This window comes from Pongo pygmaeus, chromosome 19 (genome assembly GCF_028885625.2).
Source record: "Pongo pygmaeus isolate AG05252 chromosome 19, NHGRI_mPonPyg2-v2.0_pri, whole genome shotgun sequence".
Taxonomy (NCBI): Eukaryota; Metazoa; Chordata; class Mammalia; order Primates; family Hominidae; genus Pongo; species Pongo pygmaeus.
This window is the reverse complement of record NC_072392.2, coordinates 5901817-6045995: the sequence shown is the minus strand read 5'-3', so window position 1 is coordinate 6045995 and position 144179 is coordinate 5901817. Positions and strand designations below refer to the sequence as shown.

At 47.8% G+C, this 144179-nt stretch overlaps 1 protein-coding gene across 6 annotated transcripts; it reads right to left on the bottom strand.

Moving 5' to 3' along the window:
* Positions 1-63989: 63989 nt before the first annotated feature.
* WSCD1 (WSC domain containing 1) lies at positions 63990-119848 on the bottom strand. Of its 6 annotated transcripts, none has more exons than XM_054459500.2 (9): positions 119757-119848; positions 107901-108615; positions 100890-101004; positions 98449-98633; positions 93265-93386; positions 78626-78785; positions 77468-77632; positions 70243-70443; positions 63990-68118 (listed from the first exon to the last, which is right to left on the bottom strand). In XM_054459500.2, exons 2-9 carry the CDS (start codon positions 108325-108327, stop codon positions 67766-67768), a joined length of 1728 nt encoding a protein of 575 aa, XP_054315475.2. In that variant the 5' UTR covers positions 108328-108615; positions 119757-119848; the 3' UTR covers positions 63990-67765. The 6 variants fall into 6 exon arrangements, with proteins under 6 accessions (XP_054315475.2, XP_054315474.2, XP_054315473.2 ...); XM_054459499.2 differs by lacking the exon at positions 119757-119848 and adding an exon at positions 118330-118609; XM_054459498.2 differs by lacking the exon at positions 119757-119848 and adding an exon at positions 117819-117927.
* Between the last annotated feature and the right edge of the window lie 24331 nt (positions 119849-144179).

Below are 144179 nucleotides of genomic sequence, written 5' to 3'. Positions count from 1 at the left end.
ACTCAGAGGGGGTCTGACCCAGGATATGCGTAGAGAGCCTGATGCTTCTTGGAGGGAGTGCCTTAATCCATCTGGGCTGCCATAACAAGCATGCCATAGGCTGGGTCTTTCAAACAACAGACATTTATTTCTCTCAGTTCTGGAGGCTGGGAAGTCCAAGATCAGGATGTTGGCCAATTCGGTTCCTGATGAGGGCTCTCTTCCTTGTTTGCACACAGTTACCTTTTTGCTGTGTCCTCTCATAGAAGGGGGAGAAATCATATCTCGTGTCTCTGCTCAAAAGGGCACTAATTACCTCCCAAAGGCACTACCTCTTAAAACCATCACAGTGGGGAATGGGGCTTCAACACATGAGTTTTGGGAGGATACAAACATTCAGTCAATAGTGGGGGTAAGAGGGGCTGTGAGCCTACAAATGCAGGGTCTGAGCACTAGCATGGAAGGCACTTATAGGGTCTGGAGTCCATCCTCACCTAAAAGGCACAGTGAATGGTGTGAGCTGGTGGAGGCCCCATGGGCTCAAGCATGGCCACCGACAAGTACAACCCTCTTCCCCTCTCTGCGTCTCATTTCTTTACTTGAAAAGTAAAAATAAGTAATGCCTCTGTTCACTGTTGTGAACAGAGAATGACATTATGAATGAGCAAATGATCTTTTCTTTGTCTTTTGTTATTATTGTTAGTATTCTAATTATACAAATAATATATGAATACATTGTTACTGTACACATTTAAACGAGGATGTTAACATGTAAGTAGACCTTTACCATCTATCCCAGGCCCACGACCCTCCTTGGAGGTAACCACTATTCTCATTATATGTCTGTTCATCTATGACTTTTTATTTACATGCACATACGTAGGCACATTTAGAAATAAAGAGCTAGAGTGCAGTGGCACGATCTCACCTCACTGCAACCTCTGCCACCCAGGTTCAAGCGACTGTCCTGCCTCAGCCTCCCAAGTAGCTGGGATTACAGGTGCCTGCCACCATGCCTAGCTAATTTTCATATTTTTAGTAGAGACTGGGTTTCACCATCTTGGTCAGGCTGGTCTTCAACTCCTGACCTCGTGATCCACCCACCTCAGCCTCCCAAAGTGCTGGGATTACAGGCGTCAGCCACTGCGCCCGGCCTTTTCTTTTTCTTTTATAATGAGATTGTATTAACTGGGTCTTCTGCTCAGGATCACACAAGGTTGCCATCAAGGTGTCCACTAGGCTGTATTCTCATCTGGAGGCTTGAACGGGGAAAGCGTCCAAGTTCATTCCAGCTCATTCAGCCTATTGGAAGAATACATTTCCTTGTAGCTGCATGACTGAGGGCCCTATTTTTTTTTTTTTTTCCTGGCTATTAGATAGAGACTGCCCCTGGTGCTAGAGGCCACCCAAAGCTCTTTGCCACATGGCCGTCTCCCTATCTCTAGGCAGTTAGCACATGACAGTTTGCTTTTCAAGGCCCGCAAGAGACTGTTTTCAATTTGCTAAGACAGAGTCCTGAAAATGTAAGCTGGTCATGAGAGTAACAGCTCATCATCCTTGAAATATTCTACTGGTTAAAAACCCACTCATACTCAAGGGGAGGGGATTACACAAGGGTAGACTCAGTGTGGGTCACCTTAGGGTATGTCTACCCCAGGGTGGTAATATTCCTCTTCCAAGCCCTGTGTTGCTTCCAGAGTCCTGCACTCTCTCCCTGTTACTTCCCTACACCTTGCCTAAATCTTTGTAAATAGCCTCTTTATTAAATTGTCCTCAAATTACCCAGTCTGAACGTGCTGTTTTTGTGCCTGACCTGTCATAGAGACCAGTAGCCAGGGCATAGTTTTGCAAACTATATATGTGAAGGGTAAAATCCAAGGGGAAGGATGAAGGTAAAAAGGAAACAAAGACAGGCGTTGCGAATTCTTTCCAAACCCAAGCAGTCCATACAGAAGCAGAAAGTCTGACTTTATTAGTATGGAATAAGGGATAAACACGTCTTCCTCCTTCCTCTACCAGGTTCTATAAGGAAAAATTACTTTTAAACACTCCTGACTTCTCTCCTCACCATAACCTCTAACTGCTTCTACCAGAAGAGGAGTGAATTATTTGGCTGGTGCCTTTGGGACTGGGACCTGGGCCGCCTAACTTAGTTTCTCCTTCTGCTTCCTCTTTGAACTCCACCTGCTGCAGAGTGTGTGTATTCTGCACTGCTGCTTCATGCAGAGGAGGCCTGGTAATGTTCAGCTTTGCCTGTGGCCTGTGTCTATTTCTAATTCTGGGGTTCAGAATATGGAAGCACATGGTTGTAGCATATCCCAAGCATATCCTCCAAACCAGCTTTAAAAGGACTGTATTTTGACTTTTTAAATGATAGCCATTCTGACTCATGTGAGATGATATCTCACTGTGGGTTTTCATATTTATTTATTTATTTATTTATTTATTTATTTATGAGATGGAGTCTCACTCTGTTACCCATGCTGGAGTGCAGTGGCATAATCTCGGCTCACTGCAACCTCCATCTCCCAGGTCCAAGCGATTCTCCTGCCTCAACCTCCGGAGCAGCTGGAATTACAGGTGTGCACCACCATACACTGCTAATTTTTTTTTTTTTTGTATTTTTAGTAGAAATGGGGTTTCACCATGTTGGCCATGTCACCACCAGGCTAGTCTGGAACTCCTGACCTCAAGTGGCCTGCCCGCCTCGGCTTCCCAAAGTACAGGTGCTCATTGTGGTTTTGATTTGTATTTCTCTGATGACTAGTGATGTTGAACATTTTTTCATATGCTTATTGGTTGCTTATATGTCTTCTTTTGAGAAGTATCTGTTCATGTCTTTTGCCCACTTTTTAATGGGGTTGTTTGGTTTTCACTTGTTGAATTGTTTAAGCTCCTTATGGATTCTGGATATTAGACCTTTGTTGGATGCCTAATTTGAAAATATTTTCTTCCATTCTATAGGGTGTCTGTTTACTCTGTTGATAGTTTCTTTAGCTGTGAAGAAGCTCTTTAGTTTAATTAGGTCCACTTTTTTGTTGTTGCAATTGCTTTTGAGGACTTAGTCATAATTTTTTTCCCAAGGCCAGTGTCCAGAATGGTATTTCCTAGGTTTTCTTCTAGGATTCTTATAGTTTGAGTTTTAACTATAGTTTGAGGTTTAACTTACAGTTTGAGGTTTAAACTTGACATTTAAATCTTTAATCCATCTTGAGTTAATTTTTGTATGTAGTGAAAGACAGGAGTCCAGCTTCATTCTTCTGCATATGGCTAGCCAGTTGTCCCAGCACCATTTATTGAATAGGGAACCCTTTCCCCATTGCTTATTTTTGTCAGCCTTGTTGAAAATCAGATGGCTACCAGGTGTGTGGCTTTATTTCTGGGTTCTCTATTCTGTTCCATTGATCTATGTGTCTGTTTTTGTACCAGTACTGCTGTTCTGGTTATTGTAATCTTATGGTATAGTTTGAAGTTAAGTAGTGTGATTTCCTCCAGCTTTGTTCTTTTTGCTTAAGGTTGCTTTGGCCATTTAGGCTCTTTTTGGTTCCATATGAATTTTAGATTTTTTTCTAGTTCTGTAAAACATGATGTTGGTTGTTTGATAGGAATAGCATTGAATCTTTAGATTGCTTTGGACAGTGTGGCTATTTTAACAGTATTCATTCTTCCCATCCATGAGCATGGAATGTTTTTCCATTTGTTTGTGTCATCTATGATTTCTTTCAACAGCGTTTTGTAGTTCTCCTTATAGAGATAGTTCACCTTCTTGGTTAGATGTATTTCTAGTTATTTTTTTGTGGCTATTGTAAATGGAATTGCATTCTTGATCTTGCTTGTAGCTTGAATATTATTGGTATATAGAAAGGCTACTGATTTTTCTACATTGATTTTGTATACTGAAACTTTATTGAAATTTTTATCAGATCCAGGAGCCTTTTGGCAGTCTTTAGGGTTTTCCAGGCATAGAATCATATAAACAGTGAACAGAGACGGTTTAATTTCTTTTTTTCCTATTTGGATGCCTTTTATTTCTTCCTCTTGCCTGATTGCTCTGGCTAGGACTTCTAGTACTATATTAAATAGGAGTGGTAAGAGTGGGCATCCTTGTCTTGTTCCAGTTCTCTGGGGAAATGCTTTCTGCTTTGGCTCATTTGGTATGATGTTGGCTGTGGATTTATCATAGATGGCTGTTATTATTTTGTGATAATACTTTATCATATGGATAATACTTTATTATATAATAATAATAGGTTCCTTCAATGCTTGGTTTGTTGAGTTTTTTTTTTTTTATCATGAATGGATGTTGGATTCTATTGAAGGCTTTTTCCACATGTATTGAGATAATCATATGGTCTTTGTTTCTAATTCTGTTTATGTGGTGAATCACATTTATTGATTTGTGTATGTTGAACTAATCTTGCATCCTACAAATGAAGCCTACTTGATTGTGGTGAATTAACTTTTTGATGTGCTGCTAGATTCTGTTGGCTAGTATTTTGTTGAAGATTTTTGTGTCTATGTTCATCAGGGATATTGGCCTGTAGTTTTATTTTTTTTTGTTGTGTCTTTGCCAGGTTTTGGTATCACGGCGATGCTGATTTTGTAGAATGAGTTAGAGTGGAGTCCCTCCTCCTCGATTTTTTGGATAGTTTTAGTAGAATTGGTACCAGCTCTTCTTTGTATGTCTGGTGGAATTTGGCTATTCCCTCTGGTCTGGGATTTTTTGGGGGGGTTGGTTGGCTTTTTATTATTGATTCAATTTTAGAACTCAATATTGGTCTGTTTAGGGTTTCCATTTCTCCTGATTCAATCTCAGGAAGTTGTGTGTTTCCAGGAATTTTTCCATATCCTCTACATTTTCTAGTTTGTGCTCTTAGAGATGTTAATAGTCGTCTCTGAGGAGTCTTTGTCTTGCTGTGGGATCAGCTGTAATGTTACCTTTGTCATTTCTGATTGTGCTTATTGAGATCTTCTCTCTTTTTTTTTTCTTTGTTAATCTAGCTAGTGGACTATCGATCTTGTTTATGCTTTTAAGTTAGTTCAGCTTCTGTGGAAAGCAAGTTGGAGATGTCTCAAGTAACTTAAAACAGAACTACCATTTGACCCAGCAATCCCATGACTGGGTGTATCTCCGAAAGAAAATAAATCATTCTACCAAAAAGACACATGCACTTGTATGTTCATTGCAGCACTATTCACAATAGCAGAGACATGGAATCAACCTAGATGCCCATCAGCAGTGGATTGGATAAAGAAAATGTAGTCCATATACACTATGGAGTACTATGCAGTCATAAAAAAGAACAAAGTTATGTTCTTTGCAGCAACATGAATGCAGCAGGAGGCCATTATCCCAAGTGAATTAATACAGGAACAAAAACCCAACTACTGCATGTTCTCACTTATAAGTAGGAGCTAAACGTTGGGCACTCATGGAAAGATGCTGTCAATAGAAAATGGGGACTACTAGAGGGGGCAGGGAGGGAGAGGGACAAGGGTTAAAAAACCACCTCTTGGGTGCAATGCTCACTCTCTGGGTGCTGGGATCATTTGTATCCCAAACCTCAACATCACGCAATATACCCATGTAACAAACCTGCATGTGTACCCCTCAAATCTAAAATAAAAGTTGAAATTCTAAAATAAAATAAAATATCTATAGACAAAATAAAAATAAAGTTATCAGGTGAAAAAAAAAAAAAAAAAAGCCCTGTAGGCCAGGTGCAGTGGCTCTTGCCTGTAATCCCAGCACTTTGGGAGGCTGAGGTGGGTGGATCGTGAGGTCAGGGGTTTGAGACCAGCCTGAACAACATGGTGAAACTCTGACCCTACCAAAAATACAAAAATTAGCCAGGCATGGTGGTGTGTGCCTGTAATCCCAGCTACTTGGGAGGCTGAGGCAGGAGAGTCACTTGAACCCAGGAGGCGGAGGTTGTGGCGAGCCGAGGTCATGCCACTGCACTCCAGCCTGGGCAACAGAGCAAGGCTCCGTCTCAAAAACAAAAATAAAAATTTAAAAAAAAAAGCCCTGGAGCTGCAAGAGACATGGTTTCATTCTATTTTATGGGTGAATAGAATTCCATTGTCTGTATGTACCACATTTTTTAATCTAATCATGTTCTGACTTTTAAATGACTGCAAAATAATGTGTACACGAGGACACAGAGTGTGGACTAATAGACATTGGAAACTTGGAAGGGTACGAAAATAGGGGGTGAGGGAAGATAAATTACTTAAAAGGTATAATGCATGTTATTCAGGTAATGGGTACACTACAAGCCCAGACTTCACCACTACACAATAAATCCATGTAACAAATTTGTATTAATACTTGTACTCCTTAAAGGTATACAAATAATAATTTAAAAAGTACCGTATCTGATATTTTGACCTTCATTGGCAAGACTTTCTTTGTCTCTTCATCAACCTATCACGTACGGTTGAATAATAATCATGGAAATTCAAACCAAATAAGATTTGCCCTTTTACTTGTCACAGTGGCTAACATTTTAAAGTGAAAATACTCAGTGCTGGTGAGATTGCAGAGAGATGGGCATCTCATTTGTTTTTGTCAGGGGCAAAAATTGGCACAAATATTTTGAAGTACAATTCAGAAATGTGAGTCAGAAGCCTTAATAGGTTCATAATCAATAATTTCAAGATTTGGATAATAAAGTAATCTGAGATGCAAAGAAAGACTTACGTACAAAGATTAATTTCAGTTGTGAATATGAGCAAATCTTGAGGAGAGAAACTTAAAGGCTTATCAGTAAGAAAAAAGTAAAGCCAGCTACATTCCCATGAGTTAGTAGGTACCCTTCAAAATGATACCTTCAATGAGCATTTAATGATGGAAGAAAATGATTCTTTTTTTTTTTTTTTTTTGAGATGGAGTCTTATTCTGTTGCCCAGGCTGGAGTGCAGTGGCACGATCTCAGCTCACTGCAATCTCCACCTCCCAGGTTCAAGCGATTCTCCTGCGTCAGCCTCCCAAGTAGCTGGGACTACAGACGTGTACCACCACACCTGGCTGATGTTTTGTATTTTTAGTGGAGATGGGGTTTCACCAGGTTAGCCAGGATGGTGGTCTCGATCTCCTGATCTCGTGATCTGCCTGCCTCGGCCTCCCAAAGTGCTGGGATTACAGGCATGAGCCACCATGCCTGGCCCTGGCAGAAAATGATTCTGACATGATACAAAGTGAAAAGAGCAGAAGAGAACATTCTTGAGCATATGATGCTGACTGTGAACAAGTGGAAGAGAAAAGACTGGGTTGATTCTGTGTGATAGTTACAAGCCCTTCTTGATTTATTTTTTTGTTTTCTACAGACCACATATTTCTATTGTAAACATGCATGTTCTACCCACCCCACTCCCCTAGTTACTCAGGAAAAAGGAGACCCATGTGCCATCCTCTTTCTGGGAATCTGTGATGTCACCAAAGTATCTTTTCTGGAGTATGGAGTGAGTTGCGTGATGTTTTCTGCAAGAGGAGTCTTCCCTAGTCTTTCAAAACAGGATGCTGACTTCCTGATGCTCTGGGGCTGTGTCCAAAGGGGCAGCCTTGCTGAGGAAGCACCCCAGAATGTTCTTTCGCCGACCTCTCACCCTGTGGTTTCTCCCGGGAAGTCTCACCAGGTCTTTCTCTCTGTCCCCCACGAGGACTTTTGGAAGGTGTTCTCTTGCATGGACATTACACTCCTGATGCTCCTGATTTTGCTGTTGCAGTGCAGGCTTCCTTTCAGTGTTTGACCAGCAGATACAGCCACACAGACGTGCACGCAGAACCTCAGCATTGCCCTTTATGAATATGCAGAGTTGTGTAGCTGCCCTACCATTGGGTCTGGCAGTGGGTCCTCGTCACTAAGGAAGTGACCCTGGCTTTTTGCTTTGCACGAGTAACAGGAAGGTGCCTCAGAAGAGAGGATGAAGTGGCCATTCTGAGCAGCACCATCTATGTCAGCAGAAACTGGAAGGCTGAAACCCATAGAGAAGCTGGGAGGAGTTGCCAAAGAGAGGAAAATTCCAAACCCTGCCCATCTTATCAGTGAGGACCAGCCCCTGAGTCCGTTTCTGCTTGCTGCTGGAGGCTGGGCACTGGGCCTAGGAGGTCTGGGAAGACACAGTGAAGGGAAGGTGCTTTGGGAGAGAGAGCCGTGATGAGGGCCAGGTCTTACCAAGGATGCTGTGCTTGATAGGCATGACCTAGTGTGGCCTTTCAAAGAGAAGGAACACATCTCTTGTTTGAGACGGTATCTTTTGCTTTCCACATATCCTTAAAGTAGAAGAGTTAACTCATGTGGTCTGTGCCGACAGGGAGTTGCTCAGACACTAGACAGATCCTAACTCATTAGCAGCTGAGGGAATGGAAATGAGGACCTGGGGAGAGGCATATGCACCCCTGGCTGCCCCAGCAGTGGGGAGAGGTGTGCCAAGTCATTACACTGAATTGTGGCACAGGTCAGGGGTCCAAGCACAGGCTGTGGACTCTGTTAGAGGCTCAGTCTAAGGCTGATATCAGCTTTAGCCTTTGGCTGGGCCAGCCCTCTGTCTGTAGAGGAGGAAGTGGCTTAATCTAAGGCCATGACTGCCCTCTATCAGTGACTGAGGCCTGCAGCTGACATCAGGGCCTATTGGGTGGCCAGGTTAGAGTCAATGTTCTTCCTTCTATTCTAAAAGACTCAATTGGCTCAGTAGGAGAGGCACAAGGATTATCTGCTGGACTCTGCCTTGGTGTCACCCCTGAGAATGTGCCTAAGGAAAAGGACAATTCTAAGAAGCCGAGGACTCAGAAACCAAACTTCCCATATGTCAGTGCCCCAGTTGCCACTGCCCTGCCTGCCTCCCCATCCCCCAGTCCAGCCTTGCTAGCACCACCTCATCTCCCGACACACACCTGTGAGCCCAGGCTGGTGTGTGATGGCAGAATCCAGCGAGGGGGTGTGAGATGCTCACCCTGGGGTAGCTCACAATCTGACTGGGGAGGTTTGGGACCTGTGGGAACAGGAGCAGTTCCATACACCATGGCCCTGATTAGGAGCCTCCTGTGCTCTGAGGAGGGGCAGCTCCAGATAGCTGGGGCAGCTGGGGGGACTTCCTGGAGGAGGTGACGTTGGCACTGACTGGTAAAACTCTGGCAGGCAGTAAGGCCAGAACCCAGTCCTATCAAGGGACATATAAAAACCTGGCACTACCAAAAGCCTTTTCTAGATGTTACTTGACTTCAGGCACAATATTTTGATAGTTTCCATGTAAGATGAATCTGAAACATATGCATTAACTTCTCCTTAAAGATATACACTTGTTTTAGTTGGCAAGATGTAACATGTGGTTTGATGAATGTATGGTAACTGAAGAACTGTGTCGGATCCAAGACTGGGAGGTCTCAGAGGCCAGAATGTCACTGTGTGGGATCCAAGACTGGGAGGTCCCAGAGGCTAGAGTGTCACTGTGTGGGATCCAAGACTGGGAGGTCTCAGAGGCTAGAGTGTCACTGTGTGGAATCCAAGACTGGGCGGTCTCAGAGGCTAGAGTGTCACTGTGTGGAATCCAAGACTGGGAGGTCTCAGAGGCTAGAGTGTCTTGCTGTCTGTACCTGGAAGCCGCTTCTCCAGTTCACACAGGGTAGGGACTTGAGACAGCATCACCTCCCCCAGGTGCTCTTCTGAAGACGTTCTAGCACCCAAAAGCTCAAGTCCAAAGTCAGGTCGGATTTTAATGTGTTTCTTCTACTACAGAGAATGCAGACACCAGCTGGGTCTACCCTCGCTAAGGAGCTCATGGCTTGGAAAAGACAGTGAAGCTCTGATCCTCCAAATTTGTTTGATCATGTTTATTCTCATCGAACCTCTCCTTCTTCCCTCGAGTCTTTCTGATGCACGTGGTCCTTACATCCCACATTGAGATAGTCTAGCTACACTTCTATTAATCTGCACTACAAAGAGAGATTTTTGTGAGGATTAAGGTTTGGTGTTGCTTAACCACAGACCTGAGATGAATCCAGACACCCGTTTCACAACTGGTATGTCACTTGCCTTACTTTGGCATGGAAATGGCCCTTTGAGGTGGTGCTTTCAGATCTCTGCCACTGAATGAGGGTTCTTCCTGTGGACAGGGTGATGCGGAAGAAAATGGTCACTCTTGCAAGCATGTGTTTGGATGAGCAATTTTTCAGAACACAAATGCCACCAAAGTTTATTGACAAAGTGAATCCTGCGGTGTGAGGTGGAAGGATATCTCACCGCATTAGTTGCCTACTATATGTAATAAATTACACCAAAGTTAATGGCTTAAAACAACAATCAGACTTTATGATCTAACACGGTTTCTATGGGTCGGGGTTTGGGAACAGCTTGGGTGTGCAGTTCTGGCTCAGGGTCTCCTCAGGGCTGCCGTCATCTGGAGGCCTGACTGGAGCCAGAGGCCCTGCCTTTGATGTAACTCACTCACATGGTTGGCAAGTCGGTGCTTTGCTGTGATCTAAATGTTTGTATCTCCCCCGAATTCATAGGTTGAAATCCCGGCCCTCAAGGATTAGGGTTAGGAAATCCTAACCCTCACTGACTGGACTCGGCCCCAGCAGCAGCCTGGACAGCCCGATCAGAGTCTCAACCGCAGGCTGGTGGTGCCAGGAGTGTCCAGAAATCCTCCACATAGCCCGAGGTTCAGCACGGGGATACTGAGACCCACCACCTCAAGGTGATGTTTTTAGGAGGTGGAGCCTTTGAGAGGTGACTCAGGAGGGCTTCACCCTTATGAATGGGATTAATGCCCTCATAAAAGAGGCCAGAAAGTGACTCCTCTTCCCTTCTGGTACATGAAGTTGCATTGAAAAGATGGTCGTCTGTGAACCAGAAAGTGGACCCTGGCCAGACACTGCACCTGCTGGGGCTTTGATCTTGGACTTCCAGCCTTCAGAACTGTGAGAAATACATTTCTGGGTTTTTTTAAATTATTTATTTTTTAATTTTTATTTATTTATCTTTTTTTGATGGAGTTTCACTCTTTGTTGCTCAGGCTGCTGTGCAGTGGCACGATCTCAGCTCACTGCAACCTCTACCTCCTGGATTCAAACGATTCTCCTGTCTCAGCCTCCTGAGTAGCTGGGACTACAGGCACACGCCACCACGCCCAGCTAATTTTTGTATTTTTTAGTAGAGATGGGGTTTCACCATATTGGCCAGGCTGGTCTCAAACTCCTGACCTCAGGTGATCCGCCCACGTCAGCCTCCCAAAGTGCTGGGATTACAGGTGCGAGCCACCGCACCTGGCCAAATTTCTGTTGTTTATAAGCTGCCCAGTCCATGGTATTTTGTGATAGCAACCTGAGTGGACGGAGACAGTGCTGGGTGTTGGCAGGGGGCTTCCGTTGCTGTACACGCAAGCGGTGCCACAGGGCTGCTAGAGTGTCCTCACGATACGGTAACTGATGCCCCCCAGAGGGAGTGATTCAAGGGAGGGAGAAGGAAGCAGTAGTGTCTTTTATGACCTAGGTTTGGAAGCCACATATCATTACTTTTTACATGTTCTATTGGCCACCCACGCCAGTCTGGTGTGATGTGAGAGGGGACTGCACAGGCCACGAAACCAGGCAGCGAGGAAACCATTGCAAGGGCTAGAGGTTCCATTTCTAAGTAACTCACAGGCATCCAATCCAGCTGGACATCCCACGGTGGCAGTAAATTACTCTGTTCAAGTCACCTGCAGAGATTTCCCACTCAGAGATGGCCCGCTGGGATTGGTCTTCCACCCTGAGACCACCCCACAATTTACAACATGTCACGTTACAATCATTAGTCACTGAGTCACTAAGAGAATGCCCAAATGCTTGGTGAGATGTGAATGATACTTGAGCACTGAGAAGAAAAAAGGCAGAGAAGGGTGATGGGTTAATAGGGGTAACAGTGATGAATTGGGAGCCAGAAGACCTGGGTCCTACTCAGTAAACCAGTGGGCACTGCCCTTGTGCCAGTGAGAAGAACATTCTCAGTTAGCAGAGGTCTAGGGGGATGCTGAAGTGGGTGGTTCTGGAGTTAGATAACTGGTCACCTGCTCGCCAGCGGACTGACTGTCTCTGAGCTCTGCCTCTTTATATGTACAGATTGCCTGATGCGCACCGGTGATGAGTGAGTGCTGGCTACTATTATTGGGGCATTATTATGCCTACAATAACCCAGCTCTCAGCTCAGGCTCTGTGCCATGTGTATTCCAGAAATTATCTTACTAACTGTCTCAGCATCTCTCAGGATTCAACTTCCATTCCCACCATTGTTGCCCATGGGCGCACCATGGCTGCCACAGCCACAGGTACAGGGACATGGGCCAATTTACGTCTTTCAGAGTGTGGGTATAGATGCAGGTGAGTCGGAAGATTTGTGGAGGGAGAGGGGATGATCCAGGCTTGTCTGGTTGCTTCTATTTTCTCTGTGAATTCGAAAGCAAGGTTGTCAGCCCAGAGAGGGCCTGAGAATTTGTGCTGGGCCAAGATTAGAGGCAAAGAGAATCCCTTTGTCTGGGGTGTTATTTCTGCACAAAGAACCTCTAGGGCGAGGCCCAGGCCAACAGCTTCATAAACGCCACATTGGAAAAGTCCTCCAAGCATCCCACCTTTTGGAGCTGGGCCTGCAAAGTGCTTAGAACAGTGCCTGGTTTGCTGTGGTTGCTGCTGCCGTGGCTGCTGTAGCGGCTCTCACCCTGACCACTCCTCTTTGCTTCCTTCAGCCGGGAGATGGGGATATCTTGGGGTGTAGCACACAGGCTGCATCCAGCAGGTCTGCAGCAATGGCAGTGGGGCTCTGCTGGGAGTCACTGACCGAACTCGGCCCCAGCAGCATCCTGGACAACCCGATCAGAGTCTCATCCTCAGGCTGGTGGTGCCAGGAGTGTCCAGAAGTCCTCCATACAACCTGAGGTTCAGCACGGGCATACTGAGACCCAGTGAGAAAAAGTGACTCGTCCTATATACCACAAAGAGCCTGGAAGAATTGAGACTAAAACCCAGATCACCTGACTCCCCTGACCGGGGCTCTTTGTACCACTCTTCATTGCCTTTTCTTCTATGCATATATCCAGGCTGTCTTTGTGGAGCTCCCCTGACATTTTGCTTCTGCTTTGATTGATATCTTATCTGTGGGCATGCTGCTCTGGGCCCCAGTAGCCTCCACAGAAGTTTGAGCCGTAACATTCCTTGAAGATATAATACAGGTTAATAACCAGGCTTGTGTTAAGTGTGGGATATTACCAATGAATGAGGCACATTCAGCCTCTATCCCAGAGAACCCCAAAGAGCAGTATGTGAGGCAGACAATGTTAGACAAGGCCAAAAAAACAAGTGAATTGCAATACCCAAAAATGAGGGCAGCAGCAGGAGCATGGATGAGGCATGGTGAGAGCCCCGTGGGGCGGGTGAGGACACTGTCCTTGGAGAATCTGTGAAGTCTTACCCAGGAGGTGACCCCTGAGTTGTCAATGAAGGAGAAACCAACCTTGTTAGATGTGTGACCTCGCTTTGAATGCATGACTTAAGTCCACAGTGCCTCAGTTTCCCTGACTATAAAACAGGGAACAAGAACAGCATCTTCCTAACAGTGTTATTCTAAGGATTAAAGAACACCTATGACATGCTAAGCGGGGGACTGGCACATAGTAAACACTCAGCGAGTTCTGATCGTTAATGCTACTGTTATTATCACGGAGGCCCCTAGCGGTCCGCCACCAGGGGATCTTTTCAGAGGCCAAGGGAGCCATTGGAAGGGCTAGGGCAGAAAGCACTGGGCATATTGAAGAGAAAGGGAGCTCAACAAGCCTGAAACATGAAGACAGGATCAGTGGAGGCAAAATCCATTCTCAGTAGAGGCAGAATCCATCTCATTATCATAGCTGGCCAGAGAGAGAACTGGGTCCCTCCTAGAGTGGTGAGCTCCCCATGACTGAAGGTGTGCAAGTAGATGATGAGTCACTTGGTAGAGATGTGGAATGTGCATGTGAGTGCAGGAATGTATTCGTGTGTGTTTGTGGGGGGTGATTTTCTTCCCCAGAAATTGTGGCTTTTATTCCCCTGAATCTCACTGCAATTCAGGGCCCTTCCATTCATGAGGATCTATTGTTCTATTTCTAAATCCCTGAGGTCCAGCGCCAAAGGGCCAGGTTAAGCTGGGCTTCTGACTTTATTCTAGCCTCACACAATAGCCATGCTCCTGCCAGCTTCACTGGGGAGGGGGTATTGAAAACCTTTGTGGGTAATCCACAGCTTTAGCCAACTGAGGGGCAGGTATTAATTAAAGTGCAGATTAACTGTCGGTCATGGGTATCAGCACCGGGACTTAGAATTGCTTAATAAGAGAGTTTGTTACACTGTTTTGCCGTGAGAAGGCAATATTGATCAAGAATCCCTGGCCTGGAACTAATTGAATATTCACCCCCAAATTGCAATGGCTGATTACGTAGAAGTTCATCTCTTTTATTGTTACTTGGGAAATTGCAGAGGGGTTGGCATGCAGTGAAAGAGGAGAAGAAGCCGAAGAGGGAGGGAGAGGAGAGAGAGAGAGAGGTGGCAGGGGAGAAAAAGAATGAGAATAAGATAGGGAATTATTATTTTCTTTTTTGGCCTGAGAAATCAGATATGACAAGCCAGATAACACCTTCATCTTGAAACAACTTCTTATCCCTTGGAGAGGAGCTTCCTTGTTGTCCAAGTTAACCAGGAAGTGTTTGCAGTACTGTAATTTTAATGAAGGAAGCTTCCAGTATGTTAATCGTGGGAATACACGAATATGAATTAATTACTCTCTGAGCTGTCTCCCGCCACATGGTAGTGTGAGGAACTATGATAACATGCTTGTAACGGTGTTTTGGGACTCCTGCAGCTTCTGAGAAAGGGTAGGATCCTGGAAATGTCTGCAGGAGCTGAGACGGGAGCAAATGGGTCTTGGGGGTGTCTCAGGGCTCTAGAGTCCTCAGCTGTCTCTAGGTGGCCAAAACTGGACCCTGAGTGTCTAGAAGGGTGGTGTTCCCCTTCTGCTGACTTCTGACTGCAGGCCAATGACCTGCCCACCTTCCTACCTCTAGCACAGACGCAGCTGGGTGCACACACTCAGACTTTGGTGCACACGCATCTTATGTCCTGGCTCACAGTCTAGTCGGAGAGTGAGGAAAGTGATGGTGAACACACAAACCAGGGTGACTCAGGCTGCAGAAAAACTGTTCCAATTGCCCAGTGGTGAGGACTGCAAACTCCATCCCATTTGAGAGTGGGCTCCAAAGCTGGGCATGAAGTCAACATCAACTGGCGGAGAAGGGTAAAGTTATTCCAAGGAAAAGGTGCACAGTCAAAGGCACAAGAAACAATGTGCTGTGTTCCAAAGACATCAAGGATCTTGATGGAGTGAAGGTGGGTATGGCTCAGCGTGGGGCTGGGGGCTGGACCGCAAAGAGCCTCAACGTTTAGACTTTGCCCTGAGCGCCATGAGGAATCACTGGAGGTTTTCCTGCAGGGCAGTGATAGGGGCAAGGTTATAGGAAGACCATGGATTTGGAGGTTGAGGAAGGAGCTGGAAGGAGACTCAAGCCAGGGAGACCACTGAGGAGGTAATTACAATATCCAGGAGCAAGCTGATGAAGATCCAAACCAAGGAAGTGACTTGGGGTGGAGAGAGGAGGGCTGTTGATGGAAGAGGGAGTGGCTTTGATTGGGTAGGAGGATAAGAGCATGGGAGAAACCCAGGATGATGTCAGTGACTTAATAAGTGAATGGATGATGGCGCTGGTGAGATGGGAACACAGGATCAGATGCATATTTGGGGAGAAAATGGAACATGGAGTCTTGGCTAGGCCAAGTCCGAGATCTTAGGAGGTGCCCAGGGCAGCTGGATCTACAGGCCTGGTATTCGGGGGACAGACACACGTATGGGGGGTCAGAGAGACAGATTTAGCAATTGAGACCAAGTGAGAGGAAGCTATATGATGAGCATGGGGAGTGTGAGGGTGGGAAGGCCAACCCTGAAAAAACAGCACCCCTTAAGGCAAATAAAAAGTGCCCAGGGACTGAGGAGCCACCATCCACTATCTAGGCCATATCCCAAGGAGTGAGCTTAATGAAAGGCAACTCACTATTTTAACAAATTCTTGGTTCTACAGACTTAACAGGAGAGGGGAGGCCTAGATTTTAATAGTAATTTATCTCAATGTAGGCTTTTAAACCTAAATTTATCATTGTCGCTGACAACACTTGGATTAATCTGTTGCTCAGTGTCTTTCTCACTGCTGTGAATCCCAGAAGGATAAAAGGGAATTGATACACATAAAGAACTAAATTTCAATTAATGCAAGCCTGTGCTAATTTTCCAACACATAACCCAGAAACATTCTCATTCATTACAATTTTATCGTGGCAGATCCTCGAGGGGAAACACACCCACAGATTTATTTATTTTTTCCGGCATCGAATTTATCATCCAAGGCATTTTGGGGGAGGGGGGATGGGGGGCAGCTAACTGGACTCTGCGTCTCCCTGGCAGTCCACATTTTGCTGAGGGATTGGGGGCATTTCCCAGAATCTGCCTGAAGTTTCTCAAGCAGCATTCACCAATTCTTCAACAGCTGGAAGTCTGGGTCCTGTGTGGTTAACCCATGGAAAGGGAGCAAGGGGCTCTGGAGACGGAGGCAGATTCTGTTATTCTGAAACGGACTCAGTGTCTGCCTGTCCCTTAGGCCGGGGCAATTTCCTGCTCTTAAGAATGGGAAACCTCCCTGGGGGTAGGGGTCTGAGGTCAGCTGTCCTTCTCTGCCCATTCTGCTCAACAAGCTGGGCTGCAAGTCAGCTGGAGGAGGGGATGTAGTTGTTTTTGCCCTAAAGCACCTTGGCAAACATTGCCCCTGAGAGGCTGTGTCTTCAGCTTTTTCTAATCTGTCCCCCAAGTGAGGGTCCTCATTCTAGATGACACAGAGGCACACCGTGTCCACCTGCCCTAAACTGTCCCAGCCGAGAACGTTCCTCACTTTGACCCCAGAAGTGTTTCTGGGTGCAGGTGGCACTCTCTGGGAGCCGGGACTCTCTGCCAAGCCCGGACTCAGCATCCTCCCAGACAAACTCATTAGAATTCCCTGTTCTACCCGGGCTTCCCCCAGTCTATGTAACTGGCAGGAACAGAGCCCTGTTGGAGTTGCCTTGGCCCAAACACAGGGAAGAATCAGAAACATAAGTCCCGTGGCCCTCAACTTGGCCCCCCTTGTGCGTACAGAAGCCCCCTTCTTAGCTGGGTCATGGCCCTGGATCCAGCCCTGGGATGCCAGCCCAGACACCAGAATGCCTCTGCCAGGAATCGTGGATGCCTGTGTCTGTTCTGCTCTTCCTCTGAGTTCCTCTGTCCCCACCCGTGCCCCACTCCAGCCAGGAGGCCACTATTCACCCCCTTTTCCTCTTGGGGCTATTTGTCCCTTTGCAGAAGAGCAATCACCGGTGCTTTCCTTCCAAATAATTAAAGGGGCCTGGTAACCGAGGGATGACATGGAGAGTTCAACTCCATTGGGAGAAAGGTTTAATGTTCCTCCCAATTCCCAAGGCACAGCGTGCCACACAGGGCTACAGGGGCAAGCACCAGCACTGGTCAGGAGGCAAAAGCGGGAGCGAGGGAAGACATGGGTCACAGCCATGACTAGGGTTTCCCTGGGAAAAGCAAGGCAGGGCCAGGTAAGTTGCTTCAAGCTGGCTAGTTTGAATAATTCTCTTGGGCTCTGGGCTCAAGGGAGTTCCCGAGTTGCCCGGACCTGGTCTTTGGATGATTTAGGACAAGGGAAGTCTGACCCTGTGTGTGCGGGTAGGTAAGGTGATGGCTGGGGGCTCAGACTCTGGATTCGTTGGTTTGTAGATGAAAGACATGCTTCCAGCTGTTCCCTTTGCTTTCTCTAAGAGTTGGATAGCCCTTAGAAGGGAAATATCTTCTTGGGCCTGTAAGATCCCCAAATGCCAGAGCATTGATACAGAAAATAGGGAAATGTAGTTAAATCAGCCTTGTGAGGAATGGATGCTGTGTTAGTCTGTTCTCATGCTGCTAATACAGGCATACCCAAGACTGGGTAATTTATAAAGGAAAGAGGTTTAACGGACTCACAGTTCCACCTGGCTGGGGAGGCCTCACAATCATGGTGGAAGGCAAGGAGGAGCAAGTCACGTCTTACATGGATGGCAGCAGGTGAAGAGAGAGCTTGTGCAGGGGAACTCTTCTTTGTAAAACCATCAGATCTCATGAGAGTTATTCACCAACACGAGAACAGCACAGGAAAGACCCGCCCCCATGATTCAGTTACCTCCCACTGGGTCCCTCCCATGACATGTGGGAATTGTGGGAGCTACAGTTCAAGGTGAGATTTGGGTGGGGACACAGCCAAACCATATCAGATGCCAAATAGACAAATACAGAACCTCCCCCTCCACTTCACTGCACTGGGCTTCTCACTGTTCATCAACTCAACAAGCAGGCACCTGCCAGGTCCTTTGTACTCAGTGCCACTACTTTTTGGCATCTGCTTTCTCCAAACAGCTCCGTGGCTAACTTGTTCCATTCTTTCGGGTCTCAGCTCAAACTTCCTTGCTCAGACAGGCCTTCCCCATCCGGCTGCCCCATGTGATACTGCCCCTACGCTCTCCTCCTCCCCTTGCCTCGGTTGTCCTCCATCTCTTTACCATTTGGCTTGATTTTTTTTTTGAGATAGACTCTCGCTCTCTCACCCAGGCTGGAGTGCGGTGGCGTGATCTCAGCTCACTGTAACCTCTGCTCCTGAGCAGCTGGGAGTACAGGTGTGTGCCACCATGCCCGGCTAATTTTTTGTATTTTTAGTAGAGACGGGTTTTCACCATGTTAGCCAGGATGGTCTCGATCTCCTGACCTTGTGATCCACCCGCCTCAGCCTCCAAAGTGTTGGGATTACAGGCATGAGCCACTGCGCCTGGCTGGTTTGATTTATTCATTGTTTATGTCCACTAGAAGTAGGGTGGGATAGGGCTGGGTTGAATCCCAGACCCTTTGAGAGTAACTGGCACATAGTAGGTGCTCAGAATATATGTGTTGGATGAATTATAAAACTGCAGCTCAGCTTCAGGTTTCTTGCCTGCAAAATGGACACAGCAACACTCACATCTCAAGACTTTTGGGAGAATAAATGAGGCACCAAGTGGGAAGGCTGTCCCCCGCGGGTCCTCAGAAGACTAAGAGGACAGATCCCACCCCCCTCACTGGCCCCTTCAGAGAACCAAGGCTTTGGTGTCTGGCTCCGGGGAGTGTGGCTCTGCCACTGTGAGTGCCTGCAGGCAGCTCGAGCCGCACGCTGCCAGCCATGGCATTTCACAGGTGCTGCCTCTGTTTGCCTTAAACATTTCAGGGTGCAGCAGCAACACACCACGACACAGGAACGCATAGTCTGCCATCTGAAGCCGAGCGTGAGCTGGGGCTTCTGAACACATCCTTACGCGAAGACTGCAGTCATTAGTATAATTATTAGGGGGGGTTAATGAAGCTGGGAACGGCACATTGAGCATACACTTAAACAGAACCTTTAAAAAAAGTGGGTGGAAAAGTTTTCCTGCTCAACTTTCTCCTTTTTTTAGAACTGGGATTTCAGGGTTTGAACTTAACATGTTGGAAAATGTACTTCCTACCTTCCCCCCAAACTTGCCCTGACTCTTAGTCTCCAGATGGCTGATAGTGGCATCCCCATACTAGGGTGAAACCCACAGTTTCTGAGATTCTCTTGCCATCCATACCTGGCTGGTGACCAGGGCTGCTAATCACATCCTTAGTATTTCCCAACTTGGTCTTCTGTGCCCATCCACTACCACCATCCCAGGCGAATCTGCGTCTCCCTGGATGACAGCGTTGCCTCCTAACTGCCTCCTGAGCCCATATCTTCCTGGTCGCCTTTTCTTTAGGCTGGATTCTCCGGAAGCAAGTTCTGATATGAAGATTCCTGTGAAAGACATGCATTAGGAAATGTTCCCAAGATAAATCAGGAGGTGAGTGGAGAAGTGAGATTGGGAAGGGAAGGGGGCCCAGGAATAGTAGCACACAGCCCACACGGGGGAAGTCGGTTTAGTCCAACAGTAGACAGGGTCCATCATGCCTCAGAGCTGACCCCATCAGGGTGAGGGAGCTGGAGTATTTATACCTGATGACCTCAAGTATGGGTTAGGCCATAGTTCTCAAACTGTGTGCCAAGGTACCCTAGATGCCGTGGGATATTTTCAGTCTTTAAGGAAAACACAGCAACAGCTGTCAGACACCACTCCTGAGACGGTTCACAGTTTCAGCATCAGACTGCCCTGCATTTCCTTGGCTGATGTCACATCTTTGTGAAGCTGAGTGTTAAGCAGAAGCTGTGATAAAAAGGAAGTACTGAATGGAAATCAGCGTAGAGCAGGCAATGAGGGTGGTGGCATCCAATGTGATTCTGAGAATTGAAAAGTTGTGCAGTGCCCAACAGGCACACACATCCCATAAATAAGTAAGTGTGTTTATTTATGAGTGAAATCAACACATTCCTTTCTGTTTTAATTTTTGGGTATCATATTTGTCAACAGCTGCTAAGTTGTTAGGCTATAAATACTAGTTAAGCTGTTTGCACCTTACTACATAATAAATGGAAAATTTAGGTTTGTTTTGTTTGTTTGTTTCCTTTTAGCCTAGGAATGAGTGCTGTGAAAAATTACTGAGTCTCCAAGGGCTTCATGAACTGTGGAAGTTCTGGAACCTCTGGGTTAAGGGCTGCCCCTGGGTGGATGTAAATTTCCAAGCCCTCTGGCTGTTGGTGCTACAAGCAAAGGGGCCTCCAGCAGCCTGAGGACAGCCCTCTGGCAGAAAATCGCAGGTGTGGGCTGCTGGGAGTGAAGGTGCCACAGGAGCCAGTGTGCAGGGGAAATGGCAAAGGCGAGGGAGTCAGGGTGGATGTTGGCATCTGCTACGCTAGTGCTTCTCAAACTGCAACGTGCACACAAATCACCTGGGGACCTTGTTCAATGCTGATTTAGGGGTGCTAGGAGGGGCCTGAGAGTCTGCTTTTTTTTTTTTTTTTTTTGAAACAGAGTCTCCCTCTGTTGCCAGACTGGAGTTCAGTGGTGTGGCCTTGGCTCACTGCAACCTCCACCTCCCAGGTTCAAGCGATTCTCCTGCCTCAGCCTCCTGAGTAGCTAGGACTACAGGCACCTGCCATCACGCCTGGCTAATTTTTTTTTTGTATTTTTAGTAGAGGCAGGGTTTCACCATGTCGGCCAGGCTAGTCTGGAACTCCTGACCTCAAATGATCCACCCACCTTGGCTTCCCAAAGTACTGGGATTACAGGCATGAGCCACTGCTCCTGGCCAAGAGTCTGCATTCTTAACATGTTCCCAGGTGATGCTCCTGTCGCTGGTCTGTGGCTCCCACTTGGAGTAGCCAGAGCTATACCCCTTGTTCTGCCTCCTGGGCCCACACATCCACTGGTTTCCCTCACTGGCTCTCCAATCCAAGCCTGATGTGGGCTTTGTGGGGAAGCCCCAGACCCCACCCCAGCTCTGAGCCCCATGCAGACTGAGCAATCCAGGTTCAGCCCTGCTTGTAGCCTGAGGAAACTGAGTAACAAGACCCCTGCCCACAGTCATCCAACCTCCTAACCACCCTGTTTTCTTCCAGAAGTCTAAGGGCTCTGGACTGTATGTGACAAGGATGGGTGAAATTGGGGAGACAAAAGGCACCACACAGCTGAACACTGAGTCTAGAATGCCCCAACAGTACGCTGGCCTCCTGGGACCGGAAGCTGCCGGGCTGGGAAAGGCTTTGGACACAGGATATAGCCCAGCCCCATTTTAGCAGTAGGGAAGTCGAGGCCCAGAGATGAGCCTCAGAGCTGAGACTGGAAGTCAGGGCCTCAGATCCTACACCCAGGACACTGACTATTCCCTGTGACTGCCAAGTCCAGTTTAGGGTATCTTGAGCTCCAGACGTTGGAAGTAAACTGCCCCCAGATATTAATAGTGCTATTCCCCACTAATGTTCCAAGAGTTGAAGTTCACTGATAAGATCTTGGGGTGAACTGCATGAAATATTGTGGGGAATGCTGTCCCAAAACGTAGACTCCATCCCGTCTTCGACGATGGGGCACAGTCATGCCAGAAGCTGGAGATGAGTGAACAGTTTCATTGGCCCCGGGTTGGGAAGGGAGCAAGCATTGCTGCTGAATCTGGTTCCAATGGAAGGGATTAGTTTCTCTCCTTGGCTCCCCACTCAGTCTTCAAAGGTCCACAGCTGTCGTCTTCCAGAGTAACTACCGCTGCAGCAAATGCACCAAGCAAGCATCCTAGGCCCGAGTTTCTCCTGAGGTCTGCTAAGTCTTCCAGGCTTCTTTATCCATGCTACCTACATCTTGAGACTTGAGCTCAGTGTGTCACTCACAGAGGGGACAGAGGAAGAGCTGTGGTGTGACTGACAGTGGGTTTTAGTATGGATCTTAGTATGAACTGCAAGGATCTTAGTATGAACCTGGCTTCACCTCTCCACTAGCTACGTCTACAAATGGTATCCTTACTCCTATTTCTCAACTCCTGGTGTCAGAACGATGCATCCATGCCCTTTGCAATGCAACCTTACAAGATCTCTCAGTAGAAGCGGTGAAATATCTTTCCCTCTCCCACAGATGTGGGTCTTGGCCAACAAACTGTTCCATATTTGCATGTCTTGGCTTGGAATCTGGCTCTTCTGCCATGTGCCATGAGAGGAATGGAGTGGGTAACCACTGGTCCCAGGAGAATGAGATCCTTGAAACAGCCCAACCCACAGCCTGGAGCCCAGCCCATGAGAGCCACGGCTGTCAGTGGGAAGTAAGTGCTTGTTGCCATCTCCTCAGTCTGCAGACAGCGTGTGTTGCATAGCGTTATTGCCACAATAGCTGACTAATGGACTGTGGGACCCTTGGCTAGTTACTTATGTTCGTCTCTGTGAGATGCAGTTTCCTCATCTATAAAAAAATGGGCAATAACACTTTACCTTGAAGCCCTAGTGTGATGGTTTAATGGGCTATGACATAAGTAAAGCACATGGCATGGTGCCCGCTCCACAGAAGGCTCTCGATGAATGGTGGTTTTAAAAAGAGGGAAGAGTGATTCCATAAGAGCTTGATTTGACAAAAGGGTGTTGAGTGCCCACAGTGGCTGACTTGGTGCCAGACACCATGGGGAATGGATTTAAAATCCAGTTCCTGTTACATGATTCATATTGGCCTCAGACAGGTCTTTGGGCAGAAATCCAGGCCAGATTGGGAGTGGGGCAGCAGGGGAGTCTGAAACCTCTTCTCCTAAATCTTGAGCCTCACTACTCATAAATGAACCTACACGTTCTCTTCCTGAGCATGAGTTGACTTTCATGAGTTTCTTGGCAACAAAAGCAACTTTACCCATCTCCTGTCCCTTCACCAAGAGAGCGTGGTGACATATCAATCAAAACACACTGTACCAGTAGCGATACAAGATGCATCTGTTGAAGGGGGTGGTGTTGGAAGTGCTCTCCAGGCCTCCTGGATGCTCCTCCTTTCTCTAGCTCCACACCCCTTCTCCAGAGGCCAAGGCTCTGTTCACAAGGTGATGTAAGATATCGAGCCCTGCTCCTGGTAATTCCAGTCAATCCTATGTGTGGCTCACATCATTCAATCATTTCTGCAAAAATGGGCAGGGGAGAGGTGCTCTCAAAATGGCCCAGGCCCCACTGGCTCTCTGCACCCTTGCCACGGTTGCTCTCCTAATGGCTGTGAGCAGAGTGTGTGGGAAGTCAGTTTCGGCTGGACTCCTGGGAGGTCTGGGTGGGCTGCCTGCCAGCCTCTGTGGCAACACAGCTGGGACAGGTGGGAGGGTGCTGAGAGAGTTGGAGCAGGGGTCGGAAGTGACAGGTGGGAGGGTGCTGAGAGAGTCGCAGCAGGGCCTGGGCAGTGACTGACTGAGGCGTGGGCATTAAAGGGATGTGCTGGTGGACTACGTGGGGGAAGGGGGGAACTTGAGTGGGCTTCTGCATCACAGAGGATATTATCTTCCCCCAAAATTGCTTCCTCTGCTCCCTGCTCAGACTGGGGAGCTAATACATGCTCATTTTAGAAAATTCAAATAATATGAAAACATATAAAGAAAAAAAAATTTTGCCTAACATTATATTTTAGGCAAAAAATTACCTAAAATATAATTACTCAGAAATGACCGCTGTTAACGTTTTAGTGAACACAATTCCAGACTGATTTTTTTTAGTGTGTGTGTATGTGTGGGTGGGTGGGTGTGGTATGTTGCTATTTACAACCCCAACAGCTCTCTAACAAGAGGAAGTTCTGTTTGGTGCAGAGCCGGTTGGAAGCTGACCCTGAGCCCCTCCATGGGTTTGGATACCTGCAAGAGTGGCCTAGATCCAAATGTGGGGGTGAGGCAGAAAAATAACTGAATTGCTCTGCTTCATAAAGTGAGAGGAGCTTGGTGCTCCCAGGGCCAATCAAGCGCTAGAGGGAGAGCAATAGAGCTGAAAATAGAAAGAAAAATAAAGGAGCAAAGCGCATCCCAGCAGGAGGCTGGGGCCCTGGGTATGGGAATGGTCAGGGGACATTTGAAAAGCAGGAGCACCTAATGATTGAATTTCAAGTTGCTTGCTTTATTGCTATGAAAAGCCTTCAATGGGCTTCCCCAAGCCTTCAAGAATGCTTCCGACACACACAGACCCAGTATGAGTGTTCTGGGGGGAGACACTAAGGAAAGGGCTGAATCTATATGTGGGCAGTCACGGTGTGGAAGGAAAATTGGAACACGAGACAGTCACACAATCCTGACCTTGAGCTAATTCAGCAGAAAAGAGGGGTGGGGAGGGTAGCTAGGTGCTAGAGAATCCAGACGTGACCCTGTCAAGAAAATTCCTTCAGGAATTCCCAAATATATGTCGGTCAGGGGGCTCCCCAGTTTGTGGATGGGAGGTACAAGCCAACCTTTTCTAGATCTAAAACTACAGGCTGGCCCTAGACACCTGAGCTATATATTTATGTTTATAGGTTTGATTTAAATGATATTTTATACCACTCGCTGTTTTACATCTCTTTTTACTCAGTCCTGGGTCTTATGCATCTCGGCTTGTCCGTAAGTATATGTCTCGCTCACTCTTCATGTCTGCATGGTAAATTATTGGAAAGGAATTAGCAGTGTATACAGCTACTCCTCTCCTAATGGGCATTTAGGTGATTTCCAATGCTTCTGTGATAACATCCTCCATCTATTTATATCTTGACACATCTGTTGAGGTGGTCACTTTAAAAACGGGTTTCAGTTTAGAATACAAAAAAATAACCATGCAAACATTACATTGCTGATCTTTCTTCATTCTACCGAGAATCAGTTGTTTGAAAGCAATGCCAGCATGCCCCAACAAGCCCTTCAAGTTGCAGATGGTGGTGGTGATTTCAGTAAAAATTGCCTGATACACCAGGCTATTGATGGTGCCACATCACACCCCTCTCCTAGCCTGGGAGAATTAAAGGAAGGCAGAACTCATCCTTCCCCTGACTTTGAAATTGGAACCGGGCCTGTCTGAGTCTTTTTTTTTTTTTTCCTTGAAAACAGTCTCGCTCTATTGCTCAGGCTGGAGTGCAGTGGTGCGATCTCAGCTCACTGCAACCTCCGCCTCCCGGGTTCAAGCGATTCTCCTGCCTCAGGCTCCAGCGTAGCTGGGACTACAGGCACATGCCACCACACCCAGCTAATTTTTTGTATTTTAGTAGAGATGGGGTTTCACTGTGTTGCCCAGGCTAGTCTCGAAGTCCTGAGCTCAGGCAATCCGCCGTCCTCGGCCTCCCAAAGTGCTAGGATTACAGGCATGAGCCACCGCACCCGGCTGCCTGTTTGAGTCTTTAACACACACTCACTTTACAACCATGACCTGTGACCCCTCCACTGGGAAGAAGACAACGTCTACTGGAGAAAATGGATTTTGTGCCCCTGAGAAACTTAAGAATTCAGGCAAGACGATGCCATTTGGCTTCATTGTCAATGGCAGGCAGTATCAGAGCTAGAGGCTTCCTTAGGGATTATCTGGTCAGTTGTCTTCATTGCACAGATTGGGAAAACTGAGGCCCATAATCACATACTTGGTAAAAATAAATAAATAAATTAGATATTTTTTAGTCTAAAATGTAATAACAACCTGGAGAGGTGGGTACCTTCCTATTCCCACTTTTCAGTAGAGGAAATAGAAGAGGAAGAGAGGAGACTTGAACTCTGGCAGTCTGGAGCCAGAGTGCGCACACACTAAATCTCTGTAGAGCCACTGTCCCCTGAACAAAGACGGGGAGGGGATCCGGGGTCTCAGACTCAAAGTTCTCTGCTCTGTCCCTGTCAGGAGGCAGCTCTTGGGAGGGATGCTGACGTGCGGAGGGGCCCTTGGCCACATGTTTCTTTGTCCAAGTGTCTGTCTGTCACAGCTGTGAGCCTGAGGGGACATTCTAGGTGGACGCCGCAAATGAATAATTCAATAAAAGTGAATAATTTCCATGGCAACCTTGCCAGCACGTGACCTGCTCTGCTGCCTCCCAGGGCTAGGTTCACCCTAATAAAGTAACACATTTGTCAGACTACACAGAGCGGACTGGGATAACATTTTCTCTCAAGGAAACGGAAATAAAACTAGGTCGGCTGATGGCACCAGGGCCAAGGCTATTGCAGGAGCCTTGTTCAAACATCCTGTCGGCAGGTCAGGGATTTGTGGAAGGCCTAGCATACCTGCAGTGTTGGGAAAAGAGCTGCCCTTTCCGGCAGGGGAAAGAGAGGAAGCCCAGTCCCCAAGTACCCCTGAATGTGAACCCCTGCAGTATCCCACAGTGTACAAAGGACTCTCAGGCGCCAGGTTGCAGAACCCTTGTCATAGCTATTTGTGGTAAGTAAAGGACACTGGGGCCCAGAAAGTGCACCTTAGGGTGATGTCGCTGCTAAGTGAAAATGTCGCTTAGACTCAGGCCCAAGCGAGGTGGTCTTTTTATTGCATGGCCCTGACGGTCTCAATAAATTGGCCCACCAAGGCACATGATATGAGAGCTGAGCTGCCGAAGTGGGAGGGCCGAGCTATACCATTCAGTTTAAATAAAGGGCCGTTTCTGGGCTGGATTAGGTTGAGTGACAATCTGGGATTATTTGAGGCTCAGCCTGGGACAGGGGTTGGAACTGTCTGCAGTAAATGCACCTTTGGGGCAGAGTTGAGGGATGAGACTGACAGGAGCATTGGGCTAAGCCTGGGACAGGACTGAGACTCAAAGGTCAAGGTCAAGGTCAAGGCCAGGGTCAGGTTGGGCCTGGGACTGGTAGGGTCAGGCTCAGCCTGTCTAGGGCATCAGAATCTTCTCTATGTAGAACCTGCTGGAAGTGCCTTAATCACCTCGCTGTGGAGTGAGACACAGGATGAAGGCCTGAAGGGCTTGCCAGGGAGACGTGCTACCAGGTGCGAGGGATAGAACAAGGACATTCTGGAGTCCTGGAGGGGGCTTTTGAGAGTCGAGGGAGAGCAGAAATACACTCCATGCCCGGAATTGCAAGGCGGAGGTGGTCATAAGCTAAGATGGAGTCAGGAATAAGGGCAGCAGGAGACGCATGGGAATGAGGACAGAAGTTCATATGAAGGTATCCAAATGGCTTCAAGAGACAGGGGTGCCGGGGCAGGTGAGAGACAGTCAGACCTGGCCTGGAGACCTCTTTAGACCTGAGCTTTACTCTGGTCCCACAGGGTCAGAGAGAAAGAACTTCAGAGGCCATCGCCCTGAGCTTCCCATCTCTGAGGCTAGGAGCACTTACCTCTCCCGAACTTGCACTCACTGAGCTCAGTTCCCTTTGGGGTTCCCCAAACGTTCCCCACTCACTCAAACCCACACTCCAGCACCACCCAGCTCCCCAATACTGCCCACGATGCCCATTCTACTAGTTCTGCTCTTCTCAATGAAGCACCCACTGCTCTCCAAAAGTCTTCATTTTATTCCTGGCGCTTCTCTCCTCTTTGCTAGACCTGTTGAAGTGTGGGTGTGTGGGACCCTGATCAGAAAATGAGGCAAACTTTCCCCTGTTCCCCTCGGCTCCTTATGAACTGCAAGGGAACAGTGGAGTTTGTAGTTTCCTCTGAGTTTTGCAATGACCAGATCAGGATTTAGGGTTTGGTTCTGCCTCCCAAATGGGGCAGGGCTGTTGCCTTGAGGGACATTGATGCAAATTAAAAACAAAAAACAAAACAGGACATCAACACCTTTTCTTCAAGGTAAAAGAAAGTGGGGATAGGGAAAAACAATTTATTTATTTATTTATTTAGAGATGGAGTTTTTGCTCTTGTTCCCCAGGCTGGAATGCAATGGTGTGATCTCGGCTTACTGCAACCTCCACCTCCCGGGTTCAAGTGATTCTCCTGTCTCAGCCTTCCGAATAGCTGGGATTACAGGCGTGCGCCACCATACCCGGCTACTTTTGTATTTTTTAGGAGAGACGAGGTTTCACCATGTTGGCCAGGCTGGTCTCAAACTCCTGACCTCAGGTGATCCACCATCGTTGGCCTCCCAAAGTGCTGGGAGTACAGGAGTGAGCCACCACGCCCAGCCGGGATAAAACAATTTAAAGCATACCCAGAAGCGCATTATGTGGCAGGGAAGGGAGAAGAGGGAGGCGGCCTCTCTGGTTGTGTCAGATAACTGACCACAGATGGCCCCACAAGATGCCCCCACCTGTGTAAAGGACAGGGAGGCAAGAGGAAGTGGGGAGCAGGGGGGCAGGGGCGAGGACCCTGGGACCTGGGGTTTCGTTAGAAGCATCCCACTTAAATTCACATGAACCATGTTCCCTTAATTCAGACTTATTTTTGTACCTGTAGACAGAGCACAGACACCTGTGTTGGGTACCTCTTTTGCACCCCTTTCAGGCCCTCTGGGCCTTATCTGTCTGTCCTTATTCCAGCCTCTGCTCTGATGGGCAGTTCCTTGGGGGCCCTGGCCGGCGGTGCAGCCTAGTGGCGCCCACTGGTCTCATCTCCTCCTCCAGGTAGGAGACCCCCAGCATCCACTTGGGCACAATCCACAGCTGTGGGAGTGTGGATGCCCCAGGGGGTGAACCTTTGACCAACCGGGGGTAGGAGCCGTGGAAAGATACTTCCTCCTTTCCCACTGCCTACTCTTCCCCAGAGGCAGTTCTGAGATGGAAACATTTCATACAGCTTCTTGGTGGCCCCAGAGAATCAAGCAACCAGTCTCCCGTAAGAGCGGCCAGGCAGAAAATGCATCCTTATCTTGGCTCTCCTCTCCCTGCCCTCTTCACTCCATAGTAGGCTGAATAATGGCCCCCAAACAGATCCAGGTCCTAATTCCTGATACTGTGATTGGTACCTACTGGGAAGGGGGTTTCAATCACATTTTGCAGATGCAATTGTATTAAGAATCTTGATGGAGAGATTATCCCAGCTTAGCTGGTAGGATCTAAATGTAATCACAGGTGTCACAAGAGGAAGGCAGGGAAAATGCAATTACAGAAGAAGGCAATGTGAGGATGGAGTAAGATCCAGTGCCATTGACTTTGAAGATGGAGAAAGGGGCCACATGCCAAGCAATGCAATCGTAGGAATGCAGCTCCAGAAGTTGGAAACGGCAAGGAAGTGGATTCTCCGCCATAGTCTCCAGAGAGAGCAAGGCCCTGCTGACACCTTAATTTCAACCCACTGCAACTAATTTGGCATGTGTGACCCCCAGTAAACTGTAAAAGAACAAGTGTGTGTTGTTCTAAGCCACCAAGTTTCTAGTAATTTGTTACAGAAGCCACAGGAGGCTCATCCAGCTCCCTGTCCCTCACTTCTGCTCCCTGGGCCCCGGGCTCACACTGTTTGTGAGATGTTCACACATAAGCTTCTCCTTTGGCTCTGCTGTTTGGGGAACTCAGGGTAAGATAGCATCTGATTAGGAATCAGGCCCCAGCTTTGTGTATACAGATAGCCCAGTTCTCTCAGGCCCCTACTGACACCAACTTGCCCCTGCCCTATCCTTCCCCAAAAGGCAATCGTAGCCAACTCCAACTCTGGTATGGGGTGTGAATGGGGCCACCAAGAGCTACAGCAATGAGAGAAGCAACCTCAAAAGATGACTGGGGCACAGTAAGGACCTGGTACAACTACACGCCCATGTGCATCAATGAGTGTGTGACTCCTGCACTCCTGAGTGGAAGCCTTATCATGGTGTCGGGGTGGGTTTATAAAGGACCAGTTGCTCTAGGACATGCCTCAGAGGCCTAGAAGCTCTGTGCTCACTGTGTGCTGTAATACAAATTAGTATTTTTCTACAATGTAAAAGTCACCTTCTTAGGTGGAGTTTCCTCATGCAGTGCACAACCCGAACAACCATACAGGACACCCCTGATGAGCTGCTTGGCCTTGGGCAAATTATCTTACCTCAATAAGCTTCTCTTTCTTCTATAAAATGGGAATAATCAGAATACTTCCCTCAGAGTGGTATCCTGAGGATTTGATAATTCATGTCGCCCTGGAATAAATGCTTAAGGAATAGTAATGGTGGAAGTGTAAAGTAGTTCAACCATTGTGGAAGACAGTGTGGCGATTCCTCAAGAACCAGAAATAACATTTGACCCAGCAATTCCATTACTGGGTAGATATTCAAAGGCTTATAAATCACTCTACTATAAAGACACATGCACATATATGTTTATTGCAGCATTGTTCACAATAGCAAAGACTTGGAACTAACCAAAATGCCCATCAATGATAGACTGGATAAAGAAAATGCAGCACATATACACCATGGAATACTATGCAGCCATAAAAAAAGAATGAGTTCATGTCCTTTGCAGGCACATGGATGAAGCTGAAACCATCATTCTCAGCAAACTAACACAAGAACAGAAAACCAAACACCGCATGTTCTCACTCATAAATGGGAGTTGAACAGTGAGAACACATAGGTACAGGGAGGGGAATATCACACACTGGGGTCTGTTGTGGGGTGGGGGACTAGGGGAGGGATAGCATTAGGAGAAATACCTAATGTAGATGATGGGTTGATGGGTGCAGCAAATCACCATGGCACATGTATACCTATGTAACAAACCTGCACGTTCTGCATGTGTATTCCAGAACTTAAAGTATAATTAAAAAAAGAAAGAAAGAAAGAGAGAGAAAGAAAAGAAAGGAAGGAAGGAAGGAAGGAAGGAAGGAAGGAAGGAAGGAAAGAAAAGAAAGAAAGAAAGAAAGAAAGAAAGAAAGAAAGAAAGAAAGAAAGAAAGAAAGAAAGAAAGAAAGAAAGAAATAGTAATGGCCTGTTGCTGCTGTTCCTATTATTTTCATAAAGGTGGTATAGGCACCTTCTGGGAACCATGCTTTTCAACATTACTGCCAAGTGCCTGATCTCTTTGGTGAGATGTACTCCCTTAATATCAGCTGTTGGTGGGACATTATGAGCCTAATGCTTCTTCCTCCTTCCAAGATGAAGATGCAAACTTGGAACTTTACTGAGGTGACCACAACAGGCAACCAATTCTGGGAACAGAAGGGCAGCAGGCAGTCTTTGGAGAGCAAGGTGAGAAGTACCAGGCAGGTGAAAGAGCACCACGAGGCTCACTTCCAGCTATAAGCACTGTGTCTTTGTTGGTCCTCTAGAAAGGTAAGAGGTGAGAGCCTCAGAGGGGTGGGTGGCTGGCCCACGGTCACACACACAGCTGGCAAGTGGCAGAACCAGGACTCAAACTGAGACCTCCTTAGCCCTTTCCTCTGGTAGCTGAGGCAATCGAAGTATAAGAGGAGGAAAAGGAGGAGGATAATCATCCTAAGAGCCGCCTCCTCCATGGTGGAGCTCTCACTTCACCCTTTGGACGACAGCCACCAATGAGTAAAATGAAGTGACAATCTGTGAGTGCGGTCTCTCTTTTTCCAATTCAGCTACATCTGCCAACAGCAAATATCATCATTTCAGGCTGTGGGAGAGCTGCAGCTTTCGGGAACCTTTGTCACGCAAATGTAAATCTCACAATTTCCTTCTGCCCTGGCAAAGACATTCCTTTAAATTACATGAAACACACCCCAACTCCCTCCCTCGTCCTGGCCATGTATGTTTTACTTGATGGCAGCCATCAAACACATCCTGATTTGATTTGGGGCCTTTGCAGCCATTAAGAATAGTTGTTTTGCTTTTGCATCCCTTTATGGGTCAGTTCCCCAGGCTGGGGGAATAACGGTGAGAATCATAACAGCTGACACTGACCACGTGCTGACTCTCTGGCCAGCACTCTACTAATCTTTTGCATCTAATATTTTATTTAAAGCCTATAATCACTAGATGAGGTTGATGTTATTATTAGTCCCACATAATAGGTATCTTTTTTATTTTTTATTTTACTTTAAGTTCTGAGATACATGTGCTGAATGTGCAGGTTTGTTACATAGGTATACATGTGCCATGGTGGTTTGCTGCACCTATCAGCCCATCATTAGGTATTTGTCCCAATGCTCTCCCTCCCCTTGCCCCCTACCCCCGGACAGGCCCCGGTGTGTGACGTTCCCCTCTCTACGTCCATGTGTTCTCATTGTCCAATTCCCATTTATGAGTGAGAACATGCGGTGTTTGGTTTTCTGTTCCTGTGTTACTTTGCTGAGGATGATAGTTTCCAGCTTCATCCATGTGCCTGCAAAGGACATGAACTCATTCTTTTTTATGGCTGCATAGTATTCCATGGTGTATATGTGCAACATTTTCTTTAACCAGTCGATCATTTATGGGCTTTTTGGCTGGTTCCAAGTCTCTGCTATTGTGAATAGTGCTGCAATAAACATATATGTGCATGTGTCTTTATAGTAGAATGATTTGTAATCCTTTGGGTATATATCCAGCAATGGTATTGCTGGGTCAAATAGTATTCCTGGTTCTAGATCCTTGAGGAATCACTACACTGTCTTCCACAATGATTGAACTAATTTACACTCCCACCAACAGTGTAAAAGCATTCCTATTTCTCCACATCCTCGCTAGCATCTGTCGTTTCCAGACTTTTTAATGATCACCATTCTAACTGGCGTGAGATGGTATCTCATTGTGGTTTTGATTTGCATTTTTCTAACTACCAGGGATGATGAGCTTTTTTTCATATGTTTGTTGGCTGCATGAATGTCTTCTTTTGAGCAGTGTCTGTTCATATACATTGCCCACTTTTTGATGGGGTTGTTTTTTTCTTGTAAGTTTGTTTAAGTTCCTTGTAGATTCTGGATGTTAGACCTTTGTCAGATGGATAGATTGCAAAAATTTTCTCTGAAGGCTCAGAAATGTCAAATAATAGAGCCAGAACTTTACCAGCTGTGTCCCCAGCACTGATATCCCTTCACTCAGTATGCTGAGTCCTTGGGGACTGGGGATAGCTCAGCCCTTTGTGAACAGTCATCTGCCTGACAGTTCCACAACTTCTGGCATGAAAACCAGATCTGCTTCCAAGACCCAGCTGCAAGCCAGGGTGCTCAGTAAAGAGACTCCCATCCTAAAGGCCTGGCTTTGCGAGGCCAGGGCAGTGGTTCTCAACAGAAGGCAATTTTGCCCCCCATGGGACATTGGCAATGTCTACAGACTGATTGTCAAGACTCAGGGGGAGGGATTGCTACTGACATCAAATGAGTAGGGGCCAGGAATGCTAAAATCTTCAGAGCCCAGGACAGCCCTGGAAACCAAGAATTATCAGTTCCAAAACATCAATAGTGTTGAAATTGGGAAGCCCTGGACTAAGGGGAATTACTGGGCCATAGCATATGATTAGGAGAATCATGGCAAGCAAATATTCTGCAGATGTATGGTTATACAAAATGCTTTTCTAGTGCTTCCTGTGTTCAAAGTCGGGTTCTCAGCACTCTTCATACCTTCACTCATCCACTCCTTTCAATTCCAAAATAACTTTGCAGAGAAAGGACTCTTTTTGGCAGCCCTATTTTATAGAGGAAGAAACTAAGGCTTGAAAGATTAAGCAATTGGCCCCAAAACACACAGTTCACGAGTGGCAGGGCTGGGATTAGAACCCAGGCAGCCTAGCTCCAGTATGTAGCTCTCAGCTCTTCCCTGCGCTGTCTTTAAGAGCTCAGACTTTGAAGCCACTCCAATCGAGTTCAAGCCCTGGCTCTGACACTTATTATCATTATGACTTTGAGAAATTGCCCAACTGTTCTGAGATTCAGCTTCCTCAACTATGTATGAAGGATTCTGTATTGATTTTCTATGGCTCCCATACAAATGACCACAAACACGGTGGCTTAGGGCAACAACAATTTACCTTCATGGTTCTGGAAGCCAGAAGTCCAGAAGTCTAAAATCAAGGTGTCTTCAGGGCAACACTCCTTCTGGAGGCTCTAGAGAAGGGTTCATTCCTGGCCTCTTCCAGCTTCTGACGCTCCAGGTGTTCCTCGGCTTATAGCTGCATAACTCCATCTCTACCTTTGTCTTCACATGGACTTCTTCTCTGTGTGTTGGTGTCTTCTCTTCTTCTGTCTCCTATAAAGACACTTGTCATTGGGTTTAGGGCTAATCCAGGATGATCTCATATTAAGTTGAGATCCTCAGTTTCATTGTATCCACTGAGACTTTTTTTTTTTTTTTTTTTTTTTTTTTGCCAAATAAGATCATGTTCACATGTTCTAGGGGTTAGGATGTAGACAAATCTTTCTAGGGATCACCATTCAACCCACTACAGATACTAATGCCAACATCGCTGAAAGAGATTATAGATGTAAAAGAACCGGCCAAGCACGGTGGCTCATGCCTGTAATCCCAGCACTTTGGGAGGCTGAGGCGGGTGGATCACGAGGTCAGGAGACGGAGACCATCCTGGCCAACATGGTGAAACCCTGTCTCTACTAAAAATACAAAACTTAGCTGGGGGTGGCGGTGGGCGCCTTTAGTTCCAGCTACTCAGGAGGCTGAGGCAGGAGAATCGCTTGAACCTGGGAGGCGGAGGTTGCAGTGAGCCGAGATCACGCCACTGCACTCCAGCCTGGGTGACAGAGCAAGACTCTGTCAAAAACAAAAACAAAAACAAACACGATAGGTTCTCAATAAATCTTAGATGATTCCAGGAGGCATGTGATAGGGACATGTAGAAGAAATTGCGTGAATGGTATGACTCCACTTCATCTTGGTGGAATGATAGAATGCTTCATGATTTTTTTCAGTGCTTTGGGTCCTGATGATTTGGTTCTGTTTATGGTTGCTTGCTTCAGGCTGAGAATCTGAGGCTAGGAGCTAGCATGGTTTCTTTATCTTTGTGCTGGCCCTGCTTCCTCTCTCCTGCCCACCCACGTTTGTCCTGAAACCCCAGTAGGCACACAGTCTTCTCAGAGCCTGAAGTCACCCAGTCTGCCTTTGGGGAAGCAGGTTTTCAGGCCTGCCTTTCCATACCGTCTTTGAGAGCTGTAATCATCAAGGCTGTTTGCCGAACAATCCAACTCTCTCCCTCTGCTTCTGAGCACATGAGAGGGTCGCACTTCCTGATTCCTTTTGGTTGGGTGCAGCTGTGTGACTGGTTCCAGCCAATGAGTTTGAACAGACACGACATGCTTCAGTTTGAGGCTGGAATGTGTAAATGCTGGTATAAGCACCTCAAGAGCTGTCTTACAAGCATGCAGTGCTCCAGAAAGTGGCTGGCCCATGAGCTTCAGTCTCAAGGGAAGAGGGTGTGGAGCAAGATAGGTCTCCATAGACAGCGTGCATGAATGAGATGGGCACCTCGGTGTTTCTAAGCCACTGAGATTTCCAGGATGCATAACCTCACCTCTCCAGACTGAGACTCAGAGTAAGAGAGAGAAGCAGAGGCTGGAAGGTGCCTCAGGAGGCAGCTCAGGGGAAACGCTGGCTATGCTAGAGACTCTGAATAAGGTGCTATTCTTAGAGAACATGCCATACTCTGATCTGCTCTGGGGTCTTGGTGATTCATGGATTCACAGCCCATGAGCACAATGGAAACCTCTCCTTTGGGTCAGGGTTAGTCACATGGAATCTCAGGAAGGCAATAATGCAAAACCTGCACTAGCAATGGATCCCAAGCTCAAGGAATCGTGGACTTGATTTTGACTCTTTAGGTTTCCAAAATAATCTCTCCAAAAGCAATGTTGGTATCGTGGATTCAATTGTGCAACAGAAGAGGACATGCATGGAGACACAGGGGAAACCCAAATAAAAGTCTGTTGTTTAGCTGATAGCATTGTGCCCATGTTAATGTCTCGGTTTTGACAAATGGACCCAGATTATGCAAGATATTATTAACATTAGAAAAGCTGGGTGAAGCTATGCTCTTTCAACTCTTCTGTAAATCTAAAATTATATCAAAACAAAAAGTTTTAAATATAATCTCTCACTGCTTAATTGACATGGAGTTTCCTTTTGGGATGACGAAAGTATTTTAAAACTAGATAGAGGTGTTGGTTGCATAATATTGTGAAAGGTACTAAACGCCAGTGAATTGTATACTTTAAAATGGTTGATTTTATGTTATGTGAATATTTTCTCCATTTAAAAAAATTATAAGGAGAAAAAAAAGAACAAAACCAAAAATCTCTCATGGCCACAGTAGAGCAGCAAATAATACCACAGGTGCTTGTGGTCTGCAAGAGTCTCAGATTTAATGGCAGCTCCAAACTTCCCTCTTTTTCGTGACCTACTTTGCTCTGTTTCCCAAATGCCTCCTCCCTCCCTTTCTCCATACCCACTTCTAATTCATGGTCCAGAAGCCTTCCCAAACCACCTCCTCCTCGGTTCCTCTCCCTCCCAGCCCATCCCACCTGCTGTGTCTATCAGTTCTTCCCACAAAGTATGAGGAAATGGTAGCAATGACTCCACCCACCATGTCCCAGGCATTATGCTAAGCACTTTACATCTATCAGTTGATCCTTGTGAACAACCTGTGAATTAAATGCCATTATTACTCCTATTTTATAGGTACAAACAGAGGGTTGGTTAAGAGGAAGGTCAAGCTGCTCCAGGTCATCTACATGATGAGTAGTAGCAGTGGGATTTGAACACGCATCATCTCTCTCCAGCGTCTGGGGGGTGAAATTCTGGTAAAGTCCATAGAGACAAAAATCCTCTGCCTAAAATGTTGCAGTTAGGGTCAACCAATGACAGTTTCTCCCATTCACTACTTCATTCATTCATCAAACATTTCTGGAATGAGTACTGTGTTCCAGGCACTGCACTAGGCTCTGGGATTCCAGCATGAACATGAGCTTGTCCCTGACCTTGTTGAACTTACAGTCAAGTGGGAGAGGCTGGCAGTAAGTAAACAAAACTCATGCACATATAATGTAAGTTGAAGGCAGAAATCTGGTGCTACAGAGGAAAATGAAGGACAGGTCCTAATTTAGGTTGGGAGACCCTGGCTGAGGAAGAGAAATGTCAGTCGGCCACATGAAGAATGGGTGGTGAGTGGACAGGGGGAATCTCAAGAAAGAGGACAGCCTGTGAAAAGGCCCTGAGGTGGGCATGGGCTTGGCTCTTTTGAGGACCTGGGTGAGTGGTATGGCCAGACCTGGAAAGTTCTAGAACAAGAAAGGCAAGATAGCGTTGACAAGATAGGTGGGAGGACCTTCTGGGAGGCTGAGGGGAGGCATTGGAATACTCTGTCTCTGCAGTGGGTTCTGGTCTGGGGGGAGTTTGGAAAGGTGAGGCTGGACAAACTTGGAAAATGCCCAAAGGCAAGGCACTGGATGAGGTTCATCCCCCTGGAAGGTGGTGACTGCTCTGCACCATCACCACGTGGAGAGGCTCAGAACAGAGCACAGAAGAAAGATGCTTACCATGGAAGCCTCCGTAGAAGAATATAGGAGAGGAACGGAGAAATGGAAGACCAAGAGGCCATCTTGGCATCTTCCCCCATCAGGGGGGATGGGCTGGGAAGGAGAGGAACCAGGGAAGAGGTGGTTTGAGAAGGCTTCTGGACCATGAATTAGAAGTGGGTATGGAGAGAGGGAGGGAGGAGGCATTTGGGAAACAGAGCAAAGCACTGGTGGTGTCATCATGGAGATGTGGTCTAGGAGGAGGAGCAGGTTTTTGAGAAGAAAGGGGATGTGGGACATCCAGACTCTGGGATCCCAGTGAGACACCTGGTTCCGCAGGTCGCTGGGAACATGAGATTGGAGTTAGAGAAGGAGACTGGGGATGGCAAGAGGGTAGAGAAGTCAGCAGCCTGAAATGATGGCCAAGCCCGTGAGAATGGGTGTATGTAGTAAGAGGGAGTTTAGAGAAGGGAGGAAGAAGCTATGAGAATAGAAATTTGGAAGAAGAAAAGCTGGTGCAGGGAGCAGAGGCAGCCCATGAAGAGAGGTGGGGTGAGGACCAGACCTTACTGACCTAGAATCAAAAAGCACTGGGGGCAATTGGTGCTCTCAACCATTGGTGAAGTGTGGGGATGGATGACGGCACAGAAAAGGCAATTCGCCCTGCTAATTGGATATTGGAGCAAGATAGAAAAAGCAATTTAAGTGCAGTGGTAGGGGTGGAACTGAGATTTTGAGGAATGGAGGAGTAAATTGGGTGAGAGGAAGTAGAGGCAGTGAAGGCAGGGGGATGGGAGTTGGTTGAGGAAGGATTCCTTCAGGACAGGGGAAATCTGAGTGTGTTGAGAAGCAGACAGGGGCAAGGACTAGAGCAAGCATGAGGATAAACAAGAGAAGAGACTGCAGAGCAGACAGGAGGGCAGGACGTGTAGGGGACAAGTGGAGAGTCTAGACACATTGGGGGTCTAGACACATTGGGAGGCTAGACACTTTGTGGGGGGCAGTACTGAGTGAATGTTTATCCAAGAATCAAGGGCTTTGGGGTCAAGTAGGGCATCTGGTTGGGAGCTGGATATCTCAGTGGGAGGAGTGAGAGGCTTGCTCAGTCAGCAGGTGGGCAGGTTTAAGGACTGTCCTCAGCACTGTTCTGTCAATGAGGTATGTTTCAGAGGAGGCAGACAGTGGAGATTCTGGAAAGTGCGGTGTCTGAGGTTGTAACTGTCATAAACCGAGCGAGCCTGGCTTTGGGTATCTCCACTCCTCAGGCAGCCGCGGGAGCTACCAGATGCTAGATCCCAGATCCTTACCTTCCTAAAAGGCCAAGGACTAGAAGCCCAGAATAAAAAGAAATGGGGAGGGTTGGGAAAACCCTAATTTAGGATTTGCTAAATTAGGCCGTGTGCTAAATAGTTCATGTAAGTCATCTCATGTAATCCTTATAATATCTTTGCAAGAAAGATGAGAAGGAGCATTAGTGAGATCAAACGGCTGAGCTGGGATTCACACCCAAGGAAGGCAGAAGCCAAAGCTCATGCTTGCTCCTCATGCAAGCTGCCTCCGGATCACAGAGAGCTCCAGCTAGGAGAGTATTTTAGCCATGCCTGGTCACCTGGGAGTCTGGGTATCTAAAATGATGTGAAGTAAAATAAGGTGAGTTCTCTGAGGCTGGAAAGGGCTGACTTCCTACTCAGATGATCAGAATGATAAATAAGCTCATCTCAATTTTACTGTTCTGCCTCTGGCTGCCAGAGACCAATCATCTTGGGGGAAACTGAGGCAGCATAGCCCTTGGTCCTTACGTCACAATGCAAAGTTCTTGGAACATGCTCAAGCTTGCCATGCTGGCCAGAAAGCAGTCCCCTTCTCTCCTGGCTCAGGAGCCTGATAGACCCAGGAAGAAGAGGATGAAGCCTAACTTCCAGGCGAGTCAGCAAAGAGGAGTCAGTCCCCTTCCGATGGATGGCATTAAACAATGAGAGCCTCATCTTCTAATCACATTACCTCACCCCAGGGGGTGTTTCCAGGCCCATTATCACATGGCGTGGTTGGCTGGATCTCCATTTGTCACAGCAAACATCAGGCATATGGTAATGGTCCCGTAAAACATGCCCTGTTGGGTCTTAATGTCTATTTAATGACACCTGCTATGAAGGCTCCCATAACTGAACTCATAATGGGAGATGAGGGGATATTAGATTTTGGAGAAGGAGAGTTCTCTGAACGACAGGCTGCCTCTCCCCAGGAGAGGCTGTGCTAGGTTGGGTGGGGGTGGCTGGTATGAAATTATAGAATTTAATTGCAGGAGCCTCTCTAAGGGATGGGCTAGCCAAAAGTCCTCTATGTTCTAATGGAGATGGGCAGGCTGAGGCCCTGAGGAAGAGGGGACTGAAATGGTTCCAGTGGGGAAACATGGAATACCAAGCTTGATTTGCATTTCTTTTACTGGACATTCATCTGTGCTCAAAACGAATCCCAACCACTTCATTTCCTATTTTGGGGTAGAAAAGAAAAACTGAAGCTTGGTGGTAGTGGAAAATATCAAGGTAGAGGAATTTATTTCTCTCCTTCTCAAGAGTTGGAAATCTTCTAATCCTTCTTCCATCAATCCCTCTCTTACTCTTTCTACATCTCTTGGCCTCAGTGAGAAAGGATAGGGAGAGGCAGAGAGAGTCCTAGAGAAAAAGAAGGTTTTGGAAAGGAGAGAGAGTGATTTCATTTCCCTTCCATACGAAAATCTTATTCTGGGAATGGTGGCAGCCCTCAGAACACTTAGATCTCATTCATTCTCCATACACTGAGCTAAAGGCTGAGCTGCTTACTATGGCAGAAAGTATTTTCCAAAGAGAATTGCAACAATAGCTTCCATCCCACCTGCTCTTCTGTCGTGTGACCCCTTCAAGAGGTAGAGTCTATTCCTCTCCACTCCTTGAATCTGTGTTGGCCTTTGATTCATTTGCCATCAATAGGATATGGTTGGATATGACACTGCATGTCTCCTGAGGCTGGGTCCGAGAAGACCATGAGCTTCCACCTGGTTCTCTTTTAACACTCGCTCTGGACACTTGCTCTGCCAGCCACCCTAGGAAATCTGACTAGAGAGGCTGCTCAGAGATGCTCCAGTGAACAGCATCTCCTGAGCCCCCTGGTGACAGCTAGCACTCACTGCCTGCCACCATATGCAGGAGCTATCTGGGACTTTCCAGCCCAGTCGGGCCTTCAGATGACTGCAGCCCCAGCTGATGTGTGACTGCAAACTGCATGGGACAATGCTCACCTGAGCCCTTTCTCAATTCTTTTTTTTTTTTTTTTTTTTGAGATGGAGTTTTGCTCTTGTTGCCCAGGCTGGAGTGCAATGGCACAATCTCAGCTCACTGCAACCTCTGCCTCCCAGGTTCAAGCGATTCCCCTGCCTCAGCCTCCCAAGTAGCTTGGATTACAGGCATGCACCACCACATCCAGCTAATTTTTTGTGTTTAGTAGAGATAGGGTTTCACCATGTTGGTCAGGCTTGTCTCAAACTCCTCACCTCAGGAGATCCACCCATTCTGGCCTCCCAAAGTGCTGGGATTACAGGCGTGAGCCACCGTGCCCGGCTCTTTTCTGAATTCTTGACCCACATAATAGTGAGCAAAATAAAATAATTGTTTTTTAAAGCCTCTAGGTTTGGGGGTAATTTATTATACAACAGTAAATGGAAAACTTTCAGTCATGAGTCAGATTTAGCCTTTGCCCTCAGAAGATTCACAGTTTAATCAGAGATTGAAAACTCTTTAACCACTGCTCAAACTAGGACATGGTGGGTGCCGCAACATGAAAGCATACTCAGGAGTTGGCCAGACAGCTAGGGAAGGAGGATATTCAGTAAGGAAGGGCTGGGATGTGGAAAGGCAAGAAGTATCATGAGATGCTAAGTAAGTGCCATCCTGATGCCTGCTTGGGGAGTCCTGTGTGCTCTCTGATGTATAGAGCAGTATGCAAGGGTGTACTCAGAACCACTGGCTCAATGTGGCGTGTCTTCCTAGAACATGAGTTAAGCCCATTAGGACGTTAAAACAGTTTCATATTAAAACCAGCAAGAATATATTACAAAATAAATACAAAACATGACATCATTTTTTGGAATTGAATTAGAAAAGTTCAAATACATTTTCAGGTATGCCTGAAATGCCACAGCTTCCTTGGAGGTACAGGTTCGTCACTTACGGGCCTTTGATGGGAACATTGAGAACCTCTGTGTAGGTGAGGGATCTCTCTCAGGAGGTTTTCATCTGGGAGTGTGATATGATCAGGCCTGTTTTAGGAAGATTTCCCTGGAAACAAGAATGGAAGATGGTCTGGGCTAGACTGCAGGTAGAGGGCCTGCTCAGAGCCTGTTGAGCTATCCCAGGTAGAGGTTCCCTGGAATGAGAGAACCGTGGAGAGAAAAAGAAGGAACAATGTCAACAATTAGAATTGGCAGCACCCCCAGGTCTCTGCTTAGATGTCTCTTTCTCCAAGAAGTTTCCATCTGGTATGGGTTAGAACCTCTCCAGCCAGGTGCGGTGGCTCATGCCTGTAATCCCAACACTTTGGGAGGCTGAGGTGGGCAGATCACGAGGTCAGGAGTTCGAGACCAGTCTGACCAACATAGTGAAACCTGTCTCTACTAAAAACACAAAAATTAGCCGGACATGGTGGTGTGCACCTGTAATCCCAGCTACTCGGGAGGCTGAGGCAGCAGAATCGCTTGAACCCGGGAGGCAGAGGTTGTGGTGAGCCAAGATCACGCCACCGCACTCCAGCCTGGGCAACAGACCAAGACTCAGTCTCAAGCAAACAAACAAACAAAAAACCTCTCCTGTGTGGTCCGACAGTTCCTTGTTTCCCCATTCACGCTGCATGGCCACAAAATCAGCATTACCAATGGCATTTATTAAATTCTTTCTGCATACCAGACACCTTACTTATTTTCAGTTGGGAATAGGTTCAACTGCATAGTACAGAACCACCCACACTCCCCCTGCCGAAGAGTGGCTTAAGCAAGAAAGTGGCTGAAGCAAAAACTCTTCCTCCCATGACAAAGAGTATGGAAGTCAGTAGAACAGAGTTTATTCAGGTGCCCAGGGATGTCATTTGGAAGTCAAGTTCGTTCCAGCTTCCTGCTCCATTATCCCAAGCATGTGGTTTCTCCCTCATGGTCTGAAGTTGGCCGGCAATTCCATGTATATTTTTTCTGGCAAGTATTTTAAAGAAGTGAAGCTTTGTTCTTTTATTCAGGAAGGGATGCCCCAACCAGGAGTTCCATCTACTTCTTCTTTTTTTTTTTTTTTTTTTTTCTGAGATGGAGTTTCACTCTTGTCACCCAGCCTGGAATGCAATGGCGTGACCTCAGCTCACTGCAACCTCCGCCTCCTGGGTTCAAGCAATTCTCCTGCCTCAGCCTCCCAAGTAGCTGGGATTACAGGCACCTGTCACCACATCCAGTTAATTTTTTTTTTTTTTTTTTTTTGTATTTTTAGTAGAGACAGGGTTTCACTATGTTGGCCAGGCTGGTCTCGAACTCCTGACCTCAAGTGATCTGCCCACCTCAGTCTCCCAAAATCCTGGAATTACAGGAGTGAGCCACCATGCCTGGCCAGTTCCATCTACTTCTCATTGACCAGAACTGAGACATGTGGCCACCCATTGCAGCAGGAGAGTCTAGGAAGGTGAGCACTTTCCCAGGGTGCATTGCCAGCGCAGTGGAATCCATGGATATTGGGTAGGCAACTAGCTGTGTCTGCCGTGACATGTATTAATGTATTTAATTCTCACAACAGTCCTAGGCTGTAGCTATTATTATTAATGTAATTTTGTGGATGATGGACTTGAGAAACAGGGAAGTTAAGTACTTATTTTTTTAAGATTACATAGTAGACGGAGGAGCTAGAGATGGATGACATGTTTATCTTTATTTTTTATGAGACTGTAAGCAACCTGGGGGCAAGACCATGTATTTATTGTTTTACTTCTGTCCCTGTACCCCTGTCCTCTGGCATAGTATGGTTAATTGGCTTGATGGCTGATTGGATGCTTTACTGATAGCCTAATAAAAATCTGAACCCATCCTATAGCTACATCTCATGACAATGGAAGGAGAGGTCAGAAAGAATCTCTACTCTGGCGTGCCATTCCTCTTGGCCAAAGACAGCTTGGACTTGTTCAGCTCAGACTAAGTTCTGCTGACTGCCAGCCCAGCTATGCTTGGCTGAGCACACCAGGACTTAACAAGGTCTGAATTGTTTCAAGGAGTGTTTTTAAGAAGTTGTAAATGTATTTCACCAAGTCCCATTGCTGTGTATAATTGATGCAGCTGATGAAAAGCAATCATGATCCCGTGAATCATTTCTGCCTGTTTACAGCATTTCATTCCCCATCTTCCAGAAGGATGCGCAAAGCACGCTTTAAAAGAAAACGTATTTGATATTGACATATGGTAAGACTGTCTTGCATCCGCTTCTTCACTGGCTCATGTGATATGTGAAATAGAAAAAGGCAAGCTTGTAATTACTGTAGATTTTATTTTTTAAATACCCACAGATAATTGCTTTTCAGTATAAACAAGGGCATTTTCAAGAATGATGATTTGACCTCCACTTGGTTTGCTTTAGGATAAGAAATACGGCAGGCACCTTGGGATGTAATTATTTACACACACTTCTTTTGCACTCACTTAAAGCGATGGAATGTGTCTGTTTCAAATTATAGTTACCCCTTTTTCCTCCCAAGTGCCCTTCCTAAGGCTTAGTACAAGCAGTCATTTGTTGAATGTTTGAAAAAATGAATAAATGAAGGAATAAACATTCTGGAAGAAATATTGAAAAATCCTGAAAGGGCAGTCTTCCTTGTTTATAACGATGATTGAGGTTGTCTAACAGTCTTTCTGGAAGATGGGCTTAATGGAATGGAGTAGAGAACTTGAACTAGCGAGCATGAGTGCTTAGGTCAAAGTCAGGATCAGTACTGATATCATGCTAATGCTGCATAACAAACCAACCCCAAACTCAGTGGCTTAAAATAGTAAGTATTTATTTTCATAATCATGGGTTTGCAGGCTGATTACAGTACAGCTGACCTAGACTGGTCACAGCTGGGTGGCTCTGTTTCAGGCTACAGGTTGACTGGGCATGGCTCTAGGATACAGGATAGCTTCAGGTCCATTTTACATGTTTATTTTGGGGTGCAGTCTGAGGTAGCAGCATCTACCTGGCACCTGAACTTTTCATGGTGGGTCATTGGAGTGCAGAAAGAAAAAAAACAAACAATTGCACCAGAACATTTCAAGCCTCTGATTACATCACATTCACTAACATCTCATTGAACCAAACAAGTCATATTGTCAACCCAAACAAGTCGTATTTTCAACTCAAAAGTAAAGAAGTGGGGAAGTATACTGTATAGATCATGAGGCCATGGAAACGGCATACAAGTAAAATTCTGTTACAAAGTAGTGAAGAGTTGGAAACAAAAATTCAGTCTATCACTAAGAAACCATAGGGGTAAAGAGGAGGAAACAGATAAGTGAGATGATAAGCAGGAGCTGGAGGTGGAGAGAGAAGGGGGAGAATCTATGCTACATCTGGGTGACTGGGTCGGGGTTTTAATCCCATGAAAGAAAGGGCAAGAGCTACCACAGTAGAGTCATCGCAAGGCAGCACAAACATCCTGCAATGCAAAAATGTCACAGTAGCACATAATGTACTCTGCAATCGTGCAGAAACACATAATTTCCTGAGCGCTATTAGGTCTGCTGATGAGAGGAGAGACCACACAAGCTAAGTGGAGGTGTGGGTGGAGGAGGTTGACCAGATCCGTGCACCACCTGTGCAACTCCAGCCACCCCAGGCCAGCTCACTCCTCACCCTACTGCCCTCTGACCTCTGCTCCCTGGCTCTCACCTGGTCATCAGTGATTTCTTCCAGGCTAAATCCAATGGACGCTTACGGGACCTTCTCTTACTTTGATCATCTGTAGCCTGTGACACTGTCAATCACGTCCTCCCTGAAAGTCTCAATTCTCTTGAATTCTGTCTTGTAATTCTTATTTGCATTTTCCTCTTATCTCCCTGAATTTCTTCTTGGTGTCTTTTCGAGGCTCATTCAGATTTTCAAGGAGGAAAATGTTGGCGACTGAGCTAGAGAAAAGAAGCGTTTGGCAGTAAATGTTCCAAAAATATTTTGCCTTGGAAGCAACTAGAGCCTCACGCTAACAATACCTGCTGTAATATGGAATATGGAGAGTGAGCTCGTCTGGGACAAACTGCCATATTTGAACAGTGACACTCCCCACCGCCCCATCTCACAATAATAAATGGAGATACAGGCTCAAACCAGTATTGGCCGCATCATCATTTCCACCTCCTTTCTGAGTTGCTGAGGGCAGGCTTTGTGTTAAATCATCTAAGTCTCCTACCCAGCCAGCCCCGACACAGGGCCTGCCAAGTAGTAGGTATGCTGTATTGATTGTATCCAGTTATATCCAATATATATTATATTGGATTAGTCTCTCTATATAATATTCTATCATATATAATATTTATGTATTAATGCAAATATTTATATTTATATATTTTCATATTATTTATAGCATTGATATATTATTTTATATTATTTTTAATATATAAAATTTAAAATATAAAATAATATAAAATTACATTAAAAATAAAATAATTTTATACAGTTTATGTAAATATTTATGTAATATTTACATTTTATTCTTATTTATGTATTTTTAATTTTGTATAATTCATATAAAATATATATAATATTTACTAATATATTTATATATAATATTTACTAATATAATATATTTATATATAATATTTACTAATATAATATTTATATATAATATTTACTAATATAATATTTATATATAATATTTACTAATATAATATTTATATATAATATTTACTAATATAATATTTATATATAATATTTACTAATATAATATTTATATATAATATTTACTAATATTATATTTACTAATATAATATTTACTAATATTATATTTACTAATATAATATTTACTAATATTATATTTACTAATATAATATTTACTAATATTATATTTACTAATATAATATTTACTAATATTATATTTACTAATATAATATTTACTAATATTATATTTACATATAATATTTACTAATATTATATTTACATATAATATTTACTAATATTATATTTACATATAATATTTACTAATATTATATTTACATATAATATTTACTAATATATTTATATATAATATTTACTAATATATTTATATATAATATTTACTAATATTATATTTACATATAATATTTACTAATATTATATTTACATATAATATTTACTAATATTATATTTACATATAATATTTACTAATATTATATTTACATATAATATTTACTAATATTATATTTACATATAATATTTACTAATATTATATTTACATATAATATTTACTAATATTATATTTACATATAATATTTACTAATATTATATTTACATATAATATTTACTAATATTATATTTACATATAATATTTACTAATATTATATTTATATAATATTTACTAATATTATAGATTTATATATAATATTTATAATATTGTTATTGATAAATATTATATATAATATATAATATTAACAATTATTAATTAATTTATTGCATATGCAGAGGGGAAAGGGGCACAGCTTTAAGCTGAAAAGTATAAAATGTGCTTCCCCATCTATAACAATCTTCCACCTACCTTTCCACTCCATCTCCCCTTACCTTTCACCTGCCGGCACTCCACTAAAATCACTCTCAGGTTAATCTAACCGAACATACCTCCGTGCCTTAGCTCCACCTTCCTTCATCATTCAAAGTTCAGCTCAAATGCCACTTCTTCCGTGAAGCCTTTCCTGATTTCCCAGCAGGAAGCAACCACTTTGCCTCTGAACTCCTTTAGCCCTTTCTCCAAATCTCTTCTGGAGCATGTGCTACTACACGCCTTGCATCACCATGGTTTCTGCCCGCTGCTTGGAGACTTCCTCACTTCATGGCTAGTGTCCTGCAGCCAGGAGTTTCTTTCAAGTTTTTACTTAACCTCAGTATTGAGCCAATGATTTGAATAGAGCAGGTCCTCAATAAATCAATAAATAGTTGAATAACAAACAAATTGAGGTAGGAGTGGCAATCTGGGGAAAAACAGTTATACGTTCTTAAAAACTCCTATTCCAAGTTTGTAGTTTTGGAAAAAGAAAAGTAAAATCAGTTTTTATTGAATCCATCTCCTCTCTGCAGAATTATTTTGTGGTCTCTTTCATTGGGCCAATTACATTTATGAAGATGAATTGCGACAGGCAAGAACCCACTTACATGGATTACTGTGTGCTAACTATGTCATTAGCGGCCGGTGACTAAGAGGGGAGTTTTTGGATATTTCCATAAGAGAAAAACACATTATGATCCATAAAAAACAATGAGCAATGATAATTTCATTTTTATTGGTCATTTAAAAACATTCACTGATAATTCTCCCCATGTTTAATAGGTATATGTTTGCTGCCTTCAAAATATACCCATAAACTTGGCGCAAAAAGCACCGTTACATAATAATTCAGCCTTGCTTCCATTATGAAACCTAAATGAAAGACTTTCAAAGACAGAAAGTGTGGAGAGCTTCAAGGGCATCGAAACAGGTGGTAGCAGTTATCCTGAATCAGCAGGGCTTTCCTGGGAACTTGGCATGGGCCAGGCCCAGGACTAACTGCTGCATTGTTCTGAAGCCAAGGGAGTTTCACACCTGAGAGGGTTTATCTTCTGTTTTGCATTTGAATTAGAAAAGAATAAGTCCCTGTAACCAGCATCCCATCCTTTGCATAATCAAGAGGACAGCTGGCAGTCTTTTCAAGGGACCTGGACCCCAAGGCCAGGCCAAAGGCAGGTGCATAGCAGGTGATAGGAAATCTGAACTACATGAATGAATGATGAAGGCTGGGTGTCAAAAGAATGATTGGTTAGTTGGATGGATGGATGGATGGACTTAGTTGAATTGAATGGAACGTCTCGCATGCTGTCCCTTGAGGTTCTGGCAGAGACTGCAGACCACACTGCCACTGGTTCCCAGCAAATCTGGAAAGAGAACCAGATTCCCAGGCACCCACGGAGGCAGTGACAGCCTCCAGAGCTGCCTCTCGAATTCAGAAAGGAAAACTCTTTCATGTGTTTTCAAAACCACTTTGTGAAATTATTTCAATCTTCCTAACCGGAAATTAAATCCTCCACATGAAAGGCCTTTTTTTCTTTCTTTGTGTTCCTTTTGACCATGCAATTCTGTTCTCCGGCCCCTGACTGACATCTGGCCCCAAAGCCCACTTTCCTATTGTGAAAAAGGCCAGAAACCCATGAAGGATGTACATGGAGATTGAGGAGCTAATGTCGGCTCTCAGATCTCAGAAGGAAGAATCCAGCTCACGGGCCTTTAGGACATGCCAGTTTCTTTCCAGAAACAAGATCCATCAATTTACTTGTGCTTTGAAGTGCTTGGAAGCCTGCCAAATTTTCTGAGCCTGGTATGTGTGTGTATGCGTTTATGTGTGAGACCAAAAGGGGGTGTGTGCATGTGTGATTGAGTATATGTGTGAATGTGTGTACATATGAGCGTATGTGTTTGTGTGCGTGTGTGAGAAAGTGTTTGTTCACACGTGTATAGGTGTGTGTTTATGTGTGAGACCAGAAGCATGTGTATGCATGTTCGTGTTTGCACATGTGTACATACATGTATGCATGTGTGCATATGTATGTGTGAACGTGTGTTTATATGTGCTGTGCACATGTATATGTGCATGAATGACTCAGCCGCCACTGAGTATCTGTGTTATCTCCAGAATTCTCCGTGCGTGGGAGTATCTGTGTTATCTCCAGAATTCTCCGTGCGTGGGAGCATCTGTGTTATCTCCAGAATTCTCCGTGCGTGGGAGCATCTGTGTTATCTCCAGAATTCTCCGTGCGTGGGAGCATCTGTGTTATCTCCAGAATTCTCCGTGCGTGGGAGCATCTGTGTTATCTCCAGAATTCTCCGTGCGTGGGAGCATCTGTGTTATCTCCAGAATTCTCCGTGCGTGGGAGCATCTGTGTTATCTCCAGAATTCTCCGTGTGTGGGAGCATCTGTGTTATCTCCAGAATTCTCCGTGTGTGGGAGCATCTGTGTTATCTCCAGAATTCTCCGTGTGTGGGAGTATCTGTGTTATCTCCAGAATTCTCTGTGTGTGGGAGTATCTGTGTTATCTCCAGAATTCTCCCTGTGTGGGGTAAGTGGAGAGGAGGGAGGACAGGGAAAGCTCCAGGGCTTGCCCCCTCCTTCTGAGCACCAGAAAGACTGGTGACCACCAGCAGGCAGGTGGGCCAAGCCCCAGTCTCCATGTTGGCCCTGGCCAAGCCCCAGGTGATGCGGCCCCTCCCTTCTGCACCGGCAACCTCGGTTCTGCCAGCACCTGTGGTTCCAGCAGCTGCAGCCTGGCCTCCACACGGCCGTGACCTGCTCACCATCTGCCCTTTCGCCTGTTCCCTACATTGCACCTGGCTTTCTTCTGCTTTGCAAACATTTCCAGCCTGTACAGCTCTCTGATACTGGGCAGCAGCCTTAGAACCAATATTTGTCCCAGGAACATCATGTTGGGAGTGTAATGAGCCCAAACCACTCATCCCTGTTGGCCTGGGCACAGCTTTAAGGTCCCGTCCTCCTGAACGTTAGTCAAAGCATTGTCCTGGACTGAAAAGGATGAGACATTCTCCTCCCTATCCCTCAGGAGTAGGTTTGGAATGACACCCATTGGTGAAATGTGTTCATGAGATTTCCCCAACAAGGGGAGGGCAACGATTGGATGATAGAAGAGAATGCTAACTATCATTGCTTGAGTTCTAGGAAATGCCTTGCTTTCATCAGTGGAGTGGATGATTTTTCTCTGTTGCCTGACTTTTTTTTTCCTTATTACTCATTTGTTCATTAATGCATTTGCTTTTTAATTCAACAGACATTTACCAAGCACCTTTAGAAGCCAGTGGGCCAGAGTGGTTACCTGAGGAACGAGGCACCCTGGGCTCAAATCCCAGCTTCGACATTTCCACGTGGCCTCTCTGAACCCCCTTTCCTTACCTGTTAAATAGGAGTAAACCTAGTATCTGCCTCATAAGATTGTCTGAGGATTAAACAAAGTCATGTTTTAAACCCTCCATAAATATAGCAACTATTACCCTTGATGTTGTCATTGCCACTATTCCTTTTTTTTTTTTGAGATGGAGTCTCTCTCTGTCGCCCATGCTGGAGTGCAAAAGCATGATCTCAGCTCACTGCAACCTCCACTGCCCTGATTCAAGCAATTCTCCTGCCTCAGTTTCCCAAGTAGCTGGGATTACAGGTGTGTGCCACCACACCTGGCTAATTTTTTTTTGTATTTTTAGTAGAGACAGGATTTCACCATGCTGGCCAGGCTGATCTCGAACTTCTGACCTCAAGTGATCGATCTGCCTGCCTTGGCCTCCCAAAGTGCTGGGATTACAGGTGTGAGCCACTGCGCCTGGCCTGTCATTATTACTTTGAGCCAAATAATGAGTTGGTGCTGTAGAAACAGATGTAAATAACATTGCCACTGCCCCACAGGAGCTCACAGACCAGTTGCAAAAGCAGATGTGAAAAAATGCCAGTGATGGTTAGAAGCCGAATGGCGGAAATGGAACTGTGGGGGTTCCAGAGGAGAAGCCCATTCACTCAGCCTGGGAGAGCAGAGAAGGCTCCCTGGAGGAGGCAGATTCATTCAAGTTGGACCTTGAATGATATTTAAGATTTGAATAGTCAGAGAAGGGGAAGAAAGACATACTAGGCAGGTGAAAGAGGTACCATGTGGAGTGGCTGAAACATCAATGCAAGACTGCATCCATGGAAAAGATGGTTATGTGGACAGGTTGCAGAGGGCTTTGAGTGCCAAGCCAAGTAGAGCCTGTGAGTTTTATTCTCCTGGGCCATGGTGAGTGATTTCAACAACTCAAACAAGAGAAGGATTGGATCTGATCATTACCAAGGGTAAAACTTGCCATTAGAAAAATGAATATGCCTACCTAAGACTGAGAAATATTGGCTGGAATAAGTGACCAGATTTTCAGTTCTTTGCCTGTGGGGTTTTGCTTCCTGCCGGAGGCAAAGGGGCCAAGAAGGATGATGTCACAGGGGCCGTGGGATGCCTCATGTCCAGAGCAGGCAGCCAAATCATGCTTACCGGAGACCAAGTGGCCGGGGAGATGAAGAAAGCATTTAGCACCATATACCAAACTTCCTTCAATCTCTACAGCCCCATTGGGCTCCTTGAGATCTGGGGAAACTATAGAAGGGAAACTGAAGCACAGAGGGACTAATAATATAGCAAGTTGGAGCTTGATAGTCCTGAGTCTGCATCCCCTTTCTACCCGTTAACTAGTTGTGTGACCTCAGGGACAAGTCGCTTAACTTTTCTGAGGCCCCATTTTCTCATCTGCAAAACAGGATAATAATGGTGACTATTGGCCAGGCTCAGTGGCTCATGCCTGTAATCCCAGCACTTTGGGAGGCCAAGGCGGGCGGATCACCTGAGTTCAGAGTTCGAGACCAGCCTGTCCAACATGGTGAAACCCCCGTCTCTACTAAACATACAAAAAAATGTAGCTGGGTGTGGTGGTGGGGCACGTGTAATTCCAGCTACTCGGGAGACTGAGGCAGGAGAATCGCTTGAACCTGGGAGGTGGAGGTTGCAGTGAGCTGAGATTGTACCATTGCTCTCCAGCCTGGATGACAAGAGCGAAACTCCTTCTCAATAATAATAATAATAATAACTACTTCACAGGGTGATAGTGAGGTTGCAGTGAGAGAATATAGAGTGTTTCTGTCAAGCTGCTGTGCGTGCATTAAATGCTCACCAGATGGTAGCTGCTGGGAGAGCTCCGGAGACTTTGGCAAAGCCCGGCGCATAGGCTTTCCTAACCTCTCATTTCCCCTTCCTCCCTTAGTCCTTCTTGCTGATTGTCCTCTGACCAGGCTGAGATCCACCCCAGGAATAGCCAGAGAAGATTGGGAATGAAAAGTGTAGATACTTGCCTGGGAGTTTTACAGTCAGAGAAAACCAAAGCATAGCATGTATTTTTCACCACTTCTCCGAAGAGGGTAGGATATGCATCATACCTTGTTTTTCCTAAGTCCTTTGAAATTTTAGCTATAAATGGTAAAACACATCAATGAATTTCCCCATGAATATTTATTGAAATGGCACTTTTAATACAAAGCCATTTGAAAAGTGAACCTCCAAGGAGAATGCATTTTGTGCAGCCATGGATCTTAAAATATTTACTATGAATACGCTCATCTTAGAAATATTACACACTGCTTTTTTATTATTTGTTCTGGATGAAATCGCAGGGATTTGGCTTAGATGGTTTTTACAAGCTAAACAGTATTGGCAAGATGATTTTCTGGACTCCATTCAACTTTCTTTCTTTCCAGTTCTTGATGTGTTGGTTTCTGGCAATTTTTTCAAAGATGTCTCTGGGATTTGCAAACAGTCAGTGAATGGGGGCTAAACACACACCTGCTAACAGATAAGTTATGAAAACAAATAATTTAAGAAATATGGATACTTGAGCTAGAACAATCTTAGAGGTTGTCTGATCCAATGCCTTTGCTTATACATGAAGGTGACCTGAATGCCATTTCTCACCCCTCTGATCAGATTGGCAAAAGTTGAAAAGAGTAACTCTTAAAATCTTTAAAGATGCAGGAAATAAGTGTTTCATATTGCTGGTGGCAGGGACATGAATTGCTACAGACATTTTGGAGAGCAGACCACCCATATCTCTGAAAATTAAAACTAGACAAACCCTTTGAATCAGGAATTTTACTTCTGGGAATCTGTCCTATAGAACAAAAAAGCATGGCCGGGTGCGGTGGCTCACATCTGCAATCCCAGCACTTTGGGAGGCCGAGGCTGACAGATCACGAGGTCAGGAGTTCTTGACCAACCTGATATGGTGAAACCCCGTCTCTACTAAAAATACAAAAATTAGCCAGGCATGGTGTGGGTGCCTGTAATCCCAGCTACTCAGGAGGCCTAGGCAGGAGAATCGCTTGAATCCAGGAGGCGGAGGTTGCAGTGAGTGGAGATCACGCCACTGCACTCCAGCCTGGGTGACAGAGCGAGACTCCATCTCAAAAAAAAAAAAAAATGCACTAGTATGTAAATATCTGTGTAGAGTAATGCTTGTCGAAGCATAGTTTGTAGTGGTACCTGTTGCAGCATCTAAAAACAGCCTGGATATCCATCAAAAGGGAAATGTGTGAATAAGTTGTTCCCCGATTCTGTAGACTGGTGGTCTCTAAGCATTTCTGATTGCTTATTTGATGATAGCACGCACTTCCAAAAGATGGATATTTATTTGCATGTGTGAATACCTTAAGTGTAGGATAAACAAACAGAAAATAGAAATTTTAAAGAGAAGAGATCAAAATACTAGAGATAAAATTTTTAATATGTTTTCCTTGTGCCAGTACAGTGTATCCACCTCATTCTGGAGATTCCCAACTAGAGAATATTAGATTTGCCTTCTAAAGGAATGAATGTTGTGCATCATTTAGGGGCAAATTAAATAGAAAACACAGAAAAATCATTTTATTACATTTTTGCAAAAACAAATGATGGCCCCCAAATTTTTATATCTATATCTATAGACATATAGACACAGACAGAAATATAGATATATACACATATGCTTTTATATATTTATATGTGAATGGTGTGATAATGGTGTGACTGGATAATACCAGGCTGTCACTGGTTACTATATCAGGGGGCTGAACAGGAAAGTAGGAAAAGGAGAAGAATTGGGGAAAAATAAGATACAAAAACTACAGGCCGGGCACAGTGGCTCACACCTGTAACACTAGCACTTTGGGAGGCTGAGGTGGGAGGATCAGTTGAGGTCAGGAGTTTGAGACTAGCCTGGCCAACACGGTCTGTACTAAAAATACCAAAATTTGGCTAGGTGCAGTGGGCTCACGCCTGTAATCCCAGCACTTTGGGAGGCTGAGGTGGGCAGATCACCTGTGGTCGGGAGTTTGAGACCAGCCTGGCCGACATGGTGAAACCCCATCTCTACTAAAAATATGAAAATTAGCTGGGCATGGTAGTGCATGCCTATAATCCCAGCTACTTGGGAGACTGAAGCAAGAGAATCACTTGAACCTGGGAGGCGGAGTTTGCAATGAGCCAAGATCGGGCCACTGCACTCCAGCCTGGGCGACAAAGCAAGATTCCATCTCAAAAAAAAAAAAAAAAAAAAATTAGCTGGGCGTGTTGGCACACACCTGCAGTCCCAGCTACTCAGGAGGCTGAGACAGGAGGATCACCTGAGCCAAGAAGGTGGAGGTTGCAGTGAGCCAAGATCGCACCACTGCACTCCAGCCTGGGTGGCAAAGCAAGACCCTGCCTCAAAAAAAAAAGACTACAGAGAAATGGAAAAATATTCATGATATAATGTTAAATAAAAAAGAAAAGGGTCTATCTATTACATTCGTTCGTACAGGTAAAAAGTAAATTAGTAGGAAAAGGGAGAAGAAGGCAATGCAGACAAATGAAAGAACTGATTTGATGAGGTGCACAATTTTTGTCTTGGGTATTGGTTACCATTTAATATTAACATGAACAGATCCTATTTCAGCCTCTCTCTGGGTTATTTTCTTCTCGGATCTCCATCTCTCAGCACAATGGTGCCATTCATTGGTCTCTTTGCAGCGATCATCTGTGTGCCCACATCTATGCTCCATGGGCCCCACATTCCTGTGTCTTCATTTTGCACAGCTAGCAGACAGACAGGGGTCTCCCAGGCCCAAGCCCAAGTGACCAAAAGGAGAATCCAATTGCCCAGCTCTGGTCAGGGGCCCCAGCAGTCCCATGAGCTCTGGCCAAGGGCCCCAGCAGTCCCATGAGCTCTGGCCAAGGAGACAACGTCATGAAGTCAAACCCAGTTGTTAGCTCCACTGCCCTGTTTGAGTGATAGTTCTCAGGGAAAATGATAAGAGTCTTCCAAAGATGCATGGCCAGTTAAAGGTAGGGTCAGTTGTAGAGCCCGAGTTCCCCAGACCCCAGGCAGGGTCCCTTTGGAATTGCTTCATTCTCCACATCCAAGGACTGGTGACCCTAAGAAGGACTTTCGCAGTGATTTATGGGATTCAGAGAAGCAAGAGGTGTCAAAATGGGACCCAGAAAAATAGCAGTGACTCACAGAGCAGAATGTGGCTTTTTAAAGGAGTGAAAGTAGATGAAGGTGTCTCTGGCTTATTTCCATCTGTTGTCCTTCAATGACTGAAAATCTGCATAGAAAAGTTGGGTTATGGCATTCACTGGCCAATGCAGCTCTCAGAGCTGAGAATTTGCTCCCTTCCTGTGTGTGTGTAAAACATCCTCTTCTTGGCCCCAGGCTTTGGCCTGACCCTGAGCAGGGTAAAAAGGCTCAGCCCACTGAAAGAGAGACACAGAGAGAGAGAGAGAGAGAGAATGAGAATGAGTGAGGGGTCCTGGCTGGCAGAAGGCTCTGCCATTACCTGGGGAGCTGAGGTTGGGATAGGCCCTGCTCAGCACTCAGACAGTCAGGAGCCTGCACCAGGTCCAGGCTACTTCCTTGATCAGAACTTGACAGTGCCAGAAATGGCCCCACTGCCCTTGGTTACTGGGCCATTTGAGGGGAAAATTGAATTATAATCCTAACATCCCTTGTACATCTGGAAATTTGTCATAGTAATTAAATGCTAATAAGGCAAGAGAGACTAAATGGATAGTTTCCTTAAAGATTACACTCCACCACCCAAGGTCAGGTAGAAATTATAAGTAATGTAGTGGTGTAGTCAGATCACTCCAGCTGAATAAATGTCACGATGAGAAAGCAAGGAGTCATTCAGTTTTCTATATTTGAATATCTCATTAGAGTCTGTGTCATTCAGAGACATATTGGGTGGCAGAAAGGTGACATTTAAGGTCTCTCATGGAAAGCCAAGCCCTTAATTATCTGATGGAGGTTAAGGTAGTCACAGAACAGGGGAAGTCTGAGTGTAACCGGGGAGAATGGATTGTGCTAAGAGCAGGTTTCGTGGATGGACCCATAGAGTGGGGCACCCCGATGGGAGGTCTGGGCGGAGTTTTCCTGCTTTGCTTTTTCCCTACCAGGCTGAATGTGGGGACCAGGAGCATTCTCCTTGGCATAAAGAAGGGATGAGCACAGTTGTAAGGAAAGAAAGCGTAGGAAGTGATCTCTCTGCCACAATAATGATGCAGGCAGAAGGCCAGCCAGCCTACAGGCCTGGAAAGACTTTGCTGAGGATGCCGAAGGCTGCAATGTAGTACGTGCAGGGGCAAGGGTAAGGGTGTGCAGCAGCAATGATGGCTGTGACTCTAGTGTAGAAGGCCCTCCATGGGAATATAGTAGGCAGCCATGAAAATCGCTCCACAAGTTTCCTGCCTCCCAGGATTCATGCCCTTGTGTAATCCCCTCACCTGCATGTGGGCTGGACCTAGTGATGCGCTTCTAACAAATACAATATGATAAAAGTGATGTGATGTCACTTCCAAGGTTCAGTTACCAAAAAAAAAAAAAAAAAAAAAAAAAAAGACTGTGACTCCTGCCTTGCTTGCACTCTCTCTGGCTCTTCTCACTTGCTCACACTGGTGAAGCCAGCCACTGTGTTGTGAGGTGCCCTGTGGAGAGGCCCAGGTGGCAGGGAACTGAGGGTGGCCTCTGACGAACAGCCAGCTAGAGGTCTGCAGTCTGACAGCCTGCAAGAAATGGAATCTTGCCATCATGCTACCTGAATGAGCTTGGAAGTGAGTTCTTCCCAAGGTGAGCCTTCAGCTGAGACTGCAGCCAAGGCCAACTTCTTGGTTACAGCCTCATGAGAATCACTGAGCTAAGCTATGCCTAGATTCCTGACCCGCAGAAACTCTGAGTTAATGAATGTTTGTTTTAAGTCATGGGTTTAAACTGTGGCTAAGTTCTGAGGTAGTTCGTTACACGGTAGCGGGTAACTAACACAAGGAGCTTTAGACTTTATGATAATACTGGGGTGGGAGGCCTCAGGTTGACCAGTAGGCAGACCCTCCTTGCTGTGTCTCTGCATTCTCGCCCTTGCCCTATACCAGGGAGAGGAAGGTTCTTCCTGCACCTAGCCTGGAAGTGGGGTCTTTGTGTCCTACCTTTGGGCCTAGGATAGATGGGTGATTAATATTAAAAGAAAAAAAAATTTGCTATAGGTTTAATGAGCTTTAGGTAATGAGCTACAGAACCAGAAGAGGTAGAGAAGCTGCTGTTTCCCACCTACCTCGAGGCAAAAAAGAACAGTGCCCATCTGCAGTGGAGACTCTGAGTTGGAGCAAAGGTGTGGATTGTGCCATTAAACTATCATTCTGAACATCCATGAACAGAGATTTTGACAGGTATCCTAACAACTTGTTTCCTGTTCCTCAAGAGTTGGGAACAAGTGGTTGATCAAGAACTGTGGCAGCTCAGAACAATTCTCCAGCAAAATTTGGTGGCTGCCACATTTCTTTGCCTTTTACATCTGCAGCACGGAACGATTATAGCTGAACTCAGTTCCTGAGCTTCTCAATAAACAGCTGGTGGAAAAACAACCAAATATCCTCAGCAACATATCCTCAGCTTGTAATTGGAAGAGAAAGGTACTATTTTCCAGGAAGATATTATTTTCTTGGAAAACTTTAAAAGCCAGGTGATTTTAGAATTTTAATCCATCCATCCTTCCATTTCATTAACATTTCTTCTGCCTCCTGTATACTAGGTCCTGTGCTAGTAGCTAAGGTTACAAAGATAAATGCAAAATACAATACTATCTCTGCCTCTACTGGCTTAAACATATAATGAAGGCAATATATAAATATAGCTTTTTGGCCAGGCGCGGTGGCTCACTCCTGTAATCCCAGCACTTTGGGAGGCCGAGGCAGGTGGATCACCTGAGGTCAGGAGTTCGAGACCAGCCTGGGCAACATGGTGAAACCCCATCTCTACTAGAAATACAAAAATTAGCCAGGCGTGGTGGCAGGTGCCTGTAATTCCAGCTACTGAGGAGGCTGAGGCAGGAGAGTGGTGTGAACCTGGGAGGCAGAGCTTGCAGTGAGCCGAGATTGCGCCACTGTACTCCAGCCTGGGCAACAGAGCAAGATTCCATCTAAAAAAAAAAAAAATATATATATATATATATATACAGAGAGAGAGAGAGAGAGAGAGAGATAGATATATAGATATATAGAGATATATAGAGATATATATATATAGCTTTTCAAGTGAGTAAAAAACATTGGAGAATTGTTTTTGGAATCAAACACAGAAAACAAAGAATGGAAGGAATAAATACAAATTATTTTTAGGGTATTTTATTTTTCCCAGGGCACTATCCATTTTGCAGAGGAGACCAGACAAAGATTGAGAAGCCAATTCTTGTGGAGTGAAAGTCTGTCATGATATCATTTGTTGAAGTCTATGTTTTGAGCTGGTACAAAAATCATTCCATGAGATTATGTTGTGGATGTGATAAGCAGAACTTTAGAAAGCCCAAGCTAGATGAGGATTGAGCTAATTCTTATTTCAAACTTCTAATTTTTAAGATTCAGAGAGGGCAAGACACTTGCCCAAGAGCACACAGCACATAAAATGTCCTTCTAGATTAGAACCTTGGCCTTCTCACTCCAAGCCAGCATTTTTATGATGCTCTTAGGTCACAAGAGAGCATCAAAGATATGGTTTTCATGACCAACAACATGGTTTTCCTGGTGATGGATTAAGCATCAAGGACCTTGCTTACATGATGGTAGGTTCAGCAAGCACTTACTTTGTTCCCTGAATCAAGCTATACAATAACATAGCCATGCTTGAAAATGAGAAGAGGCACCAGACTGGACCCAAAACTGAGCCGAAAGATAGAAAGTAGATGGGAAGCTTAGAAGGAACCCACAGCCCAGGACCTAGCTGGGAATTCTGCCTCAGAAATATTAGTGCTTCCTACTGAGAGTGGGTGGAATTTGGGAGCAAGAGGTGGCCTAGGGGTAATTAACAGAGTCATTATTAAGGCGTCACACCTAAGGCAGAAGGCAGGATGGCTGACACCTCCACAATTCTCCTCTATTTTCGTGAACACACAATCACTAAAATTTTGACAAAAATCCAAACCATGAAAAATATAGCAAAATCAAGAAATGAAAAAAACCTAACACCCAAGAAAAATAGAGTTGATAGAGCAAACACGACAGAACATTTACATAAATATATTTAATATCTTCAGAGAGAGGCGAAAGAGTATCACAGCCATAAAGCACGTCCAGATTGTTATAAAAATCAACTAGAAGTCTCATGAATAAAAAACGTAAATATAGAAATCCATAGATGTGTTGAAAAGCAGAACGTGCACTGTGATGTGCAAATCATAAATTTTGACTATTATAGTAAAGAATTATCTCAGGACCCAGTACAATGGGATTGAGAGATAAAAAGTATGGAAAAAGAGCTGAGTGTGCAAACCAGATTTTTGAGTTCCAACACCAGTGCCAGGATGAGAGATTAAAGAAAAGAGATGGCAATATTCAAAGAGATAGTAGCTAATATGTACTAAAATTAAAGAAAGAAATCTAGTGTAATCCCAGCATTTTGGGAGGCCGAGGTGCGTGGATCACGAGGTCAAGAGATCAAGACCAGCCTGGCCAACATGGTGAAAACCCCATCTCTACTAAAAGTACAAAAATTAGCTGGGCATGGTGGCAGGCACCTGTAGTCCCAGCTACAAGGCTGAGGCAGGAGAATCGCTTGAACCTGGGGGCCGAAGTTGCAGTGAGCCGAGATCGCTCCACTGCACTCCAGCTTGGCGACACAGTGAAACTCCACCCAAAAAAAAAAAAAGAGAAGGAAGGAAGGAAAGAAAGAGAGAAAGAAAGAAAGAAAGAAGGAAAGAAAGAGAAAAAAAGAAAGAAAGAAAGAAAGAAAAAGAGAAAGAAAGAGAGAGGAGAGCAAGAGAGAGGGAGGGAGGGAAGGAAGGAAGGAAAGAAGGACAGAAGGAGGGAAGGAAAGAAAGAAAGGAGAGTGAGAGAGAGGGAGGGAGGGAGGGAAGGAAGGAAGGAAGGAAAGAAGGACAGAAGGAAGGAAGGAAAGAAAGAAAGAAAGAAAGAAAGAAAGAAAGAAAGAAAGAAAGAAAGAAAGAAGAAAGAAAGAGAAAGAAAGAAATTGAAAGTTGCACTATGTGCCGAGCAGAATAAATTTTTAAAAATAATACAGATCTGGCCAACATAAATTGGGAATGTTCCTTTAGCTTCACAAGTAGATGATTCTGCTACTGCCAAGGCAGTGGGTTGAGGACATTAGCTCTGAATTCATTATTATGACTTGGATATCACCGATCCTCTTGGATGATGCTTCAAAATATCCACTACATGCAATATGATCCAATGGCCAGTGCCTCTATGGACCACAAAGCATGCTCTGATTGCTGAACTTTTTCCTTATTGGTGTTGTGGTGTACAAATGACCCCCACCTCCTGGTGTTCATGCGTTTGTGCAATCCCCTCCCCTTGGATGTGACTAGGGCCTGTGACTCGCATCTAACCAGTAGAATGTGGCAAAGATGAAGGGATGTCACTCCTGCAGTTACATTATGAATGTTAGACTGTCTCACTCTCTGGGCCCTGAAGAAGCCAACAGCCATGGGGTGAACACGGAGACACCCACATGTCAAGGAACAGTGGGTGGCCTCTAGGAGCTGAGGGCCTCTGTCCTACAACCACATGCAACTTAATTCTGTCAACGATCTAAGTGAGTTTGGATTCTTCCTGGTCAAATCTCCAGATGGAAACGCAATCTGGCTGACATCTTGATTGCAGCCTGATGAGATCCTGAAGCAGAGAACCCAGTTAAACGATGTGCAGCCTCCAGACCCACAGAAACTGTGGAATGATAAATGCGTGTTGTTTTAAGCTGCTCTGTTTGTGGTCATTTGTTGCTCAGCAATAGAAAACAAATACAGGTGATTCTGGTGAGGGATGATTTCAACCTTCGGCAAGTGCCATGGTACAACTGGATGGTTGAAGGCTTAGACAGTATCTGTATTAGCACCACTATTCTTCTTCCCTGGACTTCCTGCTAGACACATACTAAATGTGTGCCCTGCCTTCCAAAGTGAGGGTAGATTATTCTGTCATCTGGATACCATAGATCTGACTGTGGGAGAAAGAATTATCTAAGTGAGTTGATGCCAAAGCCCAAGTGACCAGGCTCTTGTCACTTGTAATGCTCAGGATGGCTGGCATTGGATTCAGAGGGGCAGCTGTCTGCAACTGGAGCTCTTACAAATACATACATACTGCTGGGCTCAGACCCACCAAAGATTCTTGCCTATTAATTAATGTCTTGGAATAACAGGATCTTTCTTTGTCTGGGATTTGGTGACTTGGGATGAAAACTCTGGGCTCCTATCTTATGGCATTATGGTCCATCTCACTGACTTCCCTTCTTTGGAAAGGGATTTTTCTTCTGAGCAGGTTGTCAAGTAGTGGGGATGCTTGATAAACAGCTCTTAAAACTCAGTTGCCCAACAAAATGTATTCTGGCAAAGAATGAGCAGTGAAATTAATGGACTTGCTTCCAAACGAGCTGTCTGTGCACACTTGTCTCATTTCCAGCAACTTCTTGAAGAATTATAGGTATGCAGCATGGGGCCAATCAGGTGGTTTAGTGGAATGAATCCACCTTCTGGTCCCAGCTCCACCACTCATTCCCACAGCATGACCTTGTATGAGACCCCTCCCCATTCCAAATCTCATTTTGCTCTTCTATAAACTAAAGCAGTGAAATTTTGGCTAACTCAGTCTCAGAAACCACATTTTCTCTTCCCTCCACATGGAAATAATAATGTTCACCTCACTGAGGCACATGTGGGATGATGTTTGTGGAACTTTGTGACCCAAAATAATTTTGTTCGCTGTTATTGATCATCATTATTCACACCTTCAAACCATGGATCTGTCGCTGCTGATGCCTGAACCTGAGAAAAATTCTTAAGTACTAAAGACACCTTGGAAAGTTAATGCATTTAGCTCATGGTTGTGCTTATAACATCAACTGGGATTCTTTTTATTTTTGACATCAAGATTCCTCATTTTATATTGCCTCATTTAAGCTGGATCTGCTCATATTTCCCATGGCGGGGACCTGGATGTCTGCAATGTGTCTGCACATTTGGGCCCCTCCTGAGAACTTCCAGAAGTTCAAAATCTATCTTCAGTCACAAAAGGCAGCACTGCAGACAAATATACTCAAATAAATTTCTTGGGATCCTGGTCTTTTTCTATATATTGTATAGATTTTCATCCTGGCATACTGTATAATAGACATTCCAAGGAGAGTATGAAGATGGGGAGCCACATATAACTCCCTCTGTTCCTCCGATTTCTGGCATATAGAGGGCTAAAGAGGGAAAGACAGAGGGGGAAACTCGCAGTGGCATCATTTACCTCTCCTCCAACAGCAGCAATTCAGCTCTGCCCCAAGCTTGCATGTCCCACTTTGCAAAATCAAAGCTATATGGTTAACCACACCTACCCTCCCTAGAAGGGAGTTTACTGTCTATAAGCTGTTACACAAGCATGTCCCCTGAAGGGGCTAAAGAGGTCTTATCCCCATTCCAAGTAATTTATCAAATAATTCCTTCCAATACCACATCATATACTCCATGAAAGAAGCTACAGTAACTACAAAAGGGCCATACTTTGACAATCATTACAAATTGGAATCCCAGTCCTCTCATTTTTCAAGCAGAGATAATAAATAATAACCACAGCAAAGGGTCAAACATTAAATGAGACAACTGATGGTTTGGGCTGGGCACCTTATGAATTATTGTCTATGGCTATATGGGTGACCTCACCATGTACCAACTTAAAAATGCTACTTGTCTTGGCTGACTAAGCACAGCTTTCTATTGAGCATTTGCACTCAGCTCAATTCCTGTGAAAAGTCACCTCCCAATCCTACAAGCTCAAGTTGGACTGAGTTTCAGGCTTTACCTAAATCAGCCACAGAGATAGAGAATGTCAGAGCCCTAGGGCTTTTCAATTCAACCCATTTGCACCATGTTCTGAGTTATAAGTAACAGAAATTAAACTCAACCCAACTTAAACAATAAACAGAATTTATTAGCTCATATAACAAAAATGTCCAGAGGTAAGGCCAATCTCAAGCAAGGCTTGATCCTGTACTTAAACAATTTCACCAAGGACTTGATTTCTTTCTGTCTCTCAACTCTCCCTTCAGTGGTGTCAGCTTCAGGTGATTCCTGGTCATGATCCCAAGGCCCAAGGTGGTCATCATAAAGACCCAGGAATACTACTACCTTTTTCACATTCAACAGGGGAATTAAAACAGCTTCTACCCAGCATTCCCAAAAGTCTTGAAATTCCCTCTGGCTTCATTGCCTTAACTGACAAGGTCATACCTAACCTGGTCACCATAGCTGAAAAGATGGAAGGTGTCATTGGCTTAGTCCAGGACATGTATTCCACCCCTGGAGAGGCTCTGGCAGATCATATGAATTCCCAAACAGAAACGGGGGGTTGCTGGGAAAGGAAATGGAGGAATGAATGTGGATGCAACCAGCAAGACCTACAACTTCCCCCATTTTATGGATGGGAAACTGAGACTGGAGATGGGAAAAGCCTTGTCCAAGATGGCAGATAAGAGCTGGGACTAAAACCTGGCCTTTCAGTCTGACGACTCTACATTATTTCCACTCTACTTTATCCCCACCTTGTTCAGACCAATTCCCCCAATATTGAGTGGTGATAAATAGGAGGTCAGACAAATCAATTTCTCCCTATAGTGAAATGAACCCCTTTGGAGTCATCACATTTCAGATACCTCCAATGGGTTTCCAAACAAGTCAGCAGAAAACAAACCTGTGTCCCAAGAATTCTTGCAGTCATAACATCAACCTCAGCACTTCTCCTCTCCTCTTGGGGCCCCCTAAGAACCAAGTGGCTATTGCTACTTTTAAGGGGAGAATGCATTCTGACATGCAAACATTATCACAGATTCATGCACTCAAAATCTAATTTTAGCTGCAAGAGACTTCATTATAAGATGTTCACATAATTAAGCAGCTTTCTTCCCAGGGTTTGGAAGCCTGTCTATTCTTCTCTCATTTACACATCACTGGGATTACCAGAATGTGTTTTAGTTCTTTAAAATTACATATTTTGGTTTTTCCAGATTGATCCACAACGGGAGATGAAATCCACAAAAATTACATGTTTTAACACAGGTTTGTGTAACTCCGCAGCCTGGCTATTAAAGTTGGAATCTGTAGACAGTCAGGGTTTCTCTGTTCTGTTCTAACCAGTTCCTGATGCATTTGCCACACTTCTGCCCTACATACAGATCAGCTTTTATTCCTTGGCTGGTTGGGACAGTATCCTCTTTACTGAGAAGCTAAGAGCTGTAGATGAGACCTAACTTGGAGAAAAACAAATGGACTTTCCTGTAAGCACAGACAGATCCCCGTTCCTGTTTCTGATGAGATCTCCTACGTAGGCAGACCTGGGATGAAGGCTGCCTTCACCGCCAGCTGTGTCACCGCCAGCTGACAGGGCCTTTGCTCTTCCTTGCTCATCCAACATCCGGGAGCACCTGCCAAGTGCCAGGTGTCTTGCCGTATGGACTGACTCAATATAAACTGGATGGACACTGACCCCATCATTCTACTTGCCTGCACTCTTCACTAAGGTACACAGTCATCTACAAGGCCACAGGAGCTGGTGACGCTCTACCTGGAGAGAGATGACATCTCTGGGCACCTGGCAGCAGTGAATGTACCAATCCAACTACCAGGAAAAGCCTGGTGCTGTTGCTCTCCCCAGACCCTAGCTCCAGTCCTGGTCACTCCTCTCTCCACACTTTGCACTTCCTAGCCTCCATGGCTTCCCCGCTGCCACACCTGCCATCGCTTTCGAGGATCTAGGCTTGCTCTGGGATGCAGGTCTGCCCTGGCTACCCCGTCCAAGGCAGTGTGGAAACTCCTGAGGGGTCTCAATTGCTCCTAATATTAGGGAGAAATAGCCCCATCAGAGGCCTTCACAGATTGGATGCTGAAGCTATCCTGAGCCAATAAACATTTTCAAAGATCTTGGTGTTTCTAGCTTTGAGCTGAACTGAGTTGATGCTATGGGAGGGTCAAGAACAGCTTCGCATCCGTGTGGGTTTGGGGGAATCCCAGGAAGGACCCGGAGGCCACCAGGGGCACAGACGCCCAAACCCACCCACTGGCCAAACTGAAGGTTGGAGGAAGCGTCCATCTGGGGAAGGGCAGCTCTGCTGGGCCTTCCACCTGCCGCCTGTGCTCATAGCAGGTGGCTCTGGGTTCTCCATCATCAGGCTAGGAAGCAGAGGGTCAGGACATCTCAACGTCCTGCTCTCCCAGATCCCTCACCCTGCCTTCTCCTCCCAGTGCAGCTTGGCTCAGGCTGACAGGGGGTCTCCCTGACAGCTGACACACAGCAGGACCATGGGGCCCGGCCAGGGGTATTGTAGGCCTGAAGAAGCCACTGAGGGGCTGCCTGAGTTCAGGCCCACCCACCTTCCCACCTCCCCCACCTCCACAGGGGCCAGTGTGCAACCGGATCGCCACAATCCTCCCTGCATCTCGGCCACCTTGAGCGTTGCTCCCGGGTTGCACTCCTACCCTCCATACTTGAACCTCCCGGCCTCCACAGCTTAACTTGTGAGCCCAAGATGTGTAGCATATGTTGACCCCCATCCCAGGCTGGCAGGGCCTGACCTAGGGGTCAGGCTGAGTACTAACTAGCTCTCATGACCCCAGTGTGGGACCCCAGAGAGAATAGGGCCCCTATGGGTGGAGCACCAGTCCCAGTAATCTCCGAGACACAGCCCTTACAATCTCTCCATGCCAACTCCCAAGACCCATCCTGCTGGTGTACAGGTCCCCAGGGGTCCTGGGCTCCCCTGGAACTTCAGCTCCTGCCCTCTTCCACATGACCCCAGGCTTACACCTTGCTTCTGGGGCATGACTTGAATCTGCAGCTTCCCTGAGGATAGTTGGAGGAAGAAGCCAGGCAAGGAGGCCCCATGCCCCGGAGCGTGGTGTAGGAGGGGTTGAAGGGGGTGGTGGGCAGTGCACAGACTTAATGTGGCTGGTCTTGAGGTCAGTGTCTGCATTGGCTTGGGCGGGGTGGGGGGCAGTCCTCAACCCTGCCCATGGTGCAGCCAGCCCAGCCACAGAGAAAAGAGAGGCAAGGCTGCAGAGTTTGTGGTGCCCGTAGTCACACCACACACACATTTATGGGATGTCAAACACACGGCCAGGGCCGCACATCCTGGAAGCAGCAGTCTTTGTGCCCACCTCCATCCCAATGGTCCTCGCTGCTCAGAGCATAAATGCCTGCCCAGCCCAGCATCCCAGAGTCGAACACCCTGACGAGCAAGTCTATGCCAGGGCTAGACACAGGAAGCCCAGGGCCTCCTGGATCCCAGGGAGTACACGTATATCTGTGTGAGAGAGACAGCCAGCCAGCCCCCAGGAGCACACGGCCTGGCACCTGTGTGTTATGTCTGTGCATGGCTGCGTTTGTATCTGGGGGCACCTGGCACACCCCACGTGGGTGGCTTCTCTGCGTCAAGACGGGGCTATGAGCCTGGAGTGGTGTCTGAGTGTCTGAGGAGGTGTGGGTTCGTGGCCAGGTATGTGTGTCCATTTGTGTTCGCCTTGTGATGTGTGTCTGCTGTGTCCAGGTCTCCTTGTGCGGGAGGCAGCACCAGGGTGGGCCCTCCACCCACCGTTCGTCCTAGTGAGGCCACGGGCCTGAGCATCAGAGTGGGGTGCGCAGCCCCGTGGTGAGATTGCGTCACTCAGCGGGGGCGGCGGCGTGGGCCAGGCCTATCATCTGGGCACATACTCCCTGGGCAGCCCCGTCCAGTTGTGGTCACGCAGGGCTTGGTCCACCGTCCGGATGTAGCCATTGATCAAGTCTTTCATTTCCGGGGTGAAGGGCTCAGGGTCATGGGAGCGCCGGCCGCGCCGCCGGAAGCTGCCCTCCTTGTTGTTCTCGACGCAGAGCAGCCGCTCCTCGCTCACAGACACGTTGAGGAAGGCCACCATCTCCCGCAGCGTGGGCACCAGGCTGCGCCGCAGCTCCTCGTAGTGCACCACCAGCAGCCGCTTCCCGTACTTGAGCCAGTCCAGGACGTGCGAGGACCACCACGAGGCGTAGCTGTTGACGAAGTCCGGCCACTCTGGAGTGAGGACAGGAGAGACGCAGAGTCAGGGGTTGGCCCTGCCAGGGCTGCCGGTCCCCAGGGGGCTGCTTAGGGGAGGGAAGCGGGCGGGGTTTTCCACTGTCCGCTGCCTAGAGTCAACCTGGCGTTCCCCATGGAGGAGGACCCTTTGGTGTCCGAGCAGTGTGTTTATGGTGGGCGGGGGCAGCTCTGGGCATCCTGGTGGAATGAGGATGCTGTGCAGGCTCCATTTCCCATCCCAGGTCCTCCTATAAAGCTAAGTCAGCGTGGTGCCTGATGGGCACATATGTGTCTTGTGGTTTGATTGCCAGTTTGAACCTGTGAAACTGCCGGGCAGTAGGACATACAGTCAAGCCACAGACGGGGTGGCCTCGGACTTTTGCAGGTAATCTACTTTATGAGCTTTCTTTTCCAGAAAATTAAGAAATTAATTTTTGGGGAGGGGTGTGCAGGGTCCAAATATCAGAAATCATCCCAATAAAAAGTTTCCATTATTGAGCTATTAACACACCTCAAACGCTGTGTGAAGCGTTTGCTTTCTCTAATCTTCACAATGACCCTAGGAGACAGGGCCTATCCTTGTTTTTAAGATGAGAAAACAGGCTCAGAAGACAAGATAAGCAGCTTTCCCGGAGTTATATGGCTCATAAGAGGCAGAGGAGGTGTCAGAGATCAGCCTGCCTGACTGTCGGGGGCTGTCTAGGTAGAGGATGATGGGGGAAAGGGAAGACTAGAGGCCGGCAGAGGCCACCCACTGGGTGATCCAGTAATAAGTGGACAGGAGCACAAGCTGGCCTGACCATGGGCCCTGTGACTTCTCCTTTCACCCCACCCTGCCTGGACACTGCTTTGTTTCTGACCAACTTCATTTCACATCACTTACCACCCAGACTCTATTCGTCACCACCCAAAGGCTCAGCTGTGTGTGCCTCGAGGGCAGAGACCCTGACCTCATTAGCCTGCGCTCCTGGTACCTTGCCCCATGCCTGGCACCCAGGAAGACTTCAGCAAGTGTGAGTCAGAAGACTGATTCCATGAATAAAGCTGCAGTGGGGAACAGGCCAATCTGACCCAGAATCAGACACTCTGGATGTTGGGGCCCAGATGCTTGTATGCCCCCCAAATTCACGGAGAGTCCTAACCCACCATATCATGGTATTAGGGATGGGGGCTTTGGGAGGCGATTAGAGTCAGATGTGGTCATGAGGGTGGGGCCCTTGTGATGGAATTAGTGCCTTTATCAGAAGAGTCACCAGAGAGCTTTTGGGGACATGTGAGGACACAGTGAGAAGGCAGCTGTCTCCAAGCCTGGAAACAGGCCCTTCCTGGGAATGGAATTAGCCAGCACTTTGATCTTAGACTTCCCAGCCTCTAAGACTATGAGAAATAAATGTCTATTGCTTAAGCACCACCCCCTTTCCCCATCCCCCAGTTTTGTGGCATTTTGTTATGGCAGCCTGAGCTGACTAAGACATTGGGTGTGAGTCCCAGCGCTGCTGCTCACCACCAAGGCCAAGTCCTGCAGCCATGTTCTCTGGGCTCATCTGGAATGTAGGGCTGATGTGATTTCCCCACCAGACACTGTGAAGAGTCAGTAAGAGGCAGCTTAGGAGGGAATTAACATGCTGAGCTCTGACCAGAGACCAGGCAGGCACATCATCTCACTGCTCCCTGAATTCCCCACGAGGTGCAGGTCTCATTCTATAAAGGAGGAACCTGGTGCTGAACACAGAGGAAGGTGCAAAGCAGGTCCATGTGCACCCCATGTACTCTTCTCCCAGCCCTGCATGAGCTCCTGGGCAGAAGCAGAGATGGAAAGGGGTGCCTATCACCCCACTACGCACTCATGGAGGCAGAGAAGATTCTTGGTAATCAAGCTTGCATCTAGCTAAAATGCCTTTGCGTATGGACCTCAGCAGGCATGGAGGGCAAGGGGAGGAGGTGAACTCAAGCCCAGGCACAGCAGCACTAAGTCCCTAGCAGGATGGGGTTTGAGTGCCTACCTGTGTATACTGATCCTGCATCCTGCAGTGCCTACCTGTGTATATTGATCCTGCATCCTGATGGGCAACCTACCTGTACTGACAAGCCTCCCACCCCCACCGCAAGGTCCTTGATTACCTTTGCTCTTCCAGTTGCGGTCAGCTGCATACCCCAGGTGCCCGGCACATTTCCTGTTGAATTCCGCCACCAGGGACCTGTATGGGTTCCGGATTAGCAGGATGGCTGAATCAAACATCTCAATCTCCCTCCTGCCACTCTCGTGGGTTTTGACACAGATGGTGCGTCGGCTCCGCCAGTGGTCCTTTTCACCCTTGAACCCTGCAGGGAAAAATGAGAGGGTCTCTGTGGAGGATGGTGTCCATGGGGCCCCCTACCATAGCAGCAGACAGGTTGGGTAAAGCCGGCATCTGAGGCATAAGAGAGGGCCCATGGAAGACACAGAGGACACTGAGAGGACCTATGGATGGTGACAGGAACGGCCTCCACAGGAGTGACCCTGTCCAAGGGGAAGTGACAGCAGGAGTTATCTAACAGTGGGGAAAGATGGCATCTGCAAGAGAAATGAGATGAGGTATCCCCTGAAGACCTCCAGGAGTCAGAGGGCAGAAGACCTGTCATTGCAGATGCACGCATATGTTTTGGGCATCTTCATAGAGATAATTTTACACAAGCATCACAAACAACCTTTGATTTAACCATAGCTGCAAACATAGCTGAATGAAGAGACTAAGGCGCAGAGTGAGCATGGGACTTGCCCAAGATCACACAGTGCTGTGAAAACAGCGCCTGGGCTCTCTCTCCACATGCCACTGTATGTCTCTGTGAGACCCCCAGCTTCCTCTCACCTCCCCACAGTCAGGGCAGGATCCTGATTTACAGGTTCAATGGCTATGAGCAGGTGTACATCCACCCTCTGACCTGATGCCATGGTCCTATAACAGGGCCCAGCCTTGCCCCAGAGCAGGTCTGGTCAAGGCCTCATCCACAGTGCTGGAGCCTGGCTCTGAGGACCCAGGGTCCAGTTTCTATGAATGGAGACTTGTTCCCATTGATCGGCCTATTGGGGGCCCTCTCTTTCCTTGGTCCCTTGCTATAGTACTGGGCACTCAGAACCTGAATGACTGACTACTGGCAGAGAAGGCCAGACTCTGCCCATTCATCCAGAGTCACACATTTATCAATGAAGGTTATTATGTGCTCACTGCGTTAGACTTTATTTTGGGGACAGAGGGCTAAGACTCAGACCTTGTCTTTAAGCTCATGTTCTAGTAGAGGAAATAGCCTAAGTGCAGCCTATAGGGGCTTATGGAAACAAAGAGAAGGGATCCCAAATAGTGGGATATCCTAGAAGGCTTCCTGGGAAGAGGTCTCCTGAAACTAGTCTCCTGGCCACACCCAGCGTAGCCCATGCACCCAGCTCTGAGACATGTTCCGTAAGTGCTCATGTGCTTATCTTGGGCTCTTGGAAACAAAATGAGTCCTACCACCTGCCCCTCTGCAGGAATGGCTGGAAAGCATTTGTATCTGCAGTGAGCACTGAGGGATGCTTTGATGCCTGGAAAATGCAAGTCTCTTTTGAATCTGGAAGTCCGGGTTTACCCACTGAAACTCAACAAGCTTCAAACTCATCTCTGCCATGGGCCGAACACCAAAAGGCCTCGCTTTGATTCATTCTGTCAAACAGCTGGAAAACGCTATGAAAGGAAGAGTCAAACTGAAATGAATAAACTTGAGATCTAGTCTTTAACAACCCTGAGACCCGGGGTGCCTTCCATACTGCCTCGGCCTCTTCCAACAACAGCTATTCTTCCTTACAGCTCAGACCACGTTCCACCTACCACAATAGATTTGGCTGTTGGGCATTGGAGATGCCTTGTGAATTGTGCGTGCGTGTGTGTGTGTGTGTGTGTGTGTGTGTGTATCACTCTGTCAGTGCTCTGAGGCCACTGGCCACACCTAATGGTCTTGTAAGCCTCAAAGATGTGAGTCAACCCAACCTCTATAGCTGGCAATACCAGTCCTCGGGCCACTTACCATATGTAGACCGAAACAGCCAGCTGCTTGAATAAGGTAAGGGCCTTGGAGACGAACAAGGTGGGTAACTGCAGCCTGGGCAGAGTGGGTGATTCCCAGGGGACTAAGCCAGAGTGGACAGGGCCATGTGGTCATGTGGCCACTTCCTCCCTCACCTGAAGATGCCTGTAACACTCGAGGCTCCCAGGGAGTATGAGGCTGGGTTATATGGACAACTATAGCTTTTTCCCAGAACCGAGATTGTTATGAGTGATTCCAGAGCCCAATGCCAAGCTCAGGAAGTTTCTGTTTCTCTAGGGTGTTACTGACAGTATCAACTTTCCTACACCAAACTCTGGTTAAGAAATCCAGAGAAAATGGGCCAGTCATGGTGGGTCACTCCTATAATCCCAGCACTTTAGGAGGGCAAGGCAGGCAGATCAATTGAGGTCAGGAGTTTGAGACTAGCCTGGCCAACATGGTAAACCTCTCTGTCTCTACTAAAATACAAAAATTAGCTGGGCGTGGTGGCGGGTGCCTGTAGTTCTAGCTATTCGGGAGGCTGAGACAGGAGACTCGCTTGAACCCGAGAGGCGGAGGTTGCAGTGAGCTGAGATTGTGCCATTGCACTCCATCCTGGGCGACAGAGTGAGAGTGAGACTCTATCTCAAAAAAAAAAAAAAAAAAGAAAGAAAGGAAAGAAAGAAATCCAGAGAAAATGCTTGACAACAGAGAAATACATTTTAATACATTTTGCCAAATTTGATGCCAATGGACTTGTCTGAGGCTTTTCATTCTTAAACAAAACACAGACTTCAGCCATTTAACTTAATTTCTCTTACTTCTACAAGGGAAAGATTACAAATCAAAACTCTTAAAAGATTTACATTTTTTATTACATTTTGATGAACCATTTCTTGCCTCAAAAAAGGAATGAGCAGATTAAATCAGTTTCACCCCTAATTATTGAGGGTTCTAAAAATTAAGGAAAATTCAAGAAATGTTTATAGAGGGAAAATTCAAGCTGCTAGTCTTTCCCTTTGAATCCAGAATAGGCACGATCTCATGAAGTTCCGCTCTAAGTGGGGTCCTCGGGCTGCCTTCATCAGGGCCACCTGGGAGCTTGTTAGAAATGAAAATTCCCAGGCCCCACCTCGGACTACCTCAATCAGACTGTCAGGGGTGTGGGCCAGGACCAGTGATTCTCTTTTTTACTTAAAAATACTTTTATTAAAAAAGAATGAGTTCATGTCCTTTGCAGGAACATGCATGAAGCTGGAAGCCATCATTCTCAGCAAACTAACACAGGAACAGAAAACCAAACACCGCATGTTCTCACTCATAAGTGGGAGTTGAACAATGAGAACACATGGACACAGGGAGGGGAATATCATACACCGGGGCCTGTTGGGGGGTGGGGGACAAGGGAAGGGAGAGCATTAGGACAAATACCTAAGGCATACGGGGCTTACAACCTAGATGATGGGTGGATGGGTGCAGCAAACCACCTTGGCACATGTATACCTATGTAACAAACCTGCACGTTCTGCACATGTATCCCAGAACTTAAAGTAAAATAAAATAATGATAAATATAAATATATTTATCATTATTTTAAACTGACACATGATAAATGTACATCTTCTTTATGGGGTGCAATGTGATATTTCAATGCATGTATACAATGTTTAATAATCAAATCAAAGCAATTAGGATATCCATCGCCTCAAACATTTATCATTTCTTTGAGCTGGAAACATTCAAAATCCTCTGTTCTGGCTACTTGAAAACATATAATCAATTATTGTCAACTGTAGTCACCCTACAGTGCTATAAAACACTAGAACTTATTCCTAATATCTAGCTGTAATTTTGTATCCTTTAACCAACATCTCCCTGTCCTACCCTCCCTCCTACCCTTCCCAGCCTCCAGTGACCACTATTCTACTCTCCACATCAGTGAGATCAACTTTTTAAGCTTTGACATATGAATGAGAGCATGTGGTATTCATCTTTCTGTGCCTGGTTTATTTCACTTAACATAATGTCCCTTAGCCTCATCCATGTGGTCGTGAATTATAGCATTTAATTCTTTTTTTTTTTTAAGGCTAACTAGCCATTGTGTATATGTACCACATTTTAAAATTCACCTATTGATGGATACTAAGGTTGATTCCATACCTTGGCTATTGTGTATGGTGCTGTAATAAGCATGAGAGTTCAGGTATCTCTTCAACATACTCATTTCCTCTCCCTTGAATATATGCCCAGCAGTGGGATTGCTGGATCATATATATGGCAATTCTTTTTTTTTTTTTTTGAGGAGGCTCCATTCTATTTTCCATAAGAGCTGTACTAGTTTACATTCCCACCAATGAGTATAAGAGTTCCTTTTTCTCCACATCCTCTCCAACACTTGTTATTTTTTGTGTTTTTGATAGTAGCCATTCTAACTGGGGTGAGATGATATCTCATTGTGGTTTTGATTTGCTTTTCCCTGATAATTAGTGATATTGAGCATGTTTTCATATACTTGTTGACCATTTGTATGTCTTCTTTTGATAAATGTCTATTCATATCATCTGTCAATTTTTAAATCAGATTCTTTTGGTTTTTTGTTGTTGAGTTCCTTATATATTTTGGTTATTAATCCCTTGTTGGATGAATAGTTTGCCAATATTTTCTCCCATTCTGCAGGCTGTCTCTTCACTCTGTTGATTGTTTCCTTGGTTGTGCAGAAGTTTTTCAGTTTGACATAATCCCATTTGTCTAATTTTGCTTTTATTGTCTGTGCTCTTGAGGTCCTTTCTCAAAAGCAAAAACATCTTTGCCCAGACCAATGTCCTGAAATATTCCCTGTTTTCTTCTAGCAGTTTAATAGATTTGGGTCTTACATTTAAGTCTTCATTTTAAGTTGATTTTTGCATAAGGAAAGAGATAGGGGTGTATCTTCAGTCTTCTGCATATGGTTATCCAGTCTTCCCAACACCATTTGTACAGCCTCAGTCTTCTGCATATGGTTATCCAGTCTTCCCAACACCATTTATTGAAGAGACTGTCCTTTCCCAAATGTATGTTCTTGGCATCTTTGTCAAAAATGAGTTGGCTGTAAATGCTTGGATTTATTTCTGGGTTCTCTATTTTGTTCCATTGGTCTATGCGTCTGTTTTTATACCAGTACCATGCTGTTTTTTGTTACTAAAGCTTTGTAACATATTTTTAAGTCAGTAGTGTGATGCCTCCAGCTTTGTTCTTTTTGCTCAGAATTGCTTTGGCTATTCAGAGTCTTCTGTGGTTCCATACAAATTTTAGAATTATTTTTTTCCGTTTCTGTGAAGAATGTCATTGGTATTTTGATAAGGATTGTATTGGATCTGTTGATTGCTTTTGGTAGTATGATCATTTTCCCAATATTAATTATTCCAATCCATAAATATGGGATGTCTTTCCATTTTTTTGTGTGTCCCCTTCAATTTCATAAGTGTTTTATAGTTATCTTTGCAGAGGTCTTTGATCTCTTTTATTAAATTTATTCCTAGGTATTTTTTCATAGCTATTTAAATGGTACTGCTTTCTTCATTTCTTTTTCAGGTAGTTCACTACTGGTATATGGAAATGCTACTGATTTTTGCATGTTGATTTTGTATCCTGTAACTTTACTGAATTCATTTATCGGTTCTAAGGGTTTCTTGGTGAAGCCTTTAGGCATTTCTATATGTAAGATCATGCCATCAGCAAACAGGGACAAGTTGACTTCCTGCTTCCCAATTTGGATGCCCTTTGTTTCTTTTTCTTGCCTAATTGCTGCATAGGACTTCCATTACTAGGCTGAATAGACATGGTGAAAGTGGGCATCCTTGTCTTGTTTCAGTTCTTAGAGAAAAGGTTTTCAACCTTTTCTTCATTTAGTATGATACTAGCTGTGGGTTTTTCACATATGGCCTTCATTGTGTTGAGGTACATTCCCACTATACCTAATTTGTTGATTGTTTTTGCCATAAAGGGATGTTGAATTTTATCATTTATTTCTGCTCTGATCTTCATCATTTCTTTCCCTCTAGTACTTTTGGGTTTGGTTTGTTCTTGCTTTTCTAGTTCCTTGAGGTACGTCATTAGGTTGCTTATTTAAAATCTTGGTACTATTTTGATGTAGGCATTTATTGCTATAAACTTTCATCTTAGAACTTCTTTTGCTGTATCCCATAGGTTTTGGTATAAAATTAAAAACACAGTTGAGAGCTTTGGTAACAGACTAGATCATTAATTTCATTCATTAAAAATTCATTTTAATTATTCAGCTAACATATTTGTTTGATCGTTTTTATGATATCTATTTCTATCAAATTTCTCATTCAGATCATAAAATGTTTTCCTAATTTCATTGAATTGTCTATTTGTATTCTCTTGTATCATGCTGAGTTTCCTTAAAATCATTACTTTAAATTACTTTTCAGGTATTTCATACATTTCCTTTTCTTTGGGGTCTGTTACTAGAGAATTATTGTGTTTCTTTGCAGATATCATGTTTCCCTGCTCTTTCTTTTTTTTTTTTTTTTTGAGACGGAGTGTCGCTCTGTTGCCCAGGCTGGAGTGCAGTGGCATAATCTCGGCTCACTGCAACCTCTGCCTCCCAGGTTCAAGCAATTCTCCTGCCTCAGCCTGCTGAGTAGCTGGGATTACAGGCGCCTACCACCATGCCCAGCTAATTTTTATTTTTTTATTTTTAGTAGAAATGAGGTTTCACCATATTGGTCAGGCTGGTCTCAAACTCCTGACCTCAGGCGATCCACCCACCTCGGCCTCCCAGAGTGCTAGAATTACAGGCGTGAGCCACTGCGCCTGGCCTCCTTGCTCTTTCATGTTTCTTGTGTGACTGCATTGTTATCTGCACATCTGGTGGAACAGTCACCTCTTCCAATTTTATGGAGTAGCTTTCATAGGAAAAGACTTTTTCCAGTAGATGTATCCTATAGTGTGGGTTGGGTAGCATGCTTAGGTTTTGGTTCTGGGTGGTGGAGTAGTGTAGTCTCAGTGTAATTTCTTTGGCTGTAATCAATATCAGTGGTATCTGCAAGTGCCTCAGTGGCCTAGATTGTGGGTGTTTGTGGATACAATGGTGTAACTTTGCTGTGGATGGGGACCACCAGGCAGGCTGGTCTTCAATCCCTGAAGGGTGAGTATGGCACACAGTGGCTCCACCTACAGGTGATTCTTATGTACGCTCAAGTTTGAGATGCACTGCTCTAGTGCTCTGAGAAGATTGGCTGGCAAGGTGACACTTTGGTCACCAGGGAGCTGCCTTCCATAGTCCCCTGTAGCTTTGACTTACCTTTGTTGTAGAGGGTTCCATCAAAGTAGTAGCTCCCTGTATAGAAGCCAGTGGCATGCTCAATGAGGTGCCGTGCCCATGTGTTTCCGGCTCCTGGGAAGCTTGACAAAGCCACAAACACTTTGGATTTGTTAGGCAGGAACCTCCTGTCTGTACAACGAGTGTCTGAAAGTCCAAAAGTCATCACGGGGTTACTCACTTCCATTATGACTCACCAATTCACCACTAAACTCCCTTAGAGGAACTGACGAACAAAGACTCCCATTTAATAGATGGGGGAACCAAGGCCCAAAGCAGGGAAGAGATCTTCCAACTATACCTTAGCTGCACATGTCTGTGGCCAGTCTGAGAAAGCCCTGTAATGAGGCCTCCAATGCTGCAGTGCAGGAGTAAGATGGGAATCAGACACCCTATGGACCCCCGACTCCCATTCTCTCTACAGGCCCAGCCAAACTCTTGCTCCTGAGATAATTCCAGATTCTACTAGGGGAAGTGGGTGGGGATTGAGGCTAGGCTGAGCAAAGTAACACACCCAGCTACTGCCAACAGTAAACCAGAGCTGGACTAATGACAGGCAAGTCATTTGTTATGTCTCATCCCCAGGGCTGCTACGAGGAGCACATGAAATCACCAGGGGAAAGCCCCAAAACATCCAGGGCCGTGCTGGGTCGCAGTAGGCACTTGATAAAGGTGGTAACATCCCTCGTCACCTGCTCTTCCTTTCATCAGTTCCTAAGGTCAACAGGGGCAGACCTGATGCTCACACCAAGGAGGGTTCCCAGGTCCTGGAGGCACCAGTGTCCCCTGCAGCTCCTAGGATCTCATTCTTCCCACGCCTCCCAATCCTACCACCTTTCTGTTGCTATCTCTCTAGGACCTGCCCCTCTCTGCTCATCCTCTTACCATTGTCATCCCCAGAGAGACTTAGATAAAGGGTCCAGTGTTTTTTAAAGTGAGTCCAGGATTCAGCCTCTGTGGAGAGTGGAAACCTGACCCTCCCCATTATCTCCAACACCCATCAAGATGCCAAGACCTTTACACAGACACCTGCCATACCTCATAACTGCATGCTTGGCCATGACTGGCATCTCCAAACTCTGGAAGCGCTCCCCACCCCCCAGACCAAATGCCACTACCAGTCGGGGATGTAGAACCCACCTTGCACAGGTGTCTGGTAGACCTCACAGTATTCTGCCAGCCTCTGTGCCTCAGGGTCCTGGCCACATAGTGAGCTGTCCATGGCATCAAGCAGGTTGAACTGGGGGGTAGGGTAAGCACAGTAGCATTCCCAGCCCCTGAGAATGGCCAAGGGGAATTCCTGCCAGGGAACGATAAGAAGAGAAGCACATTGAGTGAATTTGAGGGTCATGTTTCCCAGGGCTCAGGAATAGGATGAACATGGATGATGTATTGCCAGCTGTATGGAATCCACAGGGATGACCACCATCCTTCCACCACTGTGCTCTGTGCCCAATTCCAGGGGAGACAAAGCTCAACAAGATGTGAGCTTCAAGTAGCTCAAGTAGCCCTTGTTCTTATAAGCACAGCCCTACTTGGTTGGTTCCATGACAAGTCAACAGTATGAGCAGCAATATGACTGAGGGATGAGTGATGTGCAGAAAGCAGGGGGCAGAGGCTGAAATCATATTTTTGAGATTCCAAGGCATTTGTCAGGAGTGCCAGGGATAGAAATGGCACTCTGGGCAGGGGCATCCATATGAGTTGATGTCCGCATGGCACAGAGCGGGGCAGATCAGCTGACATAGGGCATCCCCAAGGATCCACGTGTCACACCACTAATGAACAGACCTCAAGCCCTGAGAGGGGACTGAGATTCGATTCCCTCTGGCCCTCCTTGGCCAGCCACCTCCCTGGAAAGAGACCAAAACCAACTCTCATGCCAGATGTCCCACTGCAGGGTGGAGAGATTCTCATACAGTCATCTTTCCAAAGATGGAAGGGGTGGAGAAGAACAGACTTTGTTCCCACCCAAGATGCTCAGCCCAAGGGGGATTCTTCAAAATGGAGGGGGGCCCTGTCAGGGGTAGGAGAGAGGAGTCGTCTCACTCTATGGACCAGCCCAGATCCCAGCAGTCTCTTAAGTGGGTCCTTGTTCCCCTTTGGGGAGGCTGCACCACACATTGAAGAGAGCTGGCATCCTGAAGTTGTGAAAGTGAATTCTAGCTTACTTGCTAGGCACCCTTGAGCAAGGTGCCTAACTTCTTTGAATTTCATCACTGAAAAAAGTAATAAAATCTGCCTTGTAGGTTTATGGTGAGGGCTAAATGAGACAGGTCCAAAGTGCCCAGCACTGAGCCTGGCATGCTATACTTCCAAGGAGGAAGAGGTCATTCTCGACCTCCCTAACCCTCTGGGCATCAGCTATGTCTTGCTCGAAAATGTATCCACCCACCTCTCCCTCACGTATGGGAGAGTCCTCACTCTGCCCCAGGCACTAGCCCCTTTTCATCTCTTCCCTCTCTGCATCCTACAGTCGGGAGATGCTAGGACTTTTGGAGCGTAGAGAGATGAGAGAGTAATCTGTGAGTGTGTGTGCCAGGGAGGGAGGCAGTAGGTGGAGAAAACTTCTCACTGCTAAGGGAAACACTGCACAAACCTTTTTATTTTTTGCTCACAGCAAAAATCTCATAAATAAATAAGAAAAAGAAAATCAATAGCATTTTTTGAGCATGGCTAGGTAAAGCTGAGGATTTGGGCACTCATAAAAGACAACAGCCTGTGTCCCATGCAAGCGAAGATGACGCAGGGCCTGGGGCATTGGCAGGAGGGCAGGTATCTTTGGAGGGAGTCAGGGGAAATGCTGCTGGAGGTTGCCCCCCACTGTCAGGCTGTTCTTATAAGTACAGGCCGCGTGCTCTCCTAGGTGCCAAGCAGCCCCCAAGAAAGCCTCTCCCCGCTCTCCTCGTCCTTCTTCAAGCCAAGGCACCTGCGCTGTGAATAAGTGCACAATAGGCTATTGAGACTCGGTGGTACGTCCAACTAGACCCATCCTCACGGCCCCTACACCACTCTTCTATGGAAAGCGAGAGCTGGGGCCTGACCCTCAATCTCAACACCGCTGGCTTTTCCAGAAGCAAGTTTCCCCGGTCATGTGAATTCATGAAAGGCAACTTCAAGAATTGCCACCTCTGGCCTCTACAGCTTCATCCACCCTCTGTCACAAAACTCTCATCCCACCTCATTCCACACCAACACCTTCATCAGGGAGCAGCAGAAACAAGCAGTCCAGGTGTCCATGGCACACAGTGGCCCGTCTGTGTCTCAGGTACCTCTGTCCATGCTGGCTGCTATGGGCTGAACTGTGTCCCCCAAATTCATATGTTGAAGTCCTAACCCCAGGGCCTTAGAATGGGACCTTATTTGGATGTAGGATCTTTTTTTTTCTTCTTCTTTTTGAGACAGAGTCTCACTCTGTCACACAGGCTGGAGTGCTGTGGCAGGATCTCGGCTCACTGCAACCTCTGCCTCCCAGGTTCAAGCGATTGTCCTACCTCAGCCTCCTGAATAGCTGGGATTACAGGTACCCACCACCATGCCTCGCTACTTTTTGTATTTTTAGTAGAGATGGGGTTTCACCATGTTGGCCAGTCTGGTCTTGAACTCCTGACCTCAGGTGATCTGCCCACCTTGGCCTCCCAAAGTGCTGGGATTACAGAGATAATTAAGTTCAAATGAGACCATCAGGGTAGGCCCTAATCTGACAAAGGTCCTTACAAGAAGAGGAGGTTAGGATACAGCCAACACACAGACCAAGGGACAAGCACACAAGGACACAGTAAGAAGGCTGCCGTCTGCAAGCCAAGTGGGGAGGCCTCGGAAGAAACCAACCCTGCTGAGACCTTGATCTCAGACTTTCAGCTTCCAGAATGAGAAAATAAATGTCTGTTGTTTACACTGCCCTGTCTGTGGCACTCTGTCATAGCAGCCAAGTTGATGAATGCGGTGGCTTCCTTGCTGTTCCCTGACTTCTCCACTCATGATCCCACCTCAGGGCCTTTGCACTTGCTGTTCCCCCTGCCAGGAATGCCCTTCACCCAGATACCCTCATAGCTCTCTCCCTCACTTTCTTCAAGTCACCTTCTCCGTGGGCCTTCCCTGGCCACCCCCTTTTCAAGTTGCGAACTCTTCCCACCATCACCAACACATCCTATTCCCTCACCATGCTTTACAGTTTTGTGTAATAACCTATCTGATGACATGCTCTGATCCCAGGTGTACCACTCAATCAAGACAGGCAGCATATCCGTGACACCAGGGGCCCCTCTCCCCATTCACCGTCCTCCTTCCCTCTCCAGAGCAACCACCTTTCAGATTTCTATCACCATGGATTCGTTTTATCTATACCAGAATGTCATATAAATAGAATCACCCAGTACATGTTTTTGTGTGCCTGGCTTCTTTCATTCAGAAAAATATTTGTCAAATCCATTCATGTTGTTATCTGTGTCTGTGGATCATTCCTTTTCATTGCTGTGTAGTATTCCATCCAAGGATGCACTGGTTTGTTGATTCATCCACTTGTGGATTGACATCTGGGCTGTTCCCGGTTTTTAGCTATTGTGAATAATGCTCCTCTGAACATTCTTGTGCAAGCCTTTTAGTCCAAAACAGTTTGCATTTCTCATGGGTAAACACCTATGATTCCTACTTCCTTTTCCTCCATGACATGGATCACCATACAACATACTATATAATTTACTTATTTACCTGGTTTGTTGTCTGCCTATTTCCACAAGAACATAAGCAGGGTTGTTGTGTTTTTTGTGTGCTTTGTTATATTTTCAGAATCTAGAAAAGTGCCTTGCATATGGCAGATGCTCAATAAATGTTTGATGAATGAAGAAATGAATGAATGAGTGAACGAATGAAGAAACAAATGAATGTCCCTTCCAAATCCCAACCGCACCAGAAGCTGCTGGAAACTAACTTGGGTCTGATTTTTCTGCTGGTCATTGGGTTAACTGTACCGCAGGTATGAGGGAGAAGAAAGCCCGCTATCTCTAAGCAAATCTTCCCCACATTAGAAAGCCCAGAGGGGGCTCTGCTGTCCTGGGATTCCTGTTCCGAGGAAAAAAAATTCACCAGCATGGTAAATCTACTCAAGGCACGCTGGCTCCGTCTCCCGTCCCAGCGGTAACAGCCCCGCTGACGTTGATGCCTCACAATCTTATATCCCAGGACTGGAGAATGGGCTGCCCCCAGCAGTGACCCGAACCTTTTTTGCTTCCTTGAGTGGATTAAACTGTCAAGTTTCCGGATGTTTGCAGAGCGACAGGACAGCCGCAGACAGTAATGTGGTTTTATTTACAATATCACTGCTCCAGCAACATCACTGGATGCTGAAAACACAGAACAATTTTCAGCCTCTTGGGGATTTCTAGGACATGATTTCCATAAAAATTAAATATTGATGAATCTTATCTCTCTGCCAACTTCCCTGCTCCCCGCACCCTACCCTATGCTTCAGTGAGAGAGAGAAAGGGTGCTTCAGTGAGAGAAAGAAGAGGAAAAAAGGATCCAAGAATACAAGGCAGAAAAAGAAAGTGAGAAGATAGATTTGGGATTGTTTCAATCAGACAGGTGAGGGGTTAAAGAAAGAGCTGGCTCAGCCTGTGTCCGAGGGCAGAAAGATACGCATCCTCATCCTGATCCTGCATCTACAGCCTGAGCCTGGCTCGGTCTGGACGCAGGGCTAGTGCTGGGCTGGGCTGAGGTATGGGTGGGCATTCAGCCTAGAGCAAGGTCATGACTCAGCAAGGGCAGGGCTCTGGGGCTGGCGGGGATTTACATGCGGGAGGCTTGGTCTGTGGCCACTAGGTCAAGGAGTGAACATTCCTCCAGGTAAGAAGCAAGGTCCCAGGCGGGACCTCTGTAACAAATCAGCCCCTCTCGGCATCATCTCCTCCATCTTCATTCCTCCTTGAGCACTTTTCTAGGATCCCCAGGATTACACAGAATGACAGAGATTTCAGGGATCACAGAAGGGGAAACTGAGGCTCGGAGGTCGGCAGTGAACAGCCCAGGATGCCCAGCCTGCCAGGTGAATGGGAAAAGGAGCCAGCCTTCTGGACTCCGAGTCCAGGACCTTGCCACATCAGCAGAGCTCAACTCCCGAGAGGCAAGTTGTGCTTGGGATGTGCTGGGTTTCCAGTGAAATCTGCAAACCAATACGGAGGTTAGCTCTGCCAGTCTCTTGCCTCCAGAGCAGTTCCCTTCACTCCAGAGGCAGATCTGGATATTCAAGGTACAAAAAGGAAAGAAGACACCCACAAAGATGACTTTAAGGACTGGGACAAGGCAGGCAGACTTTTGCTTTCAGGCATATGTCAGGTTGGCTGAAAACTTGTCCAGTGATGCTGTAACTGGGAATGGGGCCTTGTGATTTGGGGAGGCAGATGCTGGGAGTGGAACCAACCCAAAGCTTGTCATCAGGAACTGTGGGCTTTGAATCCCATCCGTGGACTGCCAACGAGCAACTGGGCATCTCTGAGCCTTGGCTTTATCATCTGTAAAAGGGGCAGTTTAAAGACTATAGGGCTCTCACAGAGTTTGGATGTGTGTCCCCTCCAAATCTCATATTGAAATGTGACCCCCAATGTTGGAGGTGGGGCCTGGTGGGAGGGTTAGATCATAGGGGCAGGGATGCCTTATGAATGGCTCAGCACCATCCCCTTGGTCATGAATGAGGGAGTTCTTGCTCTCAGTTCACGGACAGCTGGTTGTTTATAGGAGCCCGGCACCTCCTCCCCATCTCTTGCTCCATCTCTCACCATGAGATATGCTGGCTCCCCCTTCACCTTCTGCCATGATTGGAAGCTTCCTGAGGCCTCACCGGAAGCAGATGCTGGGGCCATACTCATGCAACTTGCAGAACCATGAGCCAAATAAACCTCTTTTCTTTATAAATTACTCAGCCTCAGGTATTCCTTTACAGCAATGCAAATGGGCTAACACAGGCTCTGGAGTCTATAGGTGTGAGTTTAAATTTAGCTGAATTGAGTCTTGGTTCCTCCATCTATATGGTGCATCTGGGGATTGAAATACTCTTGAAGTGCCTTTCAGAGAGTAGATACTCAGTAAACATGGATGGGCTGAGTCCAGGGGAGGCAAATGCATGGGGGCAGAGGCAGGGGCTTCCTCCCACCCCCATAGTATCCACTTTTCTCCACATAAAGAGTGCACTCACCAGTCCCCTTCTCCGTGCACTGTAGCACACACTCTAAACAGAGGCTGCAATATCCACTCTATGCATATGAGAGCAGGCCAAACATGATTGTTTGTGGCAAATGTCAGAGTGTCTCCAGGGGACCCTGTGGGATGTGGGATGTCTCCAGGGGCGGATGGCTCTCTGAAGACTTGAGCCCCAGACAGCAGACCTACTTAACCCACCAACCACCCCAGGCAACACCCTCCCTGTCAAAGCCAAACAAACATCCTTCAGACAGAAGAGTCTGTGAAACACGGTGTGACTCAGAACCGTCCAATCATTGGGATCCTGAGGTCCCTGGCCTTCCACTGACTTGGGAAAGGACTGGCTCTTCATCCCAGGAAGTTTCTCAAACATCCCACACACACTGAAAGAACTAGGGGATGCTGAATAATCACGATGATCATAAGCATTGTCTGGAACACTCGCTACTCCAGACACACCCCAAAACATAAATCACAAAACCGTTCGTGTCCACAAAGTCACTGAATCCTCATCACAGTCTGGTGAGGCACTTTCATCTCCACCAATCCCATTTAGCAGATGAGAAGACTAAGGCTCTGCATTATGTGATCTGGCCAGGATCACAAAATGAGAAAGTGGCAGAGTAGGAATATGAACCCAGGTTACCATGACTCTGAAGCCCTTTTACCAGCTTCAGAAGGATGAGGCTAGAAGACACACTTCCCAAAATGTATAAAAAGTCTTAAAAGGGCTCATATAAAATGTACGTATCCTTTGCCCCAGCAATTCCTTATCTGCCAATATAGCCCGATGAAATACTTATGAGTGTGCTCAAAGGTTTATTTTCAAGGATGTTTGTGGCAGCATTGTTTATAATAGCAAAAAGGAAAAAGAAAAAAAAAGAAAGGAAATGGCCTAAATGTCCCTCAGGAGAGGACAGAATGCCAATAAGCCATAAGGCATAGCACAGTGAAAGAAAATGCTCACAACATATTCAATGAGAAAAAGGAACAAATGTGAGAAGGAATGAGTCAATGTTTATAAAACAAATTACGTAGAGATATACCTAGAACAAAAGACCAAAAAGATGTTCAGTGTTATTAGTTATTACAGGTGCATTCTATTTTTATTTCTGTACTTGGAAAATTTTCAAATTCTCTAAAATAGATATGTGTTAACCCCCCAAAAAAACAAACAATACGTGTTTTTCAAAATACAGAGAGTACAGTATCAAAAGGTTTACCACAGACTTTTTATAAGCAATTCAAAGCATATCCAATAGCTCTTGGAATGATTACAGCATTTTGTCAAAGAGAAAATTCTTACTCTCAAGGCTCACAAAACCCAGACTCTTACAGACCCAACCCTTGGCAAAGACATGAACTTGGGTGCCCCATGGAGACCATAAGGCTACCTTGGATAGACTGAATCTATTGGGATCCAAGTGCATTTTGCAAGAGCAGCTGCCCAGCTGAGAACAAACAGGTTCCATATTAATGCATGCTTTTCCATTTGAAAGGTGGCTAGGTGAGCACCACCATTAAATGGCCAAACAAACAAAAAAACTTAGAAGAAATGTCAATGGGAAAACATCCAGGTGATTAATGCATAAAGAATTTAGACACCCAAAAGAGGCTAAAAGAGGGAAAGAAGAAAGCTCAACACCTCTCTCCCTCCTCTCCCTGTGATTCCTTTATCAGTAGAATCACTAACAGCAGCTGGGAGAACAAACCTCACATCACAAGGTATAATCGCTGGTGGAGTGTCTCACATTAGTAACCTATTTGCAGATGGTGTTAGATTTCGCTCATCAGCCTCCTTTCGGAGCACCTCCACAAATGGCCTATCTACTTGAGCACAAATATCAGGAGACAAAACTAATTACCCCAGATCTGAATTGGTAGCAATGCAAATATCGAAGCTGCCCCCTGCTCACTCTCGCCTTGCATTGAAACATAGGAGCAAATAGGATCATGAAGGGGACTGAGAATGAGCAGGTCTCTTTCCATCTCCAGTACAATCACAGGAAATTAGACAAGATCATTGGACTGGGCTTTAAAAACACATTACATTGGTCAAGTCCCTCTTGCTGGCAGACAGTCAGATCATTAAGATGCAGATATCGCCTGGAATGTTCTCTTTCTGTCAAACTACACTCTTGGAGCTCCCCAAATCCATTTTCGTGAACTAGCAAAAAACAGTAGACATTTTATCTGGGGCCACAAATAAGCCTCAGATGGTGCTCAAAAGTGGGGGCACTACAAGGAACCCCCTCCTCTTTTCCTGTTTCCAAGCCCCGCCTCTCACATCTGCCGCTCCCCGCCAGCTCTAAGCCCCTAGCTTCCTACCCCCAGACTCAGCTCTGCCCCATTTAACATTCTACTGTGGGCATTTTCCATCATCAAAGTCTTTGAAAACATTTTCAATGGTTGTATTATAGTCCACTGTATGGCTGTGGCATCATTTAACCACTCCCACATCATAGGACATTTGAGCTTGTTTTTCGGCCAAATTAGGATGAGATAAAGCTGCCACCGGGACTGCCAGGCAGCCTCCACACCACTGGCCTTGCCAGAGAGGATGTGCTTGGCACTTCAGAGCAGGCAAATACAGCCAGACATCCCCAAATTCACCTCTCTTGCCACCCTCAACATTCAGGAGGGAAGACAGGATACCATTTCCTGCAAAGAGTTCTCTGGCCTCTGCAGGTCTGGGTCAGATCAACTTCCAACCAATTTCACATCCATCAGACCTCAATGCTAGAGGCAGAATTTGCTTCTCCATCCTCAACAATGGTTGGAAGAGACCATTGCTCCACAGGATTCAGCCCCACGGGGATATGGGCCATGACTGGGCATGGCTGCCTGGCATCTTCAGGTGGCTCTCCAGGGCTGTGGTTCTCAACCAGGGGTGATTTTACCGTCCAGAGGACATACGGCAATGTATGGGGACTGTGTGTCACAACTGAGGGAAGATGTGCTATTGGCATCTAGTGGGTAGAGGCTAGGGATGCTGCTAGATATCCTACAATGCACAGACAGATCCCAACATGAGTAATATCCAACTCCAAATGCCAACAGATCCAAGGCTGTGAACCCCTACTCTAGAGTGAAGTCAGAATTCCAGCAAAACCCCTGCCAGGCATCTGCAGAGCTCAGAGCTGAGTGGCTAACAGTACAGACGGTTTGAGTTCAAGTTACGCCCACATCCACAGGTGAGACAAAGGAGAATGAATGGACAATCTGGGAGCCAAAGGCTCGCTCTGTTGGTCAGACGGTGGTTTTACTTAAACGCATGACATCCAGGGCACTGTTCTTGCCCTATCTGAAATCCCTAACTCCAGAACCAGGTCACAGGTCGACTTCTGTGGCAACTTTGCCAAGCCATCTCTGAGGGTACCCCTGAGAAATGCTGTATCCCAGAAGGATCCAAGGAGAACTTCCCTCCTGCATGGGACAAGTCAGCTGCCCCACCCCACCCCCAACCCCATCCATGCCTCATCCTCCTCTCTGGGGGTTCCCACTCCTTCTTTCATGCCCCCACATCCTCTCTTGTGGATTCCAACCCTGTGGTGTCTCTTAGACCTACTCCCTTCTTTATTAGCTCTCATCCTCTCCCTGCTGCAGAACATCCTACCTGCAGCTATAAAGTGCCACACAAGCCATATCAGCCCCTCCCCGCCACACCAACAGTAGCGCCCTCCCACCCACTGAAGAAAGTCTAAACCTTGAGGCAGGCATCCATGTGATACGGCTCTGATGACTGGAGGAACACCAGGGTTCTTGGTCTCGTGCCGGTTTAGATAAAACTACACGGACACACGTGGGTGATTTTAAGGAGTGAAAAGTTTAATAGGCAAGAAAGAAGGAAGGAAGAAGAAAACAGCTCCCCGTACAGACAGAGGGAGGGGGAATTCGAACAAAGAGAAAACCCCGTGTGCAGTGGAAAAGTGGCTGCTTATATTGGGATGCTGGAGGAGGCGGTGTCTGAGTTCCATAAGACCCAGGGGATTGGTTTGACCAGGTGTGTCATTTACGTAGCCCTTGAAAAACCTGGCCCTCCCACCTTAACCTTTAATATGAAAATGCAGGTCGCCATGATGTTCTGAACACATGGTGTTATCTGGAGGTGGCCATGACACTCGGTACACCTGGTAACAAGGAAAAGATGGCGGGAATCACCATACTGAGTGAACCCAGTTTCTCTCTTTTCTTTTTTTTTTTCTTTTTTGAGAAGAGTCTCGCTCTGTCACCCAGGCTGGAGTGCAGTGGTGTGATCTTGGCTCACTGCAACCTCCGCCTCCAGGGTTCAAGCGATTCTCCTCCCTCAGCCTCCCGAGTAGCTAGGCCTACAGGCAGGCACCACCATGCCTGGCTAATCTTGGTATTTTTAGTAGAGACGGGGTTTCACCATGTTGGCCACGATGGTCGCGATCTCTTGATCTCATGATCCGCCCACCTCAGCCTCCCAAAGTCCAGGGATTACAGGCATGAGCCACCGTGCCTGGCCCTTTAAGCCGCCTTTTCTGTTAGAAAAGAGATGGTTTGGGGGTTGTTTCTTATTACAGGAAAATTTCCACCCAGAACCTTACTATCTGCCTAAAATAACTTCTTAATAACTCTCGTATCACAAGGCCCTCTGCAATTTGTGCCCCCTGACATTTCACAGCACCCCAAGTAACCCTGCACGCTGGGCCACCTGGGCTGCTTTCCCGCCACCTGGTTCCTGCTCAGCAGTTGTCTCTTCGTGGAACACACTCCTTAATCCCCTCAGCCACCTGCCGACACTGCCCCACATCCTCCAGCTCCAACCCTTTCCAAAAGTTGCAACCATCTTCCTTTCTCAGCCTCCTTCCAAGCCTTCTTCACCCGCTTCAGGCGCTGCCCTTACTCTGCCACCAGTGAAAGTCACCTGCCCCTGGCTGTGCCCACCGTCTCAGCATTTGCATTTTGCAAAGTCCCACTAAATATGCGCTGCCAATACCCACTTTAAACTTTAAAGCTGGAAAGGATGACTCTGTTCCTCACAGCTGCAAATGTTGCAGCCCTAAACAATGGAACTCAGGAAACACCACCCTCCCAGTCCCATCCGACCACGCAGAGGCGGCCCGGATAAGGATCAGGTGTCGACACTGGCTCCAGTGTTGTGAGTGCTGAGGACAGAGGCTGTTTCTAAGAAACCTGGATGCCCTTCCCATGTATTTCCGACCCAAACAATTCACGACTGCTCCAGCCAGAGCAGAGAAGGGAACTTGTCCTTGAAATGTGTTGTGAGGGGAGATGGACAAGGTGCTAAGGTGTGATAGCACAAGACACCAAGAGCCTGCGTGAATCTTCTGGCACATGCTCCAGTGTGAAACTGCAGCAGTCTGGATTTATGCCAGTAAATATGAAGGAAGGCTGAAAATACAAGTTGAAGAGTTATAAGCCTTTAAATTCTTGTTTGCAATCACAAATACGAACTCTCTGGACCAGCCGGGCACAGTGGCTCATGCTTGTGATCCCAGCACTTTGGGAGGCCAAGGAGGGCAGATTGCTTGAGCCCAGGAGTTCAAGACCAGTCTGGGCAACTTGGTGAGACTGCCCCCCACCCCGTCTCTGCAAAAAATACACAAAAAAATTAGCTGGGCATGGTAGTGTGTGCCTGTAGTCACGGCTACTCAGGAGTCCAAGGTGGGAGGATCACTTGAGCCCAGGAGGCAGAGGCTACAGTGAGCTATGATCACACCACTGCACTCCAACCTGGGCATCAGAGCAGAACACTGTCTCAAAAAAAAAAAAAAAGAACTCTCTGGGCCCTAATGAGGTACCCAAAGGGAGGAGCCCCAGAAAACTGAGGCATCTGCCTAAAATGCTGCTTTGAACCCCCCAACACACACAAAAGAAGGGTTACGAGGATGGCTTGCCTCCCCCTCACACATCACTGATCGGGGTGTAAAATGAATACAATCCTTGCCAAGGACAACTTGACAAAGTTTACCAAAATGATAAAGACACTCAGTCTTTGACCCAGCATCTCCAAGGAATATTTTTCTTACAGATTCACTCACACAAAGTGATCTACGTACATACACAGGTAGTCACTGCCGCATTGTTTGTGAAGGCTGGAAACAGGCGAAATGCTTAACAGCAGGAAACTGGTTAAATAAATTATAGGACCTCCGTGTAATGGTAAAAAAGAATGAGAAAGCACTTTGTGTTGCGATGTGAGACAATCTCCAAGACAGGCTGTCCGGTGAAGAGTTCAGTGCAGAAGGGCGGGTGCAGCTCCTGCCCGGCTGCGGGGCTGGTTACAGAATGGGCAAGGATGCAGTTGCTTGAATATTCAGTCTCTCTGGAAGTAGACATGAGAAGCCAGAACAATCCAGGCAAGGAAACGCATGGAGTGAGAGGAAGGCTTCCCTGCTATGCCCTTTGGCGTCTTCATTGTGCTCCAAGTAAGCATGTTCCTATTTAAAACTAGTCCGAAACACTAATGGCTCATGGCCACAATGGCCATCCCTTTCTTTCCCTCCTCTTCCTCCTCATCTTCTCCATCTCTTCCCCCTTCCATAACGCCGAATGGCAGCAGTGTGTAAAACCACGGGCTATGTGTGGCGTCAGGAGCAGGGGCTGCAAAGTCGGCCGCTCTGTGCCTGTGTGTGGCTGTGTGTGGCGTCAGGAGCAGGGGCTGCAAAGTCGGCCGCTCTGTGCCTGTGTGTGGCTGTGTGTGGTGTCAGGAGCAGGGGCTGCAAAGCCGGCTGCTCTGTGCCTGTGTGTGGCTGTGTGTGGTGTCAGGAGCAGGGGCTGTAGTCGGCCGCTCTGTGCCTGTGTGTGAGGGCTCTCAGCTCTGCACACCTGCCCAGCCTCTCGCAGCAAGCAGGCATCTGAGTATCTCCCATTGGGAGCTACTTGGAGGATTAAAGCAGATAACCCCCTGCAGGAAGGCTCCTAGTGCCATGCCCAGCACACAGCAGGACTCTCCAAGCTGGTTGTTCAAGGGAGGCCTGCCTTCAGCCTGGTCTGGACCACAGAGTTCCTTTGATTCCAACAAGAGGGCCTCTCAAGGGAACTGCTCTGAGCTGCAGGTGCGAGGGAAGCCCTGGGAGGGTGGCTCATCCTCCTGAGAGCACCAGCAGGGCCGGCAGCTGAGCGCGCATCCTTGCTGCCTCTACCCATCGCTCTGCTCCCATGAGGAGGAGAAGGGATGAAGAGGTCCCCAGGCCAGATGTCTGCAAATCAACAAACTGCCTTTTTGGCTCATTTCATTGCGTCGTGGGTGCCCTGATGCCCAAGACATCCTTGGCTGTGGCTTTGGAAATGCTGGTGACGCAGGAGAGCCACTTCAAAGGATGCACTTGGACAAGAAGAAAGCATATATGAAAGGCTTTGTTCCCCAGCCCCCTCCAAGGGAGGTGTCCCCAGAGTGCAGAGGAACACGGGAAGCAAGGAGAGCGGGAGTGGGGGGTGCAGCAGAGGATGGCTGTGCTGCTCCTGCAGATCCGATCACATCTGCTGTCACTGAAGTCCACCCCTGCACCCTTCAACCCACAGCAGACTATGGAGCTACCTGAGTTCAAATCCTGACCCCACCACTTACTGGCTGTGTGACCTCAGGCATACGGCTCAAACTCTCTGCCTCAGTTTCCTCACCTGGAAAATGCAGATAATCATAGTCCCTAGCTGTAGGGTTGTTAGGAGGATTAAATAAGTTAACCCAAAAAGCATTTGGAACAGTACCTGGCATGGAATGAGTGATCAACAAATGGCAGCTTCTGTTGATTGTCATCATCGTCATCATCATCCTGGCCAAGGCCATCCTCTCACCTTAGCCCTGTTCCATTACATTGCCAAGTACCAAAGCCACATTGAGGGTACTGCAATCCCAGTGCATGTGAAACAGCCCCAGCCCCAGCCCCAAGCCTACTGCCACCGAGGGCCATTTCTAGAGCCTTAGCATCCACCCCAATCTGGAGTCTGCCTGACTCCAGCCCAAGATCTCAATGTTCTTCGGACACAGTCTGCTGGGTCTCCCCAGCCTTGCTTCACACACTCCAGGCCCTGCTTTTTGCAAGGCTTCTCTGGCCTTGACCAACTTTCCCCACCCCAGAGCTACCATGCAATGCGGGGTCAGTGGCCTTTGGTGCCTAGCCCTGCCCCTCCATGGGGTCACGCTCTACCCCTCAGCCCAGGCTGAACCAAAGATGCAAGTGCAGCTCCAGCCCCTGTCATCAGATTCACGGCCCAACACTGTCAGCACCAATAACAGAAAATCCATCAGCTATCCCCAAGTCCCGAGCCAGCATCTTCTGGCTTCTGAACCAAGTCAATTTAACATCTGACACTTGTGCCAAGAGTTCGCATCCAGAAAGGCACTCTCCTTTCGGCTTTACAAGCCTTACTGATAATTCCCCACCCAGCCTCACATGGTGGACAGAGGCAAAGGGCTCCCTGCCAGCTCCCTCTGTGGTACCCGGTGTATGCCTGCCTCCCATCCATGCCCCCATTCTCTGCTCCTATCTGGACTGCCAGAGGGGACACCCGCAGCCCAGCACATGTGCCCCCCACTCTCGGGACCACCACACACTCTTAAAGGAAAGGGTTGTGAAATTATCATTTGGTCTTACTTTCTGGGAACAAAAGCCCGAGCAAGTCTCCACAGTCACATTGGCCTGTATCAGGGAGCTGGGGAAGGCGTGCGTGATGTTCTCTGGCAGTCGGAAGCACCCGCGGTAGGTGGCGGTCCGCCCTGGAGGGAAAGAGAGGGGTTTCTGGTAAGAGATGGTGTCCAGTTGTTGGTGCCTGTCACCAGGGAAAATGCTGGCTTTAGGTCCTGAGACAGGTATAAATAAACTTATGAGGCGAGTTCAAATCAGGGAGGGAAAACGGCCCTGGCTGGGACATAGTCATGCTGAGCTTCTGAGAGAAACCAGGCATCAGGACCTTGACCATCCAGGGTCATCTACAAGGGACCACTTGGCTGAAACTGCAGCGCTCAGCTCTCGCTTCTGCCAGTTCTCCATAAGTCATTCCTTCCTCCCTTCCTTCCTTCCTTCCTTCCTCCCTCCCTCCTTCCCTTCCTTCCTTCCTTCTCTTGCTTCTGCCAGTTCTCCATTCCCTCCCTCCCTCCCTTCCTTCCCTCTCCCTTCCTTCCTTCCTTCCCTCTCTTGCTTCTGCCAGTTCTCCATAATGCCAGCCTGCCTGCCTGCCTGCCTGCCTTCCTTCCTTCCGTCTCCTTCCTTCCTTCCTCCCTTCCTTCTCCTTCCTTTTCCTTCCTTTCTTCCTTTCTTCCTGCCTTCAACAAATTTGGACGGTGCATTTACTAGGTGCCAGATTCCTTCCATGGTAGGTGACCTGAGAGGCTGATATTGTGAAAAATTCGATGTCCTCCCGGAAGACGCATTAAAAGAAAAGCAGACATGGAAATCTGAAACCCGGCCATGTTTGTTCTTGCTGTGCCGTTGGAGTCATACCACTGCTTTGCCTCTTTGCAAGGTTTGCCTCTCTCTGATCTTGAACTCCCACTCAATTTCTAGGAACACTCCTCAAGCCCATGTTACAAAGAAGCCTCCTGCCAAGCCTCCTGCTGCTCTGTAGAACCTCCAGGTGGAAAAGTCCAGTGCCCTAGCTGGCTTCCTTGGAGCTGAACAAACTTTCTGGAATGTTCTTGCACCAACTGCTCGTATTTCTTCCAGACTCATCAGGGTTTCTCTAGATGGCATCCTGATTATTACCGCATGCTCCTCTCCACACGGGGTCTCCCAGGGCTCCCCATCTCCCCCGGCTCTCTAGCTGCCACACCACGTGGTGCAAACAGAAACCCTCTCACCAGCCAGAATCTGCCAAGTAGGACCAAACCCTGGATCTGGAAGCCCATCTCAACTGACCACAGCACCTGTGGTCCACGTGTCAGGGCACGACCTATTAGGGCACAGACACCAGCCTAGTGTGGGGAAAACACCAGGGCTTAGGGTCGTAAGTGCTTAGGTTCAAGTCCTTGCACTGCCAGTGACTAGCTCTGCAACTCTGCCATGTCTCGGGCTCAGACTCTCAATTTCCTCACCTACATACAGCATAGCTCCTAGGGTTGTCATGAGGAAAAACGTATACCCACGCACATCCCCTGATGGGGCCGCGTCTCTCCATCACCGTGTGTCTGCCCCGGCTTTTGGTGTCAAGGTGGAGGGTGGTGGCAGGTGCTGGGCTCACAAAACTCTTTCCTGTTCTTTGGCATGATTGATGCCCCAAAGAACAAACATTTCAATGGACTGGGCGCTGGTCCTCAACCAGCTCCACGGGGATAGAACAGACAATGGGGAGAATCATCAGGGTAGGCACAATCCAGAGATGGGGGAGGGATCAAGATTTCAGTGAGCCCTGGGCCACAGGGAGGGACAAAAGGGGGCCATGAGGCCTCCAGAACACAGCTCCTGGGGGGAAGCTACATCCTGGGTGACCCCTGTGTTCCCCACACCAAGCCCTGATCCTGACACACAGCAGGTGCCCACTACGTGCTGAGCGAATGAATGAACTGAATGAGATAAAGCAGGAAGGCACTGCATATACTGCAACAGGTGAGCGGTCCATGAGCCACTAAATAAGGAAGTGTTGGCTGCCTCCACACTTCACTGATGCGACTCTCAGGACACAGGTTGTCACCTGGTACAGTCCAGTCTCCCTCATTCCCCAGGTGGGAGCCTGAGGGTCGCTTGGCAGAATGATGCCTCCAAGGCGAAGACATTGATGACTTGCTCAGAACCCACTCTGATTCCAACCTGGGGAGCAAATTCATGGGTCTTACTCCTTGTGAATGCTCCTTGCTGGCAGAAGCTGCAGCTCACCATGGTGGTCACCTGGTCACCTCTTGAGAGAGATCCTGTCAGCTCATCCCCTCAGGAAGGGGGCAGGAAGGCAAGAGTACCTCACGGGGGGCTCCACAGCCTGCCCAAAGGGGCAGCTAGGACACCATCTTCAACACTAACCATGACAGCAAGTCCAGCCAACTCCGGATCTAGGGCTGGCTTGAATGATTGGACCATCTGTCTCTTAATCCATGGGCAACCTAAAGCAAAACAACTGCCTTTCAGAATCAATTACACGGCACGCAGACAGGGCTGGGAGGGCCGCCGGGAGTCCACATATAGAATTGGTCTTACTTGCGGGCAGGAATTTGTTTGAAACCAAAGAAATAAAAGCTCCAAGAAGCCAGTGTGGAGCAGTTTGGTCCTCAGGAAGCCCATTTGCATGTCCAGGTGACAGGATAGGACTGTGCCCATGTGCCATGGCAAACCCCTGCGCGAGGTCAGGGCCTGGCAGAGTAGGTGTCGATGAGAAACTGTCAAGTTAATGGTGTCACTAGTGAACCTGTCAGCTAAACGGTGTGTTGTCAGTTTCTCCGCCCCTGTCCCCAGTGCCCCATCTGGACCCCTGAGCTCCCAGACACATCCTGTCTGAATGCAAGAGGCATCTAAGAAGCCCCGGTCAGCTGGGGTCAAACACGGAGCAGCTCTCCCTGGCACTGTGACCCACAGACAGTTGCCAGTCAGGGTGGCCTTTAGGTTCACCCACAGTTCTCAGGGCTCAGCTTCTGTGCTGCTTGGAATACTCACGCCCTGCTAGGACAGCCCTCCCAGAACCCCTGTGAAGCCTCAGCTTTTGATCCAATATCTTTTTTTTTTTTTTTTTGAGACAGAGTTTCACTCTGTCGCCCAGGCTGGAGTACAATGGCATGATCTCGGCTCACTGCAACCTCTGCCTCCCAGATTCAAGCGATTCTCCCGCCTCAGCCTCCTGAGTAGCTAGGATTACAGGCACCTGCCACCACATCTGGCTAATTTTTGTATTTTTAGTAGAGATGGGGTTTCACCATGTTTGTCAGGCTGGTCTCGAACTCCTGACCTCGTGATCCACCCACCTTGGCCTCCCAAAGTGCTGGGATTACAGGCATGAGCCACCGCGTCCAGCTGATCCAATACCTCTTTACCTGGGCTCTGCCTCATTCTTGAACTAATCCGTCAGCTCTCCTGGAGCTCTGTTACTAGGGCATGACCAGAGGCGGTCGTGTCCATGAGTCAGTGAGCCTGGACCCTGGGCTGTGCCTCTGCCTCCATCACCGCTGTCCTACCCTTGCCAGTGGTAGGGGTGGTCTCCCAGGCTCTGACTCCTTCCCAACCTGCCTCTCCCAACCATGAAAAGAATGGCCCCCAGCATGTGCAACAGTGCACAGCCCTATTATTTTATAAAGGAGACTTCTGTGATTAGAGGAAGCAGATTTGTGCTCATCATCTTGCAGTGAGGACAAACCTGAGTTTCCAATTCCTCCTTTGAGCTGGGCCCCTTCAGGCCCATCTCTATTTGACAGCCCTTTGCACTGAAATTCCTTGGAGTCCAATCTTGCTGCCTGACGTGTCAGCTTGGTTGATTGTTTCCTCCTGAGTTCTACCACTTTGAACTGCGGGCTCAGCACTCAGTGAGAATTCACCTCTGGGCACCCCTACGCCTGGGTTGGTGGCACAGCTCTCAAGGGGACACTGCATTTGCCTCTGCCAGAACCTCCAGGTGGCCCAGAGCCAACTTTTACGTTGAAACTTTCAGGCAGATCATATAAATTTGAACCCCCAAATGCATACAAATGCAAGCCTGTGGTTACAAATTCTTAGGAAGATTTTTGTCTTCACCTGAATCAGGTCAAGACAGACAAGCTTTGTTCTAACTCTCTGAATGGGTGGGAGATATATTTTTTTCATCTAAACTTTCGCTGATTTACATTTCAGTCAAATCACATCCCACTGTATACAGAAGTTTCAATCCAATTCCTCACCCTGAGAAGCCCAAGGCCTCCTTCCCTAATCCTGCTTGGACATTAAGACCCAAAGAGAATGGCCACGCAGCCTGGCGACTTCCCTCCGCTGAGCCCCACGGCCACACAGCCTATCTCTAACTCTCTCCACTGTGGGTCTTTGTTCTTTCTTCATTTCTGGATCCAAGGGATTGCCTTACTTTTCTGCTAGTTCAGCTATGCATTTACAATAATGTTTGCTAAATTTTATGCAGCATTTCTAAGTGCTTTATAGTTAGGGAATTTTCTGATTATCTGGCTCACACCATTGCTAGAAATCTAGGTCTCCTGGCTGGGTGCGTGGCTCACGCCTGTAACCCCAGCACTTTGGGAGGCCGAGACAGGCAGATCACCTGAGGTCAGTAATTCAAGACCAGCCTGGCCAATGTGGTGAAACCCCGTCTCTACTAAAAATACAAAAAACATTAGCCGGGTGTGGTGGTAGGTGCCTGTAATCCCAGCTCCTCGGGAGGCTGAGGCAAGAGAATCGCTTGAACCGGAGAGGTGGAGGTTGCAGTGAGCTGAGATTGCACCACTGCACCCTAGCCTGCCCTGGGTGACAGAGTGAGCCTCTGTCTCAAAAATAAAAAATAAAATATAAAAATTAAAAAAAAGAAAGAAATCTACGTCTCCCTCTACAATTTACAAAATAGACTGTAGCTCAGAGAGGGGCAGTGAGCTGCTGGCGGCCACACAGCATGTCTGAGGCATACCCAGGCCTCCTAATCAGTTTATCTCTCCTGCAAGGGACAAGAAAAGGTATGCTTCAGTCATGAACTCAAGCAGTTAAGCCTTTGATGGACCCTAGCCCCATCCCTGCCCTGCCAGGAGCCTGTCCAGTGATGGCAATAGGGAAGGGAGAGCAGAGGTTGGCACAGGTTCTGCCCCAGGTAGTTTGAATGAGAGGTTGTGGGGGACAGGCAGCCAGAGCGAGTGGGACGGACAGAGTTCAGGGAAAGGCTGGCACACTCACGCTTCCTGGAGCCCGGCTGCAGCTCCTCCACACGGTACACGGAGAGCCGGTCCACAGCCCCGCACACAGAGCCCTTCTCGCCTTTGCACTCATGGTTACACTGTTCCAGCCCGACGCTCATCGCTGGCAGCTGGTTCCCGCAGTAACACTCCGCCCCGGCCTCCAAGCCTGCGTAGACATAGGACCTGCAGGGAGACGGCCTGGGTGAGTCCGGACCTTGGCCTAGAGCTAGGGCTGGGGTGTAAACTGCAGACTGTTTCAGCTTGATCTAGACTAGAAAGTATGTTTTTTTGTTTTTGTTTTTGTTCTTATTATACTTTAAGTTTTAGGGTACATGTGCACAACGTGCAGGTTAGTTACATATGTATACATGTGCCCTAACGACCTTGTCTTTTCTTTCTCCAGCCTCAGATTCTCCATCTGCATAAGAGGGATAACTCATTGCTACCTGGCAGACTGTGGAGAGGATTTATATGGGTCATGCAATGGCTACTGAGTTTGGAGTCGGGATACGGGCTGGACTTGAAGCTGAGTTTGGGTATGGGTGAACAGGCAGGGGCCACAGCCATCAGTCTATGGCTGGCCTTAGGAATCAGTCTCTAGCCAGACTCAAGGGCCACCTGGCTAAGTTCAGGGAACAGTCTTTCCTTTGTGATAAACGAATGGAACCAGCCCCATTGGTCCCTCTTGCCAGCCCTGAGCTCTGCCCTGCAGGGTGCCGTGGTTACAGGTTATAATGGGTCTAACTAAATCTGTGATGTGCCTGTAAGCTGGTTCTCAGTATGCGACAGGGAGAGCTCTGGTTTGTACTGTTTGCCAATTTCTGTGATGTAAACACTCCCACTGTAGAAGATTTTAAGCTCCCAGTGGTTTTATAATGGGCTCACAACAACTCTAAAAATTTAACAGTTTACCCTGGTGAGTGGCCATGAGCTGGTCTGAAGTGCCTGCCACATGTCACATCTTGTTACACATGGGCCCTACTGCACAGCCCCCATCTCCACAGCCATTTCTCTACTTACTTTGACCTAGTTGTAACACCGTAGGTAAAGAAAGGTTGGAAACGGAACCCTCAATGAATCACACAGGACTTCAGCTACAGAAAGCAGTCAACACTTTCAAATCAGTGGATCTAGATGCGAAAAGCCCAGACTGAAAATCCAAACACAAGCTTCAAGTCCCCACTTGACCACGTCCTGGCGGTGAGACCCTGAACATCACTTACCATCTCTGAGTCTCAGTTTCCTGATCTGTTAGGAGACTGAAAAGAGAATGTATCATCCTATTTCCACCTTATCTAGACTATAACGTATGTTTATGTAAGGACCTTGTCTTTTCTTTCTCCAGCCTCAGTTTCTCCATCTGTAAAATGGGGATAACTAATTGCTACCTGGCTGACTGTGGAAAGAATTTATGTGACATAACAAAGCTGAGGCCGGGCGTGGTGGCTCACGCCTGTAATCCCAGCACTTTGGGAGGCCGAGGCGGGCAGATCATGAGGTCAGGAGATTGAGACCATCCTGGCTAACATGGTGAAACCCCATCTCTACTAAAAATACAAAAAATTAGCCAGGCGTGGTGGCGGACGCCTGTAATCCCAGCTACTCGGGAGGCTGAGGCAGGAAAATGGCGTGAACCTGGGAGGTGGAGCTTCCAGTGAGTGGGTGAGTGGAGATCGTGCCACTGCACTCCAGCCTGGGTTACAGAGTGAGACTCCGTCTCAAAAAAAAAAAAAAAAAAAAAAAGGTAAAAAAAATCTGTGGGAGAAATAATTGAAGAGGGAAGTCTGATTCTGTTTAACCCACCTCTCTCAGATGCGTGTGTGTGTGTGTGTGTGTGTTGCACACACACACAGACACACAGTCAGTTGTGAGGGCCTTGACATTAGGGACCATTCCCCTGGCACATGACAAGTATCTGGCAACCACTGGGTGAGCTGGAAGTATCAGAAACAGTAAATCTTGTTATAGACACAAGGTGAAAATACTTTTCCTACCAGAGCTGGAAAGATCCTCTCAGAGAAATCTCAGTTAAAGCCCTTTAGCTTATTGTAAAACATATAAGTAAACTGAGGCCCAGAGAAGGAAAAGAACTCACCAAAGTCACACGCTGAGTCCCTGCTATGGCTGGACTGGAAGTCGCATCTCCCTGCACCCAGCACCAGCACCAGCACCCAAGCACCCAGCACCCAGGTCATCACCCAACTCCCAGCACCCAGGTGGTCACCCAGCTCTCAGCACCCATGCCATCACCCAGCACCCAGCTCCCGGCACCCAGGCCATCTGCCAACAAACTTTCTTTCTTCTGGAAAACTGGGATCTGATCAGTGAGTTCTAATTATGCTATGACAGCCAACGGGTAGCTGATATGCCTCCTCATTCTGGAACTCTCCCTGGACCTTCCTCCCACTAGAATCAACAGTCCAGGGCCCCAGCACTCACCGCTCAGCACACGCATCCTGGCAGTGGGAGACAGTCATCTTTCTCAAGTCATAAAACACAGCTCCTTTCAGAGTCCTCTCGTGGCCATCGTCACTGAAGCATCCAATGTAGGTGCCTGCAGAAAGGGAAGGATGGCTGAGACCAGAGGCCCAGGAATCACAGGCCCACCCTTAGGAAAAGCCAGGGGAACCTCTGCCTTCGTGGCCAAGGCCGCTCTCAGAGAAACCCCGGGGATGAGTGCTGCAGGCAACCTCCCTCCCGCTCAGTGCTGAGCCAAGTGAGCATCTGACACCTCCCTCTTGTTTGTTTCCTGCCCATTTTCTCTTAGTTAATGGCCCACTGTCTACCTAGACAGCTCTGCCGGGAGCCAGGCGTCAGCCCGACCACTGCTTTCTTCCACTACCCCCAACTCTCAAGTTGGGACGGCTGGATTACTTCTCATGGACTGTACCCCTCCTGTCTAGCCCTGCCCTCCCTGGGCTCAGAGAGGCCTCTCTACCTCAGCAAATGCCCTGAGAGACAGGGTCGTTGCCTCCTTGGGGGCCAGAGAGAAGAAATCAGTTAGGGCAAAGTTTGATTTTAGCAAATTTAAGGAAGATCTTTCAAACAGGGAAAGCTATCTCAAGATAAAGTCTGTCGTCCCAAGAGGGAGTAAGTCCCCATCTCTGGAGTGTGTCTGCAGAGTCTATTAAGAGTGGGAGCAAGTGTCCTGTGTGGGAAACAACAGGGCCAAGTGACCACAGAGGCCTCTCCAGGCTGGTCACCTGCACACATCCCTGGAAGGGGATACCGGGGACACTCATGCTGCAGTGAGAAGCCAGCCATGCACGCGCCAGTGAGGGTCTGTCACAGCCCTGCCCTGCCACCCCGAGGGAATGAGACATCTCCCAGAGATGCACAGAGAAGTTGGGAGATGGCAGTCCCGATGCAAATGCGGGTAGGCATGTAAATGTCACGAGCACTAGTGTTTTGAAGGAGCGACATGGGAATTTGCAAACACGCCGTCACACAGTCCCCAAGCTGTGAACGCACACCCACAATAGCTGCGCCGAGATCTGGATCAGGCACCTGTGATAAAGACGCCGACATCTCCCCAGGAAGGGCCGCGTTCCGCTCATTCATGTCACCTGGGGAGCGCACCGCTGCCTCCAGAGAAATTAGACCGTCTCTGGGAAGGAACATGGCCAGGGCCTCCCAGCAGCCTGCCAGTGGCTCCCAAGCGGCTTTTCAGTGAGGAGAAAAGTCCTGATGGTCCACAGGCCTGGGTGCTCCGTGAGGGCAGGGGAGACTGTCTCTGTTCCTGCCAAGAGCCTGGTCCAGGGCAGCAGCTGGGGGAGTGGGGCCACCGCTGAGTGGCCTAGGGGAGGAAGTCTGCCAACCATCCACTTCTGGGCCTGAATCGGGGAGTGACTTTTCTTTGTATTTAACAGAGAGCCTAAATACAAAGAAGGGGGCCAGGTCCTGTGGCTCACACCTGTAATCTCAGCACTTTGGGAGGCCAGGGCGGGTGGATCACTTGAGATCAGGAGTTCGAGACCAGCCTGGTCAACATGGTGAAACCCCATCTCTACTAAAAATACAAAAAATATATACATACCAAAAATTAACTGGATGTGGTAGCACACACCTGTAATCCCAGCTACTCCAGAGGCTGAGGCAGGAGAATCACTTGAACCTAGGAGGTGGAGGTTGCAGTGAGCTGGGATCATGCCACTGCACTCCAGCCTGGGTGACAGAGCAAGACTCTGTCTGAATATATATATATGAATGAACAATTTTAGTACTATTTATTATCCATGGGGACTAGCAGTAACGCACGAAGTACATAAGTACATATATATATATATAAGATGGGATGGTCTTACTAACTGCACCAAGATGCAATATCCAGGGCCCTAGGTTAAGGCAAAGCAGAGAAGAACAAGCAAGATGGCAGGAGACAGGACTCCCCACCACACCAAGGCCCAAGGGACCTAGGAGGCCCTCAGACCAGAGAACCCCAGGGCTAAGGAGGGAACAACAGCCACCTTGTCCAATGTTTGCCAAAGGGTCTGGCTCCCTGCCAGGCTCTGAGCCTCTTGAGGTCACCTTCATCTGGGGACGCCCATCAGCACACGTGGCCACGCCCACAGGCACATGCTACTGCCCTCCACTGCCCAGACATCCAGCCCCACGTGCCTCTCTCTCCTTCTGTAAGTCTCAGGTCCACCGCCACCAGCATGGACCACTACACAGAGCTTTCACCCAGGTCAGTGAGAATGGATCCTTCTCCTCTGCCTGCCTACTTAGTAAAAGAAAACTAATATTTGAGAAATTTCTGATGGGTTGCTCAGCAAAGAAGTTCCATTTCAGCTTTCAATTAAACAGCCAAAGCATAAGCTCAGGATTATTAAACATTTATCACTGTAGATGGGAAATTAACCACAAGGTTTTCAAGGTGCTTGGGCTCAAGACCTTCCCAGGCTGAGACTGCACGTGGCTGTACGTGCTTCCCAGGCTGTACATGCTTCTGGGGAAGTGGATGGAAACAGCCTTTGGGAATAGGCTCCACCACTATCTGACTGTGCAACCTGGGATGTGCAGCTGCCTCTCTCTAAGCCTCAACTTCCCCATCTATAAAATGGGGATATGGTTCCAATTCCATGAGGTAGTTGTGAAAATTCCATAAGGTAACACATGTAAAATGTCTAATACAAGGCTTGGCATGCAGTAATTACTCACCAGTGATTGTTTTTACTGTTAATATATTGTTATTAATAATGAAAACAGTTAAATTACTTTTCTTCCCCGAAACTCAAATTCTTCATCATTAAAACAGTGATAGCAGCACTTACATCATAAGGCTGTTTGAAGATTAAATTAAATGAGATAACAGATGTATGTATGTCTATACAATACAATTCTTGGCACATAACAGATGTCCAAATAAGTAACAGCCATTATTATTCTGATCCTACACTCTAACCTGGGACGTGTGATAGATGGATCAGTAAATATTAGCTGAATAATTAACACGTTAATAAAAGAGAGAAAAAAATTGTTTCAAGCAGTCAGGCTCTGGTTCTTCTGGAAACAAGGAGTGGCCCACCTGTGACCAGCCGGCCATTTGATGGAGCTCACTGGCGTGGAGGGCGAGCCCGGGCCTGGCTGGCCCCATCTCAGTGTGCAGCAAGGGGCCCGAGACACAGACGGCCCCTCTGTTTGTGAAGAGGAGGCGAGCTCTTTTATCTGGACGCAGAATGAACAGCTTTTCTAACTCCCCGACAGAGGCGAGAATGTTCAGGAAAGAAAGAACTTCCGAGGGATACACTGGGACCCATTCTGAGGCGGATTTATTAGTTTCAGCTGAAATGGAGGCATTGCATTATTGTCTGTGACTCTGCATCTGTTCATTTGCACATCAAAATGGACATACCGTGAGGCTATTAACGATGGCTTTGAAGATATTGGAATGTCTTTGGAAATTACTATCAATAAAAAACAAACTGGCTATGGAGAAGTTACTATTTTTCCCCTAGTAAACTTACTGACATTTTATTCCATTATGGATGTTGTCCAAGGTATAATGAAATGCTCAATGATTGATGGAGCCTCCTGCAGCTTCCGCGCCTTGCAGGATCCCCTTTCAGGAGGATGGCGGGCTGCCCAGGCCACAAAGAGACACCCGCTTTGTTTGAGGCCCCAGCAGCTGTCCCGAGGGCTGGGCTGCGGGCTACTCTCCACCAGTGAGACCGGACTGGCTGTGCTTGGCCCATGGAGCCCCACGACAGGAAGGGGCCCAGAGGGATTGCAGGCCAGCACCCTGCCTTCCCCCGTTCTCTGATGAGCATGAGAGCACAGCCTCCCCAGACTTGGTTCTTATGCTGTTCAAAGGAGAGCAAATTCTTCCTTCAATCCTGGCGCACATTCACAATACTTGACCACCTATGGAGGGCACTGACCATTCAGAATTGCCACCATTTGGCACTGGAATCACATTAACCCTCTCTTTGCTGGATAAGGGGGAGGTCTGGGGGCCACTGCGGAGGCAGCCAGAGTGTAAAGGGCACCCCAGCGGCCCAGGGCAGGAACCACTTACCAACCAACCTGGAAGTATTGCAATTATTTTAACAACTGATAAGACCATAGTGGTATATAAATTTGGATATCAGTCCTGCTTATATCTAGCCACAATCTCTCTAGCTTTTACTGGAGCCCTTTCCATCACTTCTGTAAGTCATTAGGAGTAACTTAAAGTAAAAGGGGGCTCACTGGTTCCCTGAGACATATACACTCTGCACTCAGGGTTGAGCCCTCCCCTCTGCTGGTCACTTATATTTTTATTTTTATTATTATTATATATATTTTTTGAGACAGGGTCTTGCTCTGTCACCCAGGCTGGAGTGCAGTGGCGCGATCTCGGCTCACTGCAACCTCTGCCTCCCAGGTTCAAGCGATTCTCCTGCCTCAGCCTCCCAAGTAGCTGGAATTACAGGCATGCGCCACCACGCCTGGCTAATTTTTGTATTTTTAGTAGAGACAGGGTTTCACCATGTTGGCCAGGCTGGTCTCAAACTCCTAGTCTCAGGTGATCCACCCGCCTCGGCCGGACGTGGTGGCTCACGCCTGTAATCCTAGCACTTTGGGAGGCTGCTGGTCAGTTATAAAGTCCACTTCTCACTGAATCCACAGCCCACTTTGCAAGTGCCTCTAGCAGACCTCGGCCATGCTTTGTAGAAATTATTTGGGTGCATATCTGACTCTATCGCCAGACTGAGCTCCTCCAGGGCACAGTGAGGTGCACACGTGAAGACTCATCTGGTGGCTCATCAGTAAGTGTGGAATGAAGGCAATGAAGAGAGGAATTGAGCCCACTGTGCCCAAGGTCACAGGCCCAATAAGTGGCAATACACAGGTCTATTTTCAAAACATGTGCATTTTACATCGCTTCCTCTCAAGTAACGTTGACTCCTGCCGGTCATGTACACTTTAATCTAAATAAGTTTCACTGATAAAACCTGCACAGAGACCCAGTCTTCTGGTGTGTTGCGGAGAGTTTGCAGAAATCATGCCTGCGTCAAACGAGCTGAAGCATCAGCTCCTCATTTCTCCCTTCTGACACACGAGCCTTGCTGAGAAATCCTACAGCAAGTGCTATGGCCTGAATGATTCCTGAAGGAACTTCCTTCCACAGCGACATGAACCCACAGCCCTCCAGTCTTTATTTGACTGGGCTACCAGTCAGTCTCCTAAAGTAAGGACAGCTCGGGCTCTGTTCTCTTCCGCAGAACCTTCTCATCATGATCAAAATAAAGCCAAACTCCCAGGCCTGGCACTCGTGGCCCTCCCTAACCCAGGCCCCAGTGCTCCTCCACTGTACTCCTCCACAGTACACTATGCTCTGACCACACTTATTACAGTCCAGAGAGCAGTTCCTCTTGTGACTTCGGGTGCAGGGCCCAATGAGGTGGTGACAGGGATGCTGAGAAGCTGATTGAGCTCAGCCACCCTCCAACAACAACTTCCACGCTTACTGGGAGCTCCCCAAGCACCAGGCACATTTGCTGCGCCCTGCAGAGAGAGTCTGCATAATTCAGCATAAACAGCTCCAACCCGGAGCCAGACTGTCCCCACGCTGGCATCCAGCAGTGTGACGATGGTAGACCCTGCGGCGTTCCCTTCCATGTCTCCCAGGCCTGCCACTTCCAGCGGGTCCTCTGAGATGTGTATTCTGCTCTGGCACTGAGCCTCCAGCCGGATTAAGCCCGGTTGCCCGTTTGTAACCTGCTTGATAACACACCCTTCACTGGCTGCCTTCCCTTCCCTGTCCCACGCCCCCACTAGTGTTCCCTGGGATCACATCCCAAATATACTGGATGCATGTGAATCCTGGTTTCAGGGTTTGCTTCTAGGGAACCCACACTAAGAGAATAACCTTGGCAATTGACTTAACTTCTCCATGCCTTGGTTTCTTTACCTGTAAAATTGTGATATAATAATAATACCTGTAAACAGCAGACTTACAGGTGCATAGGAAATCCCATATGCGTTAGCTGCTTTTATTAAATCATAATAGCTGCCAGTTAGAGTGCCAAATAATATAGTGGGGACTCTGTCCTGGGAGTTCTCAGCTTAGGCATGCATCAGACTCACCTGGAGAGAACGTTAAATACAAAGCCTGCTGGCCCCTACCCCAGAGTTCCTGACTTGGCAACTCCGGGAGAATCTGAGAATTTGCACTGTGACAAGATACCAGGGGGAGCTGATGCTGCTGGTCAGGGACCCCACTTTGTGACCCACTCCTCTGTGTTATCACATTTGCTCGTCACAATAGCCCAGGAGTGGCATCTTTAGCTCCATTTCAGACAGACCTGGTGACATTAAGTGACATGTCTAATTTTTTTTTTTTTTTGAGACAGAGTCTCCTTCCCAGGCTGGAGTGCGGTGGCCTGATCTCCGCTCATGGTAACCTCTGCTTCCCAGATTCCAGCAATTCTGGTACCTCAGCCTCTCGAGCAGCTGGTGTTACAGGCATGCGCCACCACACCCGGCTAATTTTTGTATTTTTAGCAGAGATGGGGTTTCACCATGTTGGCCAGGCTGGTCTCGAACTCCTGACCTCAAGTGATCTGCCCGCCTCGGCCTCCCAAAGTGCTGAGATTACAGGTATGAGCCACTGCGCCCAACCTATTTTCATATTTTCAATGAAACTTGTCCTACTAGAGTCTCTGAGATTGAAAAAAAAAAAATTGTTGGCCAGGATTCCAGCCAACGTCTGTCTGGACCCAAAGCCGGAGCGCTAAGTGACCTGCTCACAACATCTCAGCCTTGAGCCATGTGGAATTCCAGCTGGTGAGTGAGCAAAACCCTGAAGGACTTCACATTGCAGGCCCCTTCCTGTCCTGTAGAGCAGAAGGAAAGAACCATCTAGCGGTGTAGGCCATGGGCCTGCAGAGAGAAAGGGGACACCAAACCTGTGACCCTGAATGGGGGTCCTGGGAACAGCTCCCCCAAATGCAGCTGAGCGCCTACCTCGGCTGTGGATGGCGGGCCTGGGAGCCTCGGGGCCCAGGGCGGGCGGTCCCTGGGAGTCACTCATGAAGTGGTGGAACCAGCGGCGACGCAACTGACGCAGCTCCGAGTTGCGGCTCCGGAGCCAGCGGGGGCCGGGCCGGGGCCGGGTCAGGGGGCTCTGCAGCATGTCCACACCCAGCAGCAGCTCTGGGCTGACTCGAGGGTCGTGCAGGGCTCTGCTGTCCAGCAAGCCCACGCCCAGCGCCACGGCGGCCACTGGCAAGGTCTGCAGGGGGCCAGGCGCCCGGGGGCCCTGTGGGAGGGCCACACGGGCTCGCTGCAGCAGCAGCAGGCTGCCGGTCATCAGGTAGGCAGCCGTGAGGAAGAACAGCAGGAACTGTGTTCGGCGGAGAAACTTCTGGAGTCGGAAGAAAGGTTTGGCCATGCCCCTGGGCAGCAGGGCTCCTGGCTGGAGCCCCGGGATGGCTCCTAACGCCCAGGTGGGAGGGAGGCCAGGGCCTCCGGAGGTGTCATCCTTGCATCCTGGCTCCTGGCATCTGCCTGTGCTCGCCTGGGGCCACTCACTGTTCCTGCCCCGTTTCCAGTAGGTGTTCAAATGGCACCATTACTTATCTCCAGTGGCCACAGGGTCCTGCAGCTGCAGCCTCTGCCCAGGTGTCAAGGACATCTCCATTCCAGGACTCTACCGACCCTCATCTCCTGGCGCAGAAATCTGGAAGGTGGAGAAAGAGCACCGAGATGTAATAGGCGGGTCCACTACCCGGCACTCCCAGGCTGGGACACCCCTCACCCTGTGCTTGCTTTATCCAAGGACCAGCTGTGTTGCAGGAGCACTGGACAAAGCCAGGTTTAAATCCCAGCTCTGTTACTGGCCATCTGTGTGACACTGGGTAGGTTGCTTAACCTTGCTGGGCCTCAGCTTCCCCATCTATAAAATGGGGATAAGAGCTCTCCGCTTGAGGATTAATGAGGAGTCAGTGATGATAGCAATATCAATAAGGGGGAGGAGGAACAGCAGCAGGGGCTCTTTCCTCAGCCCTTCCTGTGTGTCAAGCACTCAGCTAAACATTTTACATATTATCTCACTTAACCCTAAAACCAATCCAACAAGGTAGAGATATCATATCCCTGTTACACAGATAAGGAAACTGGCAAAAGAAGGCATATTAGCTAGTTTTCCCCAAGCCACACAGCTGGTAAACAGGAGAGCCAAGGTTTTGAAGAGTCTGTGTTCAGAGCCTGGACTCTCAATGACTACCTGGCCCAGCCTGCAATGAGACACTACCACATATAAATGCACCTAGCCCAGGAAGGACTATGCTGCAGATGCTTGATATATGCATGCAATCAGCTGACTCCCAGGGGAGCACTGGAACTGTGAGCCTGGGTTGGAAGGAGCTTCTGCACAGGCTGGTCATTGGCTTTCACACAGGATGGGGCCCAGGGGAGGGAGGGGCTTGCGTAGCCTTCCCAGGCCTCCTGGACTCCAGAGGCCAGAATCAAAGGACCAGGGTAGCGCCTGAGCCGTGCACCTGCAAACAGAGGCTGAGCACCCAGAGCAGAGAAGGCAGAAGGCTCTCTGATCTGCCTTCCATGGGTCTCTCCACTCCCCAGGACTCAACTGTCACTCTGGGTTTCGGTTCCCATCGGCAGCACCTCTGAAGTGTGCTGTTGGGGTTGGCAGAGGGTTTTGCAGCTGCCACGACCTGGGCTGCTGTGTGAGCGAAGCCCTTAGCACAAGGACAGGCTTATCCCAGAAAAAAAGGCCCCTAGAAGCGTGACTAAGCCACTGCCCGTAACTAACTTGGTCCAGGCCCCCCACCAGGCCTGTACAGCCACTCAATGGCTGCTCTGTGCACCAGGGACAGACAGCGGGTGTGAGAGGAAGGACAATGTTTGGGCTGGCATTCCAGGCCCCCGGAAAGCTTGGAGGCTTCGGACAAAGACCCCAGATAGGCATGACCCTCTCTGATTAAATGGTGAGGGCCGCCAGGTTCCGAGGCCCTCGGGGAGAGCAGAGATCTGGAAATGTGGGTCGGCTGGTCCTTTAGGCTGGGGCGGAGGTAGCAGACTCAGTAATCAGCAAATGAAGGTGGAATTAAATTCTGGGTTGGGAAATTGCAGACGGTTCTCCAGAGCTTCTATTTTCTAGGCTGATATGTCTGCCAGGCCCACCCCAGACAGCCTCATCAGATTTGTAAAACCACAGAGAAAATCCCAAGAAATCCTGACTGATCTCTCTGCCTCCAGCTTTGGACCCTCCAATCCATCTTCCACAAGGCTGCCAGGGTGATCCTCCTAACACGCAAATCTGATCATGGCGCGTCCCTGCTTAAAACCCCGTTCAACAGCTCCCTGTGGCTACTGGATCAACTCTAAGCTCCTTAGCATGACATACAAGGGCCCCTTCGTGATCCAGCCCATCCAGCCTCATCTCTTGCCAGGTGTCTTCCTTTGGCTTCCCCATCTCACATGCACACGCATGCATGCACACACACACTCACTCCACATTCCAGCAGAGCCACTGGGAAGCACAGCACATCTGCCTCAGTGCCTTTGCACAAGCTACCCTTTATTTATGCTGTTTCCTTCCTCTTCACTTTTCAAATCCCCGTGTATCCTCCAAGGCTCAGGCCAGATACTGTTCCTCAGAGAAAGCTTCCCTGAAGATTCCTCAGTCTTTCCACAGCCCCTGCTGACCCTCAGCCCAGCACTCACCATCCCGGGGTTGATCAGAACTGTCCATCTACTTGTCGGTTACCCTCCAAAGTCTGTAATCCATGAACTGTCCATCTACTTGTCGGTTACTCTCCAAAGTCTGTAATCTACTTAGGGCTAGAGGCCATGCCTCATTCATTTTTCTAACCCCAGCCCCAGCATAAGGCCTGGGAGTGTGGATGCTCAGTGATCTTTGTCTATGAATACATCTTAAAAACGAACGAGAACACAGATAAATTGATACGCAAATCCTGACATCAGAAACCTGCTCCTATGGAGTCAGGGCAGTGAAATCTGAAATTCCACTTACCCAAAGCCACGGATGAAGCCTGAAACGTGGGAGAGATGGAGCAGTGCATAGGCACAGGCCCCCAGGAGGTCCAGGAACACAGCTTAACGGAGCTGAGGGCTTTCAGACACATGGAGTTAACAAGAGTGCCTGGGCTGAGCTTTATGTCATCCTTTCTATGATGTAATTCTATGAGGAGGGGTCTCCAGTTCTGCTCACAAAGGGGCTCCGGTTACAAACTAGGGATCACATTAATCCTGTATAACTGAAGGGAAGAGGGTAGCACTCCTGCTGTGAAAAGGTTTCTGATGAGATGGAGCAGAAAGGCAGGCAGGAGCTCAACAGTTTGGAATTTTGAAGGCAGGGTATACTGGTGAATTCCGTATAGACTTTCTAGATAGGATTTGGATACACAATACAAGTAGGGCTGGGGTGGGGAGTGGTCAGAGCTGATGAATCAGGATTCAATCCATCTCACACAGGGTCCCAGGTCCTCCAAAGTATTTTCTGGCGCTCCCCCTTCCCAGAAGGGGTTTCCCTGGTCTGGGGAGGTGGGTGCTGATGTGGACACAACAGACAGCCACACACAGGTCAGATTTCCATGGCCCAGGTCTTCTATGAAGCAGGCTGCACTCCCAACTTTTAAAATCACAAAGCAGATTCCTAGCCTGGAAAACTCATTGCGGGTAGACTGGTAGGGAGAAATAAAAGACCGGGCATGGTGGCTCACGCCTGTAATCCCAGCACCTTGGGAGGCCGAGGCAGGCGGATCACAACGTCAAGAGATGGAGACCATCCTGGCCAACATGGTGAAACCCTGTCTCTACTAAAAATACAAAAATTAGCTGGACATGGTGGCATGCACCTGTAATCCCAGCTACTCAGGAGGCTAAGGCAGGAGAAATGCTTGAACCCGGGAGGAGGAGGTTGCAGTGAGCCAAGATCACGCCACTGCACTCTAGCCTGGTGACAGAGCAAGACTCTGTCTCAAAAAAAAAAAAAAAAAAAAAAAAAAACATCGGGAACTTGCAGAAACTTGTCACCCTGCCCTGGACTTCCACCACACTTTATAGCCAACATCACATCACACTGTCTCTCCTCAAGGCTGGCAGCCCCCCTCCGGGGCACAGATCACACCTGGTTTATCTCCATGTTCCCAGCTAGCAGGGCAGTGATGGTAAATGTTTGTTGAGTGAATGAACCCAAAAGACGCCTAGGGGTGGGCTGGGAAACTTGGAACATCTGTACAAGGGCTCACAGCCAAGCCACGAGGTAAGTCAGACAGCAGAACCGGCCAACACCTGGGGTCGGGGGCAGAATGCTAGCCACTGCTCATCTGCATAGGGCCTGGGAGGCTATCAGCTATACCCACTACACCGGAAAGGCAGCAGGCTGTCCCTGACAGTAAACCTGCCTCGAGCAAAGCATTGCACAGGGCAGGGCCTCAGGCTCATCGTCCGTTAAATGGGGGTAAATGTGCTTTATGGGATCGAATTAGGGAGTGGACGTGAAACCTCTGTTACTCTGTTCCCTATGGACTGCGGCATGGATTGATTATGAATGCAAAAGAGGCAAGCAAGGAAAAGCTGGAGGACAGGCCTGTAGTAACTGTGCCACTGGTGAAGTCAGACTCAAGAGGCCTCTCCCCAGCTCTGAGCCCCCACAGTCCCTGGAGTGCACCCAGGATCCCACTCTTGCTCGCAGCTGATCCCCATGCTGAGACTGCTGTTAGCAATTGCTTTATTTGTCAGTGCCACCATTTATGAAGCATTTGCAGTGTGAATAGGTTGAACTGGGCTGTTCACTTTACCTGCACCATCTCATTTCCTCCAGACAACCCACCAAGCAAAGGCCCCGCATTCCCCATTTGAGCACTGAGGTCTCTGAAGCTGAGCCAGGTGACGCACACTGCCTAAAGCCAGACAGCTCAGGGCCAGCACTCAGACCAGGCCACCTGCTCCCAAGGGCCTACATTATGCCCACTAAGCTTCCTATCTCTCTCCCCATCCCAGCTCCGGCTTCACACGAGGAAAGATTTATTCTTGAGAGGAGTTTAGTGCGCCTCCGTCAGCACCTTTTTGAAGTCATGCTGGGCCAAAGCTCCTAGAGATGATGCCACACATGGTGTCTCCCCAGCCAAGCCTTCCAGACAGTGCCTTGTCGGTGAGTGTTCCCGCCCCAGCCCACTGGGACTGGGAGGCAGCCTGGGGCCCCTCCCCTCTGAAAGTCTGGAAAATTTTTCCCCAAGGTGTGCTTCCTGTGGGCACCTCCCATCTTGGAACCCTGCAGAGTGCTTCAGGGGGAGGCTAGGGGGGTTCTATCCCTGCCTGGGGCTTGGCATTTTTGGGGGTAGAGGGGGCACACCAGGGCTGGACAAAGGTGCACACCCACTGCCCTATCCTGGGGTCACCCTACAGAAGAGCAGGGCCTGGGGAGGGAGATCCTGAGTTCCCTGTCAAGCATGAGAAGAGAGTAATCGAACAAATGGGCTTCCGGAAGTCTCAGGGAGGGAGCAGGAGCCCAGAGCACCTGGGTATTCAGACAACCTGAGCTTTTGTCTATTACTTTGTTGCTATCTGGGACCGAGGGAGCAGCAACTGCCCAGCCTGAATGATGGGTGGCTTGGGCTGGTCAGGTGGCCACTTCTCAGCCAGGCTAGGGGTCCAGAGACTGAGGGGTGGCAGCAGGGAGAGGAGAGGAGGCAGTCCCTGGGGCTGGGGGTTGCAAGATAGAACTCAGAGCTGGCTCAGGTGCAGCCAGTGGCCACTGGGGTTCAGTCAGATGACTCAACCTCCGCGCGACCCCCGGTCACAGAGAACAGGCAGTGGCAACTGAAGGGAAAATGACACCAGACATCCCCAGAAGGATATCAGCTACTGTGGCAGCTGCAGCAAGGGCTGCAAACCTCTTGGGACTCGGAGCTGCCTGCTCTTTGCAGGGCAGGAGCCCCAACAACAAGAATAGGGCCCAGAACGTTGCTCTCCAGATAAGAAGGTGATGGGCATCTGGGTCCTAGAAGCTCGAAGCCTCAGCCTCAATGACTGGCAGCCAGGGGGTCTCAGCTTCAGGACCTGGGCAGAGTACATGCAGGAGCCTCCAGCTGGGCTCACAGCTCCTGGATTCCCCTCCTGTGACTTTCCCCTTGCCCCTGCCCCTACCCCGCTCAGGCACAGCGCCTGGCTTCTGTACCCCATCCCCTCTCCAAAAGGCTGTCCCCTTTCCATCTAAGAAAGTGATCTTTCTAATATGAGGAGCTAATGATGCTATAGCCTGTAATGGCTTCCCAGGGATTGACAAGCAAGCCCTGTATCCCACCAGAGCATCACCCGGTTAGCGAGAGAGGTCTCAAGCACCCTCACGCATGCCCTTCCACCAGCCAGGGATGCTTGTGCCCCATCGCATGGCTCTGAAATGCTTCAGGCCATCAAGGTCCAGCTCCCATGCCACCTCTTCCATGAAGCCTCCCTGATCTCTGGAGCAGAACCACTCCTCAGTGCTAGGCACTAAGCAGCAAGGCTGGATGCTGCTACAAACTGTGCCTGGGTGGTGCGTGGTCTTGAGTCAGGGTTCCCTACTAATGTCCCTACCTCTTCTTCCAGCCTGTGGGCCTCTTAAAGGCACAGTCAGTGCCTCTGCCCACCTCTGGGTGGGGCACAGGCAATGCCTCTGAAAATAAGTGCCTGCTGGACTGGACATCCTTCAATGCTCAGGGCCATGCTGCCATTACTCACAGGCCTAACAACTCTGGGTCTTGGAGACTGAGAAAAAGAGCAAGAGACCCACTAAACAAAAATCTGCTGGGCCCTTTGGGGGAAGAAGGTCTGGGAAATGCAAATGGGGTGGGATCCCTGTCTTTGATGAAGCAAATCTCTTGAGAGTTTGAACTTCAGAGCTTGAAAAAAGATTCAAAATTTTAATGTTGCTAAAAGGGTATAAAACATAATAGGTCAAAACTCCATTCCACGCAAAGGAGGAAAACCTCTTCAATTAACCCACTGTTAGGGTTCATATAAATAAAAAATGTAACATACCACATTAGAGTTCAAGGTACTTTCACCAACTGTCAAGTGCGTTGGATGAATGATCAGATGAACAAATGAATGAGTGATCTTCCCACACATCTGTAAGGCCAAAATCATTATCATCCCCATTATACAGATGCAGAATCTGAGACAGAGAAGGCCAATTAACTTGAACAAATACAAACGGCTATTGCTAAATCGCTCTGATTCCAAGAGCATATCATCATCAGCCATACCACATGGTCTTCATGTGTGCGATACCACGGACAGAGATCCTTCCAAGCACCATGCTGGGGGCTGGGTCCACACAGAAAGACAGAGCACCAGCGCCGGGGCCGGCATTTTTCCTTTCCTGGTGCCTGATTTGGAGCCTTTCTCACTTTTGAAACAGCCAGTCGCAACCTTTTCCAGCCTATCTCTGGGCTCTTTTATTTTTATTTACTTTTCAAGACGGAGTCTCACTCTGTTGCCCAGGCTAGAATGTAGTGGCATGATCTTGGCTCACTGCGACCTCCGCCTCCTGAGTTCAAGCGATTTTCCTGCCTCAGCCTCCCTAGCAGCTGGGATTACAGGCGCACACCACCACGCCCAGCTAATTTTTGTATTTTTAGTAGAGATGGGCTTTCGCCATGTTGGCCAGGCTGGTTTCAAACTCCTGACCTCAGGTGATCTGCCCACCTTGGCTTCCAAAACACCGGGATTACAGGTGTGAGCCACCACGCCCGGCCTGGGCTATCTCTTTTATAGAATCTTATTTTGTTCACTTATTCATGTGTTTCTTCCACCTGGTGCTGAAAGCTTAAGGGTCGTCTCAAGCCCATCTCAGAATCTGGAAGGTAAACAGGTGTGAAACCCCACGGAGTGAGTTGGATACAGGTGGACAAGTGAGTGGAGTGCCCAACCAAAGTCAGAACTGCCCCACTTGATGCTGCCACTGGGCACTCAGGCTATGGGAGAGAGCCCAAGACACCCTGCTGCACATCCCTGTCCTCAGAATACTCTCGACCCCTCATATCAAGGGAGCCACCCTCTGGGAGGGAGCTGACATCTCCGGGGCTTCCAGCAGCAAAGGAAGGGAAGCGAAGTGGAGGGGAGGGGCCTTAACAGCTACCAGCAGGTGCACTGTATTTTATAGCTGATGAAATGAATCCAGCCCATTCTTCCATCCACTTCTCACACCCACACCAGGAGGCAGGGCATATGCAGAGTTCCTCCCTGACCACATTCTCCAAGTGGCACACTTCCGATAATTTTTCAGGCCATATGTCAACACAGTTGTCAAAGCCATGATCAGGAGAGATTAAAGGAAGAATGTGAAGGCCAGACCAGGTGGCCCAGGGAGAAGGTGGTGAGCGGAAAGCCACATTCATTCCCTCATTCCCTGGATGTTAGGACCCAGCTCTGGCCCTGCTAGTGTATATGATTATCACCTGCATTTTAAGGCCTAAGGCCCTGAAGGTCTAAACACTGAGCTGCCCCAAACTCCTTGGCCTTGACTTCATTGTACCTCCAGAGAAAGAGTCGGGGAGCTGGTCTCACCAAGGCTGATGGGGGTCTGAGCTGGATGGGAGTACAACCTTGGAGCTTCTGTGATGAGAAACCACTTCCCAAGGGGCCCTGCTCGGAGGGGTTCCATCAGGGCCTGGAGGCTCTGGATTCAGAGGCTCTGAGCCGCCTGCTCAGGCCGATGCCATAAGGAACCAGCTCTGTGACTCACTCCCCAGTGCTCTGGCTGAACGGATCAGGTTGGAGGCTCAAGCTTTTTCAGCAGCAGACCCACTAGTGGCACTGAATATCCACTTCTGCTCGGTTAGGAAGACAGGAGGAAGAGACAGGAGTCTGGCCTTCTGCCTTATCCCAGCTTCTCTTCACTTCCAACCAGACATGCCACAGGCCACAGGGCAGTACCCCATGGGGCACAATGCCCACTGAAGAGAGGGATCCCCTCACCCCAGAAGAAGGCATTTTTACAGAGGAGCTGTGGAAATGGCCCTGCTGAGGCCTGGAGGATGCAGCCACAGGTAAGGGCCTTCCGGCGGGGAAGATGAGGCACTCAGGCTCAGCCACCAGCCCAACCACCGCCAAGCCTCCTTCAGCTCCCGTGCCTGGGAGAGCTCCTGCTCTTCCTCCTAGAAACCCTGAGCTCTGGCAGCCGGTTGAGGCCCCTTCCCGGAGGATCTCCTGAGGGCCAATCTAAGTGTGTGGGGGTGGGGAACATGCTTGAGAGAGACAAACCTCATTCTCCCATAGCCCAAGGAAACCTCCCCTAGCTCTCTCCCCAGCACCTGCAGCCACCAGGAGTGGGTGATTGCAAACAGCGCAGGGCAAGCCAGCTTTATGCCTCTTCTAACTTTCACTCCCCACCACCCTCACTTTCTGTGCCTGACAACCTAGGCAAATCAGAGGAAAAAAGAAAGGCCCCCACTCCTGATCCCAGAGTGGGATAAACCAAGTGCCTCCAGAAACCTAAGCATGCTGTTCCAGCAACAAGAGGGATGGGGGTATCTCATGTTAGAAAAGTACAGCGGAGTCCTGCATCTGTCCATCTTGGGAGCTGCAGGGGCAGGGCCAGTGTGGGGAGCAGCTGGATCCCAGTGCAGGGCTATGGGGCTAGAACTCCTATATCAGCCTTCCCACTGCTCAGCGGAAGGAAGAGCGGTCCCCTTCCCCACCCGCATTCCTGATCAGCAGAGCAGGCATCATCCCAGGCGCACAAATGCTCAGGAAAACAACCAGCGAGGTTACCCGGAGGCAGGGGACCCAGCCAGGTACGCTCCTGAGTAGCCAAGAAAAACGCAATTTAGCAACCTTCAGTCGTGAGTCTCCGTCCACACCTACGAAGACGCAAAGCTCTACACTGGGTAATTTTCTGGACAAAATACATACGTTTTGCTTTCGCCTCTGCCTCTGTTCAAGTTCACCAAGAGAAGAGCAAACCCTCCGCTGACCGGAAGCCTCTCTTGGTAGCGGAACGAGAGGGAGCTGCTTCTGGGTAAACGTCGCCGCCTAGGAGGGAAGCTGTGCGCACCCCACACCCTGCCCTCGCCCCCTCCCCGGGACCAGCCGCAGCGCCCTCCCGGGAAACGGACGGGCTCTCAGGACTCCGGAGGGGGACGCGGCTCGTGCGGCGCCTCGCGCACCCCCGCCCCATCCCGGCCGCGCCGAGCGCCCCCCGGCCAACCCCCCGCACGCACCCGCTCACTCTCCCCTGCCCCGGCCGAGCCGCCCCGGGCCCCCGGGAAGGCGCCCCCGGCAAGCCCGCCCTGCAGCCGGAGCAGGTGCAGCCCCGCCGCGCTCCCAGCCGCGTCTGCACAAACTTGTTTGCCCGCGGCAGGGGGAACACCCTGCTCGCAGCCCGCGCGGGGGTCCGGCTGGAGCGCCGGGAGACAGGACTCACCCCGCGATCACGGCCAGCTGGGGCGCCCGCACCCGCGCCCACGGCCCGCCTCCCCCGGGCGCCGAGCCCGCAGCCCCCGCAGTGCCCGGAGCCCAGGAGCCCCGGCGCCCGCACGCCCCCGGCCGCCCGCGGCAAGCGGACCCACGCGCCCGGGCACAGGGCGCCGCCGCCTGGCTCCCCGGGGCTGCTGGCGTCCGGGCTGAACGGCGGGGCGGGCGGGCGGGCGCGGAGCCGGGGCGGGCAGCAGCGGGCGGGCGGGCGAGCGGGCGCCGGGCTCTGCACATGCTCACTCGCGCGGCCCGGGGACAGCGGCCGGCCGCCGCCGGGTCCTAGAGGCGCCGGTGCGCACCTCCCGCCGCCCGGGGGAGGGGTCGCGGCTCCGCCGGAGGGGGCCCACGCCCTGCCCCGGCCCGCGAGACACGCGCGCGGGGCGGGCCACACGCGCCACTGCCGAGCAGAGACGCCGCCACCCACTCTGATACACACACACACACACACACACACACACACGCACACAAACACCAGTCACCCAGAGCCACAGCCTTTCATCGGGGCCCCACGGGCTCTAACATACGCACCATGACGCTCACACCCAGACACAGACCCACAGACACACGGGGCACTGCCGCGCAGAGGACAGCACGCCGCCACTCTCACTCCGATGCAGACTCACAGCGACAGCCGCACACTGCCTGACACACACATCCCGAACCACTGCTTCCCAGACAGAGACACCGACACCCACACTCACACACACACTCTCTGGGCTCTGCCCCACTCACCCAGAAGCAGACTGGGCCACTGTGATAGGCGCGCACACGTACACACACAGCCACACAGTTTTGAGTGCACTCTAATACACACACACACACACACACACACACCAGATCACCGTCCCATGAAGAGCTAGAGGCAGACGGTCACAGCTTCACACACATTCACACTCAGAAACAAGCACCTGCTGGAACACACACACTCTCACACAATCTGAGACACATTTACACAGAATCGCAGCCCTACAAATACCCTGACACCAGCTCCCGCGTCTACACACTCGGGGGTCGGCCGCTGGCTTATCATACTGCTCCACACTGCACACAGTGACAAACCCACGCCTTGACATAGTCGCCCACAGAAGCAATGTCACACACTGGTGTCTACTAACAGACACACTCTCAGATAGAGGGGCATACTGGGCATTGACCCACAGGCTCTCTCTCTCTCACACACACACACACACACACGCACCGAGGTGGAAAGACGCTGAACAGTCACACAAGTCTATACACAATCCCCCTCTTTAAATAAAGGCTGGATCCAAACCTAAAGATTTTTCCCAGTGAGGAGCCCCACCCTGTTCCCCCAAAGCCCCCAAGTCACAGCATCTACCCTGCTCTGCCAGGTGCACCGGTGGGCCCTGTCCTCACCCAGGGCTGGCTGCTAAGATGCTCCCAGAAGCTGAGGACAGCAGAGGCAGCAGGAGCAGGTGGTGGTGCCTCTTACTCCGTCTTCCTAAAAGGGAGTTTCATGCCTCGGACTCCCGCTAGGGGCAGAGTTGCTTGGCCTGGCTCCGAGGAGCTGGCTTGCAACAGGTGCAGGCGGCAGGGAAAGCGTTTGCCTGGGGACCAGTCACAGTCCCTCCTTACGCGGGTCAGTCAGGTGGCGCCCAGAGCTGGAAGAGACTCGCTGCAGTTTGCATAGCCATGTCTGGCCAAGTGCAGAATTAGAACAGAGTCTGCACCATCCGTGTGAAGGCAGAATGCTCTGAAGGTCTTGGGGCACCTGGGTTTAATATCCTTAAACCCAGGAAGAGGATACAGTAAGTGAGAGACGAATTCTGTGCTGCTTCAGAGTCCCAGCCTTGCGGAAAAGCCCCCTTCACATATATATCCTTTACAGAATGTGAATGTGTGTGTTGTTATGATTTATAACAGCAACCCACTGTGCAGTCTTGCAATGCTGTTTGGTTTGCAAAGCCCTCTCCATGACTAGCTACATAATTTGAAGGGCCTAAAATAAAAATGGAGCCCCTTTCTAAAACATTATCAAGAATTTCAAGAGATAAAAGGAGGATATTAAACCAGTACGGGTCCCTTCTGAGCACAGAATTCAGAGCCTTTCACAGATCTCATACCTATGAAGCCAGCCCTGGCCCTCTCGTATCCACTGTCCCACTTAAAACTGATAAGTCTATAGATGCCTTCATGTGCCCATTTGACAGATGAGGCCTTCAGGTGGGTGATCACAAAAGGCTCACAGCCAGTTGAGCCCAGGGGAATTCAAGCCTAGCTCCTCTGGGAAGCCAGACATTTCCCAGCAGCTGCTATTCAGGAGAAGTGTCCGTCTGCAGCAGCAGATAATTGGTACAGAATAATCAAGCAGAAGAGTTGATGTGGCTGCCACCAGGGAAGGGGGTGACTCAAGAAGAGAAAGGAAAAGTCTGCTGGGTATCCATGCCATCTGTGCTCGATGTCACGCTGCACCTGCCCTGCAAAGCCCCCCCCCTCCCCGCCCAGGGGAGCACCATACAGCCCCTGTGTGGGTAGCTGCTAGAGTCAACTACTGACTCTAGGGAGGGAGGTTGAGGAAGGAGGTGCATGAAGGAACCCAGGAAGTAGTTGAGAAGGGCTTGGGAGTCAACACGGCCAGGAGTATTTCAGTGTCAGGACAAAGCCCTTCTTTCTAGTGATGGTGACCAGTAAGAAGTGATAGGGAGGACTGATAACAGAGTCACTCCTAATCACATTCCAACTCCTTGCCCCTCAGCTCTTCTCTCCACATAGTTGGGACTATTTCATAGTCACTTGTATACCATCCCTGTCCCAAAAGCAATTGGTCCCACAAAGCTGCCATCATATGTCCATTTACTGCTGAGAAATGTATCCCCCCACCCCCCAGGAGTCTGGGACTAAGAATCAGACAGGTCTGATCTCACATCAATCCCATCTCTCTGTGTTTGGCTCTTGAGTGGTCCAGTCCTCTCTTTGCAGACCTCAACTATTGGATCCTAGGTATTTACATCACCTCCTAACTTCATGTCATCTGATGGCTTATTCTTCCTTCCTTCCAGCCACTCATCTTTTCATTTATTTACTAAGCAAGGCACACATTGTGGCTTAGATTTTGTGTTGAACACTGGAGAGTCTTTGATAAAAAGAACCAATCCCCTGCAGGAGTTTCCAGTGTGAGGAACTGGACGAGAAAACAGACCAAAGTGAAAACATACCACAAAGAGAGAGCTCTGCTGTATCAGTCAGGATGCCTGCAGCCTCAAGTAACAAATAGCAAAGTAAAAGTGGTGTCAACCAAAGGGTTTATGATCTCAGACAGCAAGATGCCTGGAGGTAGGCAGTTCCAAGGTTGGGTGATTCAGTAGCTCAATGATGTCAGGATCTGTGGTGGCCTCTCTGTGCTCCCTGGACCGCCCCCTCCTGACTGCAAAATGACAACTGAAGCGCTGTCTGTGACTTCCCCAAATGACAATTCCCTAAGGCAAGAAAGAAAGGGACATTTCTTCCCACAAGTTTCTTTTTTCTCTGGGTAAGGAAACTTTTGCCAGATCCTCCTTCTGGCAAGGCCCATTGGCCAGAAATGAACCCTATGAGTACCCCTCAGCCAATATCTGGCCAAGGAGGAATGGGTTTAGCTAATTATAATTCATCCTCTGGGGATAGTCCAGTCTTCTCAGAGCACATCTCCACTTGATCAAAATTGTTTCTATGTTAGTAGATGGCTGCTGGGATGGCAACTAGCCATGATAGATAGATAGATAGATAGATAGATAGATAGATAGATAGATAGATAGATAGATAGATAGATAGATAGAGGATTGGAAACTAAATGACTCGCAACCTCAGCGTGGAGGAATTCAGGGAAGGCTTCATGGAGGAGGTGACATGTAAGCTGGCTTTTAGAGGAGAAGTGGGCATCATCTGGGTCACCAGGTGCAGGGGCCATTCCAGGCAAGGGTGGGGGGCATCCTTTGCAAAGGCAAGGAAGTGTGAAACACACAGGCTGTCACAGAAACTGCCAGTGACTTTGCACTAGCTGGTGAAAGGTCAGAGGTGGTTGGAGAGGAGGCTGAACTGTGACTGGCCACTGAACCCCCATTCAGGTCAGTGGCACCAGTGGACAAGGCAGGGCTGTGGACCACGCTTGAGCCACCACTATGATGAGCTCCCTTCGTGGTGGTCATCTAGTCATCATCAGCCGTGGAAATGGTCGTTCAACCAGTTATGAGTCGTCACCCATCCCACACTTCTATGTGATGTTGACAAAGGCAGCCTGACTAGTCATAGGCATGGGGGTGAGGGCCGGGCGTGGGGCTCATATCTCTCTCGCCTTGACCAGGTCACAGTAGCTCTGGGCCTCAACACTGTCATCTGCAAATCAGAGAAAATGCCTCCTTTATGGGAGTGCTTGTAAGGACCAAATAAAATGTCTGTTGAGTGTGAAGCAAAACAACATTTGCCATGGAATATGCACATAACACATTTTAGTAAATATTACAAGAAGGGGTTTTCCCCAAAGCTTTGCTAAAATCCAGAAATGCCACATGTGCAATGTTCTATTGAGCCACCAAGCTTGTGATACCTTCTCTTTCTCCAAATACCACCTCCCCAGAGCCTGCCCTGTCATTCTGGCTAAAGCATCCACCTCACTGTCCAGTTTCCAGTCTTCATGAAACTCATTGCCCTATCATCTCTCTGTGTATTTGTTGGTTTATGGTCTGCCTTCTCCTTCCCAAGCCTCACAGCCCCCACTGCTAGAATTTAAGCTCTAATATGGCCCGGGAACTTACTATCACATTCAGAACTGTATCCTTGGTGCCAAGTTTAATTCTTGGCACATAGGCATACTTACTAAATATTTATTAAATAAATAATTGTGTTTTTAAAAACATGATGTGCCTAGCATGACATATTTTTAATAAACCCAAGAAGTCGTCCCACGGTCGTCATGTTTCTTCCCAAGAATTCAAGAGGCTGCTTCCCCTTGCTCTGGTCACAGACTGATCCCTGTATCACAGACTGATCCCTGTATCACAGACTGATCCCTGTATCCAGTCCGTTGGATTCTACCGGCCGCCAGGGAGACCCAGAGGATGAGTGCGGATGGCTCACTGCACCGCATGCCCCTGCCAGGGACTGTGGTGGGATGAGGAAGCAGGTGCTCCATCGACACCCAGAGGCACCTGCATCTCGGTAATCTCCTCCTTTACCCATGGGGCTCTTGGCTGCTGCTCCACCAGGATGTCGGCCTGCAAAAGGGGACACAGCCTTGACTGTCCCACCTGAGAAGGTTGCCTTTTGCTCCTCTGGACACCGCATCATCTGAAAAAGCATCATTTAGAGGTAGAGAGAAACTTTGGCAACATCTCCAAAGTGGAGAGACGCAGTTTCTTCTTTCTTTGCTTTGCTTTTTCTCCCCATAGTGCTGAGAAGTATTTGATCCCTGCTCCATGCAGGCAGATCTGAGGCTGGGTTCAGCACTTTGCTGGGCTGTGTATTTACTTGCTTTCTCCTGTGAGTGCTGCAGCGACTTAAATATGCCTCTGTAAAGATGCCAGTGACACAGATGGTAATTGTACCCCCTGCTGAGCTGTGCCTGCAGACACAGGGGTGTCGGGGGTGGGAGAGTGACAGGGAGAAGTGGAAAAGGGAATCTGTACCTGACTGGGAAAGGAGGAGCCTCCTGGAGCACTAGTCTGGTCTAGAAGCAATTAGACTTCCTAGGCATGGGCCATAAGTACCCAGAAAGCTTCGGTAATTCAGAGGTGGCAAAGCGAGCACAGTGAGGAAGCCCGAGTTCCTTTTCTGGCTAGTGGTGAATAGCCTGTGTGGTCTCAGGCAAACCTTACCCCTCTGAGTCCTGTTTTGCCCTTCTGTAAGACGGGCAGGTTTTCTAGTTGCTATTGAAGAGCCTTCTTTAAGGAAGGCAGGGGAATAAGATGAGAGTGATTTGGGGCCAGTTGTGCTTTTTTAGTTTGGGCAAATGACATCATTTTCCCAGATGTAGTTTTTTAACCTGCAAAATGGGGAAAGTATTTTATTTCTAGTGCAGAGTTTCTGGCATAGGGTTTATATTCAAGAAATGATAGCTATGATGATTCTTCCAGCTCTAACCAGTTCTGGTGTGCGGTGTGATATAGCAGGTGCTGGAATAAGGGTTGTTAGATTTGGGTTTATAACGTCCTGACCCCACATCACCCCCTCTACTGGCACAGGGGCAGCAGCTGGGCAAGTCTGAAGGACAGAAAGCATTGAGGGACCACAGATTGCAGAAGTTGGTGGGGTTAGAGGCAGAGCCTGTGGGATCAGCCATCTACTGGAAGGTGCAAGGGTACTGGGGCAGCAATAAAGCCCTGGTGCAAGAGGATGTCAGAAGTGGTCCCTGCTTTGCTCCTCCTGCCTACCTGGGGTGCACCAGCCAGTAGACACAGGTGCTTAGTAGAGAAAGCGCCTCGTCTTTATCCCATTTTTATGAATTTTCCTATAAGTCACTCATCAAAGGTCTTGAACTTGCAAGTCATCTGCTACATTAAGCTACTGGACACCTCAAGCTGATAGCATTGATAACAGAGGAGGTGGGTCCACTTTTAATAAACTTTTCATTTTGGAATAATAATGTTGCAAAGAGAACTGAGACTGCTCATGTACCCTTCACTGGTTTTCCCCATTGTTAACCTATTTTATTACAATTGTACTTTTTTTTGGAAACAGAGTCTTGCTCTATCACCCAGGCTGGAGTGCGGTGGTGTGGTCTTGGCTCACTGCAACCTCCACCTCCCAAGTTCAAGTGATTCTTGTGCCTCAGCCTCCCAAATAGCTGGGACTACAGGCTTGTACCACCACGCTGGGCTAAGTTTTGTCTTTTTAGTAGAGATGAGGTTTCGCCACGTTGGCCAGGCTGGTCTTGAACTCCTGGCCTCAAGTGATCTGCCCACCTCGGCCTCCCAAAGTGCTGGGATTGCAGGCATGACCTACCATGCCCAGCTTACTATAGTACTTTTGTCAAAACAAAGACATGGGTTGACATTGACACATAGCTATTAACTAAACTCCAGACTTTACTTAAGTTCCACCGGGTTTTTCACTGATGGCCTCGTTCTGCTCTAGGATCCAATCCAGGGTACCACACTGCGTTGCGGTGTCATGTCTCCCCACTCTCTTCTGGTCCGTGATGGTTTCTCAGTCCTGCCTTGCTTTTTGTGACCTTAACAGTCTCGAGACGTACTAACCACATGGAGTGTCCCGTGGGCTCATTTCAAACAACCAGACATCACAAACTAAAGGAGATTTTGAATCTGGTGGCATCACGTGACTACTGCTGCCGCCTCTTGGGGCGTGGGGCCTATTGGCCAACCTCTAATGAGAGAGAGCTGGTTGGTGTCCTGAGGAAAGGCAGGGAGGAGGACAGGCTGCCGTGGAAGAAATTCTAACAGAACTGGGGCTGGCAGATGGCTGGTGGCTGAAATGAAATTCCGGAGAAAACATGATGTCAAGTTCCGAATGCACGGCTGACAGATTCCCAAAGGCACACCTGGTCTGGGTGAGGGGCCGCTCCCTCATTCCCTGTGCTCCTCTTCATCCCAGTGGCACAGGAAAGGGTCACTGGAGAGGCAGAGTGGCTTCTCCCCAGCCTCTACTTCCAGCTCTGCTCTTTGACCCCATATGGGCAGATTTGTCCACTTAAACAGCCAGCTTCCCCCAGCCTTATTTCAGCTCAAGAGAGAACAACACACTGATGTCAATGGGCACAATAAATGCTTTGTAAGCATCCTTTCCAGGGCAAATGAATTCTTTGTTTGGAAATATTTTTAAGAAAGTGTAACACTTTTAGTTCTTTCTAATCCCTTTCCTTGCCCTCTCCTTTTTAGGGCTTTCTGTTGGAGCACATAAAACTAGCTGCACTGCTGGCTCTTTTCTGTGTCATCTCGGGACCATGAGGTGACAAGCCAACCCTCTAAGGGGAAAAAGCTCAAATAAAACAGTATCCCAGGCCCTCGGTGACACACCTGAGCTTCTCTGCTAATGGAGGGCCCTTTATCTCTGAACATATGTCAGAAAAATAAAGTCTATTTGTACTGGTGAAAAAAATCCTGCTCACTTAGGTGGGTTTTTTTTTTTGTTTGTCTGTTTGTTTGGGTTTTTTGTTTGTTTTGTATGTGTGTGTGTTTTTGTTTTTGTTTTTGTTTTTTTGAGACAGAGTCTCCCTCTCACCCAGGCTGGAGTGCAGTGGCGCAATCTTGGCTCACTGCAAGCTCTGCCTCCCTGGTTCACGCCATTCTCCTGCCTCAGCCTCCTGAGTAGCTGGGACTACAGGTGCCTGCCACCATGCGTGGCTAGTTTTTTGTATTTTTAGTAGAGACAGAGTTTCACCGTGTTAGCCAGGATGATCTCGATCTCCTGACCTCGTGATCCGCCCGCCTCGGCTTCCCAAAGTGCTGGGATTCCAGGCGTGAGCCACCGCGCCCAGCCTCACCTAGGTGTTTTTATGTGGTTTACTCCCTCCAAACTATGAGCCCACCATAACCAGCATGCGATCAGCGAATTCCTATGGATGTCTGCCGACCAAGTGAGCAGAACACTTGGAAACTCATGCTTACACTGTTTGAGTCTTTTCAAACAAACTTTCTCCATCAGTCACCTCCTCTGTCCAGCCACTTCCGCCTCAATCTCTCCCTCCTCTCCCCCTGCTCCTCCTTGAAGCCCCTCGACATGGAAACCTCCCCCCTATCACCTGTCCAGGTCATCTACCCCCAGCTGAGGACAGTAGGATTGATGCACCTTATGCTAAGCATTTTACATGCCATTTTATATAATCTTCCTCACAACCTTATTCAGTGTGTCCTGTTTTAGCCTCATTTTGCAGATGAGAAAACTGGGGCTCAGGGGGTTAAGTGACTTCAGTCAAGATCATACAGCTAGAAAGGGAAAGCTGGCTGGAGCTCAGGTCTACTTGATTTTGAAGGACCCCATCCCCATGGGCTCTAACGAGTCACCCACATCCACCCACCTGTCCATTCCCCACCACCCCACCCATGGAGCACACCAGGCCAGCTGCAGCTCCTCTCAGGGAAGCCTCGGCCTCCTTCCCCTGTACAGTCATCTCATGGCCAGCACACATGTGCTTGTTCTCCATCTCTCAGATGATGAAGGAAATTCCATGGAAAGGGCACTGCTGAGTCGTTACTCACACAGGGCATGGCCAGTGTCAATCCCGTGAGCCCAGGGGATCACCGAGGGAGGAGGAGGAGCTGCTATTCTCTTCGAGGTCCTTGAGCTGGATTAAGGATCCTCTAGGGAGAAGAAGAGAGAGAGAAAAGAATTCCCAGACCCAACCCTGCATCCACCCCAGTGCCAGATCCCCTAGGTCCGTGGACTCGCTGTCAGGAGAAAACCATTCTATCACAAGACATGTATAGGAAGGGAGGGCAAAGTAACTTGAATAAATAAAGAGCTCCTCTGAGTTTCATCTATTTCGTTCTGTTTCCACTCATGTGTTCTCCCTAGCGGGAACCAAGGGATAAGGTGTCGAGAAGAAACAGAATGCCTGTAATCCCAGAACTTTGGGAGGCCGAGACGGGCAGATCACCTGAGGTCAGGAGTTCAAGACCAGCCTGGCCAACATGGTGAAACCCCATCTCTACTAAAAATACAAAAAATTAGCTGGGCGTGGTGGTGCACGCCTGTAATCCCAGCTACTCAGGAGGCTGAGGCAGGAGAATCGCTTGAACCCGGGAGGCAGAGTTTACAGTGAGCCGAGATCATGCCACTTGCACTCTAGCCTGGGCAAGAAGAGTAAAACTCTGTCTCAGAAACACACACACACACACACACACACACACACACACACACACCCCAGAAATGCAGAAGATCAAGACTCTCTGCAGACCAGGCTGACTCTGGTACTTGTGAATCACATGATCACATGCTCCCCAAGTCTTCTCACCCCCCAGAGCCTCAGTTTCCTCATCAGAAAAATGCAGATCATGAAGTTAGAGAAGAGAAGGCCTGTTGGGTCTTTGCCTTGTGACTCACACCTTCCAGGCAAGATTTTACTTATTTCTTTTCCTTCAGAGATTTTGTCCTAATTTGTAGTTATGTTTTCATGTGGGTACTAATTGGGTTAACGTCTGCTTCTAACACTGGACGTATCCACAGGCAAGGGCCATGCCAGGGTTGATGAATGCTGCTTCCCCAGAAGCTAGACAGCATCTGCACAGGGCAGGGCTCAGTAAGGATATATTTGACGAATGGTGCCCAATAGCTTGCTTCTCTGTCCATCCCCTCCATCTCTACCCAGGGCTGTGTTGAGGCAAGACTATGTTCCCATGTCTGGGAGGTGTGAGATTTGGACACCGGCTGGGGTGGAGAATCAGAGGAGGTGGTCAAGGGCTGGGAGCCAGCAGAAGACCTGGAGACACAGAGGGTGTCCGTATCATTCAGAAAGGCTCTGCCCATCCTGCTTTCATCAGTGTGGGCCGCTCAAAAGAACAAGGGATGCATTTTCAAAGAATAGGAGCAGCGTCAGAGGAGAGCACTTCAAAGAAGTGGATGGAGTGGATAGAGAAGATGAGTATTCAAGGATGAGGACGGGATGGTGTGGTTTGCCTGGGTCTAGAACAGCAGACATACCTAGAATGCTCAGTGGAAGGGGAGAAGTTCCCAGGGTGGGAGCACGGGTCGGGGCAGGAGGCTGGAGATGTGCGAGGAAACCCCAATGCGTTTGGCCTTCTCATTGAGCTCGATGCTGAGACCACTGGGCATTCTTCACCCGTGGGTGGAAGCCCTGATATGGAGGAGAGTGGGATGGTGCATCGTGATCATCGCCCAGGCCTGCTGTTGTCATGGCAAATGGTAGTGGGGAGCGTGGAGCAGGGTCTTTTGGTTTATGTATGAGTTTGACCCTCAGAATCCCAGGCTGAGCTTAGGACAAAGAGCTGGGGCCACCTGCTCCCCTTCAGGATCCCCAGGTGCAGAGGCAGTTTCAGCACCTGCCCGCCTTCCTCTCCCTGCTCCCAGCTAGCGCAGCCCTGGACAGTGGGCCTGGCGCCAGCACCCCTCCTGGTTCCTCACACCTGAGGGCTGACAGGGCTCAGGTGTACATCAGGCTCTCTGACAGCCTCCACCCAGTTCCCACCAAGCTGGGAGGAGCAGCGAAATGGGAAGTGACAGCAAGCACTAGGAGTCACTAAGTCTCTGTCACCTCGATTTGCAGGCAGACGGAGCTGGCTCTGCATGGATGCGGCACTTCAGAGACACCCTTTACCCTGCGGGATCTGCCTCACCCTCTGCCCCTCCCTTATCCCAGATCAGGCTTAGCTGTTTCCTGGACCCTGGGCCCCCTCTCCGGGGCCCAGCTGCAGCCCCAGTCCCCCCAGGGCTCATCCTCGGTGTCCATTCAGAGCCATCCTTGACCTTTCATAAGGTCAGATCTGACTCCTCCACACCCAAACAACAAGCACCTTCGAACCCATCTTCAGGACCTCGCCCTCAGCATAAACAACTCTCTTCATCGCTTGCTTAAAATTACCCTTGAAAGGGTTGCTACAAGAACATGCAACAATCATGGGGTCAGGCTCTCAGGAATAATTAACTGCTCCATCTGTGTTCAATTTATTTGCCTCCCTTTATTTTTACTGACAGACTGACGGGATTTCAAGCTACCATGACTTTCTCCAAACAGTATTGCGTTTTGAAATAATCTAGGCAATGCCCTGTTTGTTACACGACAAATTTTGGAAGGAATCTTTCCTGAGGGAAAATATTGAGGAAAATAATTTCTTCTTATACGCAGGCATTTATAGTATCTAAGATGCAGGTTTGGCCAAGTCACCCCCTTTTTATGACCCTTCAAGGCCCTACAAGATAAGATACAGACTCCATAACCAGTCTACACCTGATCCAGCCAAACTCGCTATCCACATTTTTCCAGCTTTGCCCAAGACTTTACCCTCAGTCCCCGGATTAAATTCTTTTTTTTTTTTTTTTTTTTTTGTTAGATGGAGTCCTGTTCCATCATCCAGGCTGGAGTGCATCTTGGCTCACAGCAACCTCTGCCTTTCAGTTTGGATGATTTTCCCCACCTCACCCTCCCAAGTAGCTGGGATTACAGGTGCCCGCCGCCACACTCAGCTAATTTTTGGTATTTTTAGTAAATAAGGGGTTTCATCATGTTGGCCAGGCTGGCCTCAAACTCCTGACCTCAGGCGATCTGCCCACCTCAGCCTTCCAAACTGTTGGGATTACAGGCGTGAGCGACCACGCCCGGCCTGGGCCACTGCACCAGGCCTCCTGGATTAAATTCTCTGACTCCTCCAGACTGAATAAAGTGCCCCCCAATCCAATCCCAGACACACATATGCAAGCACACACACATACACATGCATGAGTGTAAATACACATACACACCCATGGGCATATAAAAGATACACACATAAACAACACACACATAAACAACACACACATAAACAACACACACATATGTGCTGCAACACATCCATATGGAAACACGAGCACAGGCATGTGTATAGAGGCATCCACAGGCATACATCTATGTACCTGCACAAACATACACACACACAAATGCTTTCTTGTGTGTTTGTTTTCATTATGACACTGATAGTTTGTACTTACTAGAGTGTCTTTGGGTCCTGGTGCTGGTCTGACCCCCCTCAACTCAATTTCTGGGCCTCAGGGAGCTGACAGTCCCAGTGCCTAGTGAGGGATCATTTAGCACCTGGGTCAGCCAGGAGGCAGGGCCCCAAGACTGGTTCTGCCACTGCCTTTTGCTGCAGGACTGTGGGAAGTCCCTGCCCCACTCTGAGGTCCAGTCTCCTACAAGGACAGTGAATATGGACTGGCCAGCCACGGGTCCTGCCATCTATCAGCCTGTGTGGCTCAGGAGGAAGCAGGCCAGTCCCTGTTCCTCTGGTGGGCAGCAGCTGGGAGATCACTCTGTAACTCCCCAGTGTGGCCGGCACAGTCTCCCAGCCCAGCTTATTTACGATGCTTTTAGCTCCGAGCGGACCCATTTCTGAACTCCTCTCCAAGATATAAATTATCTTAAAGGGCTGATTTGTATGCCTGTGGTTGGACAATGCCTAACCAGAAAGCACTCCTACCTTTCAACAATTTCAAGCCAGGGAGAGCAATGGATTTTTTTTCACTATGGATTTTTTTTCACCCTAATTGAGCACTTCAAAGACAGGGGTTGAAAACCTTCAATAGGTTTCATTTTTTAGGGAAAGCAATTTTGACTTATTAGGCACTGTTGGCTTCAGAAACATGCTCGCTAATGACTTCTATTTAAATGTTTTCCTCCAGCTGAGAGGTTTTTTTTAAAAAAAAAATACAGTGTTAATGGATTCAATATCCCCTCTGTGAGTATTTTCTCACTGCAACCTCTGAACTTTCTTGGCCAGATCCTCTTAAATGGTCAAGAGAACCCAAACAGATTGTGTTAAGAAAACCCCTGGCTGGGCGTGGTGGCTCACGCCTGTAATCCCAGCACTTTGGGAGGGCAAGGCGGGCAGATCACCTGAGGTCAGGAGTTGGAGACCTGCCTGACCAATATGGGAAACCCCGTCTCTACTAAAAATACAAAAATTGGCGGGACATGGTGGCTCGTGCCTGTAATCCCAGCTACTTGGGAGGCCGAGGCAGGCAAATCACTTGAACTTGGGAGGCAGAGGTTGCAGTGAGCTGAGATCATGCCATTGCACTCCAGCCTGGGTGACAGAGTGAGACTGTCTCAAAAAAAAAAAAAGAAAAGAAAAGAAAACTCCTGTTGGAATTACCTGCAGGAACAATGACTGCCACCCCCCAGGCCCTCTTTTTAGTGCTTCCAGTGGGGTCTGCTATGATGACTGCCACCCCCCAGCCCCTCTTTTTAGTGCTTCCAGTGGGGTCTGCTATGTGGAAATGCAATCTTAGACGGCATCACTGGTTTCTCAGAATCTTTTACTGGTTCCTCATCCCCTACAGGTCTGAATCCACACTCTCTGGCTTTGCGAAAAAAAGGCCCACCCTGCCCTCATCTGGGACCACAATCCCCACCACGAGGAGACGGTGCTGGCTGCATTGCGGAATTATCAAGTGGTCTCCCCCTGCCCCTGCCAGAGTCACAAGGTTCCCTCTTGAGCCCTGGCAGGAAGCAATGGTGTGTGCTTGGCCAAACTCCTGGCTGTCTTCTGGGGTGTGGGACCTGCACAGGCTCCCAGGGCTCAGGATCCAGAAAGGTCCACACCTGCTTTAATGCCCTGCTGTTGCCGTCTTGAAACACTCTCATTTTGCACTGGGCCCTACAAATCACGTAGCAGATCCTGCCCAGGCTCACTGTCCTCTCCTCCTCCTCTCTACCTTTCTCTGTCCATGCTGTTTCCTCTACACGAAATATCAGCCCCAGTGCATCCCTGCCTGCTCCTTGCCCTTGTGGTACACCATGCGGAGGGGTACAGCGGGTAGGGAGGAAGTCAAGCCCAGTGGCGGAACAAAGCCGGGGGCCAGGGTGCAAATCTCAGCTCCACCACTTCCAAGTTGCAATGACCTTAGGCAAGCAACTTCGCCTCTCCGAGCCTTAGTCTTCCCATCTGAAAAATGGGATCATCATCATCCCTATTTCCTAGGTTGTTACAAAACAGATTTACAGATAATCACAGAGCCTCTGTAAGAGTGTCTGTCACACAGTGAGAGGTAAATGATGTTGGTCACTGGTATCATTCCTTCCTGACTGGGATTGAATATCCATTTTTTGTGAAGCCTTTCTTTGCTGGCCTGACTCCATCACCTGAAGTTAAAGGTCCCCAGTTCGTGCTCCTGCAGCCTCCTCTCCTGTCCATGTTACAGTTGTTTCAGTATATCACAACTGCCTGTCATAATACTTTACACTTTTGTTTACAAGCGTCAGGCACTTGTTCAAGCTAGCTTGCTGGGCATCCATAAGGTTTGGAATATAAATTTGGAAAACCTCTGGAAATGCAGCAATTACCCACTTTCCCCCTTTTACTTCTGCTTTTCTCTGAGCATTGGCCTCTGTTTCTCTCTCTCTCTCTCTCTCTCTCTCTCTCTTTCTCCTGTCTGTCTGTCTGTCTCTGCAGACCAGCATCCTCCTCGATTTAGCCACAAACTTAAAAAGTGTCACCCCGGCTGCGCGCAGTGGCTCACACCTGCAGTCCTAGCACTTTGGGAAGCCGAGGCAGGCAGATCACGAGGTCAGAAGATTAAGACCAGCCTGGCCAACATGGTGAAACCCTGTCTCTACTAAAAAAATACAAAAATTAGCTAGGCATGGCAGCGTGCACCTGTAGTCCCAGCTACTCAGGAGGCTGAGACAGGAGAATCGCTTGAACCCAGGAGGCAGAGGCTGCAGTGAGCCGAGATTGCACCACTGCACTCCAGCCTGGGAGACAGAGCGAGACTCGGTTAAAAAAAAAAAAAAAAAAAAGTGCCACCCCGCAGGCTTCTAACTATACCTTATGGTTCTAGCCACTGGAAAGTTGGGTCATTCCTGATTCAGTTGCAAAGTTCTGCAGACTGAGGCTTGATTGGTCCCTCCAGGCTCAGGTGCTCATCAATGAGCCTAAGCTATGAGGTGACCTCACCCTCCAGCCGAACTCAATCCTTCTGCACCCATCTACCACACACACCTATCTTTCCCTAAAAGGCCACAAAGGACCCCTAAAGCACCACATATTTCTCATCTTTACCACCCCCAGGACCCAGCCCAGTGCTTGGAACATATGTTGTTGTTGACTTAAGGAATGAATGAATGATGGGGGAGGGGTTTGCATGTCCCACTGGAACACCACGCAGTCTCACAGCTATTCTGTTTCCTGCAGAAATCCAGGAAAGGGGCCTATCCTAGAGCCAAAAGCCTCCGAGGCAGCACCTCACCCAGGAAAATACCACCCCCAAGCCCATACACTCAGGCAGGGCTATGCCTGGTTCCTCAGCTGTATGCAGAGCAAGTCCGGCTCACCTCTCCTGCTTGCACCCAAAACAAATCAGGGCTCGGTCTTCCTGATATGCAGTGTGCAGCCTCAGAATTTAAGTTGATTTCTGCAGGAGGGAACCTGCTCACTTGACAGAATCTACACCCTCAGAAATTATTAAAGGAGCAGAATTAAATTCACTGGGGTCAGAGGTCAGAAAATGCTGGAAACAAGGCAATCCCCAGCAGAACCTTAGTTAATTGCCGCAGCTGAACATGCTAGAGGGGGAGAAACACTGCTGAATTATTTACTTCGGCCCTAATGTCAAAGTAAATAACAGAGGACCTGTTTCACAGCCAGTGGCCCCATGAGCTCAGGGCATAGTAGTAGTCAGGGAATTCCCAGCACCTAAGGTGTTTCTAGAACCAGCACCTACTGACCCTAACTGGCCCCTGCCTAGCTCCTTCCCAGAGCAGGACAGGGCCACGTGAAGATGCAAAGCAAAGAAAAGAGTGTGCCTGCTCAGGATTCCTCAAAGGAAACCTAGTATGCTGCCTGTTGGATTTATAGCTTTTGCAAAGTGCTCTGTGCATTGGTAGACTTCTAGGAAGCCAACTTAACGCTCTTCTTCCTGAGTTCCCATCTCAAAGAACGGAGTTGAAGGGAGTGTCTTCTCCCCTTTCCTGGTTTGCATGCAGAAAGCTTTTTCTTTTCTTTTTTTTTTTTTAGACGGAGTCTCACTCTCTCGCCCAGGCTGGAGTGCAGTGGCGTGATCTCTCGGGTCACTGTCACCTCCACCTCCTGGGTCCAAGCGATTCACGGAAGGCTTTTTCAAAGCTCCCTCCTGGTCTTTGTTCCTTCATCCTCTCAGAAGTGAGCGGCCGCAGGAAGCGGGGACTGTATTGCTCCATCCCTGCAGGGGCACCGCCTGTCCTGGTCCAGGTAGCAGAGCACAGTCAGGTCCCTCTGCCTGGCTTGATGCTGTAGCGAAAGATTTGTGCACCTCTATCTTTATTTTGTTTGTTTGTTCAATTTGTTCAAACCTTGAGTGAGGAATAAGGTGCTATTTATTGGGGAGGTGTTTAGAGACCTCAATTTTTTTTCTGCATGGATCAAAAGCTACAGTCAACCACAAAGTCAATGTATCACTTGGCCTAAGGCACAACCTGCCTGTCCATACCAGAACTGTTAAAAGACAACCACACAACTATAAAGAACCTACCTGGACTAATCCAGGTGTCTAGAAACTACCAAGGTTAAAGCGTGATGCCCAGAGTCACAGCCACAGGCTCTTGCTGCCTCTGAAACCACTCCATGTACAAATGTGGCTTCCTGAATTCCAGATCTATTTTTTTTTGTTTCCCAGGGCACCAAATATTAAGGATTTGTGGAGAAATCCCTACCAAGTGGTACCCTGCTACTTCTCCTAGGTTTTGAACAAGTTGTGAAATAAAATTAAAAAGTAAAGATAAAGGCCAAAATATCAAGTTTGTTACTCCTAGAAGCCAGGTGGAAAACGTGGCCTTAGGTCTATTAGACAAGTGGCTTCCTAGTACTAAACCCCTGAACCTGGCTGGTGTATCCACCTCGTCCCAGGCAGCACCAGCCTGCAGCGTGGAGGGTCCTGCCCAAGTGAGACTTATGTCTTAGACGAGCAGAGAACTTTGCCCTCTGAAGTCAGACTTGAGCAAAAGAAGAAGGACAAAGCCCAGCATGGTTATTCTTCGCAAGTTTACCTATCAGAAGAGTCAGCACGTGAAAAGCTGGAGAAAGGTCATGTGTGCTTAGGGGAAAATCCCTTCTCCTGTGAACCAGGAGTGGAGAAAAAGGAGTTCCCTTCTAACAATTGGTAACCCTGTTTGCTCACCCAAACCAGAAACTAAGGCATCATTCTCTCTTCCTACCTGTCTACGTCACACATGACTATTTAGTCACTATATCCTGTTGATCCCAAATTTGCTTTTTTTTTTTTCTCACTCTGTTGCCCAGGCTGGAGTGCAGTGGCATGATATCAGCTCACTGCAACATCCACCTCCCGGGTTCAAGCAATTCTCTGCCTCAGCCTCCCGAGTACCTGGGATTACAGGCACCCACCACCATGCCTGGCTAATTTTTTGTATTTTTAGTAGAGACAGGGTTTCATCACCTTGGCCAGGCTGGTCTTGAACTCCTGACCTCATGATCCACCCTCCTCGGCCTCCCAAAGTGCTGGGATTACAGGCATGAGCCACCGCGACCTGCCCCAAATTTACTTTCCAAATAAACTTCAAATCTGTCCACTTCTCTCCAACACCACTGACAACACCCTGGTCCGAGCTGTCTGTCTCCCAGGCAACAGCAGTAATTTCCTTACTTGTCTCCTTGTTTCTATTCTTCCCCCTCCCCTAGTCCATTCTTCTCTCCTCAGAGTAGTCCTTCTAGAGTGAAATTCTGGTCATATCAGTGATTTTCTTAGAACTCTCCAGATCCTTGCAGCACTGCCTTCGTCTTCAATCTCATCTCTTCCCCATTCCTCCTCATTCTGTGCTTCAGTTATATTGACCATCTCCCCATGCCTCCAGTGAATTCTGCCCATTCATGCCCCAGGGCCTTTATACATGCAGTTTGCTAGTTCGTTCTCTGGCTCCTTCTTTACTTTTTTACATGGATAAATTTTAATAATTTTTTAAGTCACAAGACGGAGTTAGAGCTATACAACATTCATGGACAGGAACAGTCTTAATATCATGAAGATGCCCAGATCCAATAAAATTCCAATCAAAATTCCAAAGTGCTAAATTTTTAACAGCGGCTTCTAAAGTGATTCTAAATTTGTATGTAGGAGTAAAGCCTGTAGAATAGCCAGGACATTTCTGATAAAGAAGATCCAGGAGAAGTGACTTATGCTAACAAATAACAGGACTTACTTTGATGCCAGAGTAATTCAGTCAGTTATGGAAATGGTGCAAAAATAGAAAAATAGACTACTAGAGTCCAGAAAAAGATTCATACGCAGATAGAAAATAGACTTACATATGAAGACAATGGAAAAGGGAAGGGTTTTTTTTGTTTTGTTTTGTTTTCTATTTTGTTATTTTGTTTTTAAATAAATAGTGCTATTTCAATTAGGTAGTCATCTAGGAAGAAGTACAGCTTGATGCCTACACCTCATATCATACTCAATAAGGCAAGTTACAGCTAGAAGAAGATGTAATACATACAAGGATTAGTATCAATAACATGTAAAGAACTACAACTAGGCCAGACGCGGTGGCTCACGCCTGTAATCCCAGCACTTTGGGAGGCCAAGGCAGGTGGATCACATGAGTCCAGGAGTTTCAGACCAGCCTGGACAACATGACAAAATCCCATCTCTAAAATAAAAAAAAGAAAAAAAAAAAGAACTACTACCATAACTCAAGGTAACCAAATAATTGCTAATTAATTAATAATAAAATTGGATGACACATGGACCAAAAATGAAAGTGTATTATAAAAATGTCTTCATCTGCTCAGGCTGCCATGACAGAATACCAAAAACTGGGTGGTTCAAACAACAGAACTTTATTTTCTCACAGTTCTAGAGGCTGGAAGTCCAAGACCAAGGTGTCAGGAGGGTTGGTTTCTGGTGAGTGCACTTTTCCTGGCTTAGGGATGGCTATCTTCTTCTTCTTCTTGTGTCTTCACACGGCCTTTCGTCTCTGGGCTTTTGAGCTCCTGGTGTCTCTTCATCTCATTCTAAAGACACCAGTCCTATTGGATTAAGGCTTCAACATTATGACTTCATTTAACCTTAATCACATCCTTGAAGGCCCTGTCTCCAATTACAGTCAAACTGGGGGATAGAGGTTCAACATATGAATTGGGGGGAAACACCATTTGGTCCACAACATGAACGAAGGATTGTGCTTAATCCAATTTTGTGCACCTAAAATTTAGTATTAGTGAGACCATCTATACCCAAAATATTTGAAAATAGGGACTAAGCAGACACTCTCATGTACATGTTCATAGTAACATTCTTCACAATAGCCAAAGGTGGAAACAACCCAACGGTCTATCAACAGATGAATAGATGAACAAAATGTGGTATACCCATACAATGAAATTTTATTCAGCCATAAAAAAATATTAATCAGGTCTGATACCTGCCACACATGGATGAGCCTTGAAAATATTAGGCTAGGTGAAAGATGCAGACACAAAGGACACATTTCATATTATTCTGTTTATATGAAATATCCATAATCGGCAAATTTATAGAAACAGAAAGTAGATTAGAGGCCCCCAGGGGCTGGAAGAGGAGGGAATGAGGAGTTATTGCTTAATGGGCAGTTTGTTTGGGGGAATGAAAAAGTTTTGGAAACAGATAGTGGTGATGGTTACATAATGTTGTGAATGTAATTAATGCCACTGATTACATGTAACCAATATGTACTTAAGGACGATTAAAATGGCAAATAAATGTAAACATATTCATCAATATATATGAAATGTCACATATATAATATATATACTAGATAAAAATATATACTATATATGCACAAAATATATGTACTATGGTGTGTATGTGTATATATACACAAATATCTATACTATATACAAATATATACATATACTATATATAAATATACATATGCGGCCGGGCGTGGTGGCTCATGCCTGTAATCCCAGCACTTTGGGAGGCCGAGGCAGGCAGATCACCTGAGGTCGGAAGTTGGAGACCAGCCTGACCAACATGGTGAAATCCCGTCTCTACTAAAAATATAAAAATATAAAATTTCAGGTGCATGGTGGTGCTCACCTGAAATCCCAGCTACTCGGGGAGGCTGAGACAGGAGAATCGCTCAAACCCAGGAGGTGGAGATTGTGGTGAGCTGAGATTGTGCCACTGCACTCCAGCCTGATGACAAAGCAAGACTCCATATCAAAAACAAATAAATAAATACATAAATAAATATGCTATGTGTGTGTGTGTGTGTGTGTGTGTATACCACACTAATAAAATAAAAAGACCGAGGCAAATCCCTTTCCTAGTCTCCCACAGCAGCTACATGTCTTCATAATATTTATGCCAGTGGTTCCTTATTTGTTTGTCCAGCTTCAAGTCTGCTCAAATTAATAAATAATTGTTAAGTGGTTGAATGAACAAAAAGCAGGAACCACATTACCCTTATTTTCTGCTACATCTACAACTTCTTGCAGGGTAACACACACAATTAAATATTTCTGGAATCTATGAATTTGCAGAACAATGCCCGAATTCACCAACAAAGGGCAGGGGAGTTGTATTAATTATTGGGTTCATCACTGTATTCTTTGTTCCTAGCAAAGTGCCTGAGACCTAGCAGGAACTTGGTGACGTATTTATTAAGTGAACGAACGTGTGAATGAATTAGTGAATGAATGAATCAGTGTCTAGGGTACAGAAGGAGGGAGGTGACAGTCCTGCTGCCCAGGTATGGTCAGAGATAACCTGAGAGTTTGATGCACATGCCAAGAGCAAGTACAGAGGCAGTGAGCATTAGACAGAAGATTTCTGTAAATGTTGAAGGAACTGGAAAAGGTGTGACACTCTGTGTTCAAATGTGTCTTTAAACATCTGCCAGGCTGTCATGGGGAGGAGGAAGCAGACATATTCTGGGGTCCCCAAGGAACCAGCGTTGGAAGCTTCAGTAAGGCAGATCTGGGCACAATGTAGAAACGAAGATCTGTACGCTTTGTGCACCAGCCACATGTGAAGCATTCTGCAAGTTGTTTTGTTGTTGTTGCTGTTGTTTTTCGAGACGGAGTCTTGCTCTGTGACCCAGGCTGGAGTGCAGTGATGCAATCTCGGCTCACTGCAAGTTCCGCCTCCCGGGTTGACGCAGTTCTCCTGCCTCAGCCTCCTGAGTCGCTGGGACTACAGGTGCCCACCACCACGCTCGGCTAATTTTTTGTATTTTTAGTAGAGACGAGATTTCACCATGTTAACCAGGATGGTCTTGATCTCCTGTCCTTGTGATCCGCCCGCCTTGGCCTCCCATAGTGCTGGGATTACAGGCGTGAGCCACCACACCCGGCCCGCATTCTGCAAGTTTTTTTTTTAAACATACATTCAGTTATATATCACACCTCCCTGAACCAGGCACGACTTACGCACACTTTATAGATGAAAGATGATGTGGCTTGCTCAGAGTCACAGATAGAACAGGACAAGCCAGGACACAAACCCAGGGCCAGCTGACTTCATGGCCTGTAGTTCAGAGCTGACCAAAAAAAGTCATAGGCTTCCTTGTAAGATCGTGAGTTCCGCATCACTGAGCTGGTCAAGTAGAGGCTTGGTTGATCACTTAACTAAGGGAAAACACAAGATGTAACTGAAAGGACGGACTGAACTAGAGTCTCGCTAGTTTCCTGACTATGGGTTCGCCCAGTCTTTTATTGGACCCACCCCAGCATCACAATGGCTTTTGAAACTTTGGTCTAGTGAACTTACTTTAAGCAAGATCTATCTGTCCTCTAAGACCATACCTGACTTCAAGGGCAGGCATTGCAAATAGATTTTATTTTATGTTTCAATTTTATTCCATTGTTAGTGGCTGTCTGAAGTGCTGCCTTAAAAATAATTCTAAAGCTGTGTTTAGCCTTCATGGCAAAGTGTGCTTTGACTGATTAGTGATGTCTGTCACAGGTGCAAGGTAGTAGCTTGCCATCCTTGCTCCAGGACATGCATTTTAACTCTGGAGAGCCCCATTGGATAATAGTGGTAAAGCCACATTCATCTAAGAAAATACCAAAGTACATTGTCTTAGAGCCAGAAAGGGGATTAATTTTCAACATGGAGATTTGCAGCAGTCCACATTCCAATTCCTAAACATTACTCAACTCCCTTCTTTGTGGACTTGTTCTTTAATTAGGGAACTCTGCAAACACTTTAAAGCTGAGCCGTTCCCAGCCATCCCAGCCCAGTGCCTGTCCCTGCCAGCTCCCCAGTTGCTCCAACTCACAGTCTCCTGTGATCAAAACCAGACTGGGTTTTGATCAAGCAAATTGAAATGTATGTTTCCCACTGTGAAGTAAATAGCCATCCCCCTACCACATCTTTATCCCTGAAGCCAATTAGCAGCATGGCTGCCTTCCCAAGCAGAACAGGAGAACATCTCTGTTCATCTCTTCTTTGGATGTTTTAGGGATGCTGTAGGCCCACATCATTGCCTGTCTAGGCCTCCAGAAAATCTGGGATCCTTCCCCGGGCAAGTGACTTCAGGAGATTTCTTGGACAGCCCTGCCTTTCCAGTTTGCAGACACCTTCCCACAGGTGCCTCCGTGGTTAAGGGTGTAGGGTTTGTGCTGGGCACAGTGGCTCACACCTGTAATCCCAGCATTTTGGGAGGCCCAGGAGGATGGATCACTTGAGGTCAGGAGTTTGAGACCAGCCTGGCCAACATGGTGAAACTCCATCTCTACTAAAAATACAAAAATTAGCTGGGTGTGGTGGCGTGCACCTGTAATCCCATCTACTAGGGAGGCTGACGCAGGTAAATCGCTCGAACCCAGGAGGCAGAGGTTGCAGTGAGTCGTGATCAGGCCACTGCACTTCAGCCTGGGTGACAAAGCAAAACTTCACCTCAAAAAAAGAATAAAAAGGAGTGTGGGGTTTGGAGCCTGATCAACTTGGATTCAAATCTTGATTCTTCCATATACTTGTCCTGTTACTTTGGGGAAGTCATTTAGCCTGTCTGAGCTTTACTTTCCTCATTTCTAAAAGGGGAAGAAGAAGAATATTCTAAACCTCATGATGCTTTATTCATTCCGCCGTCACTCATGCATATCCAGTACGCACATCTGCTCCATGCCACTGCCGCAGTTTGCATTCAAGCCTTATCTGATATTCTTCTCTGTCTAAGGTTTGTGCCTCGTTAGGCATAACTTAAATTTTTTTTAAGCCAGAGACATGGCTGTTTGAATTTGTCAGTGTCTTCTCTGCCTATGTAGGGACATTAAGTCATCTTGAAGCTGATTTTTTTTTCTTTCCTGGGAAAAATCTCTGAAAGGAGCCCCCTTAGTAATGGAATAAGGGATACCACGGAGCTCACTCTCCCAGAAGAAAGGAACTAAGGGACCTTTTCTGAGGTTTGATCATGGCTGCACCTCCCAATATTCCAGAATTGGTGACTGGGAGAAAATGTGGCAAAGTAGGGGCCTGTTGGGGAAAAAAAAAAAAAAGCTTCAAGAGCCAAGCTTCTTTGTCACATCTGAGGTTCAGCAATGCAGTCTGAGATGGGCCTGACTCAGGTCTGCTGGAAGCCCCGGGAGAACATACCTTGAGCTGTGCTCAACCTCCAAATCTGGGCTGTGGTTTTGGTCTGGCCCAGAGGTGGCTCTGGCTGGTGGCCCCTCTTCCCAGAGGATGTGCTCTGGGGAAAATGCTGGAGCCAGAGAGTGTAAACCAAGGACATTATCCTCAGGAACTGCTGGCAGCCTGCTGAGCATGCAGATCTGATGCAGCATGCTCCTGATACAGTAGCCATTAGCCAGCCACTTGTGGCTACTTAAGACAAAAATCAAATTAATTAAAATGAAATACACTTGAAATTTGAGTTCTTCAATCCCAACTAGCCATCTTTCAAGGGCTCAACTGCCGCATGTGGTTCGTGGTTACCTTAGATGGTGCAGAATGATGGGACATTTCAATCACTGCAATAAATTCCACTGGACAGCGCTAATCTAGAAAAGAGTTTCTCAACATCGGCACTGCTGACATTTTGGGCCTGATACATTTTTGTTCTGGGAGGCTGTCCCGTGAACGTAGAATGTTAAGCAGCATCTCTGGCCTTTACCCACTAGATGCCAGTAGCACCTCACCCCCAGTTGTGACAACCAAAATATCTCCAGGCATGGCTAAATGTCCTTTGGAGAAGAGGGGAAATTGCCCCCAGTTGAGAACCACTGGGTTAGACCTTATAGACCATCATGAACATTGCTCAGGAGTGGACATAAATGCAACTGGGCTGGGCTAGTTTTCTTCAAGGCCCTGGGATAGTAGCAACAGACTGCACAGTCCAGCCAGCCCTATCAGAATGAGCCAAGCAAGGGTCTAGGGTTCTTAGACACTGGGAAGGATGGAACAGGAGAAGGAGGGTTGGTAAGGAGGCTCTAAGGAGCACTTGGCTCAGACAGGTTACATCTGCATCCCTGCCATGCCTCCTCCAAGGCCTGCCTTCCAGCCTTCTGTTTCCTCCCTCACGATTAGCCCCACACACTGGCTACTAGAGTAATTGCTGTAACAGTAATATCCCCCTGACTGTTATTTCTCTCTTTAAGTATACCCAATGTTTCCCATTGCTCATAAGATAAAATCTAGACCCCCTGGCCTAGCACTCAGGCCCCTCACAGCCCAGTTCCTCTGAACTTTTTCAAGTTCGTCAGCACCTCCCTTTAGTTAGCTGCAGACCACACCGTTCCCTGCCCAAACCACGAGCTTTCATGCTTCTGTGAGTTTGCATGTGCTGTTTCCTATACCTGGAATCCCCTCTCTTCCTGTTCTTCCCATTAAAATCTCATTCATCTTTTCTATTTTAGGGGGGCCTAAGACCACCCACATGCTCACTGGGTCACTAGAAGAAATCATGGGTCTCAGCATAATTGACTTCACGGCTATAGTTTATTGCAGTAAAAGAAAACACAAGATCTATATGGGGAAAAGACATCAGATGGACTGTGGAGAAACCCAACACAGGCTTCCTCTCCCTCCCACGACACACTGAGGAAGGGACATGCAGAGCATGCTCTTTTCTCCAGCAGCAAAAATTGCAGCAACATGTATGTAAAGTTTCAGCCTGGGAAAGCCTGTTTGAGACTCAGAGTTTAGGGTGGGTTTTTTGTTTTGTTTTGTTTTTTTGCAATTGGGAGTTGATCACATAGGTACTCTTTGCCTAGCAACTACCAACAT

Excerpts from the sequence above, each read along its gene's own strand:
- WSCD1 (XM_054459500.2), bottom strand. The coding sequence starts at position 108,327 with ATGGCCAAACCTTTCTTCCGACTCCAGAAGTTTCTCCGCCGAACACAG. Across the intron at positions 78,786-93,264 it reads CGGGCTTTTGTTCCCAGAAA|GAATTCCCCTTGGCCATTCT; the intron begins GTAAGACCAAAT and ends GTTCCCTGGCAG. Across the intron at positions 68,119-70,242 it reads CCGCAACTGGAAGAGCAAAG|AGTGGCCGGACTTCGTCAAC; the intron begins GTAATCAAGGAC and ends TCCTCACTCCAG.